Source organism: Pantherophis guttatus, chromosome 2 (assembly GCF_059756535.1).
Source record: "Pantherophis guttatus breed Tessera chromosome 2, ASM5975653v1, whole genome shotgun sequence".
NCBI lineage: Eukaryota > Metazoa > Chordata > Lepidosauria > Squamata > Colubridae > Pantherophis > Pantherophis guttatus.
In genome coordinates this window covers 203,047,253-203,191,431 of record NC_142064.1, presented here as the reverse complement: position 1 = coordinate 203,191,431, position 144,179 = coordinate 203,047,253, and the positions used below count along the sequence as shown (strand labels likewise).

Below are 144,179 nucleotides of genomic sequence, written 5' to 3'. Positions count from 1 at the left end.
TTTTAAAGGCTCCTTCACAGGAGGGTTGTATTTATGAGGGATTTCCAACCCCAAATTACAATTTATATAGAAATCACACAAATCTTTAGACAATAAAACTGCAGCTCTCCACAATCCTGACACCAACAGATACCAAAAATTACAGCTAAGCAGCTTTCAAGTGTTAAAGCCCCAGAAAGCATTTCTGATCATGAATCCTGGCTTTAATCAATTAAACCTTTAATCAACTAATTACCCCTTATACTTAGTCCAACGCTGTATTCCAACAAAAGGATTATAAATGTATAGTTGTTTTTGATTGCTTATTTTTAATTTTATGTTGTCAGCTGATTAAAGAAATTTATATTTACTTTGCTCATGTTTAGCCCAACTATTATTCAGTAATAGTTGTATGAATTTGAATATATTTGCATTTGAGACAGAAAGAAATATGTACGGTCCAATACATTCTTTTTGCAGTGAAAGAAATTATTTAGTTGGTCCTTAGTCAAGCTATGGTTTTATTTTATATTGTTTATGGATTTAATCTTTCTTTTTAGATGCTATTGAAGAAGAAGAAAAGCCGGTAAGTGTTAACTATGTAATAAACTCAAATGATCACAGTTGAGAATTTAGATATGCAATGATTTTGGAATGTGGGGTGGGGTGGGGTGGAAGATAGCAATGAAAGCAATGTTTGGGATGAAATTTATATGGACTTTATGGATTATGTAATATAACCAGTTTTTAGTATGAAATGGTAAAATTGTGATTTATGTTACGGGGGGGGGGAAGAATACATTCAAGGAAATAGACTTTATAGTATAATAGACATAATTAGAGAACTGAATAATAATGTAGATGTCTTTTTCCTTCTCTTAATATTAGGAAAATACATGGTGGAAAATGTATTGTCTCTGACTTCAAGAAGAGAATAATACATTAATTTGGGGGAAGGAGTGTTCCTTGGTGCTCTCTGAGCTTGGTTGTCTTCTTGTTTTCTTTCATTACCCAAACTAGGTACTGTATTTTTCAGAGTATAAGACACATCTTTTTCCCCCAAAAAAGAGGGTGAAAATCTGGGTGAGTCTTATATTCCAAATGTAGCCCTGCCCAGCTTCTCAAACTGAGGTTTCAGAGGCTGAAAAAAGCATCAGGAACGAAGCTTCAGAAAAGAAGCGCCCAAACAGAGCTTCAGAGTCTTTTTTTCTGAAGCTCTGTTTCGGAGGCTTTCAGGGCAGGAAAAAGTTTTTTCTGAAATGGAGTTTCAGATGTTTCAGAGGCAGAAAAAAAAGCAAGGCACAGAGCTCACAATCAAGGAACCTGTTGCTAAAATTCACCTCTGAGCTGATAGGGGGTATAGGAGGCTGATCCACCTGCCAATCAGCTTTTTTCTTATTTTCCTCCCCAAAAACTAAGGTGCGTCTTATTTATTTATTTATTTATTTATTTATTTATTTATTTATTTATTTATTTATTTATTTATTCAACTTGTATGCCGCCTTTCTCCAAAGACTCAAGGCGCCTTACAATGCATTTAAAAACCATATATAAAAACATTAAAAATTAAAACATTAAAAACAATTAAAACCCATTCACACCATTCATGGCTGGATCTCGCCAGATCTCAACAGCGAGATCAACAGCCCCAGGCCTGCCGGAAAAGCCAGATCTTCACTGCTTTTCGGAAGGCCAATAGGGTGGGGATGGTCCGGATCTCAGGAGGTAACTGGTTCCAGAGAGCTGGGGCAGCCACAGAGAAGGCCCTCCCCCGCGGGCCTGCCAGCCAGCACTGTTTAGCTGATGGGACCTGGAGGAGACCAACTCTGTGGGATCTTATCGGTCGCTGGGAGCTATGCAGTAGAAGGCGGTCTCGAAGATAACCTGGCCCTGAGCCATGTAGGGCTTTAAAGGTAATAACCAACACGTTGAATTGTGACCGGAGACCAATAGGGAGCCAGTGTAGCTCGCGGAGAATTGGTGTAATGTGGGTGTACCTAGGTGCACCCACGACAGCTCGCGCGGCTGCGTTCTGGACCAACTGTAGTCTTCAAACACTTTTACTCTGGTGCGTCTTATACTCCGAAAAATACGATAATTGCTAATCCACACTAACATTGACAATGATACCTAGTTTGGGTAATGAAATGTCTGCAAGAAAACAAATAAGTTCAGAGAGCACTAAGGACCCTTCATTTCAAACCTGAGCTACAGTTATTCTCCTTTATGGTACATTAATTTGGATTTTTTAAAATAACAAGAAGATGTTACCTTTTACAGTGTCAAGCTTGACATGAAGGGGAGTCTCCACTACAAGAATTCCATTGTTTTGCCTGACAAGACATGCAACTACCAACTCTTCCAAATATAGATGCTGAAAACTCAAAACAGGATTAAAATATTGAAAGAAAGATGATGTATTATCCATTTGCTGCCCAATTGTCTCTCTCCGTGATAGTGAATCTAAATGAATGGCCCCTAGAATGATATGCCTTCATGCCAAAACTATCTAATTGGAATTTAGGATTTTTAAGCTCTGTCCCTAAATGTAGGGAGTAAATATTATTAGATAAAGGGTTTGGGAGAAAAATTAGGTTTCTCCTTTGAAATGCAGTAGTTCTAGACTGGACTGCCTTCCACTTGTTTTAGAGAACAATCATATTAAGAACATTCTTTAAATGCAAATACGTGAAACCAAATCCAATTTGGCCCTTGTCATTTGTATTTATATAAAATATTTGTAGCCCATTTACTAAGAGAATGTTACAAGTGGTTACAATCCATAAAAGAGCAAGATGACCTAATAACAGAAATTTAAGTCTGTAATAAGCAAATAAGGTTTTTATCTGATACCAAAAGGCACATAACTTCAGGGCAGCCTAATTTCAAGAAGAAGATTTTCCAAAGTTGTCCATGGAGATTCTCAATCATCCAGGTCATGGTTGTCCCAAAAGTGCCTTTTTCAAAAGGCAACTGCACTCTCTGGGTGGTTTACAAATATCAGCACCTTGCACCCAATAATCCGGGTTTTCATTTTACCAACCTTGGAGGGGTGGAAGATTGAGTCAATCTTGAGCCCATCGGGATCAAACTCCAGGCTGTGAGCAGAATTAACCTGCAATACTGCATTTTAACCACTGCAGCACAAGGGTTCCTCATGGAGTCTCTACATGGCCAACTCCTTCTGATATGTAGGCTTCATTGTCCAAAATTCCTCAACCAGTATAACCATTGCAGAGATTTCTGGGAGTTGAAGTCTATACACATGGAATTCTACAAAATGGAAAACACTGTTTTTACATCACTGAATTTGGAAGATCACAAGATCTTTAGGAGCCTTAGATTAGCCAAGAGAAGATAAAACCAATGTTGTTCTCTCTGAAGGTTGATTGTGCTGGCTTTCCCAGAAAAGAATGCACCAAGGACTACCAGCCCCATTGTGCCTCCGATGGTGTGACCTATTCCAACAGATGCCTTTTCTGCAATGCATTTATGTAAGTATCGGTTTTACTCATGATACCAAAATGAACCACTTGAGTAGATTTCTTTGTAGGAGACCTCAATTTGTTGCTGTTTGCATTTGTTCCAGTTAGGCTGACAAAGATTGTTCTGAAGTCAATGAATGTCCTCATTGGAGAGCTTTTTCTCTATTGTCATACCACAGTCAGCCAAGATGAAGCAAGGGTTAATTCTGCTAATTACAATAGACCCTACATTTCAATTGTAGTTGCTGTAAAATATGTTGGGTTTGTACCTGTGAAAAAGCTTACATCTTCTGGCTTTTCAAATTCTGTGCTATATCTTTCTCTTCATAGTGAAAGTCGTGGAATATTAACATTGAACTACTATGGAGTATGTAAAAAGTAATCCAATACAGATCCAGAGGACTGAGATATTACTCCAAGCAACATGGATCTTCCTCCATCCTTCTTTCCCCTGCTTTTGTTTGCTTAGCCAAGGAATATCTTCTAAATGAATTTCACTTGTCAATAAAATGAATTATGCATCCTAAACTGCTTTTGAGTTTCTTTTGCTCCACAATCTTTGTTTCCTAATGTCTATTAGACTGCAGGGTTACAAAAAAAAAAAAAAAAAAGGCAACTGTTTTACAATGAAAGATTTTGTAAAAGTTTTATGGACAACTTCTGATCCATAGCATGAGGAGGCAATTGTTTTGGAGGTGATTCTAGAAAAAGTGTATTTATTCCCAAAAAGAAAGTTTAAAACACAAAATGAAGATGGGATTTGTGTTTCATAGCAGATTCCCAGAACCTCTGTGGCAGGGGTCGCCAACCTTTCAGACTTTAAGGACCACTAAATTCATAATTTTAAATCCCGCGGACCACTAATATGAATTTTTTAAAAAGATAAATAGTATTTAGTGCAATATAAAAATGCAAATAACTTTTCTGAGGACCACCAAAATTTTCTCATGAATCACCAGTGGTCCACGGACCACCAGTTGGTGACTGGTGCTCTGTGGGACCTGGAGATGGGGTTGAGGTTCCCTATGGATCAGGGAATGGCTTAAAATGCACAAGATTCAATCACACATATGGGCAGGATCATAACTTTCTATTGTTATTCTCTGAGTTTTGGAATTGTTAGGCAGTTTCTTTGGGGTTTCAGCTGTAGAGCTGTTCCTATAAAAAGGGGATTTGGTTCACACTTTGGTTTGTTTTAATGTATTTTGTTTCATACACCATGCAGAACTCTTGAAATCTATGTTTTGTTTCCTGCTTGGGACTCTCCAATCAACATTTTGAGGTTGGGACATTTCAAGGAAGAAATGTTTTGTACTGTATGTCCCTATTGAAAGCCCTCCATCTCAAAGCAGTCACATTTTTTTGCAGACTCAAAAACACATGTATTTTGTTCCACCCTCAAAACACTCAAAATAGTCAATTTAGGGTTGGAATATGTCCGGAGAAAACATTTTCCACATCTCTAGATACCATATTAATTGATTGGTAACATTTACACACAGCCGACCAACTCAATCAAGGTAAATCTGGGTGACTTACAAACCTAACAAAAAAATAAATAAAACTCTGGAACATGAACCTACAAACAGCAATATAACAATAAAATGGTGATTGAGGCAGAAAAAACACCATCATCCAATTGGGACAGCATACATCATGACTCAAAGGCTCAGGGAAAAACATACCAATTCTTGACAGCCTTTCCAAAGTCCCTCTGGGTTGGGGCCAACTGTATGTTGGGAAAAAAAGGGTTTTTTTCTTTTAAATGCCTCTGACAATCCAAGCTGAGCCGCACGATCATCAGAGGCTTTTTGTTTTTACTTTTAAAAGCATTTTTTTGGGCCGAAGAGATTGTAGAAAAAATGCTTTTAAAAGTAAAAAAAAAAAGCCTCTGATGATCGTGCGGCTCAGCTGGGCATGGGGGGGGCAGGGATTTTTGCTATGGTTCTCCGAACCACCCGCCTCCATCGCTACCGGATCATGTGATCCGGTCTGAACCGGGAGCATTTCAGCCCTGATCTGGCTCTTAGTGAAAGGAACTAGACTGGGTCCAGATTCCCTATCACAGTGGGTGAATGGGCAGATATTCTGTTGTCAGCTCTTCAACATAGACTAGATCAGGAAACAGACTCTATAAGAAGATTAGGACTATACTGAGATAGGCAATAGTAACAGAATCATGCAATGTTGATTGTGCTTTACTCTCCTCCCTTTTTTATCCAATGAATTTGGGAGAACCATGCCTGGCTTTTTTTTTCTGAATATAGACACTCTTCAATTAATGTGTAATTGGGACTGAAAACTCCATCACTAGGCAACATGGTCATAAAGTGTAAACTCACATAACCAGGCCAACTTATCATAGCAATCCTAGCAGTTCTTAAGCAAAGGGTCATTAAGCAAAATGTCACATGGCCACAACTTGCAACTTCCTGCCAGCTTCTTCATTGCCACTTTGCTTGTTGAAAGATGGCAGTGAATGGTTAATGATGATCATGTACAGATGGGATACTGAGGGATACTGATACTGAGTGACTGTCCAGTCTCTTCTTAAAAAACCTCCAGTGATAAAGCACCCACAACTTCTGATGGCAAGATGTTCCTCTGGTTACTATAATTGTCCTCACTGTTAGGAGGACAATTGATTCCAGGTTGTTTCTCTCCTTGATTAGTTTCCATCCATTGTTTCTTGTCCTGCCCTCTGGTGCTTTGGAAAATAAATTGACGTATTGAAGTATTAGTACCGCTTTACAAAGCCTCAGTAAGGCCACACTTGGAATACTGCATCCAATTTTGGTTTGAAAATGTCTTCAAAGAAAAAACAACGAAGTCCTCCTGAAAAAGCACCTTTGGGATAATGAGCAAAGAGATTAAAACTCAACGAGGATTTTTTAACTATTTTCCTTGTCTGTACTGTTCTATGTAGGAATAATATTTCACAATGTGCTATCTAGTGCAGTGGTCACCAACTGGTGGTCTGCGGACCACTGGTGGTCCGTGAGAAAATTTTGGTAGTCCGCAGAGAAATCTTTGCATTTCTCTCAAGGAGCCCAGCCAAAGTTTTCCATGCTGCTCGCACTAGCACTTTGACTCCCAGGGACAGGATGGGGTCCTTCAGGCAGTTAGTTCGGCCACCTGTTAGTGGAGAGAAGCAGCCAGAGTCAACCTTAGCTTTGCTGTCCATTGCAGACATCGTGCCCCTGCAAACTCTCATCTCTCGAGGAGCGCTCGCTGAAGCAGCGCAGGAAACTTTGGCCGGGAGACGAGAGTTTGCAGGGGGCTGATCTGCAATGGACAGCAAAGCTGGGGTTGACTCTGGCTGCTTCTCTCTGCTGTAAGTGCTTCCTGGACACCGTTTACTGCTCCGAGCCCCAAGCACCGCCTCATCAATCCCCCGCAGCAGCTCCCCTCCAGCCGGCAGGTCAAGCCCACTGCTGACTCATATGCCAAGCTGAGCCCTTTGTCCACTTCAAGCCATCCCCCATCGGGGGACCCCACAAAGCCCTTGCCACCCCTTCCATCCTTCTACTCCCGGCCAGCCTTTTGGATGAGGTGGAAATACTGAATCTTCGGAGGCTGGGTGGCTACTGCTGGGAAGAAAAGGAAGAAGAGCAGCAGTGGTTCCAGGAGGAGGAGGAGGAAACCTGACAGTAGGGTATCTTTGCCCGACTTTTCTGCACAAAGGCTTGTCTCCTGCCTGGCTCTTTCCCCTTCTTTCCCTGTGGCTCTTTCTGGAAAAAAAAAAGACCTCTTCCTCTTTTTGTACCCAGCTGGCGCTTTCCAAAGCTTGCTTTTCCAGCATTAGCTGTCCAAATCCCCTTTGATTGTTATTTTTTAAAATTATTATTATTTACATCATCTGTCCCTTTCCAGACATCTCCATTTTTCTCATTGATATTTTTCCCCCAACCATTACCAAGTCCTCCATTTGCTTCCAACCTGCTTTTTTTGCCTGTGCAATTTAAAAACAAAGATTTAGAAACACCGGGCTTTAAAGACTTCTCTTTGTATTGGATTGGTGGAAAAATCCCAGGTACGAATATGCCTATGCATTTAAAATGGGAATGAGTATAATTCTTAAAAGAAATTTAACATGAAGCAGGAGAACTGAGCTTTGCTTTCTTTGCTGCATTGCCTTGATTATGTTGTGCAAAAAATGCAAAAAATGCAAAAAATAATAATGGTACACCGGTTAAGATTCTAGATTGATGCTGATTAAATTTAAAATAGGACAGTTATGAACAGTGTACTGTAATGTAGCAAAGAAATGATAAAATGGAAAAAAGCTGTAGTGCTTCCTGGACACGGTTTACTGCTCCAAGACCCAAGCGGCAGGAGACATGGGCTGCCTTGGCGTCACCAGCTGGCACAAATATACCGCAGCAAAGGCAGAATGCAAATGCAAGTAGCACTTCACTCCCGCACCTTCCAGCCATCGCCACTACCACTTCGGCCCACCCCCTCCACAACAGCACCATTATCATGTTCCTGCCAGCAAGGGCTGCGCTCCTTTTTGCACATTGCACCACCTGCAAAGTTGCACATTGTATGTGCCATCCCTTATGATGGAGATTTCTAACCCCACCATGGGCTGGCCCTTTGGTCATCCCGGAGCAGCTCCTCTACCCGGGTGCTGCTCCCTGGCAGGCCAGTGCACCTGGGTGGAGGAGCTGCTCCAGGATGACCAAAGGGCTAGTCCTGTGACTACTGCAGCTCTGGAATATGGGACCGACTTTCCCACCAACATCAGCAAGCCACCGTCAGTGTGCCCGTCTTCAATTTCCTTCACTCAGATTGACCAAGCTTCTTGAGTGAAGGAACATAAAAGAGGTTTCCAGGCTGTGTGCCTGGACCAGCCACTTTCTCTCGGGCCTCCCACATGGAGGCCTCACAGAAGCAGAGAGGTAGGCCCGAAAGGCAGCTGAGCCTCCCCCCTGTGGTCCGTGGGATTTAAAATTATGAACTTGTTGGTCCCTGAGGTCGAAAAGGTTGGAGACCCTTGCTCTAGTGGATATTGTTGCTCTTTGTAATGGTTGTTCTCACACAGCATGAGTGAATTTTACTTGAAATGTGGGTGATAATTGTTCTGTATGGAGAACGAAGCATGCAAAAGTCTGAGGCTTGGCTGCTTTCAACACAAGAATTTATTACTAACACAACAAGCTAACAGAACAAGGCAACTCTGCGAAAGCAGCAACACTGACAAACTGTTGCCGTCTGACAGCTGCTTAAATAGGGAGCTGTCAGACGGTAGGAACCAATACACGAGCAGGGATTTCCCACTATTTTGGTTGCTCGCGTCTTAACCAATCTGCAACCACCAGCAACAGGGCAGGCGTGGATGGAGTCGTAACTGTGAGGACTCAACACCCCTCTCCACCTGGATGGCGCACGTGTAGTCTGCTAGGTATGCTGGGCGACATTGGCTCCGTCCAGATCTTCTCCGTTCAGGAGCAGTCGTTGATGGAGACGGAGTTGGATCATCATTCTCTGGAACTACAGGAGACTGTGCCAGAGTCTGAGATGGAGGCCTCAATCGTGCCAGGAGTCCTGGTTGACCAGGTAGGTCAGCTGACGAGAACAACTCGATCGGGGGCGTTTGGCTTTTTTCAGGCTGGGCTGGCAAGTCCCCTGAAGGAGTTCTTACTGGTGTGTTTGGCTGGTCCTGTTCAGGGTGCGGGTAGGCCTCGTTGGCGACTCTCCTCCTGAATTGATTTATATGTCAGCGCCAAGTTCGTCCATCATTGAGCTGGACCCTATAAGAATAGGGTCCCGTTATTTGCATTATTTGCCCAGGTAGCCACCTAGTATTGGTCCCATAGTTCTGGGCATACACCAGATCCCTGACAGTGAATGTTCTGGCATGGTGACGTGCCTCGTGGAGTGGCTCAGGGGCATAATTGTGGTGCAGACAGCCTAGGGTTGTCTGGAGCCACCGTCCCATGAGTAGTTCAGCGGGGCTGTGCTTGGTAGTCATACACGGAGTTGTATGTTGAGCCAAAAGGTACTGGCAGATTTTATGGTGCCAATTTGAGGGACCCAAACAGCATAAAACCTCCTTAGCTGACCTGACGGCCCTTTCTACCAGGCCATTCGTGGCCGGATGGAAGGGGGCCATTTGGGCATGGCGGATGCCCATTTTAGCTAGAAACAGCTGGAAGGGTGCCAAGATGAACTGGGGCCCGTTATCAGTCACTATGATGTCCAGCAGCCCATGGGTTGAGAACAAACCCTCCAAAAGAGCCTTGATAGTACAGTGGTCTACGCACCCTGTTATTAACACAGCTGCCTGCAATTTACTGCTGGTTCGAATCTCTCCAAGGCTCAAGGTTGACTCAGCCTTCCATCCTTTCTAAGGTAGGTGAAATGAGGACCCAGTTTGTGGGGGCAATAAGCTGACTTTGTATAAATATACAAAAGTATGAAGGCTATTGCTTAACGCATTGTAAGCCGCCCTGAATCTCCGGAGAAGGGCGGCATATAAAATCAAATTAAAAAAAAACAAACCCTGATTACGGCCTCTGTGTTGGTGGATGGCATGAGGGCAAGTTCAACCCATTTGGAATACGCGTCCACTAAGATTAGAAAAGTTTGGCCTAGGAAGGGGCCAGAGAGATCCACGTGGACTCGTGCCCAGGGTGCCCTGGGTGCCTCCCACTCCTGGACCGGGGCTGCTGGGTAAACCAGACTGGAGTGCTGGCAATTCTGGCATTTGGCCACCCACTCCTCTATTTTCTTGATCAATCTTAGCCCACCAAACGTAGCTATGGCCAAGGGTTTTCATGTGCACAATGCCCGGATGGGCATCGTGGAGGCATGTCAAAATCTGGGACCTCAGTTTGGGGGGTACTATCACTCTGTTTCCCCACAGGAGGCAGCCCTTTTGCACAGACAATTCATATTGTCTGTGATAGTAGGGTAGGAATTCAGGTGTTATCAGCCGCTGCGGCCAGCCCCTGCGCACCCAGTCCAGGACTCGGGAAATAACAGGGTCAGTGGCTGACAGCTCCCCAAAGTCCATTGCAGAGATCGGGGACTGCAACTCCTCTACCAATAGGATGGATGTGGGGTCTTGGACAGATGCCAGGAGCGGACAGCGGCTGAGGGCGTCAGCATGTCCTATGGACTTGCCAGGACTATATTGTAACTGATATGAATATGCCACCAAAAACTCCACCCACCTAGACATGCGTAGTGAGAGAATCTGGGGAGTTTGGCGGTCTCCTGCCAACAATCCCAACAACAGCTTATGGTCTGTAACAAGGTAAAAAAACCAACCATAGACGTAGTCATGGAATTATTTGATTCCAGCTACAGCTGGAATTGTTTGATTCCAATGCCTCCCTATCCAGCTGGCTATAATTCCTCTCAGCCACTGACAGGGTCCTCGAATAATATGCAAAGGGGCTTCTGATCCATTGGGCAGGATATGACTTAGGACAGCCCCCACGCCATGGGGGAGGCGTCGCATGTCAAGGACAGCAGCAAACTGTCGTCGTACTTTACGAGGACAGGGTCAGAGGTGAGGACGCCCTTAACTGCCCTGAATGAGGTGGTGGCCCTGTGACTCCAGTGCCACGGTGTTTTAGAGTCCAAGAGCTGTGGAGAGGCTCTGCTAGTGATGCCTTATGGGGCAAAAAAATGGCATAAAAATTGAGGAGCCCAAGGAAAGCCTGCAGTTCAGCTTTAGAAGTGGGAGTGGGGGCATTTTTGATAGCCTCCACCTTAGCCGGAGTAGGGTGGATACCTTGGGAGTCAATTAGGAACCCCGGGAATTCTACTTGGGGAACTCCTATCCTGCATTTCTCTTTTTTAAGCTTAAACCCTGCATGTCTTAGACAGGAGAGGACGGCCCTAAGTTTGCTGACGAGTTCAGCCTGATCAGCAGCTGCGATCAGAACATTGTCAAAATAGGGCACCACCCCTGGAAGCCCATGGAGCAATCACTCCATTAGGCTCTGAAAGATGCCAGGGGCAACGCTGTGAGGACTCAACAATAATCTTGACTAAAGGTGAAAGTTAGTCTGGATGTCGCAAAGTAATTCTAAGCCCCATTCAAAAGGGAAAGGGCACTTCTCCACCCTCAAATGTAAATAAAACCTACCTTTCTTCTTATCTCTTTGAAGTCTGGTTGCCACTTGTTTCTTGCTTCACAGGTCATCTGTCCTGAGTTCTCTTCTAAGAAGGAACATCTCATATTGGTACAACTCAACGTATCATATCACATTTCCATAAGAAATTCAAACTGAGTGTCTTTTCAAATTTTATCTAGCCAAACACATGTGGCATTTTTTCTTAAAACCTTGACATGCATGTCTCAAAGGGTTCCATCCCAGAATCAAATAAAAGCAAGTGGCTATTTATACAAATTTGATTATATCACACAGAAAATCTCTATACTAGGACTTCTCAGGTCACAGCTCCTGAGGTAGTCTTAAGCAGTTTAAACATAGATACATACAGCATTAAAAAAAAAAAAAAAACCTGGTCAGGCTTATTAAAACGTAGTAAGGAGGAGAACCAAGACTGATTAGTTTTTCTGACTCCACTATTTTGCCAAGATCAGCTCATAAATTAATCAGGTGGCTTTTCAAATTTTATCTAGCCAAACACATGTGGCATTCTTTTTCTTAGAAACTTGACATGCATGTCTCGAAGGGTTTCATAGTTACCACAATCAAATAAAAATGGCCACTTATACAAATTTGATTATATCATAGGGATTATACTAGGACTTCTCCAACAGTGGGTCACAGGTCCTGGGGTAATCTCAAGCAAATTAAACATGATACAGCACTTTAAAAAAACTAATCAGGCTTATGAAAACATAGTAAGGAGGAGAACCAAGACTGATTAGGTCTTCTAAATCAGGGGTCTCCAACCTTGGCAACTTTAAGCCTGGTGGACTTCAACTCCCAGAATTCCCCAACCAGCACCAGGCTTAAAGTTGCCAAGGTTGGAGACCCCTGTTCTAAACCACTAACTTGCCAAGATCAGCTCATAAATTAAGGAGGTGCCTTTTCAAATTTTATCTAGTCAAATACAAGTGGCATGCTTATTTTTTCTTTAGAATTTGTCAGATATGGATGATCATTCTTTGTTTTTAAAATATTGCATCTGCAAAGAAGGAGTGGATTTTGCTTACAAAAAAGGTGGGAGGCTGGAGATAAAGATAAAGGCAAAGGTGGACTCCTTTGTGGGTTATGTATATACGTATATAACATATTGTATTGTTTGCCTTTATTATAACTTTGCACTTTTAAGGAGGAAGGAAAGCCACAAGTGTGTGAAAGGGAAAACACTAAACTTGATCAACCTTCAGATACCAGCTGCTTGTTTTTCTAAATTAATCATATTTTCTAGTCCCTCCAAAAAATAAAGCAACATTTTCTGTCACTGATGTCAGAAGAATAAGATGGAGTTTCTGTTCCTGAACCTAATTTCATACAAGGAGGAAGAAATGTTGCAATGCTCACATGCACCATCAAAACTATCTTAAGGTTCCCTGAAGGGAACTTCTTGACCCCCATCAAATGAAATGACTGGCGAATATTAATTTACTTTGTTTAGATTATCTCGTTTGGCTTCTAAAGACATACTTTTAGTTAAATGACACCAATGCAACTGAATCAGGGCTGAAGGTATACCTCAACATCTTCTGCAAGCAACCTTAATTCTAGGTGGTAAAAGATCACAATTTCCATACATATTTAGCACCTGATTATAAGAAATGTTAGTGTAGCATTAGCAGATACTTGCCTTTTCTTTTATTTGTAATATTGATAGAACAGAACAGAACAGTACACAATTCTTTATTGGCCAAGTGTGATTGGACACATAAGGAAATTGTCTCCGGTGCATAAACTGTCAGTGTACATAGATACAACCACAAAGTGATAAGTCATAGATCACAAATCATAAGATGCAATCCTAATGTCAGGGTTCTGACAGATGCCCTAATTAAATCATGAGTCTCGAGCCAAGCTTCAAAAGAAATCCAGTTATTTATTAGGAACTTCATGTTGGCACATTCCCAAGTGAAGCCAGCTCTGACCCCACATAATTTATGCCCCAATCATGACCCTGTTTCCTCCCTCCCCCAGGGTGTGTCATCAATTACATTCGCCAACAGAGCAACTTCGAGGGTTGTAGAGATTACTCCCCTCTGGCCGCTGTGGGTAATGCTGGGAGACAGCCTTGAGAGAGATACCGTATTTTTTGGAGTATAAAACACACCTTTTTACCCCAAAAAAGGGGGTGAAAATCTGGGTGCGTCTTATACTCCAAATGTAGCCCCATCCACCCGCTGGCCCCCACCCTTGATTGTTGGCCTCTGTGCGTCGCATTTTCCAGTGGTTTCAGGCGGTGGGGATCCTCACATTGCCAAAAATGAGCAATGTGCACGTTGGGAGATGGGTGGCGGAAATGGTTAGGCTGCTGCTTGGAACCTGCTGAAAACTACCGCGGCCACATTTTCATGAGGGTGCGCGGCTGTACAAATTGAATCAGGGAATCGGGGAGGAAAACGCCAGAAAACACAATGCATGGAGGCTATGCTCTTGCGAAGTGGATTCTTCTGCGTAAGGTGTAAGGCAAGGTGCTCGCTGCCCAGCCTGCCCCTTCTCCAGACAACCCAGGCTGAGGGCGGTCAGCTTCTGCTCCTGGCCCAGGAGACAGATCTGGCCAGGAGGGAAGAGAAAGTGAGACTGCAGAAAAGGAGGAGGAGGGTGCGTGGCTTTGTGAATTGCTTCGGGGAATTGGGGAGAAAAACGCCAGAAAAGGCGATGCATGGAGGCAATGCCGTTTTTCCTCCCCAATTCCTCGAAGCAATTCGCAAAACCGCCCACCCTCCTCCTCCTTTTCTGCAGTCTCACTTTCTCTTCCCTCCTGGCCAGATCCGTCTCCTGGGCCAGAAGCAGAAGCTGACTGCTCTCAGCCTAGGTAGTCTGGAGAAGGGGCAGTCTGGGTGGCGAGCACATTGCCTTACACCTCTCCATGCAGAAGCGCCCGCTTTGCAAAACCATTGCCTCCATGCATCGCATTTTCCGGCGTTTCCTCCCCGATTCTCCAATGCAATTTGTAGAGCTGCGGGCCCTCCTTCTTGGTGGCTAAAGGGGAAGAAGAAAACTCTGGGCACGTTAAGAAAGCACATTCTCCTGTTGCTGGAAGAAGGTCAAAGTTGGTTCTCCCCCTCCCCTTTCTTTCTTAAACTGAACTGCACTGCTTTTCTGACTTGTTGATAAATGATCCTGGGAGAAAGCAGCAGCTGCCACTGATCCATTTCGGGTTGTTATGTAAATAGGTTTTCTTGGAGGGAAGTTTGAACTAACTGACCATCAGCTGATTGGCTGACCACCACAGCTGCAAGATATATAAAGGGAGCTGTTTCTCTAGGTCAGTTGCTGGGTTCTCACCCTATAATAAAGAGCTGTTGTCACTCACTGCCTGGCTTTCTGCATCCTCATTCAGCCAACCTAACAGGGTGGTCAAAATGCCAAGTGGCTGTGGGGAGCTGAGACATTTCTCCTTCACACCGCCCCCCCAGCTCCTCAGTGCAGTTCAGTTTAAGAGAGCAAGAGGGGGGGGAATCAACCTCGACTGCGGCTGGAGTCCCTCTGGGCATGAAGACCATTTGGGAGGAGAAGGTGGCTGAGGAGGGAAGAGTGTAGGAACAAGGTGCAAGGACCAGGGGTGGGGGAGACTGCAGGAGAAGCAGCCCTTCTCTCCTTCTTCCAGCAACAAGAGTGTGTGTGTTCTCAACATGCCCAGAGTTTTCTTCTTCCCCTTTAGCCACCGAGAGCTCCGAGTTCTCCCAGGATCTGCCTGGAAGCAGCCCTAGCAGTTCTGATGTCTGCCTTCATAACTTGTGTGAGGACTGGAGATCCCCACCCCCTATCGCAGCAGACTTCTCCTTAACCTCCTGAGATAACTGCCCCCATGAAAATCATCCCCCACCCCAGCCTACCCAGTCCAGTTAAATAGATAGGATTTGTTTTAAACTGATAAAAAGATCTGTGCTACCTGTTGTCAAAATCCAAATGGAAGTGAGGATGCCGCTGATCCTGATGCTGGTAGGCAGAGGCAGAATTCTTTTTTTCTTGTTTTCCTCCCCCAAAATTACGGTGCATCTTATACTCCAAAAAATACAGTAAGTCTGGAATGTGCATCTGTCTTTGGCTGCTGTACTGTTTTGTCGGTTTCCCATCCCCCTTGCCTATGGCAATTCGAGAGCAGGCCAGGGATGCTTTGCGAATTGACACCTAACTCATGAAATACAAACAACAATTGATCAATCATAATATACCAGCAGGAGAAGGTAGTAGGAAAGATAAGAAATAAGGAGATGATGATGATGATGATGATGAAATGAGAAGATGGGAAATATGAGATGACATGGATAATAGACCGCAACTAGAAAAAATGAACAGAAATCACGGAGGGAATAAAAGGATATGCAGTTAATGAATAGTGTCTCTAAGTTCACATCACAGAATTTCTTTTAGTGCAGTGATGTTTTTACACTATCAATTGTTAATATAAAAGCAGATACCCTGTCTCTTCTTTTTACTTGCTGTTTCTGCAATGGGTTTATTTTTGATGGGTTTATTTTTAAATATTCATGCTCTCACATAGCCAGACATAATTGAAATATGAAATTCATAGAATTATAGGACTTGCAGGAAATAGGTATTTTGCGAGTTGAACTTCATACATCTTAACGTTGCCAAGGTTGAGAAACACCCTCTTGGGTACTAGATTGCAAGAATACACATAGAGTAGCTCTTTAAAGAATGGCGAAATGGCCACATGCATTCTTCTCAGCTACAGCTATTCAGTTGTAATAGTAAAACAATTTCATTGCTTTGCGGTCAAATTTTATAATCGGGATCATATCTAGAAACACACACTGAAGGTTATCATGAGTCTATCTAAGAATTGAATTCTGTGTATTCTTTAATATTTGTTGTTCAGTGAATAACGATATTTTTCACATTTCCCCTTTGAACGTATAAATGGCTTTCTTGCTTATGATTTATGACTTACCAAATGTTTACTGTTCCCAAAGATTTGCTCAATATTTACTAATAGAAGCTGACTAACACAATATAATGGGGAAACTGAAAAGTGCCTATAGGGATTTGCAATGTCAACATTCTCTTATCTTCTTTTGATAAGGCTGTGGCAAAATGCTTATATATAGACATAAATGCCCAGCTAGAGCTTAAACAGTACCTGTGTCTGTGATAGCTAGAAGCTATTTCAGTGGAAGAACTCTGGTGTGATTCATCCTCTTCTACCAACATGAAGGTGGCTTTTTGCCTGTTTTTCACCCTGGCACTCTTCTTTTTGTACTCAGGTAAGCCAAACACAGAATAGTTAGTATAGTATAGTATAGTATAGTATAGTATAGTATAGTATAGTATAGTATAGTATAGTACAGTACAGTACAGTACAGTACAGTACAGTACAGTACAGTACAGTACAGTACAGTACAGGATAGGATAGGATAGGATAGGATAGGATAGGATAGGATAGGTTGGAAGGGACCTTGGAGGTCTTCTAATCCAACTCCCCGCTCAGGCAGGAAACCCTTTACCATTTGAGACAATTGGTTGTCCAATCTCTTCTTAAAAACTTCCAGTGTTGGAGTATTCACAACTTCTGGAGGCAAGTTGTTCCACTGATTAATTGTTCTAACTGTCAGGAAATTTCTTCTGAGTTCTAGGTTGCTTCTCTCCTTGATTAAGGACCTTGCAAAAGATCCTTTTCAGTTAGATGGCATTTTGAGACTTAGATCCACATTATCCATTTGATAATAGGCATTTTAAAGGCTCCTTCACAGGAATATTGTATTTATGACAGATTTCCAACCCCAAATTATAGCTGGCATTATATAGAAATAATATGAATCTTTAGAAATAAAATTGCAGCACTCCATAATCCTGACACCAATAGATACCAAAGTTTAAAGACTAAGCAGCTTTGAAGTGTTAAAGCCCCAGAAAGCATTTCTGATGGTGAATCAAAACCTGGAAGCCTGGCTTTAATCAACTAAACCCTAACTACCCATTATACTTAACCCAACATTGTATTTCAACAAAAGGGTTATAAATTTAGATCCATTAAGTTGTTTTTGATTGTTTATGTTTTTATGTTGTCAGCTGATTAAAGAAATTGATATTTAATTTCATCATGTTCAGGTCAAGTATTATTCAGTGATAGCTGTGTTAATTTGAATACATTTGCATTTGGGACAGAAGGAAATGTGTAAGATCAAATCTTCTTTTTTTTGCAGTGAAAAAATTACTTAGTTGCCCCTAATTCAAACTATAGATTTTCTTTATATTGTTTATAGATTGGATCATTTATTTTTAGTTGCTCTTTATAACAGTCATTCTCTTTCTATTTTTGTGTATCACTATCTCCCTGTGATTGACAGATTGCAAAATGAACTGCACCAATATGACTGCATCAGTCATATCGATATATTGTTACTGAAGCAAGGTCTCTTCTCTAATGTGCATAGAATATTATTCCAACATCATCATACTTCCCCAATCTAGAACCCTGCAGGCACTGGTAGTTGGAATCTCAGGATCTGAAGACAAAATAAGACTGTTAATTCTCAAAAACTAAGCTGAGCTTACCAACAATAGTAGAAAAAGCAGAGAAGGAAAGATTCTATTCCTTGTTTATGGTTGAAATATATTTTACCCAGAAGCCTATGTAAAAAGCAGCCTTGAAGAATACAGAATGTTATTGTATGTGCTTCCTTAATTTAAAAACATTTGTTCTGAAGATTATGATATGGAATTGGCTGCCATGTTCTCTTTTAATCATCTCAGGTCTTATGGCTTATGAGCAAAAAAACAAAAAAAAAAAAACACAAGTGAATTTATACCTTATTTTTTAAGAAGCTGGAGGCCAACTGTTCACTATGCAGATAAGGAAGTTGTTATTGAATTTAATACAGAAGTATCATAATTCCATAGCTAAATATTAATCTGAAAAAGCTTTATCATCACAGTATTTGCAAATACATACCATACATAAAGCACTGACATAGAAGAGTTATTAGATCCCTCCTCTGGTAGTGGAATCTGTGGATCAGAAAGTGGTAGCAGAGACTTCAGAAAAATCAAACATGAAGACAGCAGGGGTTCTGCTTGTCACCCTGATGCTATTCTTTTATATGGGTGAGTCCCACATCATAATTGCAAAACTTCCTTTCCAAAGAAGCCCCCCTCTTAGAAATGGGCATATTCCATCATGTATTCCTCAGAAAGAGAGACGTTCAGGCATTCTAAATGCTTCTGCAATCAGAAACAATCCTTTAAATTAAGGATTCAGTGGAAGGACCATAATGAATTCCAAAGTGTACCATATGGATATTATCTTCTTGCATGAAGAAATCACACATTGTTAGTTGATGAGGCATGAAAATCCCCATGTAATGAGGTAAATCTATAGGCAAAAAGCTTTCATATCACAGTAAGTGTTTATGATGTACACTTTATTCATGGCTCATGCAGAAATTTCACGAAGTTTCAGAACCTCCATCTAGTTTCAGATATCTATGGAAAGAAGCTTGAAGATCATAAGATAATTGGTTCTGAATACATTTTGAAGGAAATATTTTTTACTTTATGCTGGATTGTTTTTGAAATATTGAAAATAATGTACACATATTGGTATCTGAATATAGGTTTCTTTTGAGAAAATAAAGGAGAATGTGAAATGAAACACATTCATGTTTATATAATTGAAGAAATGTTATCCAGTCAACCATTTTTCAACCTCAGCTTTGAATTTAATGCTTTCATATTACTGTTGTTTGGTTCTAGATTTTGTTACTGAAGCAATGGAAGAAAAGGTGAGTGCAATTGTGTCTTTTAAATACATTATTAAATCCATATTATTATAGCTGAAATTAAGATCAGTGCTTTTTACAGAGCAAAGAAAAATAAAAAGCAAATCTAGGTATGAAAATCAATTGCAATGTTTATTTTGACAGATTTACATGGTGCAGATATAAACTCTAATTCTAATTGTGTTCAGTTTCTAAGCTGAGAAATAGCTTGGCTATTAAAATGATGCACCGTCAGAAAAAAAAACCTTGGTTCAATATTTAAATTATTATAATTTTGCCAGAGATATATAGGAAGGATTATTACTACTGCTGAGAACAGTCACCTATATTCATCAATTTGTTTATAATTAATTTGATTCCTGAGGATCAAAATTTCCTCAAGATAACGAACTGATCAGAGTAATCGAATTGGAAAGGGATGGCAAAAAACTTAAGATGTTTCCAAACCGAGTGAATGGATGTCAAAATGGCAAACACAGTTCAGTGTGAGTAAGTGTAAAGGTACATAAATGTACACATACGGACATATAAATATTAGTATAAACCCTGATCTCACGGATGTTTTTGTGTAATCTGAGTTGGTAGGTGATTGATTAAGAAAAGAGTCAGCCCAATTTCCATGCTTGGAAGCATTAGAAAGGGGAATGGAAATGCATCAGACAAATATTATCATGTTTATACGAACCTATGGTGAGATCACTGGGTCATTCACATCTGAAAAAGGAAATTATAAACCAAAAAAATGTAATCATCAGAGTATTAGGAGATTGGCACAGTTCTCCAGGAGCAAAGCAAATACATGGGTTGGGTTTGTTTCTTTCACCTTGAAATAAAACTAGGTAATAGAAGACAAGTCTATAAAATCATAAATATCATGGTATACATGGGTAGAGAGGTTTTTTTTCCATTTCCTACAATATTAGAACTCCCATTACAATTAAATCCAGGTAGAATCAGGCCTAATACAAAATGAAGTGCATTTCATTTTCATTCACATCATATATTTGAACTATGGAATTCACTACCATCAGAAATAGTGATGGCCAATTTTGATTATTTGAAAAGATACTGGACAAATTCTTGCTCTATTTATGACATTTATAGCTGGAATGAAGGACTGTTGGATGCCTTTAAGAAAGCATTCATGGTTACAAATGGAAGTCACAAATGGAGATCACAACTGAGGATCAAAACACAACAAAGGCTCAAAGCTGCAATCAAGTAGCTGTAGTATCTCGACTTGTTTTGAGATCAGGATTTCAATCCTTCCAATCTGAAAAGATTCTCATTAGTAACTGAAAGGTGATAGTTTCAGTGATAACAAGGTTTATAAATCTAGATAATGTAGACTATGGATATACGTAAGATTACCTTTAATCTGTTATAGTTTCATTGGAACAGATGGTATGGTTCAGATTATTCCAACTTTGTGCTAACTTTACTGGAATAAGTTAATGGACTGAAGAAATAGAAGCCTTGCTTTGTCTCAAATGAATCTATTCCATAATCCATAATCCCTGTTCTACATTCTTCCTGTGAAAACTGTCTATGCAATATGAACTTAGAACTTCTAAATGATCCATTTAATGATATTCCACAGAAGAGGTTTCTTGCCCCCAAATTATTTAGATTTAAACAGAAAAATTGAGGATAAGATTTGTTGCTCAAGAATAGGTACCTGCCTTGGGCTACCTTGTATTACCTTAAATACGTCTTGGATCCAGCCTCTGTTAGTTCAACTTTAGTTCTTTTGCAATTAGTAGAACAAGGTAATAATGGCTGATCTAGGTCTGTAATCAGTTTTATATACTATTTATGTCAGATGTGCTGAATCTGAGGTCTTCGGGAGTTGTTACCGGATAGACTATAACTGCTAGCCATCCCCGACAGTCAGCGAGGGAAGTTGGGAGTTGTAGATTTCTGATTTTCATCTCTGATCTAGAGTAAAAACAAGCAATCTTCTAATTAGCTTCAATGTAGCCAATTGTGAGGGACCATTTATTTTGTTTGGAAGAATGAAAGCACATATACATAACCACCTAATTTACTATTAATGAAATTCAGCTGAATAAGATACAGTTCTATCTAAGATTCCCAAAGTTGCTTTTTCCAAAAGGCAACTGGACTTCCTTGTTTATTTTTTTGAAAACATTTTGCTTCTTATCCAAGAAGCTTCTTCATTTCTTGGATTAGAAGCAAAATGTTTCCAAAGGAAAAAGAAAAAAGCAGCTTTTGGACAATCAAGGCCTGCATGATGGAGGATCTCCATAGACACTCTACCTAAGATGTTACAGACCAGGGGTGAAATCCACTGAAGTCTGCTACTAGTTCTGTGAGTCTGCTACCAAGCGCACGCTTTGCAAGTGCATGTGCACCTGAGGCGCACTCGCACAGTGCTAAAAAAGAAACATTTTGAACATTTTTGAGTCTGCAAAAGTAAGTAGAACAGCGAGGGGGAGAAAATCCACTGTGCCACGCAATTTAGATTAGCTAGAAAGCAGGAAATCCGATGATTCTAGCTAATATAAATTGTGCATCACAGCTGATCGTTGCCCAGCTGATCATCAGAAATACTGGTTCACCCAAACCGGTAGCATTTTTTACTACCAGTTCGCCTGAAGTGGTCCAAACTGATAGCATTTCACCCCTGTTACAGACCTCTCTTAACTCCTCTGGAAGAATGATACAGACTTATCCTTATGATACAGACTTTATCCTTATAAGGGAGTGTCCTTCAAAAAAGGAACATTTTGCTGATGGAACAAGTAAATCCAACCACCATATTTCTGCATAATTAGTTTTATAACAATTAAATGTTTATTATTTCAATCCTAAAATTTGAAAAAAAAAATATTGTTGCTTTCTGCAGATTCAATGTGGTGATCAGGTGCAAGAGGCCTGTACTTTGGAGCTTCGACCACACTGTGGTTCTGATGGTGTAACCTATGCCAACCGGTGCATGTTTTGCAATGCAGTTGTGTAAGTATAACTTTCATGTTTTGGAAAATGAAAAACAAGTGATGCCCAGAACCACTGTGTACTTTGCTCTCAGCACGTAGGGAGTTTAAGATTCTTATATTTGATCTCATCTTGCTTCCTGACTAAGGATTTTCTAACATAAATGAACATTAGAAATTGGAGAAAGGGGCTGGTTTGTCAAATGAAGTGGCCAACAGAAGATGCTGAGTTCTTCAATTTCAATAGACCTTACATTGAGGGTTAACGCTTCTTGTGCTTTTTCTCTTTTTATTCATTTAATAATGAGTAATTTTACATCTTCTGAATTTTCACATCTCACTTTGATTTGTCTTACCAGGAGGAGTCGTGGAGCACTTAAACTAAAGCACCATGGATCATGTGAGGAAATCAGGAATGCATAACCACTGTACTAAAAAATCAACTACAGTCCCAAATCTCTTGGTCTCTTGCTCATCCACCATCATAAAGAATGCTATCTTTCTTTCCTTATTCTCTAATTTTTCTGAATATTTCTTATAATCTGTAACATTTTAACTGTTTAGTAAACAAGTAAGCAACACGATCTGTCTTTTTTTTTTAACTTCTGCATTCGGTCTATATCATATAGATATAGTAGTTCTATAATATATACTGTGTTTCCCTGAAAATAAGACCAGGTCTTATTTGAGGGGGGCCCCACCAAAATAAGCACTAGGGCTTATTTTTGGGGAAACATGATTTCAGGGTGATCAGCACAGCTGGGTGCCCCATCCCCCAGCGCATGCACAAGAGGTGGCAAGCATGCGGGGACCAATGGTATCCACCAGCAGTTGCAGCACTCCGGTCCCTTGGTCAGTGCACTCTGGGGCTGTGCAGCCCACGCAACGCAAGTGAGTTGATTCCCTGTCCAAGCAGCAGATGGTGGCAGAGGCGTGGGGGGGGGAAGCAGGTGATCCAGACATGCCATGCAGGCTACGGGAAATCCAAGAGTCAGTGGGATGGAGCGAGCAGCTGGTCACAGGAGGCTCGTCTTCATACAATGGCAGATGGAGGCAGAGGGATAGGGTAGAAGGCAGGTGATCCTGATGCATCACATAGGCCACAGGCAAGCCAGGATATGCAAAGACGAGACTCCCATGGCTGGCCACCTGATCCAACCCACTGATTCTTGGCTTTCCCGTGGCCTGTGTGGCATGTCCAGATCGCCTGCCCCCCCCACACACACACACTCTTCTGCCTCTGTCTGCTGCTGGTGCTGCCACACGAAGACGAGCCTCCTTCAGCCACCTGCTACTCCAGCCCACTGACTCTTGGGTTTCTGGCAGTCCATGCAGCACATCCAGATCACATGCTGGCCCCCCCGCTTCTACCTGGACAGGTAATCAACTCACCTGCACTGCATGGGCTGTGGCTGCTGTCAGACACTGTCAGCCCATGTGCATTCACCTCCTCCTTTGCTGGCCACGCCCATCCCCATTCACTAGGGCTTATTTTTGGGGTAGGGCTTATTTTCAGGGAAACCCAGTAATATATACATGCAATTAAGTTTATGTAAACATCCACAATTATATTTACTAAATATAAAAATATTAAACTTTATTTATTTATCAATCATTTTAATATGTACCTTTACCTAGCGATTAAGTAAAATTCATGCTGAACTACTTGATATGGTGTGGCTCCCTCAGCTAAGAAATAGAGATGAGAACTGGCCCCTAGTGTCAGAAATGACTGGATAGGGGAAACCTTATCTTTACATATATATATATGTAAATATATAAACAGAAAACAAACCAAACCAAGGACCTAATTAAATTGTAGCTACTTTGACTACTGTCACAAATGGAAGAACACCCATCATTAGGAATGTGGGCTCATCATTACCTTAATAATATTACTAATCTTTGTTCAGAGAAAGGGCACAGAAGCATATCTGGTTTCCTGATGGTATGGAATTGCACACACAGAATTTTTATAAACCAAGTTCAAATTCCCATTGAACTATGGAAACTCACTGGTTAACCTTGGGCCAGTAATTATCTCAGCTTAACCTTTTGTAAGGGTTGTTACAATGGTAAAATTGAAGATACCCGTTCTTTTGCTTTTTTGCCAATTTCTTCAGCAACTTTTGTCAATATTTTATTATCATAAGACATTTCTGGTTCTATTCACTGTACCTCAGTGCTTATTTGCTGATTAAGTGTTAGAGACTGGGAGAAATTCTTATTTTTCACTAAAAACAGAAGTTGCACACCTTGAAAGAGATTGCAGTATATTATAGAGTTTAAAGTATGTGTGTGTACCTATCGTATGTACAGATTCAGTTAACTGAATCAAAGAGATAAACCATTTCACATTTGTTGATCTTTAAATGGCTAGTGCAACAATTCTTGGATGGAAGGATGGATCTCTTTCAGAACATTCTGAAATTCACAAAATTTTCAAAAAATAAATGGCACAATGTACAAAATTACTACTGTATTCTTAACATGTATTTCTAAACTTGACATTTTCTCATGGACTCACTCTTATTTGGTTGCAGAATTTTACAAACAATATCGTTTTCCATAGAATACTAATTTTCTCACATTTCCCAGTCTTCTTGTCCCCACATCAAGGAAATCTACTAAGAAGAATAGTTCATAATACCATTAAGTGTAGAATGTAGAATGGATTTCATTAAGTACAATGGAAAAATGAGTATAGGCTGTATTGTTTGGAAGGGAAGAGTCAGTTCCTTAAAAAAACCACAAAAAACCAGGCTTGCCAAACAAAAGGAAGTTGTAGATTTAGGTCTTACTCTTTTACTGTACGCCAATCTATATAAAACTGAGTGTCATTCACTCCTAAGAAGCTGGCTGGGGAATTGTGGAAGTTGAAGTCCACAAGTCACCAAGGTTAAGAAACACTTCTCTAAAGTATATACACATTTACAACCCACTGTGTAAAATGTCGGGCTATTAAATATGCCCTGAGAACTCCTTAGTCAGTTTTGAAGTTTACTAATTAATTACTGGAAAACTGTTAATAACTTTATATCTGAAAAAGGACTTTTGCCCTTGGCTGCACCACAGCAAATAAAGTGATTGGAATCATTCCATACGGGATCATCCAGAAAACTGAACACTGAAGGACTCATTGCAAATCAGATTTCACTTTTTATAAAGCTCAAAGGCAGAAAATTGTCATTTGTGGAAATAAACAAATGGGATCCAGGAGAAGGGCTTTCTCTGCCATGGCTCCTGCACTTTGGAACATTTTACACTAAGGTGATTGGTTCCCATCCTTCTGTCTTTTTGTAGGAGCCTGAAGACTGGCTCTGCTATATGGCCTGGGGCCATAACATCGCATTGGAGGAGGTAGTTGAATTAAGAGGCAACCCCTCCCCCCTCCCCCGGTGTATTGTGTTCCTTCCCTCCCCATCTTTTAACTATATTTTATCTTGATTGGGATCTTTATTTTTATTCTTTTAAAGATATTTGTTAGGATTTTAATGTTTTAATGCTGGAAGCTGTCCAGGCTCATTTGCTATGAGATGAGCAGCAAATAAATTCAACAATTAAATAAATAAACAACAAACAATCCAATTTTCTGTATGTGGCAGAAGAATCTGCTTTCAAATAGTAGAACTGCAAGAGACATCTAGGCAACTGATCAAACCAATATATCCAAAGCAACTGCTACCTTTCTAAGATATTCTGCAAATACACAGAAAAAGTACATTGTAGTACCTTATTAACGGAAGCTTATTTGGATATGTCATGTCCATTGGTTAAATAATTTCATTCATAGTAGAATACAGAAAGGATCACGTGGTATCTATTTTCTATGGATATATATCTAAAAGAATTAAGCCGCTTTAGGATTGACCATGCTAATCACACACAGTATTGCTCACCATGATTATGGAAAGTCCTGTGTATTTTGATATGGGGATATAGATACTGTAAATTCTTTGAATTTCTACATTAAGTTTTCACAATAAACTCGGGGTTTTTTTCAATCTTTGCTGATGTTTGGTAAATATCAAGCCATATTTTTCATTGGCTGTATTAAATGATGCATGTGCTTGCTTTCATCCAGATAGAGAACTTGACTGGGGATGTAGTAGATGCAAACTATATTGGAAATTACGACACAAATTTTCCAATTTTTTAGGTAAAACTGAGGGCAAACCAACACGGGCTTTAGAGGAGAAAAGAATACTTACAGGTCTCTACAAACTTCCCCAAATCTGTGCCTTCTAATTGAATTGGATTCTAATTCACAGTGGCTGAGAATACTACAAGTTATAATCCTATGAAGCCAGACATCCAACATTGCATTACAACAGTCTGAGTGACTCAATGTTGGACAGCTTCTTTTTACAGCTGGAGGATTGTTTAGTCACACCAATGCTGCATGATTCATTCATACATCTAAGACAACAGCTTATGGCCCCACCTACAATTTGCTGATTGGTGAGAATTCATGGAAAAACAAGTTGAACAAATTTTGGAGAAGCTGATAACTAATTAGAAACTAATGTTTTTAAAAATATAGGATGTTTTGCAATAAATTTTGAAGAGAAGAAAAATTAAGGGTTCTTTAATGTGCATGGGAAATGTGGCATTTGTTAGGAAAAGCAAACCAAGCCACTCCCTAAAGTATCTTTTCAAGGACTTGATAAACCATAAAACCTGTTCCGCTCACCAATAAAACAGTTAGAAGGCTAAAGAACATTGATAATGCTGGACGATACTAGAAGCAAACAAAGGCTCTGGTAAGCAAAGTCAATATGAGGTAAAGTTTATGTGTTTAAGCTCATAAAAGTAACCAAGCTTATAAATATTGTCTTTGTTTTCTCAATGTATCATTGTTTTCATAGTTCCAACCACCTTACTTCACAGAATCCGCCCTCTCATGATCAATCAAACATATTCCAATTTACATAACGCTATATACATGGTTTGCATCCCTACCCTAGAGGTTTTACTTCTGCTGATCTCAAGAAACAATCCATGTTTCAATTGAATTGTTAGCTAAACTCGTGCTTTGAATTTCTGGCAAAGCCATAGCTCAGTGGCAAAGGAATCCACCAAAAAACACATCTTAGCATTTGAGTCTCTGAATGACTGATGTATGTTTCATGTCTCCCTCAAGAGTTTCTTAGATTCAAGCAAGAACATATCACAAAGACTGAACCACTACTGACCATTAAAATCAAATATTACTTAACTCCTTAAAGCTGAGTTTCTGTTATAAAATTAAGAATGACAGGACACCAATTTTAAGAAATGCATTTATTATCATTTTTCATATTAGCATGCCTGTTCTACTTTCTTCAGAACTATTTTGTTATCTTAATTTGAAACAGGCAACCTGCTTTTGAGCATAAGAATAGCACAGTGAGGGACTATCGGTCAATATTTATCATACTTCCACAGTGTGGGCTAAAGCAGCACAAATTATGTGATGCTTTAGAACAATTGTTGCTGAATGTTGTCACTGACAGCACTTGTATCCTGAAGAAGATTAATTTAGAACAGAACAACAAATGTTCATCTTTTAAGAAGTTAATCCTGGTTCTCTTCAGGTTTAAATCCTTTCTCTTATTTGAAACATTTTGTATAAAGGATCTTGTCATTGAGATCTGCGCATGAAGGTATATTTCCCTCTTGATAGTGCTTTCCTGCACAAAAGGAACACTTAACAAACCATTACATAATCAGACAATTTATAATTCATAAACTTAAATACCATAACATGAAATGTACTTGTTTCTCAAACTGAGAATACAAAAAAACTGGCTCCATGGTCAAGATCAGAATTTGGAAATTGATTTACAGTACTGATAGACTGAATAATTATTTTCTATCCCCCACCCCATGAAAAACAATACAATCTTCAAACTTTTGGCAATACTACAATAGCAGTAAGAAGGAGATTGTTCTACATAGTCTCAGAGATAAGGTTATCTCCGAGTTTACTTTTCCTTTATTTTGTCAGCACTGATCTTCACGAAAGAGACCAGTACAAACCAAAAGGCCAGGTGTAAGAGTCACTCAAGTGGATTAAGTCAGTGTCCAGCACTACTTTATTCTAGCTTATACAGGATCAAAGATCTCTATCTTCTGTTTGGTTTCAGCATCACAAAATTAAAATTACTGTCCTTGTTTCTTTGAGAGGTACCTGAAAGAAATCAAAACATTGTGTATTTATAACATGAAATATAATTCCCCATTAACATGATGCACATAATCAGAAACACTGGGCACTTCAAACAGATACAACTGCTACTGAGCTGATTGATATTCTGGAAACATATATATTGGATTAATGTATGTATTCATTTCAGATTGGGTACCATGTAGCCTTCAGAACCATAATGGGAAGGGAAATAGCACATCACTTTGGATAATGTTCCTTCACAGTTTTAGTAAAGGGCTTGGTATGGCTTTTCACTTGAGTCAACTACACTTCAATCTCATGTACTGCCAAGTCATGTACAGAATTCTGAGAGATCCCATTTCCTCAACCAAAGCCAACAAAGAACAGAACAGATACCAGATTCCACCAAGGTCACTGAAGACAGTCTGCTGATTGGCAGATTGGCAATGGCAGCTTCATTTCAACCCTCCAGTTATGATATTGGCCCTATTTAGACACTCAAAAGTGTATCTGTAGAGAGCTTACAAGGCAATGTGTGATGAACACATTTTTCCCAAATCTCTTGGCACTGAGAAGGAAGATCTGAAGAGGTGCTGTAAATATGGTCTATTGCACTGAGGAGCCAAATTCTAGGAAGGACTGAAATTAAGTTCAACTCAGCATACCTACAACTTCCCTTCAAATTGTTCCATTCAACCAGGGAAAGAAAAAGATGTGGATCTGGTTGCAGAACATGTGATTGTCTTTTTTTCATTTCCCTAAACATTTGAATGTGAATTCTAAAAAACAAACACAAGTGCACTTTACTTCATGGCCAAAGATGCAACTCTTCTCTAACAATTTTAAGGCAATACACATCTCAGGACCAATCCTAATTCACTTATATATCAAATTACATAATCTTTACCTTTCCCAGTGTTTGTGGTTCAACTCCAAAAAGTCATCTAATTTTGCTATTTCCTTGAGATACTGAGTAAGTTTTAAAAGCTCTTTATCTTTATCTCTGTTTAAATGTGCCTTCATGAAGGGTTTTATCTGTTGACCAAAAAATAAAATGGGGGTTAATTACATAAAGAGTATACTAACATGGTGGATGGTCTATTTTGCAGCCTAATCTCGTAGATCAGCTTTAGCTGATCAGTGGCACAGTTTAAATTCAGCCAATCTCCAACCTCCCACCTCAGATCATAATGATCTCTTACGCTCTCACCACGATCAACAAATCCTGAGCATCCTGTGCAAAGGACCTTGGATATGCTCCTGTGTACTAGTCATATCCATGCAGCAACTCAAAGATCCAGGCAGATTCATAATATATTTTTTTTACTAATACTGTACACGCACTTAAATTAGCCATGAGGCAGCATATTGCAACTTGAGAGCAAGAATAATTTCCTTTTGCATGGGACTTTGATTGAACCTTTCTAACAAAAACTGTTCTTGCCATAAAAAGGTTTTGCCACTAGGTTTTGCATGTGAGAGTACAGAAGCCTGGCATTCTACATTTGAGAATTTGCATCAGCTAGATACGTTGAACAACACCCGTTATATTCAAACCAGCTAAACTAGTGTAAATAATTGCCTCTATGTATTGGACAGAAAATACAATTGCATGTCAGATAAAGGAACACAAAAACAGTACTGCATGGACTATTGTTCAAATGTAATCACTTACTGCAAGCTCATTCCAGAAATAAACTTCCTTTTAACTTTACCAGCTTTCCATTTTGCATCATTCTCACAGAGAACATTGGCTACTCTGACTTGTTGCTTAGAGAGCAAGACTGCCCTCCAGTGTACAGTCATCAGATTGTAGCAGAGCTATAATACACTATTTTCCTTCCAATCAAATATATGCAAGCCCCCACGAGAGAATGAAGTTTTTGGTGCTCTCTGAGCTTGGTTGTTTGTTGTAGATATTTGGTTACATGATTAGGTTAACTTCACCAGTGCTAGTGAGTGTGAGGTTTCCCCCTTCTGAATGAATCTCAGAGAGTACCAAAGACTCCATAGCTCAACTGTGAGCTATGTATATTCTCTTCTATTATAATGATGAAAATAGCCTTATGACAACTTGTCTCAATTTAAATGTTATTATGATGGGAGTCATATGAACTTTGGGAGGGGGTGTTGTTTCAAAAGGCAGGCATTGGAACAGAGAAGATGACACAAGATGATGCCATTTAATTGATGAGATCAAGAGCACACCCATTCTACTTGACCGTATTGGATGGGAACATTAACAATTGGAGATTGGAAATCCTTCAGCTATCCTGGCCCTATGTTATGAGAACCCTGAAGTACCTTGAATTCACCTGGAAGCTGACTGGTAACCAGTATAGTCTGCAAAGCAGTGGGGTCACATGAGCATAATGTGAGAAACCCAACACTGCCTGCGCTGCCACATTCTGGACTAGCCGTAGCTTCTGGATAATCCTCAGGGGCAGCTTGAGATGGGACAGAATTGTGTATTCAAAGTACTTGCTCTACCAAATTAAATAAATACAGGTTTGGCTTCTCCATGAACCTAACAGTCTGTGACTTAGGAGGAGGAAAAAGTACACCATGTAAATTTAATTGCAAAGAACAAAAATTAACTGGAACAGGAACTATTATTACCTTTGTTGCAATAGTTTCAACCAGGTTCCATGTCCTTCTAAGAGGATTATAAAACTTATCCCAGCCACTTGTCATGTTTATTAAGCCTTGATGACAATAAATTAATGCTCTATGGAACAGCTAATTAAAATTTGCTGTATCTAGTAAAACATCTGGTCTTAATTCCTCCTACAGCAACATTCCCATAAGCAGTCACCCACAATTTGTCTTGCTGTCAATAAAATCTGAACACTGCTTGTTTTTTCCCCCAGAAGGAAACACTTTTATTATTCTGTCAGTGTTGCGCTCTATCAAGTTTCCCTCCATACGATCACTGATTTTAAGGTTATATCCATTCATTGGCTATATTTTCCCAAAACTAGAGAGATTAGGAAGGCAATACTAGCTTGCATCGTGACAGCCAAGTAAAACATCTTCCTAAAGTCCTGTCAAATTTGAGGATGGGAAGAAACAAATCTGCAATTTTACCAGTCATTTCAGAACATGTATGCCACACACTTTTATTCTGCTCAGAACAAATTTATCCCCAATTAAATAACCCTTCTGACAGGAATATTTTAACACCAGCAGGTACAAACTTCTACCAGTTACTAGCAAAATAACAGTAATGCTGTTACAAAATGCTGCTGTTGAATTATTCAATTATATCAAACAATTGCCATTACATATATATTTTACATAAATCAGAAAATAGTTGTTGTACAGCAGCTAAAGCTGCAGTACTATATACTATATTATTTATTTACTTGTTTCAACTCCTTAATTCCTATCAACTAACAAAAAGTGTTATGTAAGCCTTTCAGCTCCCCATTTTTTATTGTGCACATAATATACCAAATTAATATTCTGGACAAGTTTGTGGGAAGATTTGAAATGCTTTACGCATTCTGAATCAGGAAAAGGCAACCCACAGCCACCAAAAAAGTAGCAGCTTTTGGAAAAATTGTGTGATTTTTCTTGTTATTTGTATTAAATAGGTTTAACATACCTAACATAGTGTTTTGTTAAAATCCCACATGCCTTCCTCCAAACTAGCTACTGCCCATCAGGGGTACCTGCCATATTTTCCATAGCTGGAAAAAAAAGAGCACTTTAAAAAATTGCATCAGTGCTAGCACCAAAACGGTTTTTACCACATTCTGTACCCAAAAGTTAATAGTAAAGTACAATGTGGCCTTACTCAGAAGTAGTTGCACAAATTCTAAAAGAACTTGGTGAAATTATTGTAAGTAGAAAGACAGTGTGATGTCAGTGGGTGAGGTGCTGGAATAGGATCACGGAGATCTAGTTCACTTAAGTCTTTCTTTCCGATATCAGATTGGATATACCCGTGACGGTGAACCTATGGCACACATGCCAGAGGTGCCACACAGCGTCCTCTCTGTGGGCATGCGAGCCATCGCCCCAACTCAGCTCTGCTGTGCATGTGCGCTTGCCTCCTGCCCCCAGCTGGTCTTCAGGTCTGTGCTGCACATGCATGGCGGGTGGGGCGCATGCAGGGGGCCGTGCAAGCATGCGTGGGTTTGCATGCGTGGGGCGGGACGCATGTGTGCGCCATGCAGGCATGAATGAGGGTCAAGGTGCATGCAGGGAATCCATGAATCCATACGGGAAGCGCATGCAGGGGATGCGTGCATATTGCATTTTGGGGGGGGTGCGCGCATGCGCTTTGGGCACTTGGTCCGGAAAAGGTTAGCCATCACTGGGAATACTTAGCCACTAAGGCTCAGAACAGAACCCATGTCCCCATACTGTTGTTTTAACATAATAGAGGGATTTATGTAGATAGTGGCATAAAAAAAAAGGAAACAACCCTCCTAGTAGCAACAATGCTGGCAGGATTGAAGACTGGTTCCAATGAAAGCATCAAAACTGTTCAAATATAAATCTACCCGAGTTTACCTTTTTTAGTCAGCTGATATTTTTTTCTAAATAAAAAATTACCTTTAGTCCATTCTGTGGGTTCATCAGAAAATTTCGACCAATGTCATCAAACATAATAGTATTTTTCTTGTTGTAAAACTCTGAAAATTTGCCCCATATAACTCCTAGAGGTTTCACCTATAGAAGCAAAGTTAGAAGAAAATCAAGTTAAAATTCCTGAGTTAAACAATTTTAGGAACCTTAAGTCTGCAATTGTCTACTCACTATCTCGGAATACATATCACTGAATTTAATAGAATTTATTCCAAAGTAATCTTTAAAATGAAATATGTGATGATAAGATCTCCAACTCTGTAATTCATCACAGCATTAATTTGGGAAATTTGAGAATTAACTGCAGCTTGTCTCACTTTTTAAAGTTGTTCAAGCATCTCCCTCCCTTTCTACAAGATATATACTGCAATCCAGATGCCTCAAGCAGACAAAACAAATTGCACAGTCCTTAAAAGTGTACATTTGTATTGAATACTTCAATCATCTAAAATGATTGCTCCTTAAATTATTTTACTGTGGAGTTCCCACTTTGGAGATACCAATAACTGAACTATATACTCTAATCCCTGAGGATTGCATACAATAATCTTTTAGACATAGTGCTGATGGAAAAGGTTTGACTGGGAGTCATTGGGTGCTTAATCCACATTTTATAAAATAAATAAATAAGACTACCTAAATAAACAGACTTCTAAAAATTGAGAAAATATCCCCTCTATAGAAAAGTAATTGCTCATACATCAATTAAGCCTCGCCTTGGGGTGTGCACAGTTATCATGGCAGCACTATCCAACATGAAGGTTATCTTGTAGTTTGCATTGGTGCTTACTCCCAGCTCCTGAAATGCAAAAAGAACAATGATTGAAATTTTGTGCACTAACTTCCTCTCTGCTGTAATTCAGAAACCAGAAACAATTTGCCTAACAAATAAGAGAGATAAAAAAAATACTAGCTAAAACATGTTAAAATAAATGTCCACTCCTCTCTTGAGAGAGACTGTGAAGGGTTAGGGTTGGAAGGCAGGCAGGCCTTGTTTGCTTGTTTGTTTATAAAAATGTATAGGCTGCCCAATTTGTACCTACAAATTGTGGCATTGCAGTCAATGAAAGGAACAGAATTGGCTGCTTTACTAAGTTATTATAGTCAATAGAAGACACTCTTCATTTTATTTTTATTTCTCAGGTTATTTACAGGCACATTTTGAAAAGATCGGAAATATAAAAAGATTACTTTACAAAAGGCCATTCTAATGTTCAAAGAAAAAGGTGCTTTAACAATTTCTTTTTTTTTAAATCAACATGTTTGAGCAGCTTGACATTTTTTGTGTGTAACAAACTATTTACAAGAGACAGTGCTCTTTCCATACATCAGAACAGCTTCATTTTTGCACCTAGTTGGAATGACTACTATTGTCAAGTCAGAGACCATGTTTTGATGGGAAATGCTTGAAAATGTGCTTGGCTTCAGGAATGGGATGCCAAAACACCTAGCAGTCCTTTGGGCTTGGTTATATACTGTATATTGTATATAAAAGTGCTACCCATGTTTATATAGAAGTGCTCAGTGCATTCAAAAGCTAAGAATGTTCAATGATGTCATGTAAAAGCACAAATCTTATGAACAAGTTTATTAAGTATTACACAAAGTTATGGTAGTTTTAAAGTAAGATAAACTGCTTAATGGTAGCTTTTGATTCGTCTGCAACTACTATTATCACCTAAACTAATTGTCATATTTAAGAATTGCCCATCTCTTTCACAGAGAAACTCTATAGTGGACTGATCTCATTTAAGTAAAATACCTTCTTTCATTCCTGATTATACATTCACAAACTGTTAATTGTTAAAGATTAAAAATAGGACACATTTTCTATCATGGCTATATGCAGATATCCCAATTTGTGAAAGCAATTAAGATATTTCAAATAAAACAACATTCTCCTATTTTTATTGGCAGTGTCTAAAGCTGGCCATACATCCTGTTTCCAGAACTTCCAATGCACCAACCATAGCCATTGACTGTGGTCTGCAAATACAGCTGCATTATTCCTGTAGTTCCAAACAGGCTGCAGGAATAGAAATAGGTTTAGGCTTTTTACATATAGTCTGTGAGGAGCTGAGTAAGTGACAAGCTAGAGTGATTTTGCATGGCTTTGTCTGAATTAGGACCTCTGGAAAATTATGTCGTGGATTACATGAAGTCCTGCCAAATACATTATTTAATATGGTGAGAAGCCAGCTGGGCTGAAAAATGGGCACAGCAAAGAAAAGGACATTCTTGTTATTTTCCCCATTCTTCAGATGTATATATGGGAATGTTTCTCTGGGAACTATGTCTACAGGTTAGGTTTGAGGGATCTATTGGGAAATATCTGCTCCAGAAGGGAAAAATGTAGGATGATTTCAGGAACTGGTGGTGAGTAGTTATTAGATTCCTATAGATTTAACTCAAGACTCTGCTACTATTTTGGCATTTAACTATAGGCCAACATATGAGAGTACATTGGCTGTTAATCTTTACTAGGAAATATATGAGAAATAACAATCCCATGAATTCTCCTACGAAAAGTTCTCCAATGATCTGGATTCAGAATTCAACTCCTCAGAAGGAAGGTCCTTTTTATTCAGAAAATAATCTGACTGAATTGAGGTCCTGTGGTTAAAAAGAGGGTTAATTTTTGTCAATTTCTTTGCTCCTCTACACCTCACAAGACCACCTTCCAAATAGTTCAAACAACAAGGATATTTCTAAGGCATAAATGGAGAATTGGTGAAAAATGAACTCCTTGTCTATTTATTTGCAGGAACTTCCCATCTGTAGAATTAAAATACATTATTTGTGGAAATGTAAGGATCTAAGCCAATGGATTTACTTACGTCAGTTTATCAACACCAGAATTTGGTATTCTAATTTAAAGTAAATTTAGAATTTTGTGAATAGATCATTTTAAAAACCACACAAATTCTAAACAATCTAAATAGAACATTATAAAGAGAAAGGCATATGGAATACTTACTTTCATTTTGGCTTCAATCCATTTCATATTAGTCGCAGCTGAAGTAGAAAAAGAAATTATAAAATGAAAAGTTGTTCTGTTTTTAAAATAAGGGTAATTATTTTGATATTTTTAAATTTAGCTTTCACTCTCTTATTATTAAGAAATCACCCTACCTATTCAAGCCAAATGGGTTTGCCCACCAGTTATTAAGAAGAAGCTGTGCATCCCTGCAGCTAGTTTTACTTATTTGATGATTCTGGATATTTCTAAGAAAGCTTTCCTCAACCTGGTACTACTCAGATGTATTGGAAGAGGCATCAAAACTCCTAGCTAGAAGCCAATTGATTGTCGATAGAGATAGAAAACATATAATACCACCATAAATGAATAAATGAACATATCAATAAATATAGAAACAATCCAAAGGGTATATGTAAAGTATAGACTTATTCTATTGTCCATTCACTTTAATAACATTCACTTTAATATAAATCAGGAGGAAGCATTAAGACATAATTTTATAAAATATGAAGACCAAGAGAATAATAGATAAATGACACAATAACTAGTGCTGAGAGTGATGCCTCATGGTCTAGATTCAAAGAACCATCTAAAAACTGCACATCTTTTTAAAAAATTGGATTCACACCCCGTCACCTCTTTCTCGCTCTTCGACCAGAGCAACTACGCTACTTGGAGATCAAGGAAAGCTTTCAAAGCAGTTTGTAATAAGGAATGATAAGGCACAGGGAATCTGCCAATTATGAATAATGTATCATTCCCAATGTCTTGGGCAAAGTGCAGTATTTCTGGTTTACTTTCCAAAGGAATTTCTAATCCCCCTCCCCAAGCTGTATTTTTTGTCAACATAGTTTGTCCAACTGCCCAAAATTAAGCAGGATTAAATGTAACAGAAAGACTGAACACCAAAAAAAGATGGAAACATAAGTTTCAATATGTATCATCAGACTCATGCATTGCAAATAAAAATGGCAAGTAATAAAATCATTTCTGTTTGTAAAGTAAATGACTTACACCAAATCACAATATCATAATCTTCATAAGCAGAGGTCAGAAACTCATGAAGGTAGGGCCTCATCAACTCAATTCCTGTTTCTGCACATGACCTGTGATCTGAAAAGAAAGTTGTCTGATTCATTTGACTCCGTTCAAATTTTCTTTGAACATCATCCCTGTAGATTGACATTCTGACCTAAGCTAGTTGCAGTTTTTTTTAAAAAAAGCCTAAAATACTACAAATCAGAGCTTTGCAGAGAAGGGAAAGGAGGAAAAATTCCAATCTCTTACCTCCATACCAGCTGATAGGTAGAATTTAAATTTATCTGAAAGGTATACTGCTCGAAATATTGCATCAAAATGCGGAACTATATGCATAGCAACCATCAGTTCCATGCTATGCCATCAAACCTGGAGTGCTCTCACTGTGACCAAGGTTTCCCATGTTGACTACTTAAAGCCACATTACATGCAGTTTCCTCACTATGAGCTAAAGCTGGACAGCTTGGAGTAAAAGCACCAAAAAAGTCTTCCAAGATGGGCAGTTTTAGTGAATCCTATAAACAATTTTACAGTGTGTCTTGGAGGTTTTCTGGAACACAGTGTGGACAGAGCTGTCAGACTCTCGGCTTGCAGGCTGGATGTGTCACACGGTGGCCACGCCCGATTTAGCAAAAGGGAAAAAAGTCCCGATATGACACATCACATCGCCATGACTACACACCTGGTCTAGACAATCCCTACAGTAATTGCCAATGCCGAACAGCCTTGGTTCCATTTCAGCTAGTTTGGGGGAGATTGGAGTCTTCTTCTGCAGTACCAGACCTGAAGTAGTTTAAGGCAAAACACTGCCTCCTCACTTCAATACAAAGAATCACTATTCCACAGAGTGAAACTAAATTACTTTATACCAGCCTAATAATGATTTTTAAAAATATATGATAACTGGAGTGAGATTACTGCAAGCTTAAAAGTGGAAAAGTACTACAATGGAGTAATAGTTGGTGAACATATTGGAACTAGTCTGGCAGTTAATGCATCAAACTAGAAACCAGGAGACTGAGTTCCAGCCCTAATTTAGGCATAAAAGCCATCTGGGTGACTTTGGGCCAGTTGCGCTCGCTCTCAACCTAACTCACCTCTCAGGATTGTTGTTGTAGGGATAATAGAAGAAGGAAGGAATATTAGGTATCTTCACCACTTTGAGTTATTTATAAAAATAATAAAGGTGGAATAAAAAAAAAATCTTTAAAAAATCCTTACAGAGATGGCTAAATTAACTTTTTTGCTTAGAGAGAAAACATTACATTTATGGCTGTCTGGAAACCCCTAGAAACGTATTGCATAAAATGAAAAAGTGGTTTGGGTGATTAGGAAAAAAATCCTGGAAAATAGAAAAGAAAGAGCATTTAAGAGATTATTTTGTAATTTTGCTTATATTTGCTGCAAAGGAACTTTCTATTTTGTTTTTGTACTTCCTACATTTTTTCTTTCTCTTACTTTTCATTTCGTTTTTAATTAGAAGTAAAACTTTTAATTAAAAAAATAAGATAACTACCCTGTGGATGTGACACACCCAAGTTGCTAAATCAGATTTCAATGTTGATCCCCAGTTTATTGCCTGGGGATTTTTGATCACCAGTTTTTCACCTTTTTTTACATATACTATCGTCAGCATAGATTCTTGTTAGTTTAGGTTCTATCTCTGTTGCATCTAAAACAGGGAGCTAAACTTTGATTACCTGGAATCACGATCTGTACACATTGTTTCAACTGATCTATTGATTTCTGATTTTTGTTTACATCTGAATTTAAATATTACTTAATTAAAGCTATCTCACAGAGATTTATAATGCTTACTGTGATATGATATATGAAATTACTGTTATCAGTGTTTTCCCCCTGCGTTATAAAGAGTAAGCATACATTTAAAAAGCATGACTGCAACCAATTGACTGCCTGCTTGCTTTTATGTTCAGCATTTTATCTTTAAAGTCTTGACTCATATGTTTACCAAAGAACTAACCATATGTATACAATTAGCTTTAGAGAACATATTTTACAGCTGTGGATTAAGTGCCATTGGATTAGCAGGTAACAGGAGATTTATTTATTTATTTATTGGTTCGATTTATATGCCGCCCTTTTCCGGAGACTCAGGGCAGCTTACAATGCGTTAAGCAATAGCCTTCATACTTTTGTATATACCTGCTTAATAGGGCTTTCGGGCCCTCCCGAAGCAGTGTTCTTTTTTATACAAAGTCAGCTTATTGCTCCCACAATCCGGGTCCTCATTTTACCTACCTCGAAAGGATGGAAGGCTGAGTCAACCTTGAGCCTGGTGAGATTTGAACTTGCAGTAATTGCAGGCAGCTGGTGTTACTTAACAGTGCTTTAGTCTGCTGCGCCACCAAGGCTCTTAACAGATGAAATATTTACATAATCAATTTGACTTATTGAAATTATTTCACTTAAATATGTTTATATTCCCCTCACTGGTGGTTTTTCAAAAGATGCCTAAAACGTTTGTTTCATGTTGCTTGCTATCTTATGGTTTTATGTTGTCACCATGATCTGCTTGCTACTATTCAAACGATCACTATTTGAAATATAGTAATTATTATTGTAAACCAGGGGTGTCAAATTCAAGGCACAGGGGCCGGATCCGGCCCGTGGGATGCTTAGATCTGGTCCATGGGGCCGCCCTGGAAACAGTGAAGGACTGGCCTGAAGTGCCTCTGCCAGTGAAAACTGAGCTCGGGAGGGCCGCAGGCAGCCCTGGCAAGCTGTTTTTGTGGGAAGAGGGATGCAGGAGGCCATCGCAATCAAAAATGGAGCTCGGGAGCCCGTTTTCGCTGGCAGAGAACTTGGGCCTCCACAGGTGCCCCTGACATGAGTGACGTTGAGCTGGTCATGCCCACCCCGGCCATGCCCACCCAGCCCCCCAAGGTCAAACACAACCCTGATGCATCCCTCAATGAAATTGAATTTGACACCCCTATTGTAAACCATACTGTAAGAGTTATAAAGTAGACAGTAAAAGTAATAAACAATCAAGATATACAACATTAAACAGCGAGTAATAGTTTCAACCTAAGGTTAATGACTTACCAAACAATGTGTAGTCAACATCAAGGACCAACAATTTCTTCCCTTCTCTTGGAGGATTCAGTATTTCTATTTTGTACTCCTTAACTCTGCGGGAGATTTTCAGCAGATTCTCCTCCCTAAACACAAACAATATAAGCATCATATAGCTGTAGTTTTTTTAGCTAGTCATTCACTTATTACTCCGTGACTCACCGATTTTCTACTTCAACAACTTCCTCTTCAATATCAAAATCATTGACTACATCTTCATTATCAGGAGGTGGCCCGAGGACATCTTCCTATAATGAAGGTAATTTTTTAAACAAATTAGCACAGAAATAGTCATGTGTTTGCCTAATTTGGTGGATTACCCAAAAAAGAAAAAAGAAATAAAGAAGCAGCCACACAGCCACGGAGCCTTGGCTTACTATGAAATGATTTGTCTGCTGCAGCATAGCATCCCTTCACTCTTACTTGATTGTTCCTGCAAATAAATCAGCTGCAGTCTTTTTAGCATTTAAAAATCCTGGGATTTATAAGCAAAGAATAAACTCAGATTACCATTCAAACATCTGGAACTCACACAGAACTTGGATCTTGGTCCATGTGGGAAGAAAAGGGGAAATCCAGTCTACACATTTAATATTAAAGGCTCCAATTTTTTTAAATCTTTCCCACTTCAATCAATGGGAGAAAAAGTTCAGCCCAACTCAAGTGTTGTACTAAATTTCTTTCTACAAGTATCATGGAGCTGTAGAAGTGCTTGGTGGCAATATTTCCCCTCTCCCTATCTTGTGACATGTTACATATCTCAATCCTCTCTCTTTTGCTCTCCTATTTCAAGAGTGCTAGTGGGACAGGAGGAATGGGAATGTTTGTTCAGAAACCAAGAAAGGAAACAAATCCTGAATCTCTTTTTTTCAAGTAGGAACATTCTCACAGGCCTTGAAAAAGAGAATAGGATTTGTCCAATGGCCTTCACGACAGGATCTTAAGAATCAAAGGACTGCAACCCAGACCAATGATTTCTTTTTTTTTTTTAGTTTATCAAATAACGTTTATTTAATTCAAGTTCTTAAAACTACTTTTTCTGTTGCTGCATAAAACAACCTAATGTTACATATCTGATAAAAATATCCAACGGCTTAGAAAAGAAAAAAGAAGGCAGGGAAAGCAAAGCATGAAGAGCAGTCCCCAAAACTTCAGGACTCTATTTACAAAGCCTTGTTGCACAGAGATTAAAAAGGGAAGTATAATCAGTGAATGGTGTAGAGCCCCTATAGCCAGGACTGGCCCATTACGCTTGTTCATGCTAGGGCAATGGGAAGAGATGAAAGCCTGGGAACTCCCAAGAGGATAAGTGAAGGTGCTAGCCCAAGATGGCTAGATCTGTAACCACCTGGAGAAATCGGCTGCAGGGTACAATGGAATGTCACAGGAATAGCCGACTCTTTGGCTTTTTTGAGTGCTGCGCTTGGAGGGGGAAAACTACAGATCAATGATTTCTTGATAGCTATTCATACTATAGGAATTAACAGAGTAAACATGGTTGAATGAATTGATAGACACTCACAGGAAATCAGCAGCTGCCATTTAATTAAAGGCTACTGCCAACAACAAAAAGAACATGGATATAAATAAAATGGAAAGCAAATGTTACTGCATTCCATAAATTCACATGTTATATAGGAATCCTGCATTTAGAATAATAAATTTGGTCCATTAATATGTATTGTGCAAAGGCAAATACTTACACAAAGGACCACACTGAAAGTTTTCACAAAAGCAGGCTCTTTACATCATTTTAACATGATTTTGATGGTTACATTTTAGTGAGTTTTATAGCCATTAGCAAGTGGTATCTGTGCTTTAATAGAACAAGAAGATATTTTACCAAACTTTCCTCACGAGTCCCCATCATCATGATTTTAGTATTTGGTTTCAATTTTAATGATCCAAGCTTCACGTCATTTTCTGCTGGCTTGCCTGCAATATAAACAGATTAGACTTCTTAAGTAACAGTGTGCAATTTCCTCTTCTTGCTTATTCTGCATGACATTTTTGAATGTCACTGACACATTAAGGTCAATGAAGCAAAACATCCCTTTAACCACATAAAACAAATCAATGTTGACAAAATTCTTTCTATATAACTTTTTTTAATGATTGAAAGATGCTCAGAGTTACCCTGAGGTAAGATGTCATGTTTGTTTGTTTGTTTGTTTTTCATGCATGCATGCATACAGTTCGGGTCTCACTAGGCTCAAAGTTGATTCAGACTTCCATCTTTCCGAGGTCAGTAAAATGAGGACCCAGATTGTTGGAGGCAATATGCTAAGTCTGTATACCACTTAGAGTGGGCTATAAAGCACTGTGAAGCGGTATATAAGTCTAAGTGCTATTGCTATTTACTTTCCTGCTATGCATGCTGGAAAGGCTTCAATAAATCAGAATTCTCTTGGCTGCTTCTCTAACACAGCTTGGTATTTATTTTGTTTCATTCAGACAAATATTTCTCTTTCTTTTCAAATAAAAACAGCTGGTCTGAAGAACTGCTGGGGCTTACATCCTGAGCAATTTCATTTGTTTTTCCTAGGTTGCTGAAATCCCTGTTAACTTGCACTTTACTCCTTTGTGTAATGATATTAAAACTACTGCAATCACAACCAATACAAACATTGTAGAAAATTAAGAAACAAGCTGTACATTACTGGAAGCAAAATATTTTTTTCAGCTTTTCCTGTTAATGCAGGTAACTAAATAACCTAGAAATTATGTGTTTATAATTTTCAACTCCAATCCTGACTGTTACAGCTAAATTTGTAAGCGTTGGTTGTTTTACACATTCTGGTTTGTTTGGATGTTAAAAGCAATTTATTCATTCAACTGGAATGACTGCCCAATTCACAAACATAAACGTGGTGTGGAGGTAAATTAGCTAGGATGACTAGCCATGTCCCAACAGTGACTTAGCAGTTTGCTGACTCTGATCTGCCATGCTTGGAGACACTAGCTCAACTTGTGTCTCATTTGTACTGTGCGCTCAAGGATGGCCCTGTCCCATCTATCGCATTTCCAAATCCTATTAGGATTCCAAGTATAAATAATACTCTGAAAAGAGTATTTGAGTTGTTGTATAGTGATTAAGTGTTTGACAAGAATCACGGAAACCCAGGTTCAAATTTAACCATGAAAACTCGACTAACGATGACCTAGTCAATATCTCTCAGTCCAATCTGCTTCACAGGATTGGGGAAAATACATTAAGGAAAATATGCTACCGTTTCCCCCAAAATAAAACATCCCGATAATAAGCCCAATCGGGCTTTTGAGCACATGGCAGTAAGGCCAAGCGCTTATTTCAGGGTTCAAAAAAATATAGGACAGGGTCTTATTTTTGGGGAAACACGGTATGTACACTGCCTTAAGTTCATGAAGTAAAAAAGGGATGTCACTCTAAGAAACAAATATATAAATAAATCATTTTAATCCATTCAGCCAATACACTATTGGAAAATCCCAAAGGGGAATGAACCAAGATCTTTATAAACAAGTATGCCTAAAGCTATAGTCTTTCTCTTTAATTTGTTGGATAGATACATTGTTGTTTCTAACCCTTTAACATGCTACAACTGTATTCCATTTTTTTCCCCATAAATGACTATGCCTTCATTAGAAAGGAAGCTCCCTTGAAAAGAAATGGAGATATATATGTATCACATACACATGTATATCACATACACAAACACACACAGCACATATAAAAAATTAGCTGAACAGCTATCTATGTATTAATACATCACCAGAATATTCTGTTAAAGAGGATGGACTATTGTTGATTGCACAAGCATTAGTCTGCTTCTTGTACAGGGTATGAGGGATAAACCTTAGACTAGGGCAGTGATGGCTAACCTTTTTGCCATCATGTGCCAAAAGTGGGGGGACCATGGGGGGTTGCACGCATGTGCCCAGACCCATAATGCAATACCCCCGCATGCCCCGCCCCCACACATGACCCCCCACGCTCTCCCCACACATGTGCGTGCAACCTCCCACGCTCCCATTTTGGCACTGGGGCACACTGCTCCCCCTGTGCTCCCCCTGTGCTCCCCCAACCACGCATGCACGTGAGACCCCCTCCCGCCCAGCGCATGTGTGCGAGATCCCCGTGCATGCATATGCATCTCCCGGATGCGCCCCACCCCCGCACCAGAGACTGAAAAAATCAGCTGGCTGGCAGGAGGCGCACGCGCATGGCAGTGGAGCTGAGCCGGGCGATGGCTCGCGTGCCCACAGAGGCTCCACATGCCACCTGTGGGATGCGTGCCATAGGTTCGCCATCACGGGACTAGGGTTTATGTTATATTATTTTTTAAGAAGTGCTTTAACATTTAGTCATTTAAACAACCAGCACTATCACAGCTACCTCACTTAATGAAGAAAGTCAAGGAGAAGATTACCTTTTACTTTAAGTCCCAGAAGTTTTTGGCGTTCTGGTAGCACTCCTGTAAGTCCTTTGAGTGATTGCTTGAGATCCAACACTGTGTCCTCTTCTGACAAGGTAGTTATTAAAAATTCTTGCCCACCCCATTTAATAATGAGAGATACGGCCATATTTCTAACATACGTTTAAAACAATCCTATGAAAAAACAGAATAAATAAATAAATAAATAAATAAACAGAAAAATGGTCAGACAATCCCAGATATCTAACCTTTTTTAAATATAATAGGACAAACAATCCAGATACTTAATCTTGAGTGTCATCCTCAACACACTTAATGGGATTTACTTCTCAATATATACGTATCTGATTGCGCTCCAGGACATTAGTTTTGCAACATCTTACAGACTTCTATATTCTCTTTTACACAATAGTGTTTTAATAACTTTAATAAAGCAGACTCCTAGGAAAGTATGTGTAATAGAGAGGTATTTAGAAATCAGAGGGCAAAAAGTGACAGAGAAAGTAACATCATAACCACATCGCTTGTATACAGATCAACAGATCAGCAAAACATGCAATGCGTTCAAATCTCTAAAAAAAGAGAACTTTTAAAAGAGATTTGAATGCACTGCATGTTGATATATATGCATTATATTTCCCGCCCCCCCCCCACACACACATCAGCAACATACAGAAAATCTACTCTCTGTTTAACAATCCCTTAACCAACGATAATATATCTGGCAGACAGACCAGACACCCCTTGCCTAAATAACCCCTGGAATCTGATTCAAGCAAATGAAGACTCAAACCATTTATAAGAGGGAACCCTACTCGAAGCAAAGCACCTACTTTTTATCGGTTTCAAACTCCCAATGCAATACAATGTGGCACAGGAGAGAATTTTCTCCATGGAACCCTATTGTCCCTTCAGCAAATTACCACTGTTTGAGCTGCTTACTACAACGTGGTGGTTTTGCAGAAAGCGGCTTCTCTTGTGCAGGGGACAGCAGCGGGAGGAAAGGTAGTAGCAAAATTCTCTTTTAAACCTAACCCGCGCTAGGGCTTTCGTCCCATTTTCTTTGCAAGCGGAAAGCGCACCCCGCGGCGTAGAAGTTTACGAGACAGATCCCGTCAGACCGAGCCAGGCTGGCACGTTAAACTCAGCCAGAAACCGAACTACAGCGACTGTCTCTCTCTCTCTCTCTCTCTCTCCCCAAAGGCTATCTGGGAGCTTCGGAAGCCCCTCGGGAGCAAATCCACCTGCATGCAGATCGCGAGCATGTAGGATGGAGATCCTCCGGCGCGCTGCCTGCCCTTTCCTGAATCGGAGGGGGGATCCCTTCCCTTCAGGAATGGCTTATTAGCCGAGGCAGCCCCATCGGGCACCCAAAGAAAGGACAAGAACCGCCGGCGACCCTACCTCACTTCTAAGAGACCGCCCCGATAACCAGACCCCCGGCAGCCAGGGCCCTCACGAACCGGAAGCAGTTTCCGAAGCATTAGGCTGCAAACGGCCGGGTCGCGGAAGCGCAAGAGACAAGAAAAGAAGAGGGGGCCGTCGGAGGCTGGCACGTGGGACTTCCGAGTTTCGGTTTTCAGAACTTTCTCCCCCCCACCCCGCCTCCCTTTCAAGAAGCGAGCGCTGCTCAGAGAAGTTTAGGGAAGAAGAAGCCTCTCGGTGAAGACGAAGAAAAAAGAGGGCAGCTTTCAGATTTCATTTTGTGTGAAGCGGGTTTTGTGTTTATTGTATGGATTTTATTTATTTTAACATAAATTAAATAAATAAATGCATATTAAAATGCATTTTAATATGCAGTATAAAATACATTATTATACTGGAGTTATCACTTACACACACACAGAGAAACCAAGGTGTAAATTTAATTATGAACAAAAGGGTACGTAGGTTCGTATGAATTGCTGTCACTTAAATTATCCGAGGTGGTATGAAAGTTGGTGGAGGTGATTTGCATACAACACTCCAAAGAATAGGGGTAATACAAGAATGTCTTTATATGAGAAGGTCGAGAATGCCTTGTATTTTCCTGGGTTTCTTGGGGAGGAAATTTGGTTTGGTTTTCTTTGAGATTTGGGATTACACTAAACCTATTTTAGGTTTGGAGAAAAGCGCTTCCCATCTACAATGGCAGGAAAATCATGATATAAAAGAGATTTTTTGTCAGGTGATTAATATTTGGTGCTTTTCCAAATCTTTACATATGAAAGTTTGCTCCATAAGAACAGATATGAAACTGCTTTTTGACCAGTATTTGTAAGATTAATTGCTGCGTTCTGGATTGGGAAGAGATTCTAAATAATCTTCAAAACAACTTTATAGTTCCTGACAGGAGTGAGGAATGAAAGATTGTTACCTTAGAGAATATTCAGCTAGTATACCATATCTACTTGGAAAATACAATGAACACTTTGTTTATCTACAGCAAGATCAACAGATTTTTCAGCCTGTCCTTGTTTGGTACTGGACTTTTGCTCCAAGAGAGAGATTCCTGGTTATGTACAATTCCTAAATTCAAAAGTATAACCTTCAATCTATACCAATTTATACAACAATGCATAATCTTAAACCTAGTACTGAAAGTACGAGGAAACAAAGGTTTCGTGTTGGCTCCTTGTATGCAGTCACCTGCATGAATAGGGATATCTTAAAACATTTTATGAATTAAAAACTGTATATAGGGCAAGCCATACATTCTGTGTAGGAGTAATTATGAATGAAGTCTTGTCCCTGAATATGCCAGTTGTGAAAGGTGTGGAGGCATTGGCATGATCAAAGACTCATCAAAATGGCAATAGCAGGTTGTACCATCATGACACTACATCCACTCCTTTAATCTATTGTGATGGCACCATGCTGCTTTTGTCACTTCCCACCTCCAATTATTTTTCAATATGAATCAAGCAAATACAGGTTTTTTCAAAGCATGAAATATTAAATTTCAGAGTAACAAGTTTCTTTTTTGCTTTGGCAATGAATGAGGCAATAATGAAGCTTTCAAGTCCTTGTTTTTGAAATGTTAACCAAAGATGTCATGAATAAGTAAACTAGCAAAGAGATTGCTAGGATTCCTAAATATTTTTTGCTAACAAATTGGTTGATACTTTTTTGCAGGGTTTCATTTCTAACAAAATTAAAGGCTGTCTTTTAATTGGTCAGATAGCTCGGTACAGTATGGTGCTTGTAGCAAGTTGAAAGCATGCATTCTGGAGTTTAAGATGACAAAACAAAAAGTTGCAAATTTATTTGCAATATTGGTATATTTGTCTGCATTTGTTTCCCATATTTTATGCTGAAGCCTGGACCCTATTAGTTACTTTGAGAATAAATAGTAGAAATGTTATATGCCTTCAGGGTGGAATTACTCTGTGGGTGGTTGGCCCATAAAGAATGTAACTTGGCTAAAATCACCCAGCTGGCTTTCCTGACTAAGGTAAGAGTAGTTTCACTGCTCCTAGTTCAGCTCCTTAACCATTAGGCCACACTGGCTCTCTCCTAAATACTATAAAAATCTTATATAAATAAGCACATATTTATTTTGTGGATGATATCTCCTTAGGAACACAGGTACAGGCAATTTTGTTGGTGAATTCCTGTTCAGAAGTGCCATAGAACCATAGAAAACTGATGGCAGAAAAAGACTAGTGGTCCTCAAGGCTGCACTTTGAGATATTTTTTTAAAATTTATATATTTTTTTATTTTTCATCTTTTAATCTTTGACAGATGATGGACAGGTGTTTTATCCCAAGCATGTTTAAACTGGAAGATGGTCTCTTTCTATGAAGTAATGCTTTCTAACATTACTTTTGAACTTCCCTCCTGTCAGTTTGACATTATGCCTTCATGTTTTTGATTTTTGCTTAATACTGAAAATGCTATCTTCCAGAGCCTTATTTATATCTTTAATATATTTAAAGGTTTCAATAAAGTCACCCCTTTCCCTTGTGTCCTCCAGGCTGTACTTATTCAGTTCATCCAATGTCTCATGATACGTTTTATCCCTCAGAGCTTGCACCATTTTTGTTGTCCATCACTTGCTCAAACTTATATCTTTTTTAAAGTGAGGTCTCCAGAACTGGACACAGTATTTCAAATGGGGTCTGACTAAATCCTATACATTGTAAGTGGAATTTGGACCTCCTTTTCCCTGCTGGTGATCCCCTCTAGTGATGCATCCCAAAATTTTTAGGAATCTTTAGGACTTCCACATACCACATCTGAAAACCAACTCCCACTATGTTCAATTGTGTCTACTGGTTCGCTACTTGAAACAAGGTTTCTTTCTAAATTTGAAAGAATTTAGAAGCTTAGTGCAAAAATCTAACATTTTTCAAATTTCTCTCTGCTAGAGAAGAATTTTACTCAAAAAAGCCAATGAAGCAGAAAGCTTTTGTTCTAAGAGATTTTAACTGCAGCATCTGAAATGTGCAATTAGTGAAACTGTGAAAGGTTCCCATGGAGATCATGACTTTATAGCCATTGAATTAGCCCAGTCAGTGGAATAATTTAAATTAATCCTTCAGACTGCAGCTTCTGTGTCTAAATGAACATTTAATACCATTTTGAAGACCTCAAGGCAGAATGTTCATTTGACTACCCCCCCCAACTTCACTGTATCCTATGCTGCTTTTTTTTTGGTTAGTGGCCAAGGAATCTGAGGGGAAATTAATGCTACTAAATTGAATTTAAATCCATCTAATCATTTCAAATGCTGACTCATATGATATTTCAGATGGAGTTCCTTCACAGTAGGATGCGTGCCAATAAATCCCATTTCCTTGTATCTGATAAGTCAAATTTAGTTCTTAATGACTATATATCCATGCATTCACCACAATGCAGGAATTCTGCCTCCTGGGAATTGTTTTAAACCTATAGCCTTTGGATCACCTATAGCCTTCTATCCTCCAAGTACTAAGGGATCACTGAAGATACTGCCACTTACTCACATATACATCCTTAAAAATGACTTGAAATGCCTAGGCAATTGATTCCATGAAGCAACAATTTCTTATTCTTCCTGAAATAATTCTGAAGAGAGAGTATAACTTGCTGCTACCTTAAGGCCATGCGCTTTGCTTTGTCCCATGAAGATTTTTCTCTACGGTGCTCAAAATCTCCCTGAAACAAATCATCTTTTGACTGATTATTAATCAAAATTGTATAATTACCCCTCTCACCAAAAGTAACCCTGAGCAGGACTCAACAATCAGATAAAAACAAAAATATAAAATACAAAAATCCATATTAATATCATAAAAGTGAGAAAAAATATAAGAGGAAAATAGCTCCCTCAACAATGGAATAATCTGAGCAAGTCTCTGGTTGCCTGGGAGACCCAGGCCTGACAATATAGCCAAGTCTTGAGGGCCTTCTGGAATATCAAAAGGGATGGAGCTAATCTAATTTCAGGGAGGAAAATGTTCCATAAGATGGATGCCATGACAGAGAAGGCATGTCTCTTGGGACTCGCCAAGTGAGTCTCTCCCAGTCTCTCACCAATGCCATCTCTCCCAGATCTTATTGGGCAGGAAGATATAGTTTGGGAGAGGCACTCCCTCAGATACCTCAGTCCTATGCTAGGAAGGGCTTTAAAGGTTAAAACCAGCACCTTGAATCAGGGAACAAATTGGCAACCAATGCAGATCACATTGAAGATGACAGCTATATTTCAGCCATTGATATCAGACTTCAATATTATCTTCCAGATCTCAGAAAAACTGTTTAAACATTTAAAGAAATTTTCCTGCATCCTGCAAATTTATTTTCACATCTCAACAGAGCTTTTGTTTCTGAAAGAAGTGTCTTTTTCTCTAAGAAACAAAAGCTCCCAACTTTTTCAAGTTGACTTGGAATGTTGAAAAATACATTTTTTATTCAGTAAAGCTTTGTAAATTATAATTGCAGATTTTGGAGCAACAAATGACTCTTTGAAATGCTTGACGTGTTTTTTTTAAAAAAACATCTGCCTGGTTGTCTCATTGGAAGATTTATGTACTTCTGAGTCATAATGCTTTCCAGAAAGAAATTCTATCCAAGTTATCTGTGGTTGGAAAAATATGAACTGTCCTTGCAAAAAAACAAGAAAAAGATATTTGTAATAACAAAGCTGTGCAAATGCTATGTCAAAAAGGGCATGGGAAATTCTCTTCCCCCCATATTCAGATACTATATATCAATATCCAAAGATAGTTTAGTTAGTGGTTAAGGCATTGGACCAATGTACCAGGAATGGGAAACCAACTAGTTCTATTCCTGCCATAGGTATGGAAGTCATCTGAGTGACTTTACCCCAGGCACACTCAGCTCTAGGAAGAAGTAGACAAGAGCAAACAATTTCCAAATATGTTGCTTAGAAAACTATGTGAACTTTTCCCATGCAACAGGAGAAGACTGACTTAAAAGCACTAAAATCCCTCTCTTTTCAGGTAATTCTACACAATTAGAATTGTGTGTTGCTAAAACTATTAAGGTTTATCTGATGAGATACTTACCAGTAATTAGTGTTAAGTGGGTTCATTATTCCACAGGTAAGTGCTCATCCTGGAACAAAATGCTTGATACTATCTGATGTAAACAACTTTATTAGAAACATCCTACAAACCTGCCAGATTATTAATAATAATTAATCTTAACAGAGCAATAGCATTTTTTTTAGGCTTACACCAAAAGATATAAAGCTTCTTGGATGAGAAACAAAAATGTCTTCAAGGAAAAACAAAGTCCAGCTGTCTTTTGAAAAAACACTTTTAGTACAATCATAACATGGATGACTGAGAATCTCCATAAACATTTAGGCATATATACTACCTCATAGCACTTTACAGCACTCTCTGGGTAGTTTACAATGTAAGCATTATTTGCATATTGCCCCCAACAATCTGGTTCCTCATTTTACCGACCTCAGAAGGATGGAAGGCTGAGTCAACCTTGAGCCCCATGAGGATTGAACTCCAGGTTGTGGGAAGAGTATAATATATAATTTCAGATGTTCAAAAATGAATCACAATGACAGCTGTGATTTGTACCTAAAGCAAAGAAAGAGAACTAAATAAAAATAAATTCCAAAATCATATTCTCAAATACAGTCATTAAAAAAAACCCTGAGATCTGAAAACTTTTTGCTGGGACAACCAAAAGGCTATGTTTATAACTCTTATCCTTCTGAAATTGCAACATTTAACAAACTTTCTTGAACAGATCTTCAGGCCATATTTCGATTCATAGTTGGAAGGGACTGAAATCAATTGGTCAATAAATCTCTAATGACAATCCAAATTTTCATCTGTGTCAAGTCAGGTGTGCTTCTTGAGATCTGAAAACATTTTTTTGCTATTCACATGCAAGATAACTTAAATCAGAGCAAGTTATGTGGAATGATACATAGCTTAATGTTATGTTCTTTGCAAATCTCATCATACAGTAGTTACCATAGAGAGAGTGGATTGCATTAAAACAGAAAGCACAGATTTGTAATGTAGCACTATAATTTTTATCATACTGAATGTCATGGAAGATAATTATGTGTACTAGAATGTGACATAAGTTTTGTCACTTGCCTTGCCTTCCCCTCCCCTCCCCAGCAAATACACCCATGTCTATGAAGACACCCAGGTTGCCCAGACTATGAGTAGGCATGATGGAAGATTCCTTTCTCTTCAGGAACATTTTACTCCCATTTATGTTCACTTCCAAATAAACATTAACAGTATTGAGGCTTGGTTGGTGTAGAAGAAAACCCCTGAGGATACCATGGATAGCCAATAAACCAAACAAACGGATAAGGCAACAAATCAACCCAGAGTTCCCACTTAAGCATAAATGACCAGACTCAATTGTTCATACTTTGGATATGGGAGGCAAAAAATTAGATTTTTAAATGCTGGGGAAAGCGGTAGAAAAGATAAGAGGACAAGCAGCGGCAAGGTGGATGGACCTGATAGCAGCAGCAGCAGCGATGGGTCCACGGTTGGAACACACGAAGACCAAGTCTGGGATAGATCGTCCTCCTGGAGAAAATCTATGTGGTCGCCAAGAGTCATTCCATCCGATGGCACCCAACCTCATTACATTCAAAGTCACTTAAATGGAGCAAGCTCTCGTAAAGCCACCCGGGCTTGGTTCCGAGATCGCGCTTCTTCCACGCGCACTTATACCATCCTCCATCCTTACTCGAGCGACGGCACCATTAAATAGCGCGCTTACTTCTTTAGCAAAAGAAAGCTGGAAGGTGAAGCTCTCGGAAAGGCCGGCGGGGATCAGAGAGTCATGCCTGCCCACGTAAAGATGAGATTACCGGATTTGCAGCTCCGAACGGCTTTGGCGGGAACATGGCTGCCCGGGGCAACCTAGGGGACTGAAAGCAGAGCCGCAAACGCCGCGTTCCCCAGGAGAGGGCGGCCCTCTTCCACTCGCCGCCCGCCACGGCGCAGCCAGCCACTTTGTCTCGATGCCCCCGGAGCGCATGCGCTCTTCGCCGCAAGGGTAGGGGGGCGGAGGAGGCTGCCTTGATCCTGGCGGTTTGTTGGCGGAGCTGGAATCGCGCAACGCAGGAGCTCGCGTGGGCCCCGGGCGCCCGTGAATGGGGAAGGAGAGCTCGCTTGGAGTCGGCTTTGTGGCCCTCAGCGGGTAGACAAACCGCGGCGGCAGCGGCGATGCTGCCCTGGAGGCGCGATCGGTTGCAGCCACGCCAGCGCAGGCCAGGCATGGTGCCGTAGCGGCTGTTGGAGGAACTGCGCCGAGGCGGAGGAGGAAGGAAGGAAGGAAGGAAGACGGGAGCCGACGGGCAAAGCAACCAAGGACCCCCCCCCCTTCTCCAGCCCCGGCTGGGGTGAAGATCAGTCGCACGGCCAGGTGAGAGATCCGCACGAGGCAACCGAGCCGATCCTTTTTTGGAGCCGCGTCCCCCTCGCCTCTCTCGCGGGTGATTCTTTCCTACGACCCGCTGCCTCTCTCTCTCTTTCCTTCTTCTGTACCCTTCCCTGCTTTTTGCTCCATCTCGGCGTTAACCTTCTTTACACCCCCAAACCCACCTACCCCCATAATCCGGCTTCCTGCCAAGTTGGCTGACTTTTCCCGCTCCCCGGCCCGCAGATCGCAACCCACCACCACCACCAACCCACTGCAAACCCGTGCAGCCAGGGCCTTTTCCGCCCCCCTCCCCGCCAAACTCCCAGCTTGACCATTAAAATCGGTGGTCTCTAAAAAGCCCCAGGAAAAACGTTGCAACGCCCCCAATTCCGCCCCTCCCCCGCTTAATGACGGGAGGAAACCCTTTTAGCGTCGTCTCCCACCCTCCCCAAGGAACGCCGATTGGTGTCGGGAACCCCCGTCGGTCTTTTTCCTGCTAGGCAGGCGGCGTCGACCGCCTTCGATTGGCAGCTAGCTGTGCTGGGGTTACTAGAGTTCAAACGCGGCGGAGCTTTTTACCCGGGGGGCCGAGACAAGGGGGCCGTTCTGCAATACATTGGTAAATATTGGGCCTTTTGACATTGCATTCAGCGGTCCGAGGCAGAGAACAGGGAAATCCCCCGATTTTGCACGGAAATGAGGAGGGGGAGACCGTGGGGTGCTGGGAAGACTTCTGTTTCTAAGGAACAGATTGGATTCGTGTGGTGCCAGCCATCAGGTTGATAGATTGATTTGGGGGTGGGTGTTTGACCCTGGTTGTGATTTTTATTATGCATCACTTATGGTACTCTGCTTCCTTAAAGAGTTTTGGTCTGGTTGCTATCTGGTTTTGCCCAGAGCAAGAGATAAATGATAAAACCACTAGCTCTGAAATCTGAAAGTTGGTGAAGGAAATAAAAGCCATATCCAAGGTTCCAGATCATGGGGCTAGGACAAAAGGCTTCAGTTTGTTAACAGTTTACTGTTTTATGATCAGTAAATTCCCTTCCTCTTAAAACTTTCCTATTATGTGCAGAAAGTGGAGAAGTACAATTATTTTAGAAAGCGAATGCTTATGGGGAAAAAAAGTGCTTTGTTGGAGGGCCTCTGCCTTGCTGCTCTTGCTTATCAGATCAAATTCTGTTAAGCACTTTTTCTTTTCCAAAATTGAAACCTCTAATTATCTTTTCTTTTTTTTAAAAAAAAAAATCCATTTGGGACCATTTAGCAACGCAATTCACTGAGTTTGTGCTGAGAGGCAGATAGTTACTGGAAAGCTTTCCTCAAATTAGGTATTACCTTTTCTCCTGGCAAGAACCCAAGAGTCATGTGTTAATGAGTGAGTTGAACTGGTTTGAAGGAAAATGTGATGTTAAAGATACAGTATTACCATGGGCTGTTTCTATATTAGAAAACACAAAGAAATGCTAACTAGTGTTTTGCTGTCATTCAAATTGGTTTTAATTGAAGTAAACTTCGGAACATAATTTAAAATAATGATCTGTGATTATTCTAGATGTAGTTTGGTTTTTTATTTTACTGATTATGTTTGATACTGTTCACATGGAGGTATTTTTCCCCATTTTCTCTTCTAAATATACAACAGTTAATATGTGTTAAGTTCCCCCCTTTTAACTTTAGGTATGCAAAATTGCAATCTTAGGTTTACTATCTTGGAAACAGCAGGGTGAACTACAAATGTTTGAGTTGCAGGTGATATTAACTTATTTGGAAGTAACCGTTGCTATTTAAATTTACAGACTGTGATAAAAAATGTAATAGGGCAACAATTGTTAATCATTTAATTGCTTGAAATTTTTGTTTATTGCATTGATAGTCTAGCTTTTTCTCTGAAATCTCTACGTCAGTGCATGAGGGCCTTTCCTAAATTTATTTCATATTAGCGACCCTGTAAATTAGACTGAAATAGAAAATGACTAGCCTAAAGTCATTTGGTGAGCCCAGTGCTAGAGTAGAAATGTGAAACTAGGTTTCCTCTTCTCAAATGTAATATTTTTTAATAAATTAAAACACTAATTTGTGTTTGTAATTGTGTTTGGTGGTATGACCTCTTTTGCTTCAGTCTCAAAAGCAAACAAGTCTGATAGTTTTACTATAGTTGTTGATTTTCTTATGGGGAATGGTAGCTTCCAAAGGGCCTGTGTTATACCAAGCAGAAATTTTTCAGCTGTAGCTCTTCTTAAAATAGTGTGAAAGCTCCTTATTTGCTACAGTTCTACTTCTTTTATAGCTGTTTGAGGCATAACAACCTTGCTGGAGAAAAGGTTAGTAACCCAGTTTGACTGTGATCTAAGGGGGAAATAAAATTTTGTTTGTTAAGGAAAAACAGGCTTCTGTGAGTTATAACAATGTCTCGTATATTTTCAAAATAAGGGCTTAGTTTACATACCATACTAATCTGTGGTTTGCTGAATAAATTGTAATTGGTTGAGTTGGCTCTTTGTGCTGAGCCAGAAACCATGTTTTAGAAATCATAGGGGCTGATTTTTCACAGATTGACTATTTAGCACATTTGGTGAATCTTTTGAAAAGCAAGCAGATCACCTTATGCTGTTTTGGTCTACAATTCTCATTATCCTTTGTCATTACCAATGTTTTCCAATGTTAACTGATATTCTGAACATTGGAGGGCACCGGATTGCTATTCAATTGCTGAAAATAATATGAGAATGAACCATGGACATAATTTAAATAACAACAAGAAAGTCCACTTTGTCCATCTCCACTCCAAAAGAACTCTATTGGACAAAAATCTAACTTCAGTTTCCCTCAATTTCTGATATCTCTGGGAAAGTGTATATGAACTGTAGCTAAACTATAATTCCTAGGCAGAATTTGTGCTAGCTAGCTAGCCATTCATTCATTCATTCATTCATTCATTCATTCATTCATTATTTGGCATATGATGAGAACATGACCGAACAGAATTAAATTCACAGTCCACATTATTGTAAGTAAAACTTCTAAGGGGGTATGGCAGTGGCCTCATAACCTCATATCCAGGCAATCACCTCTTTCATTGCTTCCTCTAGGTCTTCTAGGAAATCAGAAAACATATATCGTGGACAATCTGGCACAATATGTTTAATAGTTTGCTTGTCAGGACCACAATCACAACAAAGGGAAACTTTCCATCCCCACTGATATAGGGCAGAGGCACTTCTTCCAGTATTAGACCTAATTCTGTTCAATTTTGTTCAGATAGAGCAAGATAGGTCAAGACCAGGTGGTTTGGTAGAGGGATCACTAATGGTCAGATTGGGCCAGTTTTCTCTCCAGGCATTCTCTGGGTTAAACTGGGTACATACTAAGTGAATAACTATTTTCCATGCTGACCTACAGGACTTCAGTCTTGTGATGGACTGCACATTGTCCTGGTGAATAGGGAGGGCCTTGTTATTCGGCATTCTTGACCACAGTCGAACAAGAGCTTGTTGTCTTCTAATGTGGGGTGGTATGATATTACTAAGGACTGGTAACCAGTGCACAGAAGTGAGATGCAGTGTGCTGGAGTTGATAAGCATTGTCTGGTGGAGTTGCACGTCGACTATATATGTGTGGGTGCTATTAAGCCACACACTGACACAATATTTAGCTGTGGAATAAACCAAAGCCAAGATTGTTGTTTTCCAGAACGCTGCTACTACACTCCAGCATTGGGAAAATCCTCTTATCTGACAGCAACTGAGAGAACTTTTTTTCACTTATCTTCCACTCTGTGCTCTCTCCACGCCCCCTTTTGCACCCGAATCCCCAGTCTTTCTCTCAGTTGCTGACACACTGGGAGGATTTTCTCTGTGCTCTGAGTGTTGCGTTAGGCCTTTTGGTTATTTTTGATTAGCCCCCTTTTTTATTTCTCCTTTGTTTTTCGGTTAAGGGTTCCTGTGAGTCTATCAGCTGCTCGTCGGTTTCGTGCCCAGGGAGCTGGGTCGTGCCGACTTTCGCGCTTCTGCGACTGCTGCTGCCGGCTTCTGTCCCTGAGGGGCGGATCCGGCAAGACTATTCTATTGCCGGTGAGGTCGGGGCTGACTGGATCGCTCCCCGACTCCCGTGTGAAACAGCGAGCCGGAACGGAGGTATTTGCAGGAGCGGCTACCGGCTCGCTGTGTGTAGTGGCGTGACTCATCCAGCGGCCGTCCCATCAGGCTTCTGCGGGCGGCGCTGTGCCTGGCGGTGTTTTCGGCCTCGAAGCTTCGGCCGTAAGTGATTGCTGAGGGGGGGGTGTGGTGTGGCTGTCGGAGCTCGCTACCCTCCCGCCGTTCAAAGCCGCTCCGGTTTTCATCCCTGATTGGCGTCCGCGTGTGAGCGGCGCCAGGGGGAAAGCGCTCCGCCATCCTTCAAAGCTCGGGCGGCCCGCCAATTTTACAACTACGCCACCAACTTGCGGCCGCCATTTTGAGCCATTAGGGCGGCCGCCATTTTGGGAATCACCTCGTGGCAGCGCGGACCCTAATTAGAGGGCCGCAGCCTTTTCACCGAGGTCTGGCTGGCTGAGTCTCTGTCCCGCCCTGGGCATTGACTCGGAGGAGGAAAAAAAGGGGGGGGAGCGTTGCCAGTTATTGCTCACCCCCGTTGCAGCCATTGTGCAAGGCTTTCCCACACACCTGGGCAGAGACAGGGGTGCCCTGGTTCTTGGCGTGGCAGGAGTGCCAACACTGCTTGTTGGGGCATAGTGTTTGCCCAGAGCGGCAGCCAGACTTTTAATTCATCAATCAGTTAATTAATTAAGCAAGCTTTCCTCCAATCATTCAATAATTAATCAATCAAGCTGATATTTATTGATTAAGTACTCAAAGCAGCCAGTCCTTCAATCAACCAATTAATTTATCACACAAGTGTTCATCCAATCAATTTATCAATCAATTAAGCAATCTGATATCTGTCAATCAATCAATCAATTATTGATTCCTTATTTATTATTATTACAAATCCATCTGTCAATCAATTGATTAATAATTACTATTCACCTTGGGGCACCCCCACCATGGCGGACTGTTCATTCTCTTCAGACAGTGATCAGGAAGTCAGCCCTGTCAGATCTAAGTCCCGCAAGAAACAATCGGGCAAACGCTCTGAGTCTGGCGGGCACAAGTCCCGCCACTCTAAGACCTCCTCTGCCGCTGAGAAGGATGCTCTCAGACGTCATAAGGCTTTGGAAAAAAGATGTGAGAAGGCCAAGCAGGCGTCAGCTTCTTTGGCCCGTGGTGATACGGGATCCGCCCACCAGGCTGTTCCTGTTCCTGACCTTTCGGAGCGGAGACCGGTCCAACCCAGTTCCTTGGCTTGGCAGAAGGGCGTGTCCCAGTCGATGCCTGATGTTTCCTCAGCGGGTTTGGAGGCCTTTCCGCCTCCTCGGCGCCAGCCTTCGGCCACTTTCACGCCTACAGCAGCGGGACTCCGAGAAGTGGACAATCCTCCGCCTCCGTCTCAGTTTGACTTCCAGACGATGTTGTCAACAGCGTTGGCTTCTATTATGGCGGCCGGAGCGCAGACAGCGGCCCAGACATCGGCGACGGGGACTTCGGGCACGTTGGCCTCTTCTAGCTCTCGCAGGGCTCGTTCCCCCTCACCTCGTGAGTCTGTTTCGTCTGAGGGCTCGGGTCATGACGAGGAGGACCCCGATGACCTCGAATTCTCTGAGGATGAAGGTCTGGTACCTGATGCTCCAGCCTTCACGGGCTTGTTTCGGCCCTCACTATTTAAGTCCCTCCTTCACAAGGCTCGTTTGACTACTAATCTGGGTTCGGTGGGAGCACAACCCCCGACTACCCCGTCTGAGACCGGTCCTCATGATGTCCTGTTTAAGCAAGTCAAGCAGGAGAAGGACTTTATTCCGTGCCCTCAACTGTTCGCGGATGTTCTGCAAGCGCCTTGGGCCCAACCAGGGTCGTCCACTGCGCCAAGCAATTTAGATAAGAAGCTGTTCTGTGCGGCGCCCGAACTTGAAGCCATGTTAGACGTGCCCACTGTGGATACACCGGTGGCGTCTCTCACGTCGCATTCGATGGTCTCATCCGATCCGCTGGAAGGGCTCAAATCGGAGGACAGGCGCACCGAATTGGCCTTTCGTAGGTCTCATCAAGCTGTGGCCTGGACTGTTAGAACTGCCACAGCTACTTCATTCTTCAATAGGGCCTCTTTGATCTGGTTACGCCAACTTCGGGAACGACTCCCTCCAGAGGATACCCGCTTGCGCCACGATATTAACAAGATTATTGCAGCCACAGAGTATTCGGCGGATGCTTCGTTGAACTCTGTCAAGTTTGCATCGCGGGCGCTAGCGACTTCTGTCACATCCCGACGCCTTTTCTGGCTACGGCCGTGGAAAGCCGATGTGAAAACCAAGTGGAAGTTGGCGGCGGCCCCGTATAAAGCTCCGAACTTGTTTGGCACGGCACTGGAGCCGATTCTTGTGGAGGACAAAGACAAACGCAAAATTATGCCCTCGTCCTTTCGCAGACAAGACAGGCGTTACACCCCTTACACACAACGTCAGCCATTTCGTTCCTACTCGGGGCAGGGAGGCCCCTCGACTTACCGGCAGTCGTTCCAGGCTCCAGACCGCTTCTCCGACAGACAACGTTTCAGAGAGCGTGGCAGATCACAGTCCTCCTCCAAGCGCCCCTATCGTGGATCCACTTCTAGACCCTTCAGAAGGGGCAAATGACTCGCCGACTCCGGGTCCAGTGGGAGGTCGTCTCCGGGCCTTTTGTCATCGGTGGGCCCGGTCCACTCCGGACGAGTGGGTGCGTCGTACTATTTCGGAGGGCCTCGCAATCGAGTTCACGGATCGGCCCCCACGACGGTTCGTCCGGTGCCCAGTTTCCCTGTCCACAGACTCTCGCAGCTTGATGGTGGAAGAGATAGCACACCTGCTGGAGATCCGTGCGATAGAACCGGTCCCGTTGGACCAGCAGGGGACCGGCTTCTATTCAATTCTATTTTTGGTTCCCAAAAGTTCGGGAGGGGTCAGAGGCATTCTCAACCTCAAGGAGTTGAATCGGGCGGTACGTTACCGTCGTTTCAAGATGCACTCTCTTCGGTCCATTCTAGCTTCTATTCGCCAAGGGGACCTGATGCAGTCGGTGGATTTGCGAGAGGCTTACCTGCATGTTCCAGTGCTTCCTTCGCATCGACAGTTTCTGCGATTCGAGTATGCGGGCAGGCATTACCAGTACTGTGCGATGCCGTTCGGTCTTTCCTCGGCTCCCAGGACTTTCACCAAGCTGGTGGCGGTAGTGGCCGCGTCTCTCAGTACAGTTCCGGTGAGGGTGTTATGTTACCTGGACGACATTCTGATCCTGTCCTCGTCCAGGGCACAAGCGGCGCAAGACAGAGACAGGGTGCTCTCGACGTTCCGAGAGCACGGATTCTCCATCAACTTGGACAAGAGCCAGCTCGTCCCCACGACCGCGATCCTACACCTCGGGACCCTGATAGACTCCGAGAAGGGTCAGGTTTTCCTGTCTTCAGAGAGGGCGAAAAACATCAAATCGCTTGTGGGCCAAGTGTTGACCCGGAGGAGGGCTCCGCTGTTGACGCTGTCCCGTTTGTTGGGGAAGATGGTCTCGTGCTTCCGCGTTGTTCCGTGGGCACGCAGACATTCTCGTCCACTGCAATGGCTTCTTCTTCCATTCCAGAGAACAGGCAGTTCCAACTCCACAAGGACGGTGGTCGTGCCTCCACGAGTCAGACTGTCGCTGGGTTGGTGGAAGTCGTCGGCCATCCTGCAAGGTTGCAGTTTCCTGGAACTAGACCGGGTCGTGATCACCACCGATGCCAGTCTCCATGGCTGGGGAGCCCACCTAGGTGCCCAGGTGGGCCAAGGACAATGGTCTCCCGAGGAACGTGCACTGAGCATCAACCTATTAGAACTTCGGGCCATTCGTCTCGCCCTTCTGCATTTCCAGTCGCTGGTTTGGGGTCGCCATGTCCTGATCCTCACGGACAATACATCTGCCAAAGCGCACATAAACCGGGAAGGGGGGACGAAGTCACAGTCGCTGATGCTCGAGTCGACACGTCTGTTCAACTGGGCAGAGAGGAATCTGGAGTCCATCCTCGCAGACCACATTTCCGGGAAAGCCAACACACGAGCGGATTGGCTCAGCAGGGAAGTGATAGACCAGGCCGAATGGCAGCTGCTTCCCAGTCTATTTCAGGAGATTTGTCTTCGCTTCGGACGGCCTCTGGTAGACTTGTTCGCCAGTCCGACCAACGCCCAGCTTTCCCGGTTCATCACTCGTTATCCGACCCCAGCGGCAGAAGACACAAACGCTCTGCGGTGTCGTTGGCCGGCGGGTCTACTGTATGCCTTTCCACCCGTCACACTGATTCAGCAGGTGGTTCGCAAGATGATAGCGGAGAGGGCGGAGATGTTACTGGTGGCTCCACATTGGTCCCGCAGGCCGTGGTTCGCGGATCTGGTGGAGTTTTCGGTGACAGACCCGTGGGTGATTCCTCCACATCGGATCGTGCTGTGTCAGGGGGCCATTCGTCATCCCGAGCCCCAGTGGCTGCAGTTGGCCGTCTGGCATTTGAGCGCGTCCTCTTGAAGAAAGGCCGTTTGCCAGATACGGTGATTGGTACGATTCAGTCGGCCCGTCGACCATCCACGACGAGGATTTACGAAGCCACGTGGAGGGCCTTTTGCCGTTGGTGTGCGACTACTCATGTGGATCCTACGTCTGCAACGGTTCAGGATGTCCTCATCTTTCTACAGGCGGGTTTGGAGCGGGGTTTGTCTCCCGCCACTCTCAGGCGCCAGGTGGCGGCCCTGGCCACTGTGTTGTCCTGTCCACCGTACACTTCCTTGGCTCATCATCCGTGGGTGAAGGGGTTCCTTCATGGAGCTACGAACCTGAGACCGCCTGCGGTTCATCGTTATCCCTCTTGGGATTTATCTTTAGTTTTGCAGGCTCTCACTTTGTCTCCGTTTGAGCCGTTGGGTTCCACTTCTCTTAAGTTTCTGTCGTTCAAAGTTGCATTTCTCCTGGCGATCACGTCGGCTAGACGCATTTCTGAGATCGCTGCCTTATCCGTCAGGAAAGACTTGTGCATTTTTCATGCTAACACTGTGGTCCTGAGGATGGACCCTGTTTTTTTGCCCAAAGTTAATTCGTGGTTTCACCGGGCGCAGGAATTAGTGCTTCCGGATTTCTGCCCGTCGCCAAGACATCACCGGGAGGTTCTTTGGCACACTCTGGATGTGCGCAGGGCGTTGAGACGTTACATGCGTAGGACGGCCGAGTTTCGGAAGACGGAAGCCCTATTTGTCTCGTTTCATCCTGCATCCATGGGTCAGAAAGTGTCGTCGACCACAATTGGTCGTTGGATTAAGGCCTGTATTGCTGCCGCTTATGAGAATCAGCGTCGTCCTGTTCCTGGGAACATTCTGCCTCATTCTACGCGGAGTGCGGCTACTTCAGCAGCCTGGGCTACCCAGGCGTCTGTGTTGGACATCTGTAGGGCGGCTACTTGGACTTCTTTGTCGCCTTTCATAAGACATTACCGGATTGATGCTTATGCTTCAGCTGAGGCGTCTTTTGGGAGACGAGTTTTGCAAGCAGTGGTGGCTGGGTCCTCTGAGTTGGATAGTGTTTTGCCCGACCCTGGAAGTTAGGCTTGGGTATGTCCCAATGCTGGAGTGTAGTAGCAGCGTTCTGGAAAATGGACATTGACTTACCTGAATGTCCTTTTTCGGAACGCTGCGTATACACTCCATTTCCCTCCCTTTTCTTTGGTTGTTTGCTTGTGGTGGTTTTGTATTAATAAAGTTTGTTGTAGTTCACCTGTGGTGTCTTCGTTCAAGACTGGGGATTCGGGTGCAAAAGGGGGCGTGGAGAGAGCACAGAGTGGAAGATAAGTGAAAAAAAGTTCTCTCAGTTGCTGTCAGATAAGAGGATTTTCCCAATGCTGGAGTGTATACGCAGCGTTCCGAAAAAGGACATTCAGGTAAGTCAATGTCCATTTGTAGGGTGTTAGCATCAGCACCCCAAGATGTTCAAGCCAGTCTGTTCAGTAAGTTATGGTGGCTTTTCAATTTTGCAGTTGTTTTTTGCAGATATTGTCAGGAAGTTAGTAATCTGTCCAGTGTAATCTGTAAGTACTTCCAAGAGTTATTACATTGTAACATACAGTTCCAGTACTTCACTGAAGGCTGGTAATTTGCATTTCTATTGCTGAGGTGTAATGTGGCTACTTCTGTTTTTGTTAGGCTTGATTGGAGGCACCATTTTTTCAAGTAGTTATCCAGTTTCTGGAGATCTTGAGAAAGAGTGTCCTCCTTTGGGCTGAGGAAACATTGAATAACCTTTCTTATGCCTTCCAGTCTGCTTTAAGAAAACTTTAAGCACACTTTTTATTGTCTTTCAGTTATTCTTTTGGTAGTTCAAATATTGGAAGTGCAATTCATGTTTTAAATTCTGGCTTTCTTTTGAACTAATCTATTGATTTATACTGTTGTGCATCATTTGAATTAAAATGCTTAACTTTTTTAAACCTGCAGAATCATGAATGGTTATCAAGGGTTCCAGTGATCTCAAAAATTACTGATCAAAACATACTAAGGTTGCTATACAATTTTCAAATCTCTGGGATGAATGAATTCAAGAGACTTCTCTGGAATTCTGTAAAGTTTTTTTTTTCAGGATCAAAACTATCATTCAGACTTAAGTTTGAACTTAGGTTTATGGAGTTTGAAACTCCATAAACTTATTTATTTCTGCGACCAGTATTATCAACTTGAATTTTAACTTTTATATACCGGTAACTTTTTTTATATAACTTTTTTTTATAGCTCTGCTATAATTTTGGATGTGTAAAAAAGGAACCTGGTTCAGTTCTTTGAACTATTTCATATTTTGTATTACAGGTAATCCTTGACTTGTGACCACCATTGGAATGGGATTTCTAGTTGTAAGCTATTACATCATAAATTGAGACATTCATGAGACTACACCCAATTTTAGGAAATTATTTTAGTGGTCAGTAAGTGAATTATCAGGATTGTTAAGCAAATTCTATGGTCATAAGTGTGAACCCATTTTTCTGAATGAGCATTTTTTGCAAATCACAACCATGTGACCATGGGATGTTGCAAACAGTTGTAAAAGCAAAAAGGCTGCAAGGTACCCAAAATGCAATCAGATGAATATGGGAAGGGGTGTGGCACAGCATTTTATGATAGCCAGAGATGCTTTATGTGCCGTAAACACCCATTCTGGGCTGGTCATAATCTTGAACAGTCATTAAGTGATCGGTTGTAAATCAAGGACTACTTATACAACAGTTTTAGAACAGCAATTTGGTCTTACTAATTGGTGAGTAGTAACTTCTTTTCTGATTATTAATCAAGATTAATGATTGTAACTATGATTTATGACCTTTGACCTATCACTTAATTGTTTGATTGAGAGCTTATTCTCTGTGAGACAAATTCCTTTTGTGTCCAATCACACTTGGTCAATAAAGCTATTCTATTCTATTCTATTCTATTCTATTCTATTCTATTCTATTCTATTCTATTCTATTCTATTGATTTAATTTTCCGATCATTTAAATTAGGGGGAGGGCATCATTAACCGTTGCTTCAGCCAATAGATTTTATTGGTCTGGCTCTAACATACTAACAACCAAATATGGAAGAAGTTGTTTAATTCCCCAGACTAATCAAGAAAACTTTGGATATCGCTTTTCTCATGTTAATTTTCACTTTCCTTATTTTTCCAAATCTAATATGGTGGGAAAATGTCCTGACCAGCTTTCTGTCACTGGACAGAGGCTGCCTGGCTAGAATCCCTGGGGATCCAAACTACTTCAGTTATTTAATTAGCAGGGTGAAATGCTGAAGTAGCTTTTCACTTAATCTGATAAATGATAGCATCTTTTGTGGATTTCTGGTCAGCATGTACATTTCCGGTTTATTTGTTTAGGGTTGCTTTCAAGTAGATTCCAGCATGTGGCAAAAAGATTGGACAGAGTTAGTTGGAGCTTAAACATCAAACACCCTCCCACAATGGAGGCCCACTCTCACACACACCCCTGCCTATATTTGCTGAAATAATTCATTTCATTCTTCTGGATCTGAGCGCTGGTAGGGTGTGCCTCCTTATGGAAGCACTGTAAGCAGTAGTCTAGCAAAAGAGTCTCGGCAAACTGTTATCCATTTTAGTTTTATTAGAAAAGGATCCCTTACTGTTAAAGGCATTGTGCTAAATAGCTGCCTATAAATGCTTCTGTCAGGAAGCAGTTACACATTATTCTGTGAACTGTGCAGAGAGTTTAGTTTGTTTACTAAGGTTTCTTTAGTAGTTAAACATTGTATTATAGCTTCTTTCTTTTGTACTGGTTTCTCTTTAAGCTATGGCAGCTGCCCAGAACAACCTTACTCTGTTACATGTTTCTATTTCATTTGAGTCAGTTCAGTGAACCATAGTAGCTACACCTGGCAAAAGTTAGTAAATGCATGCTGTAACATTATGGCAGAATCTTGCAGGTTTTTGAACTGTTTCAGCAGGCATTTTCTTATTTGCTCTGCAGAAGTGCACTAGAATTAGCTTTTGACTTCTCTTTGTCCTGTTGACAGGAAAAAAAAACTGCTCTGAAATAAGTTGAGAACCAGTTTAGTAGCGTTGTTATTTACAACATTTAAAACAGTTTACACATCTCAGCATTTAGCCAAATAATGCTGCATAGTTCCATTTTCTCAAGCATTTTCAGGCAAGAACACAAAAATCTTGTCTTGGATGCTAGAAAAGCTGGCAATAAATATTAACAAACATACATTATGTTTGAAGAGAAGTAAGATTTGTGAAGAAATGCGTGAGATAGGAAATCCCCACTTCTTTTTAAATTAAATATTGAAGACAGAGAAAGAAGAGAAGGAAAAAGTTCCCTTTTTCTCTTAAACATGAAGACATATTTAACAAACAATGGGCCAGGTGAGACAGGGATACAGGAACAGTGTGTTAAGGTGTTTATTTCTCTCTCACCATTTGCAATAGTGGTTAAAAGGCGCAAAGAGAAAAGATGCAGTCCCCACCAGTATGTTTTGCTAACGGAGCATTCAGGGTGGATAAAACTAATCGATATACATTTACTGCACCATGAAATTAACTTTCCTACCACAAGATGTGTGGTGGCTTCCAGTTTTCCTTTTCCTTCAAGAAAAGGATCAGACCAATTCATGTAAGTCAGGGAGATCGATGTCTCTTAGCCTTGGTGGCAGCGTGACTTCCCCTGAAGGCCATCCTCTGAGAGCATGGTGACCTTACTTGTGCAGTTGGTCGGCCGCAATGAGAACAGACTGCTGGACTAGATGGGCCAAGTATCAAATCCAGCAGAGCACTATTTAGGTTCTTATGTTCCAGTGTTTGAAAAGAGAAACGGCAATCGTAACTGAACATGTGAACAAGGTTTTTGTACATATAAAATGTATTTGATCAGCTTGACATAAAACCAGGGGTGAAATGCTCCCTGTTTGGATCGGATCGCCCGATCCGGTAGTGATGGTGGGGGGTGGTTCGGAGAACCGGTAGCAAAAATCCCTGCACCCCGCCCCCATGCCCAGCTGAGCCGCGTGATCATCAGAGGATGTTTTTTTTTACTTTTAAAACCATTTTTTCTACAACTTCTTCAGCCAAAAAATGCTTTTAAAAGTAAAAAAAAAAAAGTCTCTGATGATCACGCGGCTCAGCTGGGATCATCAGAGGTTTTTAAAAGCATTTTTTCTACAACCACTTCAGCCGAAGAGGTTGTAGAAAAAAAAGAAATGCCTTTAAAAGCCTGTGGCGATCCCAGCTGAGTTGCCTGATCATCAGGGGCTCCTGAAAGCATTTTTTTCTGCAACCTCTTTGGCTGAAGAGGCTGTAGAAAAAATGCTTTTAAAAGTAAAAAAAAAAAAAAGTCCCCCCCCCCACCCAGTCACATTACCCCCCCCACCAAGCCACGCCCACAGAACACATTTGTAGTAACTAATTTTAGATTTCATCCTTGCATAAAACCAACATGAAATATAAAATATTTAATGAAATATTTGTTTTGTTCTGGAAAGGTAATGCTTTACAAATCCATGATTATCTTTTGAGAACTTTAAAATGACATGCATACTAATTTATCTTAGACATATTAGTTCCCCTAGACGTTAGAACTTCAGGTTTGGATAAAAGTTTAACCTGTTGTAACAGCTCATTCCTCTCCCAGGGATGAGATGAATAATATAAGTGTGAAGGCAAGCAAATGCCAAATTATATTTGGAGAGGTTAATATCTATTACCTAATGCCTTCCAGTCAAGAGTTGATATCTAAATGTGGGCTACACCCTACTTTAGGGAAATAGACTTCTGCTCACGTAATCAGTTTTCTTGCTCTTGTCCTTTGTATGATGTCTAACAGCAGCTGAGAATAAGTTGATGCTTTTGGCATTTCTGTGAATTCATTCTACCATGACTTTTCATTCCCCTAGGTTGTGGTCAATATTGAATTCAGCCCAAGGTCTGCTTGGAAGAAGGCAGGAGTTCAATTTAGGTACTAGGTGTAGTGTATAAGGTAGCATTAGAATTGTACAGATTTTAAGTGGATGTGCATTAACAATAAACAATTTAAGGGTGTAAATATAATGTGCCTGGTTGCCCAACTGAAATGGACAGCAACAAACATGAAAATTCTTGCCTGGAGATGATTGGCTGGTTGGAACACCTGGTAAAAGCAATAATCTGTATTCTTTGGTGACTTGGAACAGCAGGCTCCTATCTATAGCTAAATGAAAATATGTTAACTATTCCACCCATTTATTCTTCTCCAAACCTGGCATAACAATGTATCTGAGCTATGGTGGCACACTGGTTATAATGCAGGACTGCTGGGCTAATTCACTGCTCACTCCAGGAGTTCAACTCTGAGTGGCTCAAGGTTGAACTCGGCCTTCTATCCTTCTGAGATCATGCAAGTAAAATGAGGACTCAAATTGTTGGGGGCAATATGCTGACTCAGTAAACTGCTTAGAGAGGGGCTGTAAAGCACTGTGGAGCGATATAAAGGCTGAGCGCAATTGCTGTTGCTATTTTTATCTGGCTATGGGCAGAGGTTTTTGGTTGTAACAATGTATTTTGAAGCATGTAAGTTTGTTTGTGTATGTGTAAGTTTCACAAGCCTGTAATAGGTGAAAATGATATAAAATAAGAAATTGTGCACGTTTCATATAAAGGGACAATATGTTGTTCCTTTTCTCCATTATGATACAGTTGCTGAGGGCTACCACCCAGAATCACTTGTTGAGGTGGGCAGCTAAAGATAAACAAACAAAAAATTCATTAAGAACTAATATCATCTATAGATAAGTTGGAAGTGGAATTCCCAGAACCTTTCTCTCTCGCTGTAATTTATTAGCATGTGGTTTGTTATTCATTTATTACTGGCATAGATCTGCTTGCAGTACAACAGATGGGAAATATATGGGTTTCTTGACCTAATTTCAGAAGCTTTTTGCAAACAATTCAAACTTTTTGCCAACGTAATCAGATCCTTTTCCAACTGTGTGCTGGAGTGGAGGGTGGGAAAGATATGGAGTGATGTCACAAAAAGGAGATTACCTTTAAAACTACAGAGAACGTGTTGCCCTCAGCATGGACTTCAACATTGGAACCCCCAGTGCACTTTTCCTGAGTGTTCCACAAAATAAAAAAATAAATAAAAACATTGGGGACTTTTTTTAGTGCTCCTAGTAAGGAATCAATGAAAGGCTTTTTGCTCAGTCATTTTCTATGACCTTAGAAGATCCCAGAATATGGGCAAATTGCCCTGTAAATTAGGGTAGATTTACATCAGATTCATATAAATAATGGTTTATATCACTAGTTGGGAAGATTTCATTTTAAATTTAACTCACCCATTATTCTCAAGTCTGGAAGGCTCTATAATTTCTAATAAAATGTATTTTTGTTTGGAGTAACACAAATTTATATTCTTCAGGATTCAACAGTACTTGCAGATTTGATTTTTAGAAGGTACATATTATATAGACTAATTAATCAGATTTTGTTCCAGATAAATTTAATCTTAATGGGCAATGTTTCTTACCCCTAATTATAGACTATTTATAAAAATTTGCCCCAAATAGGATCTGTTTTATGGCCAGCTATCATGTTTAGAATTGATTGATATACCAGAAGTTTATCCTCAAATCTTCAGGATCAGGATTGTAGGAATTCACTTCGTATTTTGCTTTCAATGCCTTTCTCCTGGCCATGAATATACGGTATATGTTCAAAAGCCATAGTCCTTCCCAAAGTTTTCTCCATTATTCCAAAATCCCTGTATTAGTTGACCACCTTTATCATTTACTTTTAGAAAGAGATCAGTTATCAAGCAGAATGTAAGAGCTCTCTCACCCTCCCCAAGAATAGACAGAAATAGCAATATAACAGAGACAAAAATCCTGCTGAACATTCAACTTCTCCTGTTTGTCATCCTATAGTTCTCGGCTCTGGCTGAAACTAATTTTGGAGACTTTTCCTGGCTGAATAAATGAGCACATTTATATTGTGCATATATGTGGGTGTATATACCTGCCAAAAGCCACATTCTCAATAAAGGAGTAAATTGGTTCATATCTGTAAGTGCCAACCATTTTATGTCACACAGAAAATGCTGGAAACTGGCAAAAAATGTCACAAATTGTTGTCATGTGACTGCAGGACGCTGCTCTCTTCCTCCCATTTTATAGTGATTTTTTTTTTAGAAAAATCTCCATTTTAGAAAGTAATACAGAATATCTATTAGAAGTTATGTTCCTGATTATATTCATTTTTATGATACAGATTTTTTAAAAAAATCTTATTTAAATAGAAGAAACACCCTTTTTAAAAAAAGATACTTGATTTTTATTCATCCTATTATTGGTATCAACATCCAGCCTCATTGTATGTACAGTTGGGCAGCCTTATGCATTTATAAAATAAATATGTTGGGCACTTTTTTATGACTGGCTCAAGTTACTGTATATGACATAAGTTAGCTTTGCTTCATAAGGCATGTCTTTTGTAAGGAGGCTTCCATGTGAACTACTGCTTTTTATTATGGAGCTATTTGAAAGTCTTCTTACCTCTGAATTATATTACATTCCTGGGTTCAAAAAACTGCAATATGTAGTTGAACATGCTAGCATGAATTGAACTCCCACTCTTTGGTTCCCATTAAATTTACCTAATTGAAGAACCTGATGTTGTGGAGCCACTACATTTTCTCTATTCCAGTGCCCCCTCCTCCAGAAATCAATTTGAATGTGGCAGGTAAATGTTAGACATATTAATTTATTATTCCTTCTAAAGAGATTCCTTTAGTCATCTGTAGAGTGCAGAACATCGTTAGCAAATTATTGGAACAGAAACTTGTGCCTTAGCTAAAGGAAAATGCATTTCTTAATGATTGTTAGAATAAAGGCAAGGCTTGATGAGAATCCCTACAACATTCAAAGTTTGCAAGGAGTTTAATCATGTGGTAAAGACTACGATCTGTAGGCTTGCTTTTTTTAATCTAAAAGGTAGTCATTTAATTCTTTTCATATCTTGAGGGAAACTCAGTAGTGATGAGAGGCAATTGAATGTTTCCATTCTGTTATTTTAGTGATGTTTTTATTCTATTTTCAGGACTGAAAAGATAACTTGGACTATATCTCCATCCATACTTACAGGCTTTACTGTATAGTAGTATTTGTCTTCCATCATGCTGCGACTCAATTTATTTACCTACTGTTCATTCAAGCTGTGCTCTATTAAAACAGAAGCTCAGCTTTTCTGCTTCCTTTTGAAGACTAGTTTAGCATGACAAATTCTAGGGCTACAGTAGTGGCCAAAATTGTGGAAACCTTTTGGGAAAAGTGTATTTTTGAGATTTGATGGCTAATAACACCACTTTTTTTTTTTGAGTAGTACCATAAAATTATATATCAATGGAAAGATGATTTAATCAAGAATGTAATGCTTTTCAACCTTTGTTTGAGAGATAAAAGTGGCTTTTTTTGTGGAATTCTAGATTTTAGGCCACATTCCTGCAGTCTGCGCCGAACAATCCTTGCACTCAACTTCACATTGCATTGCGCCATTTCATCTTGTATATACCCAGATGATTTTCTTCTGTCACATAGACACAGTCTCTTAATTCTTCTATCATCAATTGCTGTTGTTCACCTTTTCCTGCCTTTACCAGTGTGGTTTTATAGTGACTGAGTCTCCCTATACCTCTTCAAAAACTTAGAAATGCCACCTTTGGTTAAGTTTCCACCAATTTTTCTTCTAATTTCTTTATAACTGTAGCCTTGTTCATTTAATAATACTATTTTACATCGCTTTCTGGACGACCAGTCAACTCTTTGCACCATTACTTTAATTTTATTATGTTTTACAAGCTCACTAAATGAAAGAACACAAAAAACCCCAACCAACTTGATAGTGATCACATAACACACTGATAAATGTCCTCCTCTCAGCTTCAATACATGACATCAATACCTGAATCCTACTGTGATCTGAGTGGCTCATTGCCAAAATCAAGATGACACCTGATTGGCTCTCTAAACACTCATACTCATTAGCTACAATCAGATGAAGGAAAGCTACTGGATATCAACCTAAGCAAGTTGTGCTTCCTTTTTCTGGTTATTTGGCTATAACGTTTCATAGAATACAGATAATTGAACAAACTTTGTTGCATTACATTCTTGATTAAATTATATTTCCATTGATATATACTGTATTTTTTGGAGTATAAGACACACCTTTTCCCCCCCAAAAAGAGGGTGAAAATCTGGGTGCGTCTTATACTCTGAATGTAGCCCTGCCCAGCCTCACAAACTCAGATTTCAGAGGCTGAAAGAAGCCTCTGGAAGAAGCTTCAGAAAAAAAGCCTCAGAAACAAAGCTTCAGAAAAAAAGCCTCTGAAAGGCTTTTATCTAAAATAATATGGCAAGCAACAAAAGAAGAATTGGTAAAGGTTCTAACCAAACTGTTAACAAATCTGGAGAATGAGACAATAACCAACAGATTGGAAGAGGTTAATCTGCATACCAACACCAAAGAAAAGAGATTGAACAGAATACAGATAGTCCTTCAGAATAAAAGCCTCTGAAAGAAGCTTCAGGAAAAAAAGCCATTTTTTTTTCTGAAGCTCCTCTTTCAGAGGCTTTAAGAGGCAGGAAAAAAATGTTTTTTCTGAAACAGAGTTTCAGAAGTTTCAGAACCAGAAAAAAAGCAAGGCACAGAGCTCACAACCAAAGAACATGTTGCTAAAATTCACCTCTGGAAACAGCTGATTGGGGGTATTCCGGGAGGCCGATCCACCCACCAATCAGTTTTTTTCTTATTTTCTTCCCCAAAAACTAAGGTGCGTCTTAACTCCGGTGCGTTTTATACTCTGAAAAATACGGGAATTTTATGGTACTGCTGCAAAAAAAAAAGTAGTGTTATTAACTATCAAACCTCAAAAATACACTTTTCCCAAAAGGTTTCCACAATTTTGGCCACTACTGTATATTTGAATATTCATTGGATGTACCCAGAGTTTTGAATAAATTCAAACTTGGGTATGGTATGGTTGTGCTTGTTAGTGACCTATGGCAAGCTCAAGGTGAGGTGGTGGTGCATCCATTCTGGCTCTCTTTGATCTCTCAGCAGCTTTTGGTACCATTGACCATGATATACCATGTGCCTCAGGACTCTGCCTTATCCCTCTCCTTTTTAATATCCATGTAAAGCCACTGGGAGAGGTCATAACTTAATTCACGATTAGGTGCTGATGATACCCAGCTGTATGTCTCTGTCCTCAGCTGTCCTGGTGAAGTGCTGAGTCTGTTCCCAGTGTCTGGAAGCTAGGACCATTTGGATGGGGCAGAATAGGTTATTGTTCAACTCTGTTAAAACTTAAGTGGTTATGGGTTTTGGGTCTCCTGGATTGGAATTTGCAGAGTTTCCATCTTTTGTTCTGGATGAGATGGCACTACAGCATCCAGACTTGGTGAACAATCTCCACTGAAAGAGCAGGAGGCAGCTATAACTATGGGACCCTTTGCACAACTGGGTCTTGTGCACTAGTCACACTCATTTTGGAACTTGAAGGCCCTGTTCATGGTCACTCACACCTTAGTCACCTCCCAGTTGGACTATTGCAGCATTGTGGGTAGTTATGGGTTCAGCTTGTTATACCACAAAATACTGCAACACCCTGTGAGCTGTACTGGCTCCTAGTAGGTTTCTGGGTATGATTCAAGATAACGGTAATGGAGATAGGACTGGGTTACTTGACAGATCACCTCCCAAGAACATTAGCCAGCCCCATATGCTCCCCTAGGGGTTTTGGCATCTTATGGCATTTAGGAAGCTTTTCTGTGGTTGCCCTTGCTTTCTGGAATGATCTCTCACCAATATATAGTTGTCCCCAACTCTCCTTGCCTTTAGGAAAGCCTTAAGAATTGGCCCTTTCCCCTGGTATTAGCGGCTGATTGAGTGATAGCACCTCCTGCCCCAAGTTGTTTTGTTGTGTGCTTGGTTATTATTTTACACTTTTGTATTTGTATATTCGTTGCTAGATAGTTATTGCTGATACATTGCCCAGAGTCACACAGCAAATTGGATAGCCTTATAAATCTTAAAATAAATAAATGCAATGTTCATCAATATTACATCTATGGCAACTGTTAAACTTACTTGCTGCTTTTGGTTCTTTACAGTCTGCCTCACATCACAACAAAGAAACAGCATGGCTGCAAAGGAGAAATTGGAAGCAATGTTGAATGTGGCCTTACGGGTGCCAAGCATCATGCTTTTGGATGTCTTATACCGATGGGATGTCAGTTCCTTTTTCCAACAGATCCAAAGAAGTAGCCTAAACAACAATCCCCTCTTCCAGTACAAGTATTTGGCCTTTAATATGCATTATGTGGGTGAGTATATATGTATGTGGCCTGTGGAGAGATGAACACAGACCATTGTTTCTTGACATGGGAACATGCTAGTGGGGAATTCTGGGAGTTGAAATCCATATAGCTTAAAGTTGTCAAGATTGAGCACTTGTAGGTAATTGCTACATTCCCGCTGAAATAAAACCTCTTTCTAACTAAATTCAGAGCATCCAGTTATGTCGTAATTGACCCTAGGATCTAAAGGAGTCAGAGTTGCAACCTCCTGTTCACACTTTAATAAGACATGCAAATATTCCAGAGACTTTACACTAGGAAGTTACTGAGAAACACAATCTGTTCTGAGGTGGTGTTTTCTAGACAGGAAATTCTGTTTAAAAAAGCCCTTGTGCCATCCTTAAAATACAATATTCATCACTACTTTCTCTCTTTCTTTAAGATGAACTCAGACATGCTGGACTCAACTCCCCCTCCTTTTTATTTCTGATATGAATGAGGAATCACTTCCTCAGTAGACACTAGGAAGTGGAAAAAAAGCAGAGATTATATTGTGCTTGCTTGGGCAGATAAGAAAATTGCATTCAGATATATCAGTACCTTGTTAGAAAAAGTGTTCAGATCATCTTGCCATGTTCCTTCAAAGCAGTAACAAAAGGAAAATTGAGGGAGACAGTAATTTCAGTGAACAGTAATTTGTCATTAACAGATCTGCTAGGGTAAATGTGTTTATTTTTAATGATGGTTTATTTGAAGAATCAGTCATTTATTGTCTTGATTCTTCCAGGAAAGACAATGTTAAAACTGATTCATGCAGTGGTTGGTGCATAAGAACAATATGGGGTGGTTAGAAACAAATACAGTCGTGTGTAATCTCTTTTTTCATGCTGGCTGGACCATGTTGTCCTAGGCTCTATCATAGCACTAAATTATGGCTTATTGTTCATCCCTTTGAAGCTCTTCAAAGCAAAGCAGTTTCCTTCAGGAAGAAAAGCAGTTGGAACAAGAATTAATTGCATTTCTTGTATATGTGGAGGAGGCTGTTGGTTTAAGTAGTTTCATGCTTTAACCAATACACTCGGGTCCAAAAAGTATAAAGTTTAAGTCAAAACTATCAAGTAGATAGCCAGAGGCTTTCTCAGCGCCTCTTGAATTTCACAGTGCAGTCCCTGTTCCAACCACATTAGTGAGATAGTCCTTTAATTCTGAAGCAATTTTTAATTAAAATATTTGCAACTGCTGTACCTTTATAAATGGATCTTTATAAATGGATCTTGGGGCAGGATGAAATCAATAAAATAGATCAATATACAATAACAGGAATGTTAAAATACCAGTAAGACTTATTACTGCATATTTTTATCATTGGTATTTGAATTCAATCTCTATATATTATTAGCATATTCGTCAGGGTGTACAGAAACTGGCACTATTATTTGCAAACATCTGAGATTTGGAAGAATATGGTCAGGCTTATGAAAGCTTTGTGCATTGGAAACGATTTCACATCACCTCTCTTACTAAGCCATAATGAAGTTGATTAGTTTGGAGATTGGTGTGATATATGAACTTACCTTTGTTGTATAGTGTTCATATAAACTGGGTTTTTGTGTCTTGTTAAATAAACCCATTATTTAAATCCTGGTTTAGCAATATGTGTGACATAACATGGATTTTATAATAATAAGATAGCTATGGATTTGGGAAGATGAGCAATAGTCTGTGGGAATGTCCAAGTTGTTGACTGTAGAAACAATTAAGAATCAGATTCAAAATATTCAAGGACTACATCTTAATGAACTCCCTTATAAAAGAAGGCTGGGGTTCCTGTCACAGTTTCCTAGATCCTATAATCAGTGATGGCGAACCTTTTAGACACTGAGTGCCCAAACTGCGTGTGCGTGTATGCCCAAGATGAAAGGTGCATACGCGCATGAATGTGTGCAAACATACATGTACGCATGCATGGACATGCACGCATACACAGCAAAGACCCGAAGACCAGCTGGCTGGCAGGAGTCGGGGCATCCCAACACCAGCAGCGCAGCAAGAGGTAAGATCTTTTTCTTTCATGAGTTTCTGTTTCGTCGTTTGCAGGGAAACAGAAGCTCACGAAAGAAACGCCACGGAGATCTGACCTGGGGCGACAGCACGTGTGCCAACAGAGAGGGCTCTGTGTGCCACCTCTGGCACGTGTGTCATAGATTCGCCATCACTGTCCTATATCATATCCCTAATTTTGCTTTAAAACTCCCTATTGAAGTCAGTATGATTTTTTTTATTCCTTGGTCATATAGTATGGGGCTTGACAAGCCCCCATATTCAGAGGTTTTCAACTAATGAAAACTATTTCTGATATTCGACTGGTCCAATACATTAGCTTCTCATTGCTGCACTTCAGCCTTAAAGCATGATGCAAATATGCGGTGCTCTAGATCTCTCACCCTTAAAGTGAGTGAAACTGTTGGGAGTTATGGTTCGCTAATATCTGGAGGAAGGCAGCCTTGCCTACCTGTGCTTTGAAGAGTCCTCTTTGGAAGGCTTTTCCATTATTTAAAAATTTCCACACAGGAATATCTGAAAAGACCCAAGTGCTCAAAATAGTAGAGCTATCTTTCTATTTCCCCAAACACTGGGATCTTCCACTTCAAAGAGTTTCCTGCCATTTTGAAATGGGCATATTTAAGAAGTTAAGATACCTCCAAACCCATCCCTGGAAAATAATGCTAAATGCTTCTCTTGGTCTCCAAAATGTTGGTCTAAGTGATATCGTTTTTGCTTGGCGTGGTTCAGTAATTCAGTTTTAATCCTGTTACTGTAGGTGTAGGATTAGTATCTGCTTACCTGTCTATTGCCTGCAGCATCTTGTTTTCCTTTGCAGATTACATGTTATCTGTTGTTCACCGCCACAGTTAATTTATGCCTTGCAGAGATAGCAGAGCTATCTGCTTATTCAGAAGAACCTAGTTTTTCTCTTTTCCTCCACTCAAATATCTAGATGATTCTGCTTTAATTGAGAATACCTCTTTAATGATTGGCTCAGAGGATGGAAAATCTCTTGCTCAATATAAAAAATGTCAAGATTCATAAGTTAATTGCATGTTGCAGTTACAGTCAAATAGTGTGGTTACAATGTTAAAATAAGAGTTATGTATCTTATGAATAACTTTGGGCCAGTCAGTAGTCAAATTTCTGCCTATGCGCATGAATGAACCATCAAACCAGAAAGTGGAGTCCTCAGTGTTTTCTGAATCTGGTGCCATGCTCAGAGAGCACCAATGACTTCACAGTTCAACTCTGAGCTACATATATTCTCTTCTATTGAAACTAGAAATCTTCCATGTGTTACAGTTTCCCAGTTTTCCTGAGTCAGGGAACTATGACTAAATGTCTCTGGAACAAGGCAGTCTTTGATTCTTTACTTTGAATTTGATTAATATTCCTATTCAGATAAAGTCAAGTTTGGAAGATTTCCTGGTTTACTGATTCATTCATCTATAGAAGGAACATCTGAGCCACCCAAAATTATGCTAATATTTTTGCTTATTATCTTAAGATGTATTCATCAGCTATGCTTTTTTGCTCAGCTTAATCTATATCACTGAATTCTTTGGAGAAGAAAACCTGGAATGGTGGGAGATGAAGTTATATGACATCCCAAACTTTGGAAAGAAAGAAGGGTCTAAATCTAAAGAAACAAAAGGCATGATATTATTGGATACCAGGAAGAGCATGGTAGAACAAAATAGGTGCAAGTAGAAGATGACATTAATGCTAGAGCTCTAGAAAGCAGCTTTTAAAAGTTACCAGAAACATTCTTGTGGCATGAAATAATGAGTTATAGTGCAGTGGTGAGGGAAGGGAAGAAGAATGTTAGCATAGCATTTCCCTGTCAGCTAAAGAGAGTAGAAGACCATTCTTAGTGCCAGACTAGTTTTTTGTATTTATAAGGCTTTCTCTCAAGACCTTCTATGAAGAAGGGATGGAGCAACCAATTCTACCTTGACTGTCTTGCTGCATTCCATGTTGGTCATAGAAGGGAAAATTACACCCTCCAGAATTAGCAGGGAAGCAAAGCAGGGTGGCAGAGGAACAGGGAAGCATTTTTCTTTTTCCTGGCTAGGGTTGTACTATCGTGCTGGACGTAACACAGATTTCAAAGTGAAGTCTGATTGAAGATAAAGGCAATGTCATTTTTTTGACTTTCTGACTGCTTGGTTCCATGGTGCCAGGATGAATGATGTAGCAGGATTTAGTGGGAGTTGTGCTGGATGTGGGTGGAAAGCATACCTGCAATTTGCATTATTGCTGACTTTCCTTCACCTTCTTCACCAGCACAGCTCTCTTGCATAAATGCACTGTTCAGCATATATTGGGGTAAGCATCTCAATTAGAGTATGATTCTATTTAAAAAAAAATACTGTTCAGTGTTTGTTTTCATCAACGTCGATGACAGCTTTTCTTAAGAATTCCTGTGATTCCGGTTTTATTATTTTTCTAGCATACATACATACTCTGTTTACTATTTTTTGTCTACATTCCCCACAAATATATGTATTTTTCCAGATGGGAAACTCCCAACTGTGAATGTGGAAAACGAGATTTGGAAGTCACTGCATTCTGGTTTGCACATGGGTTTAAGAAGTGTATGCTGGAAAAATGTGGAAATGAATTTCATCCCCCTCACACTCTAAACAGACCAATTCCTGTCTGAATATGCCATCCCTCTTTGTGCTTATAGCTTATTGATTCTATACTGTAATGTTTGGGGAGATCAGCAGTGTTCCCCTGTTCTTGCAAAGCAACAGAGTGAAGTATGGTCCTGCTGGCAGGTTAACTCTAGCCAATCATGAACCCATGGCTTACCTACAGTCTGGGCTTCTTCATTTTGCCTTCCATCATAAGCTGCCACTAATTTCCTCTTCCCATCGCACCCCTTTGCATGGAACAGCTAACTAGTTATATATCCTTTGCTTGTTGTTGCTCTCTCCATTTCAATGGCTTCCTGTTTCAATCCTGGACTGGGGCTTCAAGGAATGTTTCTCACCTATTGTCATTGTAATATCGGAAACAGCAGAAGTGTTGAGCCTTGATGTTGTGTTTGCAGAAGCAAATGGGATTCAGTACTGAAAGGTAGTGAAGCATTCCAGGCAGAGGATAGAATTTTGGCATAGATGAAGTTTGCAGAGTTAAAAAGGTAAAGGTTCCGTTTGCACATATGTGCATGCACACTTTTCAGTTCTTCCAGTTCCTGATTAGGGAAGATATTACCAAACTAAGCAGACACAAACACACAGACCGTCCTAAGATAAGGAAGAATGTGAAAATTTTGCTTTTCATGCTAAACATACTCAAACAATTTTAGTTTTAGAATTCTATGACGACACACAGGATTTTACAGCATGAGCTAAAAAAAGGCCTCAAATAAATGCATGTAAATATTTTTATATCTAAGGGATTTGTGAGTGTGCATGTATTCGCTCAGTGTTTTTCTCTTGTTGTCTGTAATTAATCACCTGCAGTACTTTGTGTTTAAATATGGGAAAACATTTACTGCTGTGATTATTGTGTGTGGCACTGCACATATTCTGGATACTCATCCCCTTCTGAATTTGTGAAGAGTGATTTGGAGAAAATATTTTGACAGTAATGTGAGGATCCTCCTGCGTGAGGAGACAGAAGGAGATGTGGATATTTCAAGAAGACTGAGTGACCTATTATTTTCAAAACTGCAGAAATTAATTTCAATAATTTGATGATTACTATTAATATTCTTAAAATTAAATCAAGTAAAGTATCCATATCAATTTCCTTTTTCAGTTTTTTTTCGGTTTAAAGGAAGTCCAGAGCAAAGTGTTTCCATTACTAAAGGAATACATGTTTAAACACAGCCTTTTTCAGGATTGGGGAGCATAAAGCCAAATTCAATGTTATGTGTTTGGGATGGGTGGTTATATAATTGAATGTATGAATGAATAATCAAAGCCAAATTCAGTTGGTGCTCACAAGAAAGTATTCTTGGTTTCATAACTATGAATTCATATGTTTCTTGTTGTTACAATTGTAACCTGGATGTCTATTGGATCATCATCTTTATATATTTGTTCAGCAATTAAGTTGAAGTGGGGATGCAATCTTATTTATTTTAAAAGATTATTGGGCCACCCATCTTACGACACACAACCTTGGGTGGCTAACAACAATCTAACAGATGTTACAATTACTGTACGTTTACTCTGGAGCCTTACTGACACAAATGTTCTGTGTTGTGATTCCCTTCTTGTTTATTTATGTCTGCTATCAAATCTCTCTAGGATTAACTTTTGATATGAGCTAAAGACATATTTGTCCACGTGTTTGGCTAAACCTGTGTTGCTATGTCATTAATGTGTTTCCACAATTATTGTAATAATCTTGTTTTATGGTTTTGAATGTTGATATTTGTTTATCTTTTTTGATTGGTTGGTTGGGGGAAGTCACTTTCGGATTACTTTTGCTTTAAAAAAATTAAAATTGGTATAATTAAATACATTTAAATACCAGGAATCTATTGATCAAAATTATATTATAAGATCCTATCTGCCTTCTTAAATTGGACTAGAATTACGTGGCTAATAGCAGTGCAAAGTTTTGAAGCCCTTGAATGTCCTTGTCTGAGCAGGTTCAGCCATGGTTGAGTGAATGAGAAGACTGTCAGTGAATTCCAGGGCTGTAGGGTAGACTGGGAAATTAGGAAAACATCCTGGAAGAAGGCAGTGGCAAGGCACTTCCATGGTGTTGCCGAGAAAACAGCATGCTTGTGCCTGTTTAGTCAGCAAGATGAACGTGATTCAAGAATGTCTGTAGATGTCTTCTCATTTCAGGTGTGATTAAAATATGGAAACAACTTCTTGCACAAAAAAAGATTATTACATTTCAGTTGAAAGAACTGAGTCCTGTCTTATCACAACTCATCCAGTTTCCAGTTTTCTCACACCTTTTCCCCCAGCTTTTGTCTGTCTGCTGAAAGATACCCTTCCCCATCATTTGTGCCCATGGAACTCCTCTGTGCATTTGTAGAGGTATGAAAAGATGTAGTATAACCTGCTGTAATAAAGATATAGAGAGGTAGGAGTGGGTGAAAGCATTATTTTCTAGAAACTGAACTTCCCCATATTATCAGCTTAAATGGAATATTCTTTGCAAGTGATACATTCATTGTTCAGAGTCTGAACAAGATTCAACTCAAAGTCTGAGTTGAATCTTGATAAAGATGATCAGTTCACTTCTTCTATTGCCTCCTTCTAAATGAGTAGAACAGCGAGGATAAATACCATGTGACACTGGTTGCCAATGTTCAAAGATATGATTGTCATATTCCTCTCAAATGGACATATGTTTGCACATACATACCTCTCTCATATATGTATAATCACAGGAGCAAATGTTCTATGCCTGTGTCTGCATGAAATTCTCATGCAGGATTGTAGCCTTGATTAATGACACCTCCAAGTGAGCTTTATGCTTAAACAGACATTAGGCTGAATGACAGATCTAGTTTTTGAATGTTTTATTTTAGGATACAGCTATTTTTAAGTTAACACACAATCTTATGATTTGGTTTTGTATCTCTTTTCTGATGACATGGAGGAATGAACTCCTCTGGAGTGTGATGATCAATCTCTATCTTGAGTTCCTTTTAGAAAATTAGTTATTTAACACAACGAGAAGGCACATGAGATCTAATGTGCTTCTCTTGTGCTCGGAACTCACTGTACAATCTATTTCTGTTCTCTTTCCATCGTGGCTGGTTGTTAAAATGCAGGCGCTGCTGTTTCAAGCACAGAAGGTGAGCCCATAATGGGAAATATTTACTGAACAGTTCCCACACACTTAGTGACTATGATAGGCTTGCTACCTTTTCGTGCTTTAAAGAAAGGGGAATCCAGATTTCTCAGCTGACATTGGGTCCAAAATGAAGTTGAAGGGCCTTCAGATTTTTCCAAGATTAATTGCCAGAAAGTAAATCCAGTTATGTAGTTAGTGAATTGATGAGGAAATGATGGCTCAGTGGTTAAAGACATGGAGCTTGTCAGCTGGAAAGCTGACAGCCCAAATCCGAGACCTCAGTGCTATGCAACAGGGTGAGCTTCCATTCCTGCCGATCTTGCAGTTTCGAAAGCATGCAAATGCAAGTAGACAAATAGGTACCACTTCATTTGGAAGATAACAGCATTCCATGCACTTTGGTATATAGTCATGCTGGCCATATGACCATAGTAACATCTTCAGACAACATTGGCTTCCTCAGTTTCTTCCACTAAGAAACAGAGATGAACACTGCCTCTACAGTCAGAAATGACTGGACAGTGAAAACACCTTTACCTTTAGTTAATGAATATTTCCAGTTAAGATGGGTCCAATCAAACTATTAAAATGTTGAAATAATGAATTTGTCATTCAGGTTTTGCTTTGCTTCAATCCAACCAACCATCAAATTTGTATAGTTTCACAAAAAGTGACTCTGGGAGGTATACAACAATGAACATATAAAAATGATTTATTAAAAATATAAAGCAATTGGTGTTAAAATATTTTTAAAACCCAAAGACATAAGGGAAAGTAAATATTAATTACAATGATAGAGACATCTTAAAATGTCACCAGCCCCCTGGACCTCTAGACCTGATGACAATAATGTCAGTCCTGCCTGGTAAATCAAACAGGAAATTAGATGAACGAATTCTTTACAAATAAAGCTACATTAACTGACTCTTGAAAGTCTAAAGATCCAAACTTCAATTAGGAAGGTGTGTCCTTCCTACGTTTCTGAGTGTTTCCAAGGGTTCCTCCTTGACTTGTTTGATTATTTTGCAGGCAACATCTCTTCCCCTTGTTCCCTAAAGTCATCCACACATATTCTGTTTCACATAGCCAGATCTTGAGGGACTTCTGAAACATTAAGAGGGATGGAACTAGCCTCACTTTGGAGAGGGGAATGTTCCATAAGGCAGGGCGCCACAGCAGAGAAAGCCCACTTGTAGCAGACTGTATCTGCCAGATCTAATAGGCTAGGCTGATATAATTAGGGAGAGGTTATCCCTCAGACAACCTGGTCCCATGTCATGAGGGGCTTTAAAAGTTAAAACCAGCACCTTGAATTGAACCTGGAAGCAAAGTGACAGCCAATACAATTCGTGGAACAATGATGTGATGTTGAAGCACACATAACTGCCCACACCGCTGCATTCTGCATCAGCTGAAACTTCTGGATATTTTTCAAGGATAGAGCATATTACGGAACACCCCCCCCTCCATTTAGGAGCAGGCACAACTCAGCAGTGCAAAGGCTGGGAATATGAAATCTTTTCCTTATATCATTGTTTAATCCCACCCTCGTAATATTACTAAAGTGTACAGAGAAAATTTTTGAATTTGTCTGTTCCCCCCCCTCCCCCACCCCCAATTTAGGAGCTGTCTTCATCAGAGAAGCTGAAAAAGAAGAATTAATTCCTAGAACTCCCATGCCCACTTGTCAGGATCGCTCATTTGGAAGAAACAGTCTTGCTCATCACTCTAGGTAGTTCAGAATTTCAGTAGATAACCCACTTCAGTCTTTTGACTTCTATATGTATTAGACATTAGCACATCTGGTACTCTAGCCTGGGGAAGGCTGGTGTCTGCATTCACAGCGTGGCATTGAAATCCAACACGCTGTCATATTAAGGAGATGTGAACATTGCCTAGAATTATGTTTTTGTTTCAAACAGTATCTATTGACAACTGATGTACCATTGAAGCAATGGCAGAAAGAGACATCTAGATTTGTATTGCAAAGGAAAAAGCCAAGGGAGTTGGCCAGCATATTTCTATTTCTATTTATTTATTTTTTGCTATTGTGGTTTACATATTTCCCAAAACAAATCCTTAATGTCTAGAATAATACCACTTTTTCAATTTCTCAGAATAATTCTTTTTGTAATCTTCAATTTCTGATACAACCAGAATTTTATCAGATTCAGTTTTGGAATATAATTCAATAGCATATTAACATCTTTAATATTTACAGATTTTATTGCATTTGTTGCATAAAATAACGCCAAGGTTTACTTAATCTTTTCAAATTCATTTCCTTCCTCACTAAAGATTTTGAAGAATTTTAAATTTATTGCAAACTTAAAAGTTGGCTAATTTAGTGGGGACTTCTGGTTGACATTGCGGCAAGACAATCGGGGAAATAGTGGGCTCTGATGAGTCCCGCAAAAACCCTGGCTGCTGAACCGCCGCCGATGGGTCTGCGGACTGAACCTGTCCCGTAGGGACAGGGGAAGAAGAGGGGCGCCTTGGGAGACCGAGAGGAACAGGCAAGTTCCTCAGGGGTCAGAGGGAACCCTGTGAGTCGGCGGCTGCCACAAAGCTGAGGCAACCGGGCAAGAAAAGTGGAGGAAAGCAAAGTAAAACGGAACCTTTTGAAGCCGGGTAAGTGACAACAACCTAGGCTTGTAACAACGTTTGGAGCTATATCAGTAACTAGAAGACCCCTAGCCTAAAACAGTGGCTAAGTAACAAAGGGGCTTTGGAAAAAAATTTTTGAAACTGCAATTTTAAAGAACAAAGACCCGAGAAACAACTAATTTTGGAACAAGAACTAAGAGACTTAATTTAGAGATTTGGTAAAAGGACTAAACACTTTAAAAATCTGAATTGGACTAAGGGGAAAAAAAGCTGATTTGATACTTTTTTAACTAAAAAAAGAAAAGGACTCGGTGTCGGAACTCCTCGCCCTGCGAGATTCTCCCCTCTCGCAGATTTGGCCCCCCACATTATCGAGGGCCTATCTCGATGACGGACTTTGGAGTCTGGAGAGATGGCATGGAGCAAGGAAGAATTTATGGGGCTTTTTAGGGAAATTTTTAAAGATTTTAAGGGGTTCTGGGGGAGGGGGTTGTAATTATTCTTTTAAAGATATTGGGAAGACGACTAGGGCGGATTGGGAGGGAAATCCACCAGGGTCAGAGCCGTGCCCGGCACAGGGTAACGATTCGAGGGGCACCGGACGAGGGATTGGGAAAGGGATGGGGGACGATATCTATGAGGGCTATACCATCGGCACGGTGAATGGGAGGGGCAGATATGGCGGGAGCAGGGGACCACATCAGGTGCTGGGGGCTCGCACTTGCTGTCTGAGAGCAATTGCTTGCCCCGGTCCCCAAGGCTCTGCTCGGACACTAGGTGGCTTAGATACTCAGGAGCTGGGCCTTCGGCTGATGCTGATGCTGTGCAATGCCAGGTCCGTGGTCAATAAGGCCCCCCTCATCCACGATCTTATACAAGAGGGAGGAGCGGACCTGGCGGGTATTACGGAGACCTGGTTGGGCCCGGAGGGTGGCGTCCCTCTGGTTGAAATGTGCCCACCAGGCTTCAGAACATTCCATCAGCCGAGGGCTCAGGGGAGGGGCGGGGGGGTGGCGGTTATTATTAACGAGGATCTGGGTCCGAGGGAGACCGCTGTGCCTCAGATAGCCGGATGTGAGTCCCTCCTTGTGAGGTGGGGCCGTGGGGTTCAGATGGGCTTGTTGCTTACGTACCTGGCTCCCTGCCGCGTGGCAACAGCCCTACCTGAGCTACTCGACGTGATAGCCACGGTGGCAGTAGATACACCCAGGCTTCTAGTCATGGGTGATTTCAACTTGCCATCCATCGGTGAAGCGTCTGAGGTGGCTCGGGAGTTCATGGCTTCCATGACGGCCATGGACCTGACCCAGTTAGTTCATGGCCCTACTCACAGGGGAGGTCACACTCTGGATCTGATTTTTGTCTCTGGCCAGTGGTTGAGTGGTCTTGTTATAGGGGATATAGACATGGAACCCTTGTCATGGTCTGACCACTCACTCCTTCGCCTAGATCTTCGAACCGCGACCCCTCGCCGCAGGGAGGCGGATCCAATTAGATGGATCCGCCCCAAGCGCCTGATGGATCCTGATAGGTTCCAGACGGAGCTTGGGCCATTTCCTGAGGATCTAGCACATGACTCGGCCGAGGACCTGGTAGCCGCCTGGGATCGGGCGGCTGGTGGGGCCTTGGACCGAGTTGTGCCTTTGCGGCCTCTGACCCGATGCCGATCCCGTGCGGCTCCTTGGTTTACTGAGGAGCTGAGGGAAATGAAGCGCCGGAAAAGACGCCTGGAGAGCGGTTGGAGGGCCAGTCTCGCTGAATCTGATCGAACACTGGTAAGGTCGCATATTAAGGCCTACCTAGTGGCGATAGAGACGGCAAAGTCTAACTACTTTTCCGCCTCTATTGCGTCATCAGGGAATCGTCCGGCCGCCCTGTTTAGGGTGACCCGCGCCCTGCTCCATCCGGGAGTGCGGGAGGATCCCTTAGAAGGCAGGGCGGAGGATTTCGGACAATACCTGTATGACAAAATTGCCCAGATCCGGGGGGATTTGGACTCTGACTGGGTAGATCAGGGCAGGGTGACGAGGAATAGTCTTGAGAATGTTATCTGGGAGGAGTTTGATGCTGTGACTCCTGATGATGTGGACAGGATTTTGGGGAGACTTAGTGCGGCCACATGTTTACTGGACCCGTGTCCCTCCTGGTTGGTACTGGCTTCCCGGGAGGTTACACGAGGATGGCTCCAGGGTGTTATCAACGCTTCGTTGAGTGAGGGTTACTTCCCCACCGCCTTGAAAGAGGCGGTGGTGAGGCCTCTCCTCAAGAAGCCGTCCCTGGATCCGGCAATATTGGCCAACTATCGTCCTGTCTCCAACCTTCGCTTTATGGCGAAGGTTGTTGAGAGTGTGGTCGCACGACAGTTTCCGCAATTCCTGGAGGAAACATCTTATCTAGATCCGTTCCAGTCGGGTTTCAGGTCTGGGCACAGCACAGAAACGGCATTGGTCGCGTTGGTTGATGATCTCTGGAGGGCTCGGGACAGGGGTTGTTCCTCTGTTCTGGTCCTGTTAGACCTCTCAGCGGCTTTTGATACCATCGACCATGGTATCATGCTGCACCGGCTGGAAGAGTTGGGGGTGGGAGGCACCGTGTTGCGGTGGTTTTCCAGCCCTCTGCTCCTGCAATCCACCTTTGGGTTTCCTTCCTCCTCGCTTCTTTTTGACTGGGTGATATTTTTCTTAACTGTCTCTCCGTGCTGTGGCCACGCCCCACTTTCCCATGATGCACCAGTCTTTTCACTCAGTCGCTGACTGACTGGTGTGCTTTTCTCTTCGTGCCTTTTTTTAGAAGGATTTCTTAGTATTGCGTTAGGTTTTTTTCTTTATTTTTAGTAGTATTTTTCTCCTATTCGGTGAGAGCCTCTATCGGTGTGCTGCAGGGCGTGTGAGTGGTGCCTGGGGACCCAGCCCATCCTCCGCCCAGGGGATTGCTCCCTTTTGACAGCAGCGTGGGTTACCGGCCCTTCGGGGCGGTTCCCTGCCTTCCTTTAAGCCGCCGGTGTGGAGCGCGGGGTTTGCGATTGCCGTTTTCCCCCCCCACACCTCTCCTCTGCAAATTAGTTTTGGCTCTCTTAGGGCGGCTCCGGAGTGCTCCGCATGGTTTGCCCTGCGGCCTCTGATGTCTTGCTGAGATTCCCACCGCTGCGGTTCGTCTGTGCTGCGCTCTAATCGTCAGCCTTTTCAAAGTTGCCGCCCGGGGCTCCAGCTGCCTAGACGGAGTCGGAAGCTTCGCTCCAGCCCGCAGCGCTCCGGAAGGTGCCTGCTGCTACGGTGGTGAGATTCGCTGACGTCCGTCCCTCGGGCGGCATCCGGTGAGGAGTGCCCTTGGCCCCGTTTTTTTTTTTTTTTTTTTTGGATGTTGTTTAGCCGCCTGAGCTGCCGCCGGGTTCCGGACAGTCCACGGCCGCCATTTTGTTGCTCTTTCTTGGCGGCAATTTTAACGGGCGCCATTTTGGGATCGCAATTGCTTCTTAAGGGCCGTTGTGTTACTGGGTTACCCCACTCTCTCTACACCTTGAAGCAGTTTTTTGGGGGTGTGCCTCTGTGGCTGTCTGCCGTTTAAGTGGACTAGTTGCCTGTTGTCCCATAATTGCAGCCTGGGCAGTACTTAAATTTTTTTCCTCTTGACACCTTAACCAGCCTCTTGTCATTCCTGTCAGAGATTGCTTGGCTGGACTGTTTCGGCTACCCTCAGCGGTTGGGGTGCCTACGTGTATATAGTTCCAATTTTGTTGGTTTATAACTCAAAAAAAAAAAAAAAAAAAACAAAGAAAAGAGAGGAAAAAGACGATAAATATAGTAAGGACTATTTTTTCATTCCCTTTTTTTTTTCAATAGTACACATATATATAAAAAAAAAAAAAAAAAAGGAAAAATTGAACTATATTCGGTCTTGTCATAATGGCGGATGCTTATTTTTCATCCGATGCGGAGCAGGAGCCCAGCCCCCCTAGGGCTCCAACCAAGCACAAGTCAAAATCTCGCAGCAGGGTCTTATCTGCTTCTGAGGACTCCCGCCAGCCTAGGTCATCGACAGCGGCAGATAAGGACGCGCAACGACGCCACAGGGCTTTGGAGCGCCAATTTGACAAGGCCAGACAGGCCACCTTGGCCTCGGTTTTTCCAACTGGCCTGAATACAGCACCTTTGCCTTCGTCGCCCAGCGGGTCACAGGCGCCTGATCCACCGCAGCCAAGCACTTCTGGACGCCTGTCCAAGAGAGCTTCAATCTCATTGCCGGACGTTTCATCGGTGGGCTTGCTCAACTCCGCCCCCCCTCCCGCCCCGCGTCCCGAGGCGACGTTCACTCCAACCGCCGCTGGTCTTCGCGGGGCTGATGGTCAATTATCGTCTTCCCAGATGGACTTACAGTTGTTGCTATCTAATGCCTTGTCCTCTCTGTGGGCTGCGGGACTCCAACAACCGCCCATGCCTCTAGTACAGACGACCTCCCGTCAGGTGCCTCAACCACCTATGGCACCGACTCAGAGGCCCTCTCATCACTTGGCGCCCGATTCTTCGGATGATTCCGATCATGGGGAACATATGGTCGAGGACTTGGAATTTTCAGAAGACGAGGGCCTCACTCCTGATGTTCCTGCTTTTACCGGGCTGTTCAGGCCCTCATTGTTCAAATCTCTCCTACACAAGGCTCGTCAGATCACAAACATGTCTGTTGCTGCGCCTGCATCCTCCGAGGCCGCATCCATGGCGACCCCCCACGAGGCCTTGTTTTCGTCTTCCAAGCCGGGCAGGGATTTCATCCCCTGCCCTCAACTTTTTTCTGACGTTCTACAATCTCCTTGGTCTCAACCTGCTTCGTCCACGGGCCCCAATAACATCGATAAGAAATTGTATTGTGCGGCACCAGAATTGGACGCCATGCTGTCCCTCCCTGTGGTGGACACGCCTGTTGCCAACCTCTCTTCCTCGTCCTTGCTGTCAACAGATGCGCTGGACGGGCTGAAATCGGAGGACAGGAAGTCTGAGCTTTGCTTTCGCAAAGAACATCAAGCCCTGGCGTGGGCGATCAAAACCGCGACCGCCACATCCTTCTTTAACCGGGCAACTCTGCTTTGGTTGAGACAGCTTCAGGATAGGCTACCGCCAGAAGACACACGTCTCCACCAGGACATAAACAAAATTGTGGCGGCTACGGAATATTCGGCCGATGCCTCATTAAATTCTGTTAAGTTCACATCCAGGGCTTTGGCCTCGTCTATTACGTCCCGTCGTTTATTTTGGCTTAGGAACTGGAGGGCTGATGCCAAAGCTAAATGGCGCTTGGCGGCAGCACCCTACAAGGCTCCAAATCTGTTCGGCTCCGCTCTCGACCCTGTCCTTATCGAAGATAAGGACAAGAGGAAGGTTATGCCGACTTCCTCTTATCGCAGGCCTGAACGGCGCTATACGCCTTACTATCAAAGACAGTCCTTTCGGGCGACGTCGGGGTCAGGGGGTGCCTACTCGCAACGTCCACAATTTTTTGGCTCTGACCGTTCCTCCGATCGTCAGCGGTTTCGTGACAGAGCTAGGAACCCCACTGTCTCCAAGCGTCCCTTTCGGGGATCTGGATACCGTCAATTCCGCAGGGGGAAATGACTACAGGTCGCAGGATCCCATTGGAGGTCGCCTGCAACTTTTCCACCATCAATGGGAGCAGTCAACCTCGGACTCTTGGATCCTTCACACGGTGTCCTCCGGACTGTCGATCGAGTTCCTGGGATGCCCTCCTTCTCGCCACATTTGCTGCCCTGCGCCACGTTCTCCCGAACAGGGACGCTTACTACAGGAGCAAGTCCTCCATCTACTCAGCATCAGGGCGATAGAAAGGGTCCCGCCGGAACAACAAGGCCTAGGATTCTATTCGACACTTTTTCTCGTCCTGAAACATTCCGGAGGTTGTCGGGCCATTTTGAACTTGAAACAACTAAACCTCTTCATTTGCTATCGCAGATTCAAAATGCACTCCTTGGGGTCCATCTTGGGGGGGGTTCGTCGTGGCGACCTCCTTCAATCGGTCGACCTCAGGGAGGCATATCTGCATGTCCCAGTGTCACCTTCGCACAGGAAGTTTCTGCGCTTTCAAATTGGGGACGATCATTATCAATATTGCGCAATGCCCTTTGGTTTATCCTCTGCCCCAAGGACTTTCACAAAATTAGTAGCTGTAGTGGCGGCGTCACTCCGAAGGATTCCGGTGCGGGTACTCTGTTACCTCGACGACATCCTGGTGTTGTCATCGTCCAGGAGCCAGGCAGCTCGAGACCTTCATCTTGTCATCATGGCCTTCCAGAATCACGGATTCTCAATAAATTTTCCCAAGAGTCACCTTTCCCCGTCCACATCACTGCTGCACTTGGGGGCGGTGATAGATTCTATTCGGGGTCAAGTCTTTCTATCTCCAGACAGGATTTCAAGTCTTCAAGACCTGATACGTCAAGTTCTGTCTCATCGCTCCATTCCTCTTCTCCAGCTGTCGCAGCTGCTGGGGAAGATGGTGTCGTGCTTCTCAATTGTGCCATGGGCACGACGTCACGCGAGACCATTGCAATGGTTTCTGCTCCCTTACCAGCGCTCGGGACGCAGCGATTCCCTTCACAAAGTATACCTTCCACCTCAACTTCGTCTGTCGTTTCAGTGGTGGATGGGATCAGCCATTCGCAAGGGCTCGCACTTTCTGATTCAAGACAGAATGACTCTGACCTCGGACGCCAGCCTTCGAGGCTGGGGAGCCCACCTTCAAAATCAGGTGGTGCAGGGTCGTTGGTCCGTTCCAGAAAGAGGCCGCAACATCAATCTGTTGGAACTCAGGGCAATCCGCCTAGCCCTCAAACATTTTCAATCTCAGTTGGAGGGCCACCACGTCCTTGTGCTCACGGACAACATCACGGCCAAGGCTCATGTAAACAAAGAAGGCGGGACACATTCGAGGCCACTAATGTTAGAAGCGGAGAGTCTCTTCCGGTGGGCGGAATGCCACCTTCTTTCATTGAGAGCGGATCACATTTCCGGCGTGGACAATGTGCGGGCGGATTGGCTCAGCAGACAAAGTCTCGATCACTCGGAATGGCAACTACATCCGAGGCTCTTCCACGAAGCCATTCTTCTTTTCGGCACGCCTGTAGTGGACTTGTTCGCCAGTCCGTCGAATGCCCAGCTTCCACTCTATGTGACTCGTTACCCGTGCCATTCAGCGATGGATCACGACGCGCTCCGATGCCGTTGGCCCCCAGGGCTCTTGTACGCCTTTCCCCCGATCCCCTTGATTCCTCAGGTGATTCGGAGGCTCTTGGAGGAAAGGGCCGAAATGATCCTGGTGGCTCCCGACTGGCCTCGTCGGCAGTGGTACGCAGATCTTGTGGCCCTATCGTCTCGTCCACCATGGCTGATTCCACCGGACCGCATCGCCTTACGCCAAGGGGCCATCGACCACCCAGAGCCAGGATGGCTCCAATTGGCCGTTTGGCGTTTGAGCGGCTTATCTTGCGAAAGGACCGACTTCCCGACTCCGTCATAGGTACGATCCAAGCTTCCCGTAGGCCGTCGACTTCGCGGATATATGAGTCTTCCTGGAGGGCCTTCTGTCTCTGGTGTGCGGCCAACCTGGTGGACCCTACTTCAGCCCGGATAGAGGACGTCCTGTGCTTTCTACAATCCGGCTTAGACAAGGGGTTGTCACCGTCTACCCTTCGTCGTCAGACGGCGGCGTTATCTACGGTCATTCGGTGTCCCCCATACTCGTCTTTGTCTATGCACCCGCTACTTAAAGGATTTCTTCACGGAGCTGTAAACCTATGCCCCCCGGTTGTTCATAGATACCCGACCTGGGACCTTTCCCTTGTTCTTCAGGCCTTGATGTACCCTCCCTTTGAACCTTTGGGGTCTATTCCTTTAAGGTATTTGTCGTTCAAGGTAACCTTTCTTTTGGCGATCACTTCGGCCAGACGTGTGTCTGAGCTCTCCGCCCTATCGATTAGAAAAGATCTCTGTATATTTCAACCTAATACAGTGATACTACGTCTGGACCCTGCATTCTTACCCAAAGTGAATTCGTATTTTCATCGGGCTCAGGAGCTTATCCTTCCGGATTTCTGCCCGTCGCCGAAACATCGACGCGAAAAGGACTGGCATACCCTCGATGTACGTAGGGCTCTTCGTCGTTATATTCGTCGGACTGAATCCATCCGTAAAACTGAGGCTCTTCTGGTGTCATTTCATCCCCCTTCTTTGGGCCAAAAGATTTCTCCATCCACAGTGGGCAGGTGGATTAAGACATGCATAGCGACAGCTTACAAGCAACGTTCTCGTCCTGTACCGAGTCGCATCTTGCCTCACTCTACTCGTAGTGCGGCGGCATCTGCCGCCTGGGCTACGCAGGCTTCAGTTTCAGATATATGTCGGGCCGCTACTTGGTCTTCTGTGACACCCTTCATCACACATTACCGGATTGATAAGTATGCTTCGGCTGAGGCTTCCTTTGGGCGACGTGTCCTCCAAAGTGTCCTTGAGGTCCAGGAGTCTGAGTCCAACTAGGTTTTTTTCCCGCCCTGGGATTTGAACTTTGGTATATCCCAAAGGTGGATTGCAGGAGCAGAGGGCTGGAAAACGAACGTTGTCTTACCTGAACGTTCCTTTTCAGCTCTCTGCGACTGCAATCCACACCCGCCCGGTTGGTTCCTGATTCCAATTTCGGTGTTTTTTTGTTTTTTTCTGGTTCCAGTGTTCACAGTTTTATATGACTTGTTCTGAAGTTTGAATTGTTTACTAGATGGTCATGCCTTCGTTCAAAGACTGGTGCATCATGGGAAAGTGGGGCGTGGCCACAGCACGGAGAGACAGTTAAGAAAAATATCACCCAGTCAAAAAGAAGCGAGGAGGAAGGAAACCCAAAGGTGGATTGCAGTCGCAGAGAGCTGAAAAGGAACGTTCAGGTAAGACAACGTTCGTTCTCCTCCTTTCTCTCCGACCGGTCGCAGTTTGTGTTGGCAGGGGGGCAGAGGTCGACCTCGAGGCCTCTCATTTGTGGAGTGCCGCAGGGATCGGTCCTCTCGCCTCTCCTGTTCAACATTTATGTGAAGCCGCTGGGTGAGATCATCCGTGGCTTTGGGGTGAGATACCACCAGTACGCTGATGACACCCAGCTGTACATCTCCACCCCAGGCCACCCCAACGATGCCCTTGAAGTGATGTCCCAGTGCCTGGAGGCTGTACGGATCTGGATGGGGAGGAACAGGCTCAAGCTCAACCCTTCCAAGACTGAGTGGCTGTGGCTCCCGGCATCCCGATATAGTCAGTTGACTCCATCACTGACTATTGGGGGCGAGTCATTGGCCCCCACAGAGAGGGCTCGCAATCTGGGAGTCCTCCTGGATATGCAGCTGTCCTTGGAGGAACATCTGACGGCTGTAACCAGGGGGACCTTTTGTCAGGTTCGCCTGATTCGCCAGTTGCGGCCCTTTCTTGATCGGGATTCCCTGTGCACAGTCACTCACGCCCTCGTCACCTCTCGCCTTGACTATTGCAACGCTCTCTACATGGGGCTCCCCTTGAGGAGCACCCGGAGGCTCCAGCTGGTCCAGAACGCAGCAGCGCGGGTAGTGACGGGAGCAGCATGGCGCTCCCATGTAACACCGCTCCTGCGCGAGCTGCACTGGCTCCCAGTTGTCTTCCGGGTGCGCTTCAAGGTGTTGGTTATCATCTTTAAAGCGCTCCATGGCATAGGGCCTAGCTATCTTCGAGACCGCCTGCTGCTACCAACGACCTCCCATCGACCCGTGCGCTCCCACAGAGAGGGCCTCCTCGGGGTGCCATCAGCCAGACAATGTAGGCTGGTGACCCCCAGGGGGAGAGCCTTCTCTGTGGGGGCTCCCACCCTCTGGAATCAGCTCCCCCCAGAGATAAGGAGAATCCAAGACCTCAGTGCCTTCCGTCGCACCCTTAAAACCCATTTATTTAAACAAGCCGGGCTGGCTTAAGATGAAATTTTTAACTGTTTTTAAATGTTTTAAACGTTTTTAATTGGTAAATGAGTTTTAATTGGGCCAAATTTATATATCTTTTAATTGTTTTTAATATTTGTTCTGCATGTTTTTTAATCTGGCTGTACACCGCCCTGAGTCCTCAGGGAGAAGGGCGGTATAGAAATCCAATATAAAATAAAAAAATAAAAAAATAAAAAAATAAAGTTGATGGTTATATAATAAGAAATAAAATGGAGTCTTGCATGACTAATGGGAAATGTGGATTATAGAGAGACACCATCTGGCATAAAGAGGAACTTTGTAACCTCCCTTTGTTATGAGAACTTTGAGCTCTACAGAAAAAAAAAATTGCTGAACTATGGAGAAGGATTTTTCTTTCCTGACTGCAAGCAGCTGGACTCGGGTGAAAAGAAAAGGAATTTACAATGGAACTCCTACAGTTGAATAAATACTAACTTGAATGTTGGCGCAGGAATAGAAGAAGGATTTAGCGCAGCCCTAAAAGAAAGAGATTTGATACATTATATCCGGAATAAAACTATGAAAAGAGATCTAATTGGATTTATAGAGAATAAAATTAAAAACTTGGAAAATGGAAATAAATTTACGTTTGCAGACAAGGAAATGAAGATAATGTGATTAAAAATAAAATAAAGTAAAGATGATTGTAATAAATTAAAGGGAGGCTTTTATAGAAATTAAGATTGTTAAATGAAACTAATTAATACATGTAAAGATATGTTTAATGCAAGAAATATGTTTTAATAGTAAAATGTCAAGATAAAGAATAAGGGTGAATATGATTAATTGAAAATGTTAAAAGGAATTTAAAAATATACTTAAAAATATATTTTAAGCAAGAACCATGTCTCAAGGTTAAAATGTTATGAATGCTATGAAAAAAGATAAAGAAAAATATGATTAAATGAAAAGCAATGCATAGATGGAGGGAAACAACAAAGAAAGATTTATGTAGAAATTGTTAAACCAACTATGAACATGCTGTATTTAACAGCCAAAAAGTTATAGTATGCTGTATTCAAACAAATGGTCATGCTGGGTATCAGCCAAAACGAAACTTAATATGCCGTGTAACAGCCAAAAAACAAAAATAGAGATGCTGTATTCAACAGCCAAACAAACCTGAAGATGCCGTGTAATGGCCAAAAAACAAAACTAATACGCTGTGTTCAACAGCCAAACAAAGGGCATGCCGGGTAATGGCCAAAAAATAAAAATATGCTATATTTAATAGCTAAAACAAAGGGCTATGCTGTGATTAACAGTCAAGAAATAGAAAAGATTGGTTTAACATCAAAGATAATAAAAAGAGGTGGGATAATTAAAACGAGGAGGTGTATGTTGAGAGTGATAGTTAAGATAAAATGCATAAATTAAGTTTAATAATAATTAAATAATTAATGAATGTTTAATCTGTTTAATATAATTGTATGATTTATATTGTCAAATATCCATCTAAGCAAATGAAAGAGAAAAATGAATTTTTAACTGGATAGGATTTAATATTTAAGTAACAGGTTTTTGGGGATAATGGCATAGTTAAATAGATAGATTTGAGGGAAATATCTGTTTAAAATATTGAGTTGTGTTAATTGAAAATAAGATTTGTTAATGATTTGTTTTAATTTGTGACCAGAGCAAAAGCTTCGTTTTGAAAAGAAGTGTTTTATTTTATTTTTTTTGTTTTAAAAAAATTAAAAAAAAATATCCCCCCCCCAAAAAAGTTGGCTAATTTAGCAAAAGATTTGTTTTCATATTAGACATGGTAAAGAATACTTAAAAAGGGTTAGCATTCAGTTTACGTTACAAATAGAAAATTTACTCATCTAAAATATATTTGCTTATGAACTGTGCTTATGGTATTACAGAGATCAATATGGTTTTAAAAAATGAATGTACTTTTTAATTAGATACTATATTTCATTATATGAACAATTATGGATTTGTTTAACATAGGACACTGCAAAAAAAGATTAATATTGGAAAGACTGCGCAACACCAGATTTACAGTTTCTTTTTATGTCTCAATGTAATGAAGAGTGTAATCAATATTATTCCACTTTGTCAAGGTTTAATGATACTTTTAAAAATGAATGGGCTTTCCTTTTTTCCTGTGAATAGATCAGATCCAGTTCTCCACCCTTTAGCTAAATCAGAAGCAAAGCTACAATATCTGGCCTAAATGAAAAGCAGTTGGCCTGCCTTTATTCTGGTTTTTGTTGATCATGCACAGATTTAAATCTGAGCATACTGACTTGAAACTCTGATCCTGATTGTGACTTGTGTTGTATATGTACTACTATAATATCATTGCCATTTGCTAACATTCATTCAGGAACTTTGTTTACTATCTGAAGTGGCTGCTAGGGTTTACTATAGGTATGTTTCAAATCTTGATTTTTAAAATGAATTTTTGGCAAAAGGAAAAATATTTTTCGGCGTATAAGACGCGCCTACCTTTTCTGGGAAGGAAAACAAGAAAAAAATATCTGCCTTTGCCTCTGCCTCCCAGCAATTTGCCTCCTTGCAACAAACACTCTGTTTCAGTTTCAATTTCATCACAGCCTGATTAGCACAAGAAAAAAAAAAAACTGCCTCTGCCTCCCAGCAATTTGCCTCCTTGCAGCAAACAGCCTGTTTCAGTTCAGCACAGCCTGATTAGGACAAGCAGCTGATCGTCAGTTGGATCGGCCTCCCTAAAATCAGCTGTTACAGGCTGCAGGGATTACCATAGCCTATTGCCGCCTCAGCGTGCCCCATTTTCCGGGTGGGCGGGGCCACATCCAGTGTATAAGACGCACCCAAATTTTCACCCTCTTTTAGCGGGGAAAAGTGCATCTTATACTCTGAAAAATACACTACTTTTTATGATTCATTCCAGGCAGTCACTGCCTGCTGCTACTCCCGCCATTGTATGTAGCACTATAACACTTAGACTTATATATTGCTTCACAGTGTTTTACAGCCCTCTCTAAGCGGTTTACAGAGTAATTATATTGCCCCCAACAATCTGGGTCCTCATTTTATCAACCTCAGAAGGATGGAAGGATGAGTCAACCTTGAGCCTGGTGAGATTCGATCTGCCAAACTACTGGCAGCCAGTGATCAGCGGAAGTAGCCTGCAGTACTACACTCTAACCACTGTGCCACCACGGCTCATATGGGTGACTGGAAGACTCAACTTGCAGAAAGAAAAGATGCATATGATTGCAAAATTAACTCTGTTCATTGTCTTTCTTGAAAGATACAAAATCATATTTTAAGGCTTTGATTGACGTGGGAAGGAGAAAATAATTTTGTGCTTTGTTTCTCATCAGCAATCATTACAGGAACTAGGGCTGGAAATAAACTTCCTATTCAGAAGTTGGGTCCTGGTGTATTTTATTGAAAAAAAATGTGCCCACTGAAACAATGGACAGCAGGGGAAAACTGTTGTCCCTCAAATAGAACTTGCTGGTATCTTAGACTGACATTGAAATTAAGCATTAAACCAAATAGCCTAAACTTTTAATGGATAAGAGTTCACTTTATCACAATTGTGGTAAAGATGGAAGAAAGGGTAGACGAGCAGTTACAAATGTCCACCCAAATATTGGATATCACCACTCTCAAGTAGACTGTTTATTGTTACCCTGGGAGAATCTTTCTTTCTTTGTCTCAGCTGTCTTAAAGGAGGCAATGGTTTGATGGCTTCTAAAGAAGCCATCTCTGGGTTCAACCATACTTGATGACTTCTGCCCAATATCCAACCTTCTGTTTTTAGGGAAAGTCTTAGAGAAACTAGTGGGGCATGAGAATTTTTAGGATCTGAGTGCAAAATGCATGATCTGGGCCCCTTTCAGTCATGGTTCAAACATAGGCATGAATCTGAATTTCATTGATCACTCTGGTGGATGATATGCAGTAGTAAACTACAGTACACTCTCTCTGGACTTCTGAGCAGCATTTGAGACCCACATTCTTGGCATCAACTGGACCACTACAAGATTTGGGAAGGATAACATTGAATGCAAATATTGAGAGGGGCGTGGTTCCACTCCTTTCTGAACAGGCAGTTCCAATCAATAATGCTGGAAATGGGAGAGGTGAAATTGGTGACAGAGAGGTCATTTGGGTTTTTTTAAAAAAATCCATATTAAACTTCTATTTAAAACTATTGGGAGACATCAATTCTAGGTATGAGACTAATTGAAGATACAGTTGAGTCCTTAATTCAGTGTCTGAAAGTTGTGAGGGACTGGATAGGAACAAAAAGGCTAAACTTAATCCCAGCAAGATGGAGGTGCTGTTCATCCAAAAGCTTGGGTAATGCTTGGGTCTTCATGTGTAGAGGCTAAATATCAATAATGAGACAGGGAAAGCATGGAAGTCCATAGTAGACGTCATGACGTACTCACACAAATCACTGAAAATCATTCGGTAAGGATTTCTATAGTTAACCCTGTATTATTTCAATTTCTTATTCAGGTTATATCTTAAGTGTTGTGCTCCTAACCTTGCCCAGACAACATCTGGTTCAACTCTACCTGTATTTTCTAACTGGACTGCTGCTGTATGCTGGGCATCAGATCTCCAGGTAAGAATAACAGAATTGATTTCCTTACCTGCCTGTTTAATTACATTGATAATTCCTTTATATGGGCATGCCTTCTCGTCTACTAACAAATTATATATGAAGGTGATTTTATTTGAAACAGGTCTGACATTAATTATTAATACTTCGGGACTGAGATCTCCAGCTGTCTATCACCTGGTTCCCAAGATGTAGCCTTGAGGCTGGAAATCAGTTTGGAGCTCTGCCTTCCACTTCAACAGCCCCCCGCCACATCTCCTTACAGTGCTGTGTCTGCCCCACTGTCTTCATAGCAGAGTTGACCAATCTTTCCTTCTCTCCCTTTGCAACTACAAAGGAACTTACATGTACCTCAACCAGCCCAGTAATCCAGACCTGATTCCGGAATAACAACCTTTCACCCCGAGTCCCTTACGTTCAACTGTATAATCATGCATAGTTATTAATTTATATACCTTTCCTATATTGCAATATTACATTCTCTTGCTCTTAATGTCTGGTTAGTTGGGTTTTATCCCCAGACTGTCTTTCACCAGAGACAGGGTCCACCAATCTCCTGCTTCATCTCTCACTTGGGCAGTCCCCAGCAATCACTGATAGAAGACCCAAAGGCATTTTTTAAAAAGGCAACTGGACTTTCTTGGGTTTTTTCCTTGAAAATATTTCACTTCTCATCCAAGAATCTTCTTCCATTCAGTTCTTGGATGAGAAGCAAAACATTTTCAAGAGAAAAAAAGAAAGTCCAGTTGCCTTTTGAAAAGCACCTTTGGGATAACCATGATCTGGATGATTGAGAATCTCCATGGGTTTACAAAAGAGATTAGTGGCACTTTGTGACAATTGAGGTACCCAGTGAGCTCGTCATCACAGTCTGCCTATTTCACACCTGCCATCAAGATCAAAATTGCCAATTCTTCATTCCAAACCACCCAAAGTCCCATAGAATCATAGTTCAGGTCCAAATTCACAGGAAATTGCAATAAGTTTAAATACCAGCCTGATCTCCAGTTTTCTCTAATGATGTGATTCAGAGTGCCTACAAAATATGGGATAGAGGACTGGAAAGATACCATTTCTGTGCTAGTAATTGTTGATTTGTATTACTTTAGAAGTCAGCCATATGGATGATGATTTTAAAGACTGGGAAGTCTGCTGTTAAAAAGCACATCAACTCTGTCTGATCTTATAAATGGGCAGAAACAATAAGAGATAGGTATTCAGGTGGCACGCAGAGCCATATCTGCGGGCATGCAAGCCGTTGCCGTAGCGCAGCTCCAGTGTGCATGGGTGCTGGCCAGCTGATTTTCGTCTGGTCCCGCCCCTCCCCTCCCCTCCCAGGGGTCTCCAAGTGGCCCGTTTTGGATGCCAGGGCTCGCGTGGAGGCTGTGGGATGTTTTCAGCCTCTGGGGGGGGGGGGGAACCCGTTTTCGCCTTCCCCAGGCTCCAAGAAAGTCTCTGGAACCTGGGGAGGGCAAAAAACAGGCCTTCTGGGCCCACCGGAAGTTGGGAAATGTACCACTTCAGGCCTCTGGGGGAGTGGGGGAGGCCATTTTCACCCTCCCTAGGCTCCGGAAGCTTCAGGGAGGCCTGCTAGGCCCAAAACGGGGCACAGAGGGATCATGCACGCATGTGCGGAGAGCGTGGGGGGGGGGTCGCAAGGGGGCAGGGCACGGGGAGCATTGAATTATGAGTGTGGATGTGTGCACCCGAGGAAAAAAAGGTTCACCATCACTGGTATATACTATAGTATAATATAATATGTTGAACATCAGTCTAGCCCAGTATCAATCCCCAATGTTTAATAGGACTTGGTTGTTATTTGTAGTACTATTAGTTAAAGTATTTATTAAATTATTTTCATAAAATAAACATTTGGTGGTTGATGAACAATCTGAAACTTGATTAAGGGGTCAGTGAACTGAAGTGTTTGGGGATCCACTGATAAAAGTGAGCTTTGGCTAACAGAAGCTTTGGTATGAGGAGATACTCCTAACTCCTGATTCTGGAGTAAAGTCGTTCAGTTGAGTGCCTCATTTTCATATAAAGATAAAGGTAAAGATTCCCCTCACACATATGTGCTAGTCGTTCCCAACTCTAGGGGGCGGTGCTCATCTCCATTTCAAAGCTGAAGAGTCAGTGCTGTCCGAAGATGTCTCCGTGGTCATGTGGCTGGCATGACTAAACGCCAAATGCGCACGGAACGCTGTTACCTTCCCACCAAAGGTGGCCCTTATTTTTCTACTTGCATTTTTTATGTGCTTTCGAACTGCTAGGTTGGCAGAAGCTGGGACAAGTAGCGGGAGCTCACCCCGTTACACGGCACTAGGGATTCAAACTGCTGAACTGCCGACCTTTCGATCAACAAGCTCAGCATCTTAGCCACTAAGCCACTGTGTCCTTTTCATTTTCATATAGTCTCTGGGAAATGAACGAGGGTATGGTAGCATAACACTACTAGTCATGCATTCTTTATTTGATTGAAGTGCCGTCAACCTGGTGTTGACTCTTGAGTGACCACACAGGTAGATTCTCTCCAAAATGACCTTCAATGTAGTCTCAAGTGGTGGATCTGTCTTGGCAGTGATATCTTCTTTCTGTTTAGTAGATTACGCATCCTTAAGTATGAATAAAAAGCATGACTATGCCCAATGATTTTGAAATTCATTTCTGGATGTGCTTATCTTTATCTAAATCACTTTTTTCTTTTTTTTTTTACAAAATGGCACATTCCAATCTTAAGGTTAGTCAGTAACATATTGGATACCTAACTGGATTATGCTGATGAAACATGTGCATACATTAGGTTTACTGTTAACATGTATATCTTTGTCCAAGTGATTCTTAACAGAAGTCCAATTAAGTCTATTACTTGACTAATTTTTAATTATAGTTTAGCTTCTACTCTACTGAAAATTCATGCGTATTATTGTTGCAATTGTTATTTGAAAGTGAATTACCTTTTTAAAATGTTCTGAGCATTCCACTTTGGAGCTATAGATCCTTTTGACCACAATGAGTACAATGTATCTTTGTTAATTTGCAGAGATTTTTTCCTCCCCTGCATTAACAAAAAGATGCATAGATGAAGCTTTAAATGCTTCTAAAATTACTCTTTGAGATATAGTGGCTCATGTATGCACTCATTGCTTTATTCTAAACAAGAAATAACCCCAAGCATAATTAAATATCCAAATCGTTCAGTATTGTTACTCCCTGGTTGGTTGTTACACCATAGCAGTTAAAGTGTTGGTTACAACAAATAAAGTACAGTATTATAAATGAGACTGATAAAACAGTAAGATTACATATTCCATCAATGCACTGTAAAAATAAAATTAGCAAAAGTAAAAATAAGACCAGTGAGCCTTGTATAAGAATCAACAAGAATGTATTGGTTTGTTGATCTGTTGATGCGTTCATTCCCAATCTCATTTACTGATCTGGTTGTGGACAGTGGGGGGGCTGTAGTCCTCCATACGTTGAAGATCTGCCACTGATGATTTGGAAAGGGATAAAAACTTGCTGGGAAACCCTGTGGTGGATATAAGACAATGGCCTTGGAGGGGTCCTTTTCCTTAATTAAAGGAGGCAGAGGCTTTCAGCTGAAGTTCTGCAAAGATTGCCTTGGTGTCTGGGAGATCGTATCTGAAGTTCCACATCACGTGGCCTTTAAAAGTAAGCACCCAGGTGACAAACAAAAGAATAGATCTATCAGATGAAGAATAGAATTGAAAAAGACCAAATGTTTATAAGAATGAAACCTCTAGATCAGTGATGGCGAATCTTTTTGAGTGCCGAAAAGGGAGCATGCAGCGTGTGCATGCGGCACCAAGTGCTGAAAAGGGAACACTTCGCACACATGCTCGTCAGGGCCGCAACCAGGAAGAGAAGCTGGCAATGGCGCATGTGCCCACCGGATAATGTACTTCTGGTTTCCGGCGTGCACATGCGCGCCATCCAGCAAGTCTTCCAGTTACTGCTGCGCACACGCTGAGCAGCTGGCCAATGCTCATGCCAGAAAACAGAAGATCAGCTGTTCTGGTTTCTGGCACTGCCGCACGCACAGAGGCCAGCTGATCATCACATGCGCAAAACCCCAGAAGAAGAACAGGCAACGCGCATGCTAGGCGACATGGCACCGTGCCACTTCGGGCATGCATGCCATAGATTCACCATCACGGCTCTAGATTAACATAAGCATGTATGAAAATTGGGAAAAATATTTTCTTGGACAATATTTTTATTTTCCCCCCCCCTGATTTTTAGTGGCCACTCTATAAAGCACAGCAGCAATGCATGCCCTCATTTACAAATTGTAAATTACTGTTGTGTCTCTCAGCTTAAGGACAAATAAAGGACTAGTCTCTCACTTCAGCCTTATGAATGACTATGCTCTCTCTTGTTTGCATTAGCAATCATAATCCTTCCATGCCAGGGTTATGAACTTCACTTTCTTTCACTAGGAATGAGAGCTGAATCACACTGTTCATTTTTTTCTTCACTTTTTGCTCAAGGAAAAAGAGTTCGCAGAAAACTGTAATATTATTATTACAGGAGAGGGAGTTACCAAGTAATGGGGGGAAATATATACAGTACTTTCCTTGCCAGCCTAATACAACTTCCTGGAGCTAATAGGACGGAAAGGAGGGGAAGTGGCATGGAAAAGATTAAGCTGCTTCAGCAGCAAAAAGGCCCTTGAATTGTGTGTAACTGATTGGCAGGAGAGGGGAAGTTTTGAGCCTTCATCCCAAAGGTCCAAAACTGGACTTTCTCGTTTTTCTTTTTACTTCTCATCCAAGAAGCTTCTTCAGCTCTGGCTGGATGTTGGGGAATGGGAGGATTTATATTCCTTGCAGACAGCTGGTCATTTGCATTCTTTCAGAGAGTAGTTGAGGTCATCTGTAGGTTTATCTGTGTCCTCAGGGTCACCTGAATAGTGCAAATGGGTGTGGAGCCTTCTCCATTGTGGGTGGAGACAGCAGCCAGGATGGGTTGTACTCGTCTGTTTAGATTGGTGGACTGAGTCTGTCAAGGTCTTTAAGTCCCGCCCCCTGTTGCTAGGGGCTCCGAGACTTCTTGGAACTATTGAAAGGACTGTGTTGTAGACTGGAGATAGATGATGTCATATCCCTTTCCTTCTGTTGAGAGAGGGCTGTTCAGTTTTGACATAGATAGACTCTTTGATACCTCTTTCAAATCAACGGTCCTCTCTGTCCAGAATGTGGACTTTGCTGTCTTCAAAAGAGTGGCCTTTGTCTTTTAAATGCAGATAGACTGCTGAATCTTGTTCTCCAATGTTGTGCCATGTGTTTATGAAGTGGTTGTTTTGCTTCCCCAATGTACAGATCTGCACATGGCTCACTGCACTATACTACATATACCACATTGCTCAGTTTGTGTCTGGGTGTTTTACTCTTGGGGCGGACAAGTTTCTGCCTTAGTGTATTCTTGGATTTGAAGTGTGCATATATGTTGTATTGGCTAAGAACCTGATGACACATGCTGAACCTCCAAGTTCAGCAACTCCCTAAAAGAATGCAAATGATCCAGCTGTCTGCAAGGAGTATAAATCCTTCCATTCCCCACCATCCAGCCAGAGCGGAAGAAGCTTCCTGGATGAGAAGCAAAACTTCTTCAAAGAAAAATCAGAAAGTCCATTTGCCTCTTGAAAAAGCACCTTTGAGACAACCATGACCTGGATGACTGAGAATCTCCATAAGCCAGGGGTGTCAAACTCAAGGCCCGGGGGCTGGATCTAGCCTGTGGGGTGCTTAGATCTGGCCCGCAGGGCCGCCCTGGAAACAGCAAAGGACCGGCCCGCGGTGCCACTCCCAGAGAAAACGGAGCTCCTGCAAAGGGTTGCAGGAGTCTGTCGCAGCTGAAAATGGAGCTCACAAGGGCTGCCGGCAGCTTGCCCGAGCTCCGTTTTCGCTGGTAGAGGGTTGCAGGAATTGTCACAGCCAAAAATGAAGTTCAGGAGCCTGTTTTCGCTGGCAGAGTCCTCAGGCCCTCGACATGAGTGATGTTGAGCTGGCCACGCCTCCCCAACCCCCTCCCCCCCCGAGGTAAAATACAACCCTGATGCGGCCTTCAATGAAATCGAGTTTGACACCCCTGCCATAGCCATTTTGGGACTTAGTTATTCACTGTGTAAGCTGTAAGAACTGTATTCTTCTGCCCCCCCCCTTTTTTTCTTCCTACAATTGCATTTTTATTTTCTGTTGCCAGTTAATTTGCAATGGCAGTGTAGTAGAATCTGTTATACTTCAGGGGAAGATAAGATGCAATTTTGTCAAGTTATTTTTTTCTTTGAGTTATATCTGCTGCACCTTTCAATATATCTCACTTCTTTTAGGAACAACCATTTTGTTCTTCCAATTAAAAAAACAGATAAAGACAAGCGTCAGTTCATATAGTAAAGCAGCTCTCTTAAACATACCTATTAAGAAAAAAGTCTCACAATCCATAATTTGTACAGTAATTTTACAGAATGCTTCATGGTTTTTGGAATTCATCTTTGGAAAAACTTACTTATTCTTACAATAACTTTTGGAGAAGTGAAACTGAGCAGACAGATATTTGCAACCTTTGTAATAAAGACAGTAAATCAGCTGTGCTTTGCAAATACAGGTAGTCTTCAATTTACAACCATTCATTTAGTGTAGTGGTGAAATCTAAAATTTGTTACTACCAGTTCTGTGGGCGTGGCTTGGTGGTGGGGGTAATGTGACTGGGTGGGTGTGGCCATTTTTTTTTTTTACTTTTAAAACCATTTTTTCTACAACCTCTTCGGTGAAGAGGTTGTAAAAAAATGCTTTCAAGAGGCTCTGACGATCCCAGCTGAGTTTCTTTTAAATGCCTCTGACGTTCCAAGCTGAGTTGCCTGATCGACAGAGACTTTTTTTCTTTTAAATGCCTCTGCCGATCAGACAACTCAGCTTGGATCGTCAGAGGCATTTAAAAGAAAAAAGGGTTTTTTTTTCTTTTAAAAGTCTTTGATGATCCCAGCTGAGCCGCGTGATCATCAGAGGCTTTTTTTTTTAACTTTTAAAAGCATTTTTTCAGCCGAAGAGCTTGTAGAAAAAATGCTTTTAAAAATTAAAAGAAAAAGCCAGCTCAGCTGGGCATTGGGGGGGGGGCAGGGAGTTTTGCTACCGGTTCTCCGAACCACCCGCCTCCATTGCTACCGGATCGGGTGATCCTGTCCAAACCGGGAGTATTTCACCCCTGATTTAGTGACCGTTCAATATTACAATAGCATGGGGAAAAAAAGACTGATGACCATTTTTCACACTTAACAACCATTGCAACATCTCCATGATTATGTGTTCTAAATTTGGACGCTTGACTACTGGTACGTATTTACGACATTAAGGGATCTTGCGGTAACCTTTTGCAACCTTTTGACGAGCAAAGTCGATGGGGAAGCCAGATCCAGTTAGTAACCATGTTCCTAACTTAACGCCTGCAGTGGCTCACTTAACAACTGGCAAGAAAGCTAATAAAATGGGGGCACAACTCTCTTAAAAACTGTCTTGCTTAGCAGACACTTATTTATTTATTTATTTATTTGTTTCCATTTCTATACCGCCCTTCTCCAAATAGGACTGAGGGCGGTGAACAGCCAAAGTAGAAAAACAGAACATACAAAATTTAAAAAACAGTTTAAAATAATTAAATATTTTGGCCGTAAATTAAAACAACCCAATTTAAAATCAATTTAAAATTTAACTCAAGCCAGCCCAGCTAGTTGAAATAAATAGGTTTTCAGGGCCCGACGAAAAATCCGGAGGTCTGTTATTGTACGTAACTCGGGGGGGAGGTTGTTCCAGAGGGTGGGCGCCGTCACAGAGAAGGCTCTCCCCCTGGGGGTCGCCAGCCGACATTGTCTGGCGGACGGCACCCTGAGGAGGCCCACTCCGTGCGAGCGTACTGGCCGGTGGGAGGCTATTGGTGGCAGAAGGCGGTCTCGTAAGTACCCCGGCCCTAAGCCATGGAGCGCTTTAAAGGTGGTCACCAACACCTTGAAGCGCACCCGGAAGACCACCGGGAGCCAGTGCAGCTCGCGCAGGAGAGGTGTCACATGGGAGCGCCTCGTCGCCCCCATAATCCCCCGTGCGGCCGCGTTCTGGACCAGCTGGAGCCTCCGGATGCACCCCAGGGGGAGCCCCATGTAGAGAGCGTTGCAGTAGTCCAGGCGGGAAGTGACGAGTGCCTGAGTGACTGTGCGTAGAGAGTCCCGATCTAGAAAGGGGCGCAACTGGTGTATCAGGCGAACCTGATAAAAAGCCCCCCTGGCCACGGCCGTCAAATGATCTTCTAAAGACAGCCGTGCAGGAGGATGCCCAAGTTACGAGCCCTCTCTGTGGGGGCGAGTGATTCGCCCCCAATAGCCAGCGATGGCGTCAGCTGGCTATATCGGGACGCTGGAAGCCACAGCCACTCGGTCTTGGAGGGGTTGAGTTGGAGCCTGTTGGGGCACAGTTGTGATTGTCAGTAGAGGAGACGGTCCTTGGTTAACAACAATAATTGGACTAGAATTTTATGTTGCTAAGGAATGCAGTCGCATAGTGTGATATCACATGGCCACATTATTTAATGATAGCGATCCTGACAGTCCCTGTTGCCATTATTAAGTGAAAATTGCAGGTCATTAAGCGAGGACCACCCATGACTGTGACATGCAACCTCCTGCTGGCTTCCCACAAGCAAAGCCAATGAGATAAGGTGGCTGGAAGTTGCAAGTCCAGCGTAGCTTGCAAGCAGGCTGGAGGGCAGATGAATACTATGGAACAAGACAAGGGTTGCTGCTGTGCCACCCAAGTGCATGCAGGCTAGGGATGGGGTACTACACTGCATGTAAAACTATGGACTACAAGATCTCTGAGATCTCATGCAGATAGTCCTTGACTTACGACCCACAATAGAGCCCCGACAATTTTTTGCTGCTAAGTGAGATATTTGTCCAGCGAGTTATGCCCCATTTTACGATCTTTCTTGCCACCGTTGTTAAATGAATCACTGCAGTTGTTAAATTAGTAACACAGTTGTTAAGTGTATCTGGCTTCCCCACTGACGTCGCTAGTCAGAAGGTCGCAAAAGGGGATCACATGACCCCGGGACACAGCAACCGTTATAATTAGGAGTCAGCTGCCAAGCGTCCAAATTTTGATCATGTGACCAAGGGGGGGGGGGTGTTGCAACAGTTGTAAGTATGAAAAACCGGTCATACATCACTCTTTTTGGTGCCATTGTAACTTCGAAAAGGTCACTAAATGAATTGTTGTAAGCTGAGGACTAGCTGTACTCCATAGCAGGGCTCCTCTGGAGAAAAAGCAGTGAAGGGATTTGCGATCTTTCCGGCTGGCTTTGCCATTGACCTGTCTGGTGAGAAGTCAGCGGGGAAGGTTGCGAATAGTGATCGCATGATTGGAACACTGCAACTCTTGTAGGTATGATCCAGTCACCCACCCAAAGTGCCTGAATTGCAACCATGTGACTGAAGCGGTGGTACAATGGCTGGAACTTCAAGGACCAGTTAGAAGTACCACTTGTTCAGTGCCCTTGCAATTTTGAACAACTGAGGACTACCTGTACTGTAGTATGTTTTATTGTTTTTGATTGAATTTCTTTAATGAACAGACCTCATTATGTTGTTTTTTTTTAAAGCAGTGTTTATCAGCTGATAACCTAAGAAAGTACAATTATCCAAGTTAAACATAATCTAGTTCAAGGAGATAGGTATACAACTGCTTAGGTTTTGTTGTGTTTACAGGAAGTCCTCTTCTGGTAATTGCCTTGCTTAGCAACTGTTGAGTGATGAAATAGTAAATTTGTGAGCAGTTATGACTTTTGCAGATTCGTGAAGGAAAGAGAAGCTGAAGTAAGATTGTAAGCAGAATCATAGTTTCATTCAAGTGACCACGATGCTTAACAACTAAGTTGCCGCTCCCAATTGTAGTTGCTAAACAAAAATGCCCTGTATCTTTTTATGCCTTTAAAGTACTATAGAGAAATTGTGGCTTTAATAAAGGAAGGAACAGAAGGAAAGATTAAGGCAAGCAAAGAAGGAATAAGTAGGTGTGTAATTTGGGATGGGCAGAGGTCAGTTACGTGGCTGGTCTGGTGTATGTATAACATTTGTCTGTATCAATCTAAATCAGGGGTGTCAAACTCAAGGGCCAGGGGCCAGATCCGGCCTGCTAGGTGCTTAGATCTGGCCCATGGGGTCGCCCTAGAAACAGTGAAGAACTGGCCCCCGGTGCCTCTGCCAGTGAAAATGGAGCTCAGAAGGGCCGCATACAGCCCTCTCTAGCTCTGTTTTCACTGGCAGAGGGTTGCAGGAGGCAGTCACAGCCAAAAACGGAGCTCGGGAGCCTGCTTTCTCTGGCAAAGCACACCCCCCCGACATGAGTGACATTGAGCTGGCCACGCCCACCCTGGCCACGCCCATTCTGCCCCTTCCCCCCGAGGTCAAACATAACCCTGATGCAGCCCTCAATGAAGTCGAGTTTGACACCCCTGATCTAAATGAAATGAATCAATATAGACTTAGAAAGAAATTGCAACTGATGCAATAGTTAAGGGATTATCTTTAAAGATCAGAAGAGTATGGGCCTATTTCGGCAGTAGAGCTACTATAAACCTTGACAATTGATGACTCTCAGATAAAATGGAATGTTTATCTTTTATACCTTTGGCAGAAGATTGGTCCTTTTATCTCTCAAATACAGGCAAGGTCATCTATCTAGCAGAGTGTTTTGCGGTATGCCAAAGTTTTGGCCTTTTTTGTCAACTGTTTTGTACCCAAAGGATGGTTTCACAAAGCAAAGATGTTGTTAGGGAGGTTTGGTAACTTCAGGAATGAAATTCAAATTAATTAATGAATTCTTGGAATAATTCAGTTATTCAGTTTAATAACAAGGCTGAGGGAGAGATGAGAGGATGATCTTTCTTGGGAAAGCATATATTTAGTGGGGAGAGGTTGATAGCTAAATTTCTCATAGAGCTTTTTTGTCACCTAATAAAATCAATAAATATACATCATCAAGATTTGTCACCCATGAGAACCATATGGAATAGGCAGCTGTTTTTTAAAAAAAATAATGTTTAAATGTTAGACTGGGCTTTCACATTGCACTAAACCATTATGCTTTGTGACATTGGTTTAATATATTATGATTGATAATTTCACAAGTTGACCGTGGTATATTGAATAAATCATGGTTAAATATCATAACTTTGTATCTTGTATGATCCTGGTCTTAAACTACGCCCATTTTGCAAATATTGCTTCATGTTAAAAGTTCTTTAACGTAGCTCATTTTCTTTTAGGGATTATGTAAGAAGTGAGCTAGAATCCGGTTACGAAGGGCCAATGTACTTAGAGCCTCTTTCCATGAATCGTTTTGTGACAGCTTTAATCGGTGAGTACATCAAACATCATCACCTTCTATAGAAGAGGAAGATTTGCTCAGGATTGCAGTTAATAAAATAGATCTTATGCCACCAATAACTTCCTCTGAGTAATCCAATAGCATTTTATGTCATGTTGTTGCATGCCCTGTGCCTCCATGTCATCCTTTATAACAGTAGAAAACAATATTAATAGCAACAATTCCTATTCTCATATACCACGCTGGAGTATGAAAATAGGTCTTCATTAGCATTGTGTCACTTCAGCAATAATATACTTATCTTTTTAATTCTTAAAACTTAAAACTGGAAAGGAGGGTACCATTCCTCAACTTATGACCACAATTGAGCCCAAAATGTATGTTGTTATGTGAAAAAATTGTTAAGCGAGTTTTGCCCCATTTTACGACTTTCCTCGCCATATTTGTTAAGTGAATCACTGCAGTTCTTAAATTAGTAACGTGGCTAGTTATGTGAATCTGGCTTCCCCATTGACTTTGCTGGTCAGAAGATTGCAAAAGTCGATGATGTGGCTCCGGGACATAAATGTGAGTCAGTTGTCAAGCATCCGAATGTAAATCATGTGACCATGAGGATGCTGCAATGGTCATAAGTGTGAAAAACTGTCATAAGTCATTATTTTCAAAGCCGTTGTAACTTTGAATAGTCACTAAATGAACTGTTTTAAGTCAAGGACTACCTTTATAATTCAGAATAGTATTCTATTGTGTTGGCACCAAGATCCAGTTAAGACATTGGAAAACTATTATTTCCCATTGTACAAAAAGTACCCGCACAAATCTACGGTTGTCCTATTTTCCTTCTTTTGCGACTACATGTAAAGAATTCTGCACAGTAGATAGTTCAGTCAATAAGATCAACTCAAGCTTTGATTTGCTGTTTGTTTGTTTTTTAAGAAGCCACCATTCCTTCAATTCAAATTCAATATTTATGAGTTATGGCTTCTTTAAAACCTAAACCTCATATATGTGAAAAGATGCTGGGAAGCATATGAACCGAATCCAGTTTACATTGCATCAAATGGTGTTTAACTTATTTGATCTAGACAGAGCTTCGTAATTGTACTGCAAGCTGTCATGAGAGATTCTTTCACAGAGCTCTCAGATTACTTCTTTTTGGGATACCAGATGTCCAGACTCTGGAATCCCAACATCTAAACAACTGTTCTCACAACAGCTGTCCAGTCCTCTTTGATCAACACAGAGGATGGAAGCAGAGCTTCCCAACTATCAACAAAGAAAATGAATCAACCAATTTACTGAATTGGGAACTTGATACCGTATTCAAACTTGAAGGAGGATGGGTTTTTGGTTTTCATGGTGGCTTTGTGATTTTGGCTGTTTTTGTTTTTTTTAAAAGATTTACAGTCAAAGATTGATAGATTCTTTCGAAGTGAAAAACATTCCAGCCCTGTAGCTCAAAAGATTTGTCACCCATAGAAAGATTACAGCTGGTCTGACAGGAAATCAGTTTGCCTTTTAATAATGAAATCTAAACGGCTTACTTATTGAAACTACGGTGTGTGACCTAGTCTTGGTTTTTCATTTATTTTGTGTTGATGAATGGATAATGGTTTTGAAAAAAGTTTGCTCTATGGACAACTTTTCCATCTCCCCTTTTGGGCTAATTTTCTGCCGTTCATTATAAGCATGATTTATTTGTTCAAAGAGAGGAAGAAACATGAGTTTATTGCAACTTTAAAATATTGATGTCTCTTCCATCTTTCATATATCCTGCCAGTCCATATTTTACAGTTGTTAATTCTTTTGGGAGTATTCCCATATTTAATTTTGATGAAAACATGTACATATTTTTTTTAAAAAAGTCTTTTAGTCCCTCTGCTAATTTCCAGGGTATATTATATAGATAACCAGACAGAGCCTCTCTTCTTGGAAGAAATACTAGAAAAAGAAAGAGATGGGGAAGGCGCAGGACCCAGATCACAGCACAATATGGTGTGCAAATTACCCTCCCAATTTAAGAACAGTGTGAATAAGACAGGGTGGATAAAAATCAATGATTTTTTTAAAAAAAATCAAAAAAATCAGATTTTTTTTTATTTAAATCAGATTTTTTTGATTTTTATTGAATTTATTTTAATAAAAAACTTTTGGGGTAAAAATCTATCGTAAGATAGTTTTCTATTTAAGATACATAAATAATTTCGTTTATTCAGCATGAAATGGAGCTTAGTTATGTAGCACAAGGCTGTATATTCTGCAACACTGGGACTATCGGTGAGTCAACAGCGGGTCAAAGGAGTAGCAGAGATGACAGTTGCTCTTTAAAAATTATGATTTAAATCGAGTTGATTTAAATCAAGCCTTTTTACTAGTGATTTAAATCATGATTTAAATCGACTCGATTTAAATCAAATCCACCCTGGGATATGATGAAAGATTCGTTAAAGATCCCAATCCTGCTGCAAAAGTCCATTTAGGGCAGGGGTGTCAAACTCGCATTGTCATGTGATGTATTGCAACTTTTCCCCCCTTCGCTAAACTGGGTGTGGGCGTGGCCAGCATGCAACGCATCCGGCCCGTGGCTCCCGAGTTTGACAGCCCTGATTTAGGAGATACAACTTGTTATATTTGTTGTAAAACATCAGTAATACTCAGAAGAAACAATCTATAGTGTTTTGTTACATTTCTTGGGATCCTCAAGAAATTTTGTATGTAAAGTAATAAGTTTTGAAAAGGAAGTAGGAGAAATCCGAAAACGATGGAATCTATCAGGCTTCTAATAGGAGACCAGAAGGGAAAAAGTTACAACACAAAAGTATATATGCTTAACATCCAGGTACAATCACACTGTTCATTCCCATCCTGATTTGTTAAGCTATATTCTTTCTTTAAATCCCATTGATTTTTAACCTTTTTAGCATTATGAGCCTAAGCACATCTCAGGATTGTGAAATTAATCATAACTTGTACAACTAATACAGGAGAAGACCAGAGAATTTAAAAATGCATTTTAATTATTACTTATCTCACAGCAAAATGGGGGTTGGGTACTTGGAAGTTATCCAGCGAGATACTTTGAATAAGATTAATAAGCTAACTGGGAGACTTGTCAGAATGGAGGCAGCCAGTATAGAAGCTGACTCCTAACTCAGCAACCAATATAATATTTTAATAAGATGATAGATGTTTATGAGTAAGCCAATGTAGTAATCATTCCAATCCATGCAGCTTTCATGGGTGAGCTTTCAATTTTAATGAGCTTTCAATTTTCAATTGTTCTGAATATATAATGGGATTGTGCATGGTTCAGAAATAGTTTGAAATAAGTACCGTATTTTTCGGAGTATAAGACGCACCTTTTTCCCCCTAAAAGGGGATGAAAATTTAGGTGCGTCTTATACACTGAATTAGCCCTGCCCCACTGGCCCTCATCCTTTGGCCTCTGCCTCACAGCAGTTATCTCTTTGCAAGCAAACAGCAAGAAAAAACAGCTCCTTTCAGCTTCAGCACAGCCTAATTGGCACAAGTTGATTGGATCAGCCTCCTGACTCTCAGCTGATTTGCTCTCAGCTGTTTTGTGCAGGGCTCTGCTGCTTGCTGCAAAGAGTTAAATTGCTGGAGCAGATTTTTTTTTCCTTGTGCTAATCAAGCTATGCTGAAAACAAAAATGAAAGTAAAGCAGGCAGTTTGCCGTTTGCTGCAAGGAGGCAAAATTGCTCAGAAGCAGAAGGAGATTTATTTTTCTTCTTTTCCTCACCAAAAAAGGTAGGTGGGTCTTATACTCCGGTGCGTGTTATACTCCAGAAAATACGGTACTTTGGACATGACTTATGCGTGAGCACAGACAGTATTCTCTGTTTCTACTAAAGCAGCCCCCTTTTTCAGACTTTGATATAGTTGCTTTAAGCATAGTTGGCTTCAGCAATTCAATGCCTCAAAGGAGCTGCAGCTTTGTTCGTGCTTAATAGAAAGGTACTGTGCTTATAATAGAGTTATTTCTCTAGATCATTTCCAAAACAATTGCAGCCACATTATAGAAACATGTTGGCCAAAACTTTGTGGCTCTGGCTATTGTACCAGTTCATAATTCTGGAATAGTACTCAAAGTGCTACATGTTCTTTCCCCATTTATAAAAACAAACGCTTCATAAGAAACAGATGCACAATTTCTGCATTTGCATACAGTTTTTCTCAGAATACTGAAAGCTTGAGCAAAGATTGAACAAGAGAGTCACTGTGATATAGTAGTTAAGGTTACAGCTAGTCCTATTATGATTGGATCTGGGAAAGCCCAAATTCAAATCAATTATAAGTATGCCTGAAAGAGAAAGTGTGTTTTGTTTTGAATCCAAAACAAACAAGTTGTTGAATTTATTAAACTCCAGAAGCTTTGCCAATCTGTTCTGTGAGATTTTATAGGGCAGTTAGGGCAAGGCTTCAGTGTCTTAACCGCTCTCTTCTCCTTAGCCCATCCTGTCATGATATCTTTAGTGAGTCACTCACTCACTTGATCTTCCCAGATCTTCTCCCAACTGTTGCCAGTCTCACTGATCTTCCTGGTCTTTTCCTCCTCTGAACTTTTCTTTGGAACAACCTCATTTTGGTCGGTATCCAGAACAAAGCAGTTTCATTTCATTCCATATTCAGACCGTCCTTCGGTTCAGGCATGAACCATCTAAACAATCTACAGCTGTTCTGTACATGAACCAGTTTGTCCATCCCTAAAGTTTACCCTCAGCCTTGAAACACACCCACCACTCACTAAAAGTGACTTTTAACAAACACACTCTGTCCCAAATCACCTGAAAGGAAAGTTGCTGAGATACATTGGAGGAGGGCTTGCAGTATACATAGCCTTGAGCTGCTGGAAGGAAAGCAGAATGTAAATTTAACAGCAATATAAAAGAATGATATAAATAAGATCATTACCAAATACAGTGTAAGATAAAAAGGGAAGTAATGGAGATGATAACATTATCATAAGACTTGTTCGTTGATGAAAGTACCAAATACTGGGTTGGTTCTCATGTTTGGCTTTTTGTATTACTGTATCTACAGAATTTCAACTCTTTGTCTACATATCAGCTGATCTTGTTCTATTATTTATTTATTTATATCCCACCTTTATTATTTTTTATAAACAATTCAAAGTGGTGAAAATATATATTCCTCCTTCCTCCTATTCTCATCAAAACAACAACCCTGTAAGGTGGGTTGAGGTGAGAGAGAGCAATTGGTCCAAGATCATCCAGATGGCTTTTCTGGCTAAGGTGGGACTTGAACTCATGGTCTCCCAGTTTCTAGCCTGATGACTTAACCACCTTACAGGATCAACTTGTGCTTTAGATATCAGAAGCAAGCATTTACATTCTCATTAGGGAAGTCTATTATCAATATTCAAAATTGATTTTGTTTAAATTCAAGATTACACATGGAAATTATGGTTGCAAATAACCTGATTTTTGCATGGGTAAAGGCAGAATTGTCTTCGTTTTAATAACCGTGTTTACTGAACCAATGTGGTTAAGTTTGAACTTGCCCTAAGAAGGGTGTGTGTCTGTTATTTAGCCTCACTGCATTTTTTGCAAGCATGTCATTTGCTACTCTTAAACACTAGAAAGATGAAGTCAAACTGAATCATCAGTTAAAAAGTTTCTTTGATGGTCAAAACTTGATGAAGAGCTAATATGTAGCCAATGACTGGTAAGGAAATATAAATATTTTAAAAGAAAAAAAAACAATGGTTGTTTTATACTATATTGGGCAATTTGGATCTCAAGTGTACTTTTCACTACTCCTAAGTATCACATCTTAGAGCAAGTGTTACTAGTGAAGTATAAGGGGTCCTTAGCAATTATGGGTTGTAGTATGAAATTTATCAAGAATGCAGTGTACTTGCAACTTCATCATGTAATTTTCAAGATAATGTTCACACTCTCTTCTGTGGTATACCCACTCATGATCTTGGAAGTTATTGAAGATTTTATTTGAAATACTCTACATAAATGCATGAGTAGTAGATACATTGTTCTGGTCTGGTCTTTTTCATCTCAACTTATAACACTGTTGCAATATTCATGATTATGAGCTGATTTCGTTTATATAAATTACCCTTTAAGGGAAATTTTCCACAAGTTGTTACAAATGAGCCAAGCCAAGTGTAGGAGGAACTAATTGTCTTCAAATTTTCGGACCACATAATTCAAAAGGAAGGGAGCTTAAATATTACGATTTCTTTTTTTAAAAAAAGAGGCACATATAGGTTTATGTTTCATTGTCAAGAGTTGTTTTTTAATTTAGTTCATTTTTTAATATATGCAGATTTTGAAAAACTGAACGTGAATATTCATAAATTCCCCATTTCTGAGATTGGGCTATTGAAATTGGGCGGTAAAGAGCCAACTAACAGCTGCACGTTTTCCCATGATTATTTTATAAAATAAAACACGTATGGTTTTTAAAAACACGTATGAGACCTTTATTCCAGTGGCATAAAAAGAAGTCTCCTTTGAGTCAAACTTGATTCCTGGTGATTTCACAGAAGTGCCATGTAATTTTCACAGCAAGAGTAAGAAGACAGTTTGCCATTGCCTTCTTCAAGGATATATAAATATTTATTTATTTATAAATAAATAAATGGCCAAGCCCATAAAATTACTCATACAAGTCACATGTCATTGCTAAATGAGAGGGACAATCAAAATAAAGATGCGGTTGGGATTTTCAGAGATAGAGAGGAAAAGGCCTTATAATGAGAAACTTTTTTCCCTGCTCTTTTTTTTTTTTTTTTGTAAAGTGACAGGATTTAACTGCTTGGTGTTCTTAATCTTTTGCAGGTCAGCTGGTGGTCTGCACCCTTTGTTCTTGTGTCATGAAAACCAAGCAGATCTGGCTATTTTCTGCTCACATGCTCCCTCTGCTGGCCCGGCTCTGCTTAGTTCCTTTGGAAACTATTGTCATCATCAACAAATTTGCAATGGTGTTCACTGGCTTGGAAGTCCTCTATTTCCTGGCGTCGAATCTTTTGGTGCCATTCAATTTAGCGAAGTCTGCCTATAGAGAACTTGTCCAGGTAAGAGCTATTCTGTAAACAGCACTGATTATATATATATGTTTATGTAAGTTTTCACGGGTATGTATGTGTGTATAGTTAATATTTCGGGTTTCTTCCCGTGTAAAAATAGAACATCTCAATGGCAGGATAATCAGAGAAGCAATAGAAATGGAAAAAAGACCATATTGCATGAATAAACGGGATGACACTTCACGTCTGCCTACTATTTGGAAACCTGCTCTCATAGATAGACGAATCTTGACACCATATGTGGAACATGGACCAAACATTGCACAAAAAAATCCCAACCAAATCATATTCAAACCAGCCACAAAGATAAAGCCCTGCCACCTAGTGGAGAAAAACCGACCATACACCCGAAGCCAAGCCAATAAACACATACTGGGACTCCCAACCAATCAGAATGAAAAGGTGGAGCCATCCCAGAATACCAGCACCAGATTTGAAATTCCAACGTCAGTTAGTGCAAAATGACTACTGGCATAAGCCTGATGATGGCAGATGGGATTCTGCCGAAACGTCGCTTCTACCCTTTTAGGGATATATCCACAATTACACGGGAAGAAACCCGAAATATTAACTATACACACACACACACACACACACACACACACACACACATATATATATATATATATATATATATATATATATTTGGGGGGGGGGACAAAACTGGCCAGTGCAAATTATTCATTTCTTTTCTGTGGGGGTACAAGATAAATATAAATTATCCTCGGTTTATGACCAAAATTGGGACTGAAATTTTCATTGCTAAGCAAGGTAGTTGTGTTAAGTAAATCACATCCAATTTTACCTTTTTTGTGACTCATGACTCATGTTAAGTGAATCACTTTGGTTGTTAAGTAAGCAAATCCAACTCCCCCTCCCCTTTGACTCACATGACACCAAATCGTTGCAATGGTGATAAATACATGCTGATTGCCAGGCGCCCAAAGTTTGATCACATGACTGGGGGGATGCTGCTACAGTCATAAGTAGAGGACCAGTTGTACGTCATTTCTGTCAGTGTCGTTGAAACTTCAAATGGTTACTAAATGAATGGTTGTAAATTGAGGATTACCTATACTTCATATGACATTTTAGGTAATGAGTGAAAAAGAACCCTTGTAATATTATTCAATGGGAAGCTGGGAATTTTAAAGAAAAAATGTTAGAAAATACTGTCTTGTCCGTGGATAGTGTAAGACATTTTAAAGCAGGAATTTTTACTTACTGCTGCCAGTTATGTATATTTTGAATATTACATTATAAATCTCTTGATTTCTCATTAGACCTTCAACACTGGTTTATAGCTGAATGTGTGAAAACAATTACTGATGCAGAAGAATGGAAATATTTTGGAATAAAATAAAAAAAATGTGTTTTGATTTTGTTTTTTTAAGTGATGAAATATGAGTGTGAGACAGGTCTAAAAGGGTTAATAATCATTTGGAAAATGCATTGAAGCTACATCCCTTATCAAGCTCTCTATTAAGCCTTATTTATTGGTGTAATTTGTTATTAAATCATGAGCAAAGTGCCATGGATTTTAGGTTGGACTGTTCTAATGTAATATCAGTGCCTGCAACTCTTTTTTAAAAAAATTTTTTATCCCATCTGTATTATTTTTATAAATAACTCAAACGTATGTAATGCTCCTTCCTCTTTTTATTTTCCCTACAACAACTCGGTGAGTTAAGAGAGTGACTGGTCCACAGTCATCCACCTATCATTAGTGCTTAAATTGGGACTAGAACTTAGTTTCCTGGTTTCTAGCTTTGTTCCCTAACCACTAGACCAAATTTTACTCCCCTCCTGACTTTCGTTGATTTATCCTGTAAAATCTCATCTACAAACAGTACATTTTGACACCATTGCAAGATGCTAAATCAGGATAGTCTTTCCCTTTTCTAAACATTGCCTCTTGTGTGTTTGTGATAATCCTTTGGATTAAAAAAATACTATGACTCCTTAAATTGTGAAGTTAATGAACCACTGAAATTGCTAATTATGCTGTTGCAATCTCAAATGCAGCTGTAGAATTGAAGACCTATAAATAACCATCAGCTTGTTAATTAACAAGATGGTCTGCTCTCTTTTAAAATAACAATCTTGTAATTCCATTTTCTTCCTGTGTCGCTTAGGGAAAATTCAGTGGGCAACAGTTTCAACTGGCTAGTTTATTTCATGAAAAACAGTCCATGCCAGCCAGGTGCCCCTAGAATCTTTGCAACTAAAATTCCTATCATCTCTAGGAAAGAAAAGGCTGACCTAAAGGACAATTAATATCAATTAATGGGATGTTAAACATGTAACTAGTGCTACGTTGGGAACCAGTAACACTGGTGGAAAGATGGAAGAATAGGAGTATTTTATTTTGCATTTTTATTTATTTATTTATTTATTTTGCATAAAGTAGTATGAAGCTGCAGCATATTTCCTTTTCTGTGAGGCTCAAAGGGACATTTATGGTTGTCCATCTTTCCTTTTATTCTCATTAGAAATCTTCTGAGTTAGTTTTGGCTACAATTTGGCAACTAGTCCCAAATAATTGGCTGAATGGAGATGTGAGCCTGGGTCTACAGTTCAACACATTTTAACCAAAACAATTAGTCTGTGTCGCTTGAAGCTAAGGACACTACATAAAGGAAAAATTGGATGATAAGTTCTTGGTTTGCCTGTGCATCCATTTTCTCTCTCTGCTGACATAAAAGTTGGAAAGTCTCCCTCATAGATCTTTTAAGGACAAACTGAACGACCATAGCTAGGTCTGCTATCGGCACCGCGAGGATGTATATAAATTACCTGAATCCTAACCAAAACCACCATGTTGTGTAAGGATTAGATGCCACTTAATTGGAGCATTGATGTATGCTTTTCATGCTGTGGGCAACTTTTTCCAACTTCTGCGCATGCAGACTAGGCTGCCCACAGGACAGAATCCTTAATAAGAAGCAGCTCCACTGGAATTCTTCCAAATAGCCTAAGAGAAGAAACAACATCCAAAGGTTTTCTGTGTACAGATTTCTTGTCTTCCTTTTCTGTGTATGTCATTGCCTCCTTAGAGTTTGTTCCTTAAGTTTCATCCTTTGATTTAGAAGCTATCTGATTATTGTCGCATGCACAACCGGTTAGGGCACTAAGGCAACTTATGTCATCATTTTACAAAACAGTTATTGCATCTGTAGAATTGGATCTATTTCATTTTTTCACCTTTCCTGTGAAGATCTGAAGGTAAAGTATGTGGCGTACTTCCTCCATCCCATCCCCAAAAATAGCGGATTTCCAGAACCCCAAAAAGGACAACGTTCCCTAGGGAGGGAACTTTGCAGCCATTGAGAAATGCCAACTGTGTTACACTTGAGGATCATACTATCATTTTACCAACTTCCTTTGTAAATTACTCAGAATATTTAACCTATTTAGAAGATACTCATGTCCTGCAGTTTTTGTAGGAGAGGTGCTAATAAAAAATAAACAGTGTTTGAGAATAACAGTGTACGGTGCAGAACAGAACAAAGGAAGAGTATTATATAAAGTAACATAATTGCCCCCCAATTGCATTTCAAGCAATTGGTACGCAATCTAATATAATTATAGCTCAGTGATTTTGTGTTAAGATTCTAATCTTGTGTAATCACTAGTTAGGAATAGAAACTTTTGTTAATAGCACATTGTAATCACAATCTTATTCTCCTAAAAAAAGAAAGTGCATGCTTTCTGATGCTTTAAAAAAAAAAAAATCTAAAACTTCCTACTGAAATTGAAGGTTTTTATTACACAAAGCCAGCCTGACGATTGACTCATCTTACACAAAAGTTGGTTCAGCTTACATTAATACTGAACTCTTGAAAGGGCCATCAGTAGATGAAAATGTGCAGCAGAGTCAATTTCGTTTTGCAGGTACCTCTCCAGGGCATGTCAGTTCGAAAACCACATTTCTTGGTGGAGGGAGAAGTAAAGGCAGAACTAGTTACAAAGCTTAGTGTCGAGCACGCCGTTTTCTGGATGCAAATTGCATTCCTTGCAGTTCTCTTTGATAAGCTTTGATAAGCTTCCCTGGATTTCTTAACCTGTCCCTTTGTCAGGAATTTTCAGGAAAAGATGGTACAAATATCTTCCACACTATTTAAAAGAAACAGCCAGGGAAGGATTAGCCAGAGCATTGGTAGAATATGTGAATTTTAGAAAGAAAACTTTCCATTTTAAATTCCCTCCTCAAAAAGTCCTTACCCCAAACTGTAATCAAGTAGGAATAGCAACCGAATGCTTTTTGGATGTTAGATGTTCAATTGCTAGAACCACAATGCCTGCTCCCAGAGGATTTTCTAGGAGCCAAGCCGACTCTTGTGTGCTCAGCATTGCTGTAATTAAACTCGAAGCCACACAGATTTTAGGGGAAAGCATCTCCTCCCCAACCTGATTAGTCATTGGGATCACACTTCACTTTCCCCTTGTTTGCTTTTCTATCCCACATTAATCCTCTGCAGCGATTCTTCCTTTGAGAAAAATCAATCCCCAGCACCGTCTGCCTGGACATGCCGTCCTTTAGGAAAGCTTCGTTTTCATTTCGTTCATTCAATTTGCTATCCGAAATGCAGAAAGGAAAACAGAAAAGGAAAAAAAAAATATTTTTTTAAAAAGCCAACAAGGAAAAACAAAACAAAACAAAACAGGCAGAATGTTTCTCTCGCTGGATCAGAATTTGGCTTCTGATCTTAGAGGCAGGAAAGCAAAATTTGGCTACTGACAGAGATGTGAGATGGTAGTTAAATACCAAATATATATATATAATATAAAAATTCTATATTCTGGGAAATCTACAAAAAGAGGTGCAATGTTCCTGACTCCATAGAAGAGGCAGTATCATAAAACATGTCTCTGCTGCAGCTAGGTGAGAGTTGCACTTTATTTAGAGCTGTGAGGTGCCAAGTCATCACATGGGTCTTAATAATAAACAGAATTGTCATGCACACATTGGTGTCTGCACCATGAACTGTGAATTAAAGAGCAATAGCAGCAATATAACATAAAAGAGTGGGAGGGTGTAGTGATTCATATTTATGTCACCGGCTTCTTTTAAACTTGAGTTATATGATTTGTCAGCAGAAATGTAGCAAAAAATAGTTGGTGTAAGTGTGCGCGTGCTTTGGCTTCTAAAACACCATTCGTTTTTATTTATTTTTATCCTGCCTTTATTATTTTTGTAAATAATCCAAAGTGGTGAACATATCCAACGCACCTTCCTCCTCCTTCCCCCCCCCACAACAACAACCCTGTGAGGTGGATTGGGTTGAGAGAGAGCGACTGGCCCAAAGCCATCCAGCCGGCTTTCATGCCTAAAGTGGGATTGGAACTCATAGTCTCCTAGTCTCTAGCCTGGTGCGTTAATCACCAGACCAAACTGATTCTCACTATGTATATAGTGAGATGAAATTGATTTTTTGGAACCATTTCAGTTGTGATTTAGTTTACGTGGTACTAAGATTCCTTTGATCTCCTTGGTAGATAACCATCACCAAAAATTGGTAGGCTATGCAACCTTACTGATTCTCTAGGATTTCTTGCCAGCTTGTGATCCTGTATCCTTCTAGGTCATCTAGTAAGTTAGGCCTTGGATGTACTGCTGTGGTCCTTATCTCAATACATGTCAACAAAATAGAGCTGGGAGCTATTGAAGGTCTTTGACCTATGATATCCCACAGAGGTTGGTCTTGTCTTTTATGATGCTGAAAATGGTGACAGAAGTCATTCAGAGGGGAAAACCTCAGCTAATGACTAATGCTAATGACAACAAGCTCTGCAATTTCCTGTCTTCTAATCTCCTAAAATCTTGTCAGCAGCTAAAAGATTCCAGGATTTTCTGGGAATTTTGACCATTCAAAGGGCTATATAAATTTGACAAATAAATAAATGTTAGTTGGTATGTAACTCAGCAGTAGCCAAGTTGCTGACTGGTGCAAGGTACATTAATCGTGTGGTGTTGGCACTGAAAGATTTGCAGTGGCTACTAGTTGTCAACTAGACAAAATTTAGGATGGTTGTGTTTCAGGGCAATGATGATTGGACCTTCTGCTCCCATTGTCAGGAGCTTGACTATCAAATATAATACAGAATAACAGAGTTGGAAGGGACCTTGGAGGTCTTCTAGTCCAACCTCCTGCTCAAGCAGGAACCCTTATCCCATTTCAGACAAATGGTTGTCCAATCTCTTTTTAAAAACTTCCAGTGATGGAGCAACCACAACTTGTGGAGACAAGTCGTTCCACTGATTAATTGTTCTAACTGCCAGGCAATTTCTCCTTAGTTCTAGGTTGGTTCCCTCTTTGATTAGTTTCTCCTCCATGGCTGAAAAGCTATGGAATACACTCCCTAAACTGAACCATTTGCTTTCAATTCTTGGGAGTGTTTGCCAAGGATCTAGTTATTAATTATTTTTAATGACTAGATTATTTTTGTTCTGATTTTAACTGTGTTAATTTTGTTTTGATTTATACTGTACTTTATAATGGTAAACTGTCTTGATTGCTGGAATAAACAGGCAGGGCATAAATTCAATGAATAAATACAAATTCCAATCTAATGCCTTGTAGATGTGTTATATACCATTTATCTAACTCAATACTATTCAATAATGCTCATATACCATTCAGATAACATTTGTACTGTACACCACTCATGATCTAAAGCCAGATGGCAAATGATTGTATATGTGGGCCAATGTACATGGAAGATAGTGGGTAGGGAAAGCTATCTCATTGCAAACACTCATTCATTTGAGGTAAGCGTTCTAATTGAGTAAGAAACCCATATCTTCTCTTCCAGATAGTAGAAGTTTATGGTTTGCTGGCCCTGGGGATGACTCTATGGAACCAGCTCGTGGTCCCTGTCCTCTTCATGGTCTTCTGGCTTCTACTGTTTGCTCTCCAGATCTACTCCTATTTCAGCACTCGGGATCAGCCAGCCTCTAGGGAGAGGCTTCTCTTTCTGTTCCTAACAAGGTAATTAGCAATTGTCAACTCTTGGCCTTAGTTAATCTATCTGAAAGGGCTGAAAGTGCTGTTCTACAAATGAGATGAAGCACTTACAGACAACCACGTTTACCTCACAAGCATCTGTTTCTCACTCCCTCTCCCTCTCTCCCTCTCTTTCTCTCTCTCTCCCCCTCCCTACCTCCCTCTCTCTCTCTCTCTCTCTAGATCAAAGAATTGTGATAGTCTTTTGTAATATTTTTTTCTTCATAAAATAAAATGTTTATCAGAAAACAGTGTTGTGAGAAGTGGGGGGGGGTTAGTAGCCAAAATGACAATAAATGGGTGTCTTTGGTATTTTTTCAAACTAGAAACTGCTCAGTTTAGGCGTAATCTTTCCCAATGGAAAAGTTTATTTTGTAATTTATTTGATCTCAGCATTACGGTCCCTTAGGACCATACATTATACAATTTTGTGTGTTCTGAGCTCTCTCTAGAAAATGTATTAGATAAACCAATCTTCACAATTAGAGGATTTGAAAAATTGCTCTTTTTAAAGACTGTCCTCAAAACTCTAAGTGTAATTGAATAAAGTGTTAGTGAGCAACATAGAAATGAAATGAAATGAAATGCTGGAAAAGAAATAGGCATGATTCACACGAATTTCCTCCCCTAAAGATGCTCAGTTTGCTTTTATTATAATAAGACAGATGAAATAGTTTGAATACTGGAAATAAGTGGAATTTATTCTGTTGATGATTATGATTGGGGGTGGGGGGTTTGTCACCCATCAAAAAGAGATTTAGACTTTATGTGACAATCTGCCAGAGAAAACGGGCTCCCGAGCTCCATTTTCGGCTGTGACTGCCTCCTGCAACCCTCTGCCAGCGAAAATGGAGCAGCCCTTCTGAGCTCCGTTTTTGCTGGCAGAGGCACCAGGGTCCAGTTCTTCACTGTTTCTAGGGCGACCCCATGGGCCAGATCTAAGCACCTAGCAGGCCGGATTTGGCCCCTGGTCCTTAAGTTTGACACCCCCCAATTTAGATTGATACAGACAAACGTTACACATACGTTTGTCTGTGGAGCCTGGATAGCTCAACAGACAGAGCTCTGTAATTTAACACCAGCTGTCTGCAATTACTGTAAGTACAAATCTCACCAGGCTCAAGGTTGACTCAGCCTTCCATCCTTTCTAAGGTAGGTAAATTGAGGACCCAGTTTGTGGGGGCAATAAGCTGACTTTGTATAAATATACGAAAGTATGAAGGCTATTGCTTAACGCATTGTAAGCCGCCCTGAGTTTCCGGAGAAGGGCGGCATATAAATCTTTAAAAAAAAAAAAAAAAAAAAAACATACACCAGACCAGCCACATAACTGACCTCTGCCCATCCCAAATAACACACCTACTGTATTTTTCAGAGTATAAGATGCACCAGAGTATAAGACGCACCTTAGTTTTTGGGGAGGAAAATAAGGAAAAAGCTGATTGGCGGGTAGATTGGCCTCCTGGAATACCCCCAATCAGCTGTTCCCAGAGGTGAATTTTAGCAAGAGGTTCGTTGGTTGTGAGCTCTGTGCCTTGCTTTTTTTTTTTTTTTGCTTTTTTTTCAGCCTCTGAAACTTCTGAAACTCTGTTTCAGAAAAAACTTTTTTTCCTGCCTCTGAAAGCCTCTGAAACAGAGCTTCAGAGCTTTTTTTTCTGAAGCTTCATTTCTGAAGCTTTTTTCAGCCTCTGAAACCTCAGTTTGAGAGGTTGGGCGGGGCTACATTCAGAGTATAAGACGCACCCAGATTTTCACCCTCTTTTTTGGGGGAAAAAGGTGTGCCTTATACTCCGAAAAATATGGTAGTTTGCCTAACAACTATTATCTACTTGTTTCAAATGCTTGGCTAAATGGGAAATGATGCTACAAATTTCATCTGTTGAATTTTGCATCTTTGGAAATAATTCTGAATTGAAGTTTTGTTGAAGAAAACTGAATGCATTTTGGAGCAACCAAACAATGATTTTTTTCATTAAACTTCTCTTCCGCACGTGGTCTTCTCTTTGAATACATTTTATCCAACAGCATGTAGTACACCTGGTTCTCCTTTGTGTTAAGAACTTTATGGATTCCAATGTTGCTGTATGCTCTTTTCCCTAGCATTGCAGAATGCTGTAGCACTCCTTACTCCTTGCTGGGATTGGTGTTCACTGTCTCTTTTGTGGCCCTTGGCGTTCTGACACTCTGCAAATTTTACCTGCAAGGCTACCGGGCATTCATGAATGATCCAGCTATGAATCGGTAAGTGCCCAAATAAGAGTACCTCTAACCCTTTAAGGGCCTATCCCATGTTTATTATCCTAAAGCAAATTAGACATATTGCACAGTGTAATCTCTTTAAAACAAACACCCCCAAATACCTTCAGATACTATTTAGATACAATATATATTTTCTAAGAAGCTTACTGTTTATTAATAGAAGTGCAACTCTCCTTTTGTCTCACCTGTATGCTTATACTGCTGGATTGGGGAAGGCTTCTTTAAATCGTTTGGAATCTCTGGACTCAGGATAGACTAGACAGGTCACTGAATCCTCTTCTTATGATCTTATTTTCTAAAGAACAGCATCTTCGTTAGCTCAGGTGGAATTGGTATTTGCTTGCCACCTTGATGTACAGCGTTCTTTGCATTGTTCCTCCAGTTTCTTGGCTTAACAATCTGTATTAAAACATGTTAATAACACTGCAATTTTCAGAACCTATAGCAGTGTTTCTCAGCATTAATAAGGTTTAAGGTTATGTGGACTTCAACTCTCAGAATGCCGTAGTCAGCAGATTAGAAGTCACCAAGGTTGAAAAACACGGACTTGTAAACTTCTTTCTATCACCATTTCTCTTTATTTCAACCTAAAAACCTGCTTTCAGTATGTTGTATTCATCTGTTGCTGAATACAGTTCACCTGTATTCAGCAACAGATGAAGCTTTTTCCTTTCACCAGAAAAAATAGAAATCAAAAGTGATTTGGGACCATTTCAAGTGGAAATCGCATGAACAAAACCATCCTGGTTCAGATCATTGTCATTATAATTACTGAAATACATATATATCTCTTGCCATGTTTAAATTATGTGGATAATGTTCAGAAATGTGCAGCAAATATGAAATGTATTCAAACAATACAAGATAAAGTATATTTATTATATGACACACAACTGTACAAACTCACCATAGATTACTGATCTATAGATTAGAGAGCTGCGGTTTAGAGAGGCAGAGACAGGCAACATTTATTCATTTGAGTTATTGATGAATGGCTAACATTGAAGGATGGTGCTTTGCCTGCCTATCCAGCAAATTGACAAATAGCTTAAAGTCAAGATAAAAATCTCCCTCTGAGAGTTGTTGAGCAAAAATCCTTTGGCTGGGATCATCCGATAAGGGAGATATTTGGCCACATCAGAAAGCTTAGGAAGACAGTTGTATGGTAGTCGTGTGCTTTTAAGATCACAGAGAACTACAGTTTTGTTTTTGATCTTTTTTCATTGCCTTTAAAAATATATTCTACAAAGGGGGATGACAGAAGGAGTCACACTTTTGATCCTGGCTGTGCAGACTGGACTCATTGAGTTACAAGTGGTACATCGGGCCTTCCTGCTCAGTATTATTCTCTTCATTGTGGTGGCATCCATCCTGCAGTCCATGCTGGAGATCGCAGACCCCATTGTTTTAGCTCTGGGAGCTTCAAGAGACAAGTAAGTCAATAGCATTCAATATAGGCAGCCATAATTTGATTGTTCTTGTACTGGATGTAAATATTTTATGTCTTGATTCAGGGCTGATAATTTAGCACAACAAAAGGCTTAGGCTTCCAGAATTCCGAGGCTCACATACTTTTCCTTCATGCACTGTTTTGGGACAATTCAAAAGACAAGCTACATTTTTTTTTCCTGCTATAGTTTATAGAGCAAGCACAAACCATAGCTTAACTGATGTGGACAAAACAGACAGCAGTTTCTCTGAAACTAAGGAATTGCTGCCTGATAGGGGGAGCCCATTTTGATAGGGGATAATGTGGCAATATGGATCATTTGGTTTAACATGTTGTACAACATGTATGTTCCACAAGGTGTGGTTCATGTCTTAGATTCATGTAGGTCAAGGCCAGTATGATTTTAAAATAAATGCAGGTTAAGACAAGCCATGGCTTACTATGTGCTATAGTGCTATAGTGAAGGGAGAAGGAAGCAGCTGAGCCTAAGAGCCCTTGAAAGCTCAGCCACTACCTGGATGATTTCTGTTCTTTGCATCTGCAGAGATGAGATACAATGGTGTGCAGATAAGTTGGGCAGTCTCTCTTCTGGCTGGCCTTATGTGTGTTGTACGGAAAGAATTCTCAGGCTCCACAGTGAAGGTGAAACAAACTGATCCAGTAGCAAGAAGAATACATGGGATGCATATAAAATCCAGGGAAGGATGGCGAGTGACTGGATAGAGTAAAAGAAATATGCTTTTATCAGAAATTGGTTCTAAAATTGGGTTAGTGCTACTTTTCATCTTTTACGTTTCCTCTCTACTTCACTTTTCCTCTCCAGGATAGCCAGAAAGGACTGTATATAAAAGAGGAGGTTTATTTTTATCCAGTTATGCTGGAGGTCACCTGTTAGCGGCATCTGTTGCTTGCACCATGTTGTCATTAAATTTTTTAGCAAAGGGAAATGAGGACAGCAGAGCTAAAGGAGAGTAGCTGGCTTAATTCTCCACGTTGATGCTGGCCCATGGGAATTCTGATCAGCCGGTTTCAAACCAGATAGTGGGAAGAAGATCTGGGGGGAAAATATATATAGTGGATTAATGTTCTTAAATATTCGGTACTGAAGCTTACATCTTGAAATCACCATGAATGACTGATAGTACAGTATTCAGGCCCTCATAACACAGAGATGAGCTTTGCAGAAGCATGTAATTAGCTTAGATCAATTGAATTGGGTCATGAAGTAAGAAGCAATGACAATGTGATTCTGCCATTGCATAATAATGATTGATCCTATGAAATGGAAGGCTGACCACATTCAAATTATATCACAAAGTGTTCGGCGTTTCATTTGTTGAAGCTCGCTGATAGATAAAAGGAACTAAGCTGTTGGGGTTAATTTTGTCATCTGTTTTTGCATTCCCTACCACCTACTCTTCGAGGCAATTTGTCTTATTCTATTACTTTGGGACTTGACTTCCTTCATCCACACGCATGCAGAAGCCAGATGATTGCATAACTTCAGCCATCCGAAATGTAATATGATAATGCAGTTAGAATCCCAATGCAGTTTGCATTCCAAAAAATATTGTTCCAATAGAAGAGAATATACGCAAAGACAGCATAAATATGCATGTCGGCCCTGTGTGTTTACACAAAGTTTCCTCAGCAGTTTTGTCTTCTATTCATTCCACATTCATTTGTACAGGCAGCAATAACGTGCTGTCCAAACTTTGCTCTTCCCAGAAGAAGGTGGGTGGAAACCTCACTTTTTAAATAGAAAAATAGAAAAGCAGTCAGCCAGGCTAGTCAGCCATTCTTCTCTGTGCATAGAGAGGCTCAACCAAGGCAGAGCATGCCACACATCAATCAAGTGAAATAACTGGATGGCTTCTGAACTGTGTTAAACATTGAGTTTAACCTGGGGTAGTCTCAGTGGCAGGCTTTTGTTATTTTTGCAGTCCTGTCACATCTTTTACCTGCTCTGCTGACGATGCTGAGCATTAGTTTTAATTTTTTAAAAAAATTTTTAGAAATCAAGACTGAGTCAGAAATTCCAACAAATCTATTTGAGGCAATGCCTGTTATGTGAGCAGTTTAAGATTACAAAATAGCGTGCAAGTATTATGTTTCAAGAAATCCGTATCAGGCAAATTGGATGTTGTGGTTGTTGTCAGTTAAAAGGGAGGTCAGAAATAAACTATCCATGATTTAAAGCTATGTCTGTTGAGCAGATCTGAAAGGTTTTGTGGAAGACATATATTTGTTTTCATCTGTATGAGCCTGGACAAATACAAATCTGGACCTTCTGGGGGAAAAAGTTAATAGTAGCCAAATCAGGAAGTAGTATTGAAGGCTGAATGGGTATATATCCTCAGAAAATTCTATTCTGTTCCATTGAGTGACGATTTAATTTAAGACAACGGGGTTGTAAGAAATTGTACTCTGCAAATTAACTGACAATTGCAGTATGTCAGCATAAACTCATTTCTAAAGGAAGGTTTTTGTTGCAATATAATATTCTCTTAAGGCTAGGGTGTCAGAGGTCCGTGGTTCAGATGCTACGGTCAGATATCTTCCAGATTCCTCCAGATAGAGTCACCAAATTGTTAAGATGTATCCAAAGGGAATTATGAGGCACATATGGATGTTACTTACATACTTTCAGGATAAAGGAAGAAATGGCAGGAAAGGCACCATGTTTGAAAGTAAGACACCTGCCTTAGTCATGAAAGCCAGCTGGGTGACTTTGGGCCATTCACTCTGTTTCAGCCCAACCCACCTCACAAGGTTGTTATTGCAGGGAAATAGGAAGAAGAAGGTGTATTGGATATGTTCGCCACCTTGAGTTATCTGTAAAAAAAAAATAATAAAGGCGGGATATAAGTAAATAAAACCATAACATGGGCTCCCGTGCAATCTAGCGAGTCCTTTCTGTGATTGTATTAAAGTCTACGTAGCTCTAAAGAGAAATTTCTTTTTATAGGAGCCTTTGGAAGCATTTTCGTGCTGTGAGTCTGTGTTTGTTCTTGCTGGTTTTCCCAGCTTACATGGCCTACATGATCTGTCAGTTTTTCCACATGGACTTTTGGCTGTTGATCATCATTTCTAGCAGCATTCTCACTTCTCTCCAGGTAAGTTGTAAGGGCCTCTTTATTCCTGTGATCAACAGAGAGCCAGTCAAGCACAGTATTGGGCAAGCTGTTGGAAAGAACAGAACGGGAATAAGTAAAGGATCATTTTCCACCTGTTCTCTTAAAGGAGATGTGCAAAATATGCAGCCCAAGGATTGCCTATACTGACTGTGGCATCAAATAATTTTTGACTCTTAGCAGATAGATAGATAGATAGATAGATAGATAGATAGATAGATAGATAGATAGATGGATGGATGGATGGATGGATGGATGGATGGATGGATGGACGGACGATGATGGATGGATGATATAGATCTACAACAATAGTTTTCCTTTTTCCTTTTGAATGAATAAGACCAATAAACTTTTTTTGGTTTTTTATTTATTATTATTATTATTATTATTATTATTATTATTATTATTTATTTATTTATTTATTTATTTATTTATTTATTTATTTATTATCAGTGCACAACATATGTACAAAGAGATTGGTTGAGCTCCCTCAGTGCACCCCCCCAACACAATACATCTCACAATGAAGACAAAAAAAAATCCCTAACCCAATAAATCATATTAACAAAACACCCAGTGCTATTGCACCAGTGTGAACATGTTACACGTTGCGCCAGCCCTGCAGTCCATCATACTACATAGTTATGATGTTATTTCTCATTCAGGAGTCTGACAGCCCACGGATAAAAACTGTTCTTCAGCCTGTTTGTGCGGCTGGCTATACTTCTATATCTCCTTCCTGATGATAGGAGGGTAAAGAAATGATGACCAGGGTGAGAGTCGTCCCTGAGAATTTTCCTCACTCTTCTAAGGCAACGAGCCCTAGCGATCTCATCTAGTGCTATCAGGGGACAGCCCACAATGTTTTGTGCTGTACTCACCATCCTCTGTAATCTTTGGAGGGATCTTTGGAGATTTTGGAAAGGCAAAATGGGTCTCATAAGCTATGTGATTCTTAAGGCATCATTTTTGCCCTTAGAACTCCTTATGAGTTCTCATTGGCTTGTGCCCACATATTCCCCATTTTTGGAGTATGGCCCTTGACATTCTAGACCAGAGGTGCCAAACTTGATTTCATTGAAGGCGGCATCAGGATTGTGTTTGACTTCGGGGACGGGCTGGCTGTGGCCAGGGTGGGTGTGGCCAGCTTGACATCACTCATATTGTGGGTGTCTGTGGTGGCCCAAGCGCTCTACCAGCGAAAACAGGTTCCAGAGCTCCATTTTCAACTGCGCCGGCCTCCTGCAGCTCTCTGCCGGTCCTCCCAGGCTCCATTTGCAGCTGTGATGGTCCCCGAGCTCCGTTTTCATGGCAGAGAGCAGCAGGAGGTCGTCATAGCTGCAAATGGAGCCTAGGAGGACCGCACATGGCCCTCCCGAGCTCCATTTTCACTGGCAAAAGCACCGTGGGCTAGTCCTTTGCTGCTTCTAGGGCAGCCCTGCGGGCCAGATCTAAGCACCTCGCGGGCTAGATCCGGCCCCCGGGCCTTGAGTTCGACACCCCTGTTCTAGACAAACCCTGTTACAGCTTTTGAGCTAATAAATGTTTCACCTTCCTGCTTACAGCCCTTTCTGTTCCTGACCAAGCACAACACATTGGCTTATTTTGTAAACTATGTCATAATAAATTTATATCAATATATAAAATATCCATTGCCAAGGAAATATAAATACCGTCTAAAATATTGGTGTCGAAACATGGAAGCATTTGCATTTCAACTGCAATGTTTGTTTATTTATTAAATTTATATCCCCCTCCCACTCGCTATCTCAGGCGTGTGATCAGAGCATGTGTTGAGCATATGATCAGAAGGCTGTTTTATCCAGGGGTAGAACAGCTCTCAATCCCCTGCACACAATCTTTCTCTCACTCTTTCTTTTTTTCACAGGCATACTTGCAAGCCCTGGATTTGAACTTTGTTAAGCAAGATTTCATTTAGTATTTGGCAATAATAGCAGTTGATTTATAACATTAGTAATTTACAAAAACTATAAAGGCTAATACTGAATAGCTTCAACCTTGTGACTTGCCTGCTTTAATCAAAAGCTCTGTTTCTTTCCTCCTTCAGGTCCTGGGGACTCTTTTCATTTATCTCTTATTTATGGTGGAAGAGTTCAGAAAAGAGCCGGTAGAAAACATGGATGATGTTATTTACTACGTGAATGGCACCTATCGGCTGCTGGAGTTTCTCGTGGCTCTTTGTGTTGTGGCCTATGGCGTATCAGAGACTATCTTTGGAGAATGGACTGTGATGGGCTCGATGATCATTTTCATTCATTCGTACTATAATGTGTGGCTTCGGGCTCAGTTGGGATGGAAAAGCTTTCTTCTCCGCAGAGATGCTGTCAATAAGATCAAATCGCTGCCCACTGCCACCAAAGACCAGTTGGAACAGCATAACGATATCTGTGCCATCTGCTATCAGGTAAATGCTATGATTAAGCTGAACTTCAGCAGCTCTGGCTCCTCCTTGTGGTATGTTATAAAAAGGCTGAAGCTTCAAGTTTGATTAAATTCTAAATGAGCCGAACTGGGAAATTGCCTGCTGACAGAAATGGGAAGGGACAGAGCTGTGTGACAAAAGGGGCAGAAGCAGGTTGCGTGCCAGAATGTAGGATCAGCTTTTCCAGCTGCTGAACCAGGAAAGGAAAGGAAAAAGTGGACGATTATATGAACGGGGACCCTACATTTCCATATGCCACACAACCATCACTTACCTTGTTACCTGCAAAGTATAAGGAGCAGAGAAGTGCATTGCTAGCAAACTACTGCTCAGCTGCCCCATAAAGTGCTAACTGAGCCAGCCTTGTCACTGCTTGGCATAAAAAAATAAGGAAAAGCCGGCTGCTGAGGTGGTGTCCACATCTTTCATTTTACAGAGAAATAGCAGTAGCAATAGCACTTAGACTGTTATAGCGCTTTACAGTGCTATAATAATAATAATAATAATAATAATAATAATAATAATAATACAACAACTACTACTACTACTACTACTATTACTACTACTACTACTACTACTTTATTGTCATTGTACATGTATACACATTATATCCATACAACGAAATTCACTTAACACCCAAAGACCAGGTCCAACACACATAACAATCCCCAAACACACTCCAACCCACCACAAATTCCCCACCCCTAAACCACCCAAACATCCATACAACAGACCACGTTTACAGCCCTCTCTCAGCGGTTTACAGAGTACCCAACAATTTTGGCTCCTCATTTTACCCACCTCAGAAGGATGGAAGGCTGAGTCAACCTTGAGCCTGGTGAGATTTGAACTGCCAAATTGCAGGCAGCCAGCAGGCAGCAGAAGTACCTGCAGTACTGCACTCTTAACCACTGCACCACCATGGCAGCTGAGTAACCGCATTGATTTAAAGACTACTGTTGTATAATGGGCTGAAATGCCCACACTGATTTTGAATCCATCACTCTTTCTCTCAGCTCAAACAGAGTGGTGGTAGAGGGAAAAGTGGGAGGAGCTAATGCAATATTTATCATCTTAAGCTCCCAGGAAAAGAGGAAGCTAAAAGTGGGATGTAAACCTAACAATATAATATGATATTAAAAAAATAGTAACTTAGTACTAAGGGCTTCACTTTGATACTGGCAACTGAAATGAGTTATAGGATACTTACCTAGAAATAAGATGTTGATAGGTGAGTCCCAGCATCATATTTTTTCTATAGCCTCCTATAGTTGAAGTCTGTCATTTATGGTGGGTTATTCGTTTGTTTATATGTTTGCTATCTAGTCTTATTAGATTCTACCTCTCTTGGCAATGACAATCGCAGAATCCATCCAATCAGTCAGGCCTATTCCTGCCCTCTTGAGAGAGCAAGTTGACCAGAAGGTCAATTATCTCAATTAGATTGTGCCATTTAAGCAATCTGTGCAATGAAACTAAAATAAGCACAGAGGTAGCACTTCTGTAGCATGCTTTAAATTCCTCACACATTCTGGTTATCGCTTAGTTTTTTCCTTTTAAAAATTCCTCTTTATAGCTTTGGATTGGTTTTGAATACCAACATTCTGGTGCCCGTGTGGTTCTTCAGAAGCAAAATGTATTGTATTTTCTAACTGGAATTCTAAGGGAAACAAATCCAAGTCACAAGTGGATAGCAATAATTGTGTTTGAGTGTTTGGGAATCTAGGCTTCATGGTGTTTCCAAAGAAAAGCATTTTAGGCAACAGATCATAGATCCTGGCTAAATAAAAAGTGTAAAGTCTGAGTCATGACTATTCCTGCAGGTTTGTGAGATCACAAAGATCTCACAAATCTTCCTTTTGGAGAAAGATTCATACTGGACTTCTGCAACAGCAGCACTTCAGGTTTTGATTGCAGATGCAGCCCAGAGCAGCAATTTGATGTGCAGTTGAGGGATAAATAAAGATGATCTTACATTGTTTTGCATTCAGAAGATTCTTGAAATGGCCTCAGAAGTTCAGCACATTACAGTAGTGATCTCTCTCCTCTAGCTCTAGATTACAGTAGTGGTTTTCCTCACAATGCATGTAGAAAAATGCTGGAACACCCAGCAAGGCACATGTAACTATAGACTCTACTGTTGAGTAATAGAATCAGTTTGTGAAGAACTGAAATCAGCTTGATGGAGCACAGATTAGACCCAACATAGGATTCTTCTTTCCATATTTATCTGTGAAGGGATCTAGAAGTAGGATGAACCATGTTTTGCTTTTGACTGGACGTCAATTTAAGAAGCCAAATAAGGTATACCTACAATGGCATTTTGTGCCCTTTCTGCATAGAATTGCAGCATCTTGATAACTTTGCCAATGTTAGTACATTAACCTTTTGATCTAAATAGTGCCTACCCAGAACGAAATGTTAAGCTTCATGTTTTTTGATATTACATTTTACTCAGGCAGAGAATATAAAGTAATCAGTCTCAGCATGGGTGCCCTCAAAATCTACTGAATTTCAATTCCCATTGGTGATTGAAAATAACGGGAGTTAAAATCCAATATATACAGATTGCACCAAATGCAGAAGTCAGGCTATGTGTAAATAATGACAGATAAAAGTGTCAACAGAGGCTAGATGTAATGATGAATATTAGACATGGGAAATGGGAATATTAGACATGGGAAATGTATTTGTTGTTAATTACTATGGCATAATGGTGTCTCTTCCTTTCAGGACATGAAATCAGCTATCATCACACCCTGCGGTCATTTTTTTCATGCGGGCTGCCTTAAGAAATGGCTGTATGTGCAAGAAACCTGTCCCTTGTGCCATTGCCAACTTAAAAACACAACTCAGCCCCCTGGGCTTGGACCAGAGCCAGTGCCACAAGTAAATCTTGGAGCAGAGCAACATACTGTTCAGCAAGAAGCTACTGGAGCCCCCAATATTCAACACCAGGAAGGGAATGGAGTTGAGCCTGTGGACGATGGACAAGCTGTCATAGGGCAGGACTCTGTTGATGTCAAGGAAGATTACAACACTTTGGACAATGCATCTTCCAGTGAAGCCAATCAGGTAACAACTGCCTCAGAAGGATTGGCTGAAGAAGAGGAAGAGGTGATAACACAAGATCTAAGAGGAGGCATCCAGAATTGAACTAGCAAAGACTGGTGCAAAAATACCTACTCCAGGGCTCAGCAGACGGAGTCTTCTCCTTTTTCTTGTTGTGAGCGAGTGTAATTCTCAGAATGCTGGCCAAAATGTATTTATAATATCCCATGCTGATTTCTGTGAGCTGCTTGGTTTACGGGGCTGCCAGAGCATTCCACTGGAAACTGCTTTCAGAATCTGCCTCTGTATTACAAAAAGGCAGAATCTGGGAATCCTAGTTGAATATTTGGGGCTGAGAATCTCAAGGGAAGGAACACAAGAAGAGGGTGAAGAGAGAGAGAGACAGACAGAGAGAGACAGAGACAGAGAGACTAGTGAAACAAAAGTCAGTATTGCTCATATTGAAATGAGAAAATTAAACAGAAGGACAAAAGTAGTATGTATGTCTCCTTGGCCTCATCATTCTGCAGTGAATGGAGATTGGTTAAGAACACTGACCAAAATCATGTAGAGGCCTGGAGTTCAACCAATGCCAATATGGAGGACTGTGTTGGGCTAGAGCAGTGCTCCAGTATGTGGGGGGTAATGCTTTGGGCATGTCAGATAGGGCATTTACATTCATGTAATCTATAGCAATCTTGATTATTTTTTTTATGCTGGAGTATTCAACACTTAAATGTTTTGTCTTTTTTTCATTAAAAAAGACATTTTGGACAGTACAGGCAGTATGAAGTAATTTAAAGCTCCAGTGACCTCTCTCTCAACTCCACCAGTGAGTTCAGGAGAGTGACGTGAGGAGTTTTAGGCTGCGGAATGAAGCCTTCTCAGTGCTGTTCAGTTACATACATACATACACATAAACACACACACACACACACACACACGCAAACACACACATATATAATTTCTTGCAGCTGAATTAAAGCAGTATTAATCTCCTGGCAATATTTGCACCTTTGGGAATGAGTACATAAATTGTATGATCAAATGCTGCAAATGCCAATCCTAAGGCTCTTAATAGGATCTTCTCCTATTTCTCCCTTCCCCTTCTCCCTTGACAAGATTGTGCGTGTATTTAAATTTTTACATTCATCATGGCTTTTTAGGTAGAACCTGGGGGTGGGATGGGAGCTGGCAATTTTTTAATGTGAATTTTGATATGAAAAGGAACGAGTCACTTATTTATACATTAGGCTTGGCACTCAAAAAGTGTAGATCTTTTTTGGTTTTGTGAATCGTAGACATTTTATTTTTAGTAGCAAACTCGTGTGTAGACTGACAGACATAATAACTGTATGTCCTAATAAACGTTTGAAGTTTTTTTTTTTTTTACATTTGATTGTTTTTCTTCATAGAGGAATTTTCTTAATAAATAAACACAATAGACCTGAGAGGAACATGCTACCAACAGACTTGCCTTCCAGTAAACTGTCATCATGATTGGACCACTCTAGGAAGATGAGAATGTTCTCTCATAGCTCTTCTTGATAGTTTCCTGTCCTATCATTCTGCCTTAATGGCATGTTACATTTGTTCTGCCAGGTTAGGCATTCTCATGACTTGTTCAGATAAATGGCAGATGCCCACTTGCCCATTGTTTCATTGCAGAAAGTCACACCTAAACTGGAGTGCCTGATCCAGTTGAAACTTGAGAACTGCATTTCAGTTTCTTACTGTTTCAAAAAAAAGGGGGTGGGGAAGCAACAGCTCATAGTCACTCTGATTGCAAACATAGGCAACTAGGACAAAATAATGTTATCCTTGTGTGTTTTGACTTCTTGTTTTATGGTATGAAGAAAACGAACTTCTGTATTGGCTTTCCCATTTCAAATTACAATTGGAGTTACTTGCAATTTATTGTGCTTTTGTATGAAATTAACATATTTAATAGAAAATAGTATGGCTTATCTAGATTCCCTTGTCCCTGCTATATAGTTTTCTGTGTCCTCAAAGGACACAAAGTGAATGCCTGATCCTGTATATATATTCTCCTAAATGATTCATTCTTTTGATAACTTATCACTTATGTGAAAATCAGGCAAGGTCAGTCATTTGAAGTCCAGCTGAGAACATTTTTTTTTTCCTATTTAAGAGAATTTTGAGTTTAAAAGAGTAGTTTTATTTTTGAACTCAGCTCAGCTTTGATTTATGGACCAATTACTTTAATCTTAGCTTCACTAGTTTTCCTTCTGGAGAACGGATACTCTCACAATGCAAGCCATTTTGTGAAGGTGCTCACAGAACATTTTAAATATCCCTCCAGGTTGCTGGCCAAACAACTTTAGCAAGAAATCTGTTTGTAGTGAAATGCCCTGAGGCATTAGAGAAGTCACTAGGACTTGGAAAGCATTATGAGATTAAGAAGAAAATTGAGAGGCAACTAGCAAGTTGAATATAAAAAAAATACCTGAAGTGATTAAATGTATTCTAATTATCCTAGTTTTAAATATTAGAGTTGCCTCACTATCATAAAACTCCAGAGGTATCTACAACTTTAATAATGATGCTTTACTGCTTGCAGCATTTTTATTCAGCTGTCCTAAGCAGAATTAATTTAAAAGGAATCAATATAACTTCTCAGTGTATCTAATTACAATCTGATTGTTTTCCATACAATGTGTATTATAATTGTTTATCTTCTCAACCCTGAGAAGGAAGTCAATATATTTCCCATTTTATAGTTGAGGAATTGTGGCTAAAAATTTGCAATCCTAAGCAGTTTCTCAAATATAAGCACAGGGAAAATAGATTATTTGGCCAGAACAGCACCAGTTCTGCACAGAAAGGAGGTAGATGCACATTTAGAAGTACAGGAAGGCAGAGGAACTTTGGGGGCGACTTTTCAAAACAATGAAAGAAAAAAATAGCATGTTAGCGGAAGTCTGAGTGTTGTGGACTGGGAGAATGACACAAAACAGCAGGGAAAGAGGAGACAATCAAAAACCTAAACAGCAGCAATGGATGGAGCATGATTTGGCTTGATGCCTCCCAGTATTGCACTGAATGTGCTTAATTAAAGGTGACTGTATAGATATCCGGTCTATAGTAGAATAGGGACTATAGGCCAGGAACTCATAAAATGCCTTTGTTACCCATTAGCTCCCTGTCCTCTGAACTCACTCCTTTGGAATCTCCAGAATTCTCCAAAATATTTTCTCTTGAGTTTCAGGGCATTCTGGAGGTTCTCTTGTTGCAGGAAGCCATCAGGTTATAGCTTCTTATCAAAATGAGAGTGAAGTTGATTTGAACAATCAACATTTTACTGGAGGGATGGGGGGGAGAGGACAGATGCTTTATCAAGCTTTTTTTTAAAAATGACATATACACAAAACATAATTTACTAAAAGCACAGTACCTTGCTTTGACAATTCACTATGGAACTCCCAATCCTAATTAGTTCTGCTGGGTCGATCATACTTCTGGGCCAATGGCTAAGTGTAGCATAGTTCTAATTTGCAGCAGAAATGGCAGCTACCATAGTAGACAGTAGGTCTGACTAAGTTGTTTGGCCTATCCCTGATATAGCTTAGTCTCTGGAGACAAATGCATTCAGAGAATATAATTCAGCAGTAAATATGACATGCACGTTGACTTCAGAAAATTAAAGGGTAAAATATGTCAAGGGATCTGCTAGGATCTAATTTCTGACAATTGTAAGGTAGATCATGATACAAATAGGGGAAAGAGGTATGGGAAGGTTGGTAGGATTAATGAGAAACCTGAACTGAAAATGACCATATTTCTGCTTCAAGAAGCATCCATTTCTATAATAACAAGATAATTAGTACTATACAAAATTGAGCAATGGTTATATACTCCACTTGAAGAAATGGCAGGATCAAAGAAGCAAAATGTAGGTTGTACAACATTTTAAAGCAGTGGTTCTCAACCTGTGGGTCGCGACCCCTTTGGGGGTCGAACAACCCTTTCACAGGGGTCGCCTAAGACCATCGGAAAACACATATTTTCAATGGTTTTAGGAATAATTTTATGGTCGGGAGTCACCACAACATGAGGAACTGTATTAAAGAGTTGCAGCATTAGGAAGGTTGAGAACCACTGTTTTAAAGGAAGCGTAATAAAAATCAGCAAGCAAATCTTTTCAAAATCTGGTTTGGAGTCTAAAATCTTTCACCATCTAGGTCTAATCCATTGACTCAGCTATAGAAAAAGGCCCAATATCAGCTGATATTACAAACCTAAGGATTAATAGAGACTCTCCAGAAACTGGGAAATGAGTGGCGTGATATAAAAATGCAGAGTTTGACCAATGGACACTGCCTTCTAGTAATCCACCTAAGAGATCAGATTTCCTCCGAGATCCAATTGTTGATTCGATTATGGCAGTCAGAGGTATCCCACCCTATTGGGGAAAGCTTACGGGAGTTTCCTTTTCCATCCAATTGCTTCTTTCCAATAGCTGTTTTCAGGTAACGCACTACCTTCCAAAGGCTGCAGTTCTTGTGTAAAAAGACTCTATGCTTTTCAAGAGTTGGCGAGATCTCTTGTCCATGGAGTTAGTGTTGGGATGAAGACTTGGAAAGTTGATTCTATCATTAAGATTCTATAGCCATCTTTTTCCTTCAGTGATGGTAAAATATTAAAGTAATTCTTAAATGATGATATAATGCAGCCCAAGAAAATAAAACCCACAATTTTCCTCCTGTTAGTCGTGAAGTCATGTTCAACCCATCGCGACCCCATGGACAATGTTCCTCCAGGCCTTCCTGTCCTCTGCCATCCCCCGGAGTCCATTTAAGCTCACGCTGACTGTTTCAGTGACTCTATCCAGCCACCTCATTCTCTGTCGTCCCCTTCTTCTTTTGCCCTCAATCATTCCCAGCATTAGGCTCTTCTCCAGTGAGTCCTTCCTTCTCATTAGGTGGCCAAAATATTTGAGTTTCATCTTCAGGATCTGGCCTTCTAAAGAGCAGTCGAGGTTGATCTCCTCTAGGACTGACCAGTTTGATCGCCTTGCAGTCAAAGGGACTCGCAGGAGTCTTCTCCAGCACCATAGTTCAAAGGCCTCAATTCTTTGCCGCTCAGCCTTTCTTATGATCCTACTTTCACAGCCATACATTGCAACTGGGAAAACCATAGCCTTGACTATACACACTTTTGTTGGCAGGGTGATGTCTCTGCCTTTTAGTATGCCATCTAGATTAATTTTCCTCCTATACCTCCAGAAATAGAACTTCCAGGCAGAGCTCAGTTTCTGCTGATTATATAAGCAAGTGCCTACCATCTCAATCTATTTCCAATAGTAGCCCATAGTTCTCTCATAATTTATTCTGAAATATCTTTGATCCCTATTGATTCACTTCATCCATTCTCTTCTCCTCCTCTTACTTTCCTCAACTTGCCAAGCAGACTTCAGTAGTCAGCAGCTCCCATCACTTGTCTGCAGCTTCTTTACTTCTGTGGAATAAAGCTGTGTTGTCTATATACACTGCTCAAAAAAATAAAGGGAACACAAGCAGAAGACATCCGAGATCTGAATGAATGAAATAAGCCTTATTAAATACTTTGTTCGTTACATACAGTAGTTTTGTGTTCCCTTTAGTTGTTTGAGCAGTGTATAAACTACTGTATGTAAAGAACAAAGTATTTAATAAGGCTATTTCATTCATTCAGATCTCGGATGTCTTCTGCTTGTGTTCCCTTTATTTTTTTGAGCAGTGTATATATGTCAAATTGGAAATCTTTCAGTCTCGCACTAGGATCCCAGTTTGTCTTGCAGATCTGGTTCTCAAATTCACTCTATACCAGGGGTGTCAAACTTGTGTCATCATGGCAGTGTCACATGATGTATCGGGACTTTTTTCCCCTTTGCTAAACCAGGCGGGGGTGTAGTCAGCGCGTGACGCATCTGGGCCATGAGTTTGACAGTCTTGCTCTATACAGACAGGAAAGATAGGATATTTGCCTTTATCTTTTCCTATATACATATCTTGAAATTCAGATAACGGAGATTTTCTTGCAATCAATCAATCAATCAATCAATCAATCAATCAATCAGTCAGTCAATAAAGTTTATTGTCATTGTATGTGTATACACAGTATACCCATACAATGAAATTCACATAACACCCAGAGACCAGACCCAACTCACATGACAATCCCCAGACACACCCCTACCCACCAAAAATTCCCCACCCCTAAAACCACCCAAGCATCCACACAACAGACTAAGTAATCCTGTCCAACAGCTCACTCACTGATGGTGGCCCTTTAGTTCATTGTTGAGCGCAATTATAGCTCGGGGATAAAAACTATTCAGAAAACGTGTCAGCCACCTAGCCCAATGGCCCTTCTAGTTCTCCAAATTTAATTCTTAACAGTAGGTTCTTGTTCACTGTAAAGCTTCTTCTAAAGTTTAATCAGATAGCTTGACACATCCATTAATCTTCCCATATTTCTCATTCTGGCATGATCTTACAGGTCAAAAGCCTTGCCAGAATCTGTAAAGCAAAGATAAAGTTCATTCTTAGATTATCTTGCTGTCCCCATTATTTAGGTTACATTTATCTGATATCTATCTCCTATCTGTCCCTTTGCCTTTTCTAAAAGTTGCCCGTTTATTTGACATTACTTTCTCCAATGTGTGGCTTTATTCTTCTTTGTAAGATTTAAAATAAAGCTTTAGGGCAATGGCCAGCAAATTGCATGTTCTTTTGCTTCTCCTTTCTTTGGCTAAATGCACATCAATCTTTTTCCTAACTTTAAGATACATTAGCAGAACTGCTAGCTCTTTAAGGTCCTCTTTTCTTGCAGCCTTCAGTCATGGGAAGTTCATCTGCTCAGGGCTTTTCTGTAGGACAACTTGTCCATCATTTCTCACACCTCACTTTCTGTAGAATTGGTTCGTGAATATATCCTCTTTCTGCAAATA

General features: G+C 40.9%; 4 protein-coding genes across 10 annotated transcripts in view; 3 read left to right on the top strand and 1 right to left on the bottom strand.

Annotated features, from left to right (window-relative positions):
- LOC117660561 (kazal-type inhibitor-like protein) overlaps positions 1-3,992 on the top strand; it is a 4,193-nt gene extending 201 nt beyond the window's left edge. The window contains exons 2-4 of the mRNA XM_034408730.2: positions 540-565; positions 3,364-3,473; positions 3,795-3,992. Coding sequence (XP_034264621.1) covers positions 540-565; positions 3,364-3,473; positions 3,795-3,846 — 188 coding nt within the window. The 3' untranslated portion in view covers positions 3,847-3,992. The remainder of the gene's footprint in view (positions 1-539; positions 566-3,363; positions 3,474-3,794) is intronic.
- Positions 3,993-16,694: 12,702 nt separating this feature from the next.
- LOC117660562 (ovomucoid-like) lies at positions 16,695-22,873 on the top strand. Its single transcript, XM_034408731.2, has 4 exons — positions 16,695-16,821; positions 19,310-19,338; positions 22,205-22,314; positions 22,652-22,873. The coding sequence occupies exons 1-4, from the start codon at positions 16,767-16,769 to the stop codon at positions 22,713-22,715; spliced, it is 258 nt and encodes an 85-aa protein (XP_034264622.1). The 5' UTR covers positions 16,695-16,766; the 3' UTR covers positions 22,716-22,873.
- A 4,687-nt stretch (positions 22,874-27,560) lies between these two features.
- On the bottom strand, positions 27,561-53,038 carry UBLCP1 (ubiquitin like domain containing CTD phosphatase 1). Of its 7 annotated transcripts, none has more exons than XM_087887536.1 (11): positions 52,509-53,038; positions 44,566-44,745; positions 42,000-42,091; positions 40,319-40,404; positions 40,127-40,242; positions 37,034-37,132; positions 36,017-36,054; positions 33,740-33,838; positions 33,007-33,123; positions 29,351-29,478; positions 27,561-28,464 (listed from the first exon to the last, which is right to left on the bottom strand). In XM_087887536.1, exons 2-11 carry the CDS (start codon positions 44,717-44,719, stop codon positions 28,437-28,439), a joined length of 957 nt encoding a protein of 318 aa, XP_087743662.1. In that variant the 5' UTR covers positions 44,720-44,745; positions 52,509-53,038; the 3' UTR covers positions 27,561-28,436. The 7 variants fall into 7 exon arrangements, with proteins under 7 accessions (XP_087743662.1, XP_034257289.1, XP_034257294.1 ...); XM_034401398.3 differs by lacking the exon at positions 52,509-53,038 and adding an exon at positions 45,976-46,106; XM_034401403.3 differs by lacking the exon at positions 52,509-53,038 and adding an exon at positions 45,405-46,012.
- On the top strand, positions 53,017-138,619 carry RNF145 (ring finger protein 145). Its single transcript, XM_034401385.3, has 11 exons — positions 53,017-53,425; positions 74,202-74,414; positions 99,295-99,403; positions 110,735-110,826; positions 117,636-117,871; positions 124,700-124,875; positions 126,991-127,131; positions 128,400-128,582; positions 131,568-131,715; positions 133,802-134,158; positions 136,910-138,619. The coding sequence occupies exons 2-11, from the start codon at positions 74,231-74,233 to the stop codon at positions 137,330-137,332; spliced, it is 2,049 nt and encodes a 682-aa protein (XP_034257276.1). The 5' UTR covers positions 53,017-53,425; positions 74,202-74,230; the 3' UTR covers positions 137,333-138,619.
- Positions 138,620-144,179: the final 5,560 nt, after the last annotated feature.

Bases quoted from the DNA above. Each gene is read 5' to 3' on its own strand.
- LOC117660562 (XM_034408731.2), top strand. From the start codon at position 16,767: ATGAAGGTGGCTTTTTGCCTGTTTTTCACCCTGGCACTCTTCTTTTTG. The intron at 19,339-22,204 runs GTGAGTGCAATT...TGCTTTCTGCAG, and splicing joins CTGAAGCAATGGAAGAAAAG to ATTCAATGTGGTGATCAGGT. The intron at 22,315-22,651 runs GTAAGTATAACT...TTGTCTTACCAG, and splicing joins ATGTTTTGCAATGCAGTTGT to GAGGAGTCGTGGAGCACTTA.
- UBLCP1 (XM_087887536.1), bottom strand. From the start codon at position 44,719: ATGGCCGTATCTCTCATTATTAAATGGGGTGGGCAAGAATTTTTAATA. The intron at 40,243-40,318 runs GTGAGTCACGGA...GTTTGTGTTTAG, and splicing joins GTTGTTGAAGTAGAAAATCG to GGAGGAGAATCTGCTGAAAA. The intron at 36,055-37,033 runs GTAAGTCATTTA...TTTCTACTTCAG, and splicing joins TTATGATATTGTGATTTGGT to CTGCGACTAATATGAAATGG.
- RNF145 (XM_034401385.3), top strand. From the start codon at position 74,231: ATGGCTGCAAAGGAGAAATTGGAAGCAATGTTGAATGTGGCCTTACGG. The intron at 110,827-117,635 runs GTGAGTACATCA...AATCTTTTGCAG, and splicing joins TTTTGTGACAGCTTTAATCG to GTCAGCTGGTGGTCTGCACC. The intron at 117,872-124,699 runs GTAAGAGCTATT...CTTCTCTTCCAG, and splicing joins CCTATAGAGAACTTGTCCAG to ATAGTAGAAGTTTATGGTTT.